General features: G+C 36.8%; 4 protein-coding genes across 13 annotated transcripts; 1 reads left to right on the top strand and 3 right to left on the bottom strand.

The window, feature by feature from the left end:
* Positions 1-16,751: 16,751 nt before the first annotated feature.
* Positions 16,752-63,275, bottom strand: SREBF2 (sterol regulatory element binding transcription factor 2). The gene is made up of 19 exons (XM_039335593.1): positions 62,926-63,275; positions 54,247-54,636; positions 53,293-53,474; positions 52,551-52,679; positions 32,149-32,373; positions 31,427-31,541; positions 31,035-31,216; positions 29,831-30,023; positions 28,947-29,128; positions 28,172-28,445; positions 27,669-27,838; positions 26,948-27,116; positions 26,532-26,652; positions 25,660-25,769; positions 22,864-22,996; positions 22,061-22,229; positions 19,979-20,164; positions 18,076-18,187; positions 16,752-17,247 (listed from the first exon to the last, which is right to left on the bottom strand). The coding sequence occupies exons 1-19, from the start codon at positions 63,008-63,010 to the stop codon at positions 17,027-17,029; spliced, it is 3,348 nt and encodes a 1,115-aa protein (XP_039191527.1). The 5' UTR covers positions 63,011-63,275; the 3' UTR covers positions 16,752-17,026.
* A 13,508-nt stretch (positions 63,276-76,783) lies between these two features.
* On the bottom strand, positions 76,784-87,742 carry CCDC134 (coiled-coil domain containing 134). Its single transcript, XM_039335591.1, has 7 exons — positions 87,593-87,742; positions 83,628-83,740; positions 82,486-82,607; positions 81,022-81,106; positions 80,142-80,323; positions 78,711-78,782; positions 76,784-77,965 (listed from the first exon to the last, which is right to left on the bottom strand). The coding sequence occupies exons 2-7, from the start codon at positions 83,728-83,730 to the stop codon at positions 77,840-77,842; spliced, it is 690 nt and encodes a 229-aa protein (XP_039191525.1). The 5' UTR covers positions 83,731-83,740; positions 87,593-87,742; the 3' UTR covers positions 76,784-77,839.
* On the bottom strand, positions 84,038-132,472 carry MEI1 (meiotic double-stranded break formation protein 1). Of its 10 annotated transcripts, XM_039335585.1 has the most exons (29): positions 131,775-132,472; positions 130,041-130,164; positions 128,151-128,201; positions 126,826-126,899; positions 124,442-125,579; positions 119,023-119,153; positions 117,142-117,256; positions 116,416-116,532; positions 116,210-116,309; positions 115,296-115,430; positions 114,836-114,950; positions 114,445-114,536; positions 112,622-112,763; positions 112,097-112,208; positions 111,238-111,298; positions 110,809-110,906; positions 110,209-110,383; positions 109,978-110,125; positions 108,471-108,755; positions 107,964-108,129; positions 106,583-106,687; positions 104,495-104,605; positions 102,618-102,799; positions 101,367-101,445; positions 100,280-100,470; positions 99,288-99,369; positions 97,988-98,094; positions 96,335-96,466; positions 91,424-91,785 (listed from the first exon to the last, which is right to left on the bottom strand). In XM_039335585.1, exons 5-29 carry the CDS (start codon positions 124,611-124,613, stop codon positions 91,612-91,614), a joined length of 3,327 nt encoding a protein of 1,108 aa, XP_039191519.1. In that variant the 5' UTR covers positions 124,614-125,579; positions 126,826-126,899; positions 128,151-128,201; positions 130,041-130,164; positions 131,775-132,472; the 3' UTR covers positions 91,424-91,611. The 10 variants fall into 10 exon arrangements, 9 of the variants coding, with proteins under 9 accessions (XP_039191522.1, XP_039191521.1, XP_039191519.1 ...); XM_039335588.1 differs by adding an exon at positions 84,038-85,382 and having other exon boundaries at positions 91,647-91,785; positions 124,442-128,201; XM_039335587.1 differs by adding an exon at positions 89,949-90,270 and having other exon boundaries at positions 91,676-91,785; positions 124,442-128,201.
* A 1,258-nt stretch (positions 132,473-133,730) lies between these two features.
* SNU13 (small nuclear ribonucleoprotein 13) lies at positions 133,731-137,034 on the top strand. Its single transcript, XM_039335592.1, has 3 exons — positions 133,731-133,889; positions 135,648-135,768; positions 136,634-137,034. The coding sequence occupies exons 1-3, from the start codon at positions 133,887-133,889 to the stop codon at positions 136,894-136,896; spliced, it is 387 nt and encodes a 128-aa protein (XP_039191526.1). The 5' UTR covers positions 133,731-133,886; the 3' UTR covers positions 136,897-137,034.
* Positions 137,035-143,526: the final 6,492 nt, after the last annotated feature.

Below are 143,526 nucleotides of genomic sequence, written 5' to 3'. Positions count from 1 at the left end.
TTTCTTTGTGATTTGAACTCGTTGTTTGAATTAATTGCAGTATACTATATATCTCCTCCTGAGAGGTATTTATGTTTTCTTGGTGTGTTCTATCTACATGTCTCTGATCCATGATGGCCAAAAGTTGAAGTTTTCCTTCTTTTCTGCAAATAGCTTTAGAATCCTGGTTAAATAGATATTTGCAATCCAAAGAGTTCAAAAAAGATTTTTTTTTCTAAAGTTTATAATTCTCTCTTTGTCTGCAGCCCAGATTGTTGTCTTTTTTTGTCACAGCTGTTCTTTGTTATTAAAGCTTTGAAGGTCACATACACAGATTAGCTTTTCCCAGGTTTTGGCAAGTTCTCTATGGAGATCATAACTGTCATAATCTTCATCCACCACAGGTGTCAGCATCTATTTAGTTTTCAATATGAATAGTGGTCTTTAAAATGAGAGTCTTAACTATTCAATAATTTTAAACTTTAATTTTAAAATTAAATTTTAGCTTTCAAGTTTATAAATTTATTTCACTACCATATATTTTGTTCCTCCATGGAAATTTTAATTTGCTGCTTCTGTTAGTATAAGGGTGGGATGGAAGTCCCCCTCCTTCACTTTTGCAGGTATTTTGCTTCTTGGGGATCTTTTCCAGGAAATTAAATGTAGAATAGAAAAGGGAAAATCAGATTCCTCACCCAGTTTCAAGCACACTGTTTACTGTTGTGCTGGTTAGTTCTTTTGGACTTCGGTTGCAAGTAGCTTGGGCTGATCGGTGAAATACAGCCTTTCTCCTGTTGGGTTAAAAGGCTTTCCCCAAGATGAACGGAACGACCGCCGTCATTCCAGAGTCGCTGGGGCACCCTTCTTTCTTCGCCGCTTTTCTGGAGTGGCTTGGACCCATTAGGGTCTCCAGGCAGGATGAAAATTAGCCATGGGGATAAGGCAGTCTGCAAGCCTGCAACCAGTCACTACCACGCAGGACCGGAAGTCCTCATATGTTAATAATTCTAAGGCATATGTACAGTTGTACCAAAATCTTGTTTAGCAATTGATATAAAGCCAGAATTGGCAACTCCTTCAAATAACTGTCTTTCAACAAGCTGAGATAAAAATTTCTAACAAATTAAACTTCCATGCAGACCAAGTGATATGGAGACTACATCATCACATCAGCTCTATCAGCAGTTGGAGGGAGGGGGGAAGCAAAGGTGGCTGTGTTAGTTGACCACAACCTCTAAGACACAGACACTCTTCTGCCATGTGGAATCTCGTCTGCTCTTCTTAAGAGCAGGGAAAGGCTCTGTTCTGTCATACCAGCACTGAAACACAATTCACCTACCACTCCAAACATGTTCCATTTATGAAAAATGAATTGGGCAGAGATAGCTTATTCCCTGCCCACTCTCCTACCCCATTTAATATGGTAGAAATAGCATGAAATGTAACATCCACAGGCAAAAATTCCAGAAAGAGGTAAATATATTTGGGGATGAATGACAAGGGCCTGCAGCTTACAACAGTAACAAAAGCTAACAAAAATAAACCACAGTAAATTCTACCACAATCCATGACAACATAATGAAATAGAAAGTAAATCTTAAATATCAATTAATGTAAATTATGGGGGAAAGCAATCAATTCCCAAGGATCCCTGCAGAAGAGTTCATTAACTGCCTTCCAGAAGGCCCCAGCCATGGATATCAATCTAAGTTTTAGGTGGAGACTATTCCATAGAATGGGTTCAATGGGAGAAAATCTTTATTTCCTGGCTTCAACTTTTTCTAGGAGGACCACTCATGGCTCATGGACTAGGTAGTCCTGTACAAAAATCATTACTTCAACTTTAATTATATGTACTACTGTGTCAGTCAACAAATTTGAGAAATCATCTGCTTAATTCTGGCTTTTGATGGATAGTTAAAAGATATTCTGATTTATAGGTTTTTGTGCAGAACCACTTAAAAGACAGAAAGGAGGAAGAATAAAACAGTCTTTGTAGGTTCAAAAAAATCTCCAACTTTGTGAAGTAATTATTTGCAGCCAGTTTAACAACCATTACAAGTTCTTCTTTCCTGGGCAAACATTATTGTTTATGATTGAACCAAGCATTAAAAGGTGGAGTTTTATATAAAATATGGGAAATAATTTATAATATATGTTATCTAATTTATAAGAAAGTCTAATTTTATGCTCATCAGAGAAAATAATTTCTATTAAATTGACTCCCCAAACTTTCTTCCTTTCTTGGCCTACAGTGTCCTCTCTGGATAGCCTAGCAATAAACTTAAAAACAAAGGAGATGAAGGGTTAACTTAAACACATTTGGATTTTTAAAAATAGATTTGAAAAACTTAGGAACATTTCATTGTGGTCTCAAACCAAAATAAAACACAATTGTAGAAAACACAGGTTAATAGAAATATAGTAATCAAAGTGAGTATTCTGGTGTTTTTTTAAACAGTAAAAACTACATGACTGATTCTGATCAATCAAATATTACAAGAATGCCACAATTTTGCAATTCAGTAAGTAGCTTTGAAATACAAAAGCCATCTGGTGGCTTGGAATTCCCCCCCCCCAAAAAAAAGTTCAGTTATCCCTTTCTTTTATTAATAAATATTTTATTAATTTTCTATTTTTACAAACAAGTGCTTAATAGACAACGTGTTGACTGTGTCCATTAGTAATTCCGTGGTATATATAAGCTTCTTCAAACTAAATCCAATATTACACCATCAATACATCCTCTCTTCTGGTAATAAACATTTTTCCACATTAAGCAAATATAATTCTTATTATTAATAAATATACAGTTGAATATCAGCATTTATTACAGTTTTCTAATAGTATCAATGATATCAATTTAAAATATATTTCTAACCAAAACATATCTTAATTGCATTTGCACTCAATATCCATTTATTCAGTCAATGTCCTATTTTCGTTTTTTTTCCAGTTTTAATTTCCCATCCATATTCAAAATATCTCAATCATTTATAATTTCAAAACAAGTTATATTTGGGTAACCAAAAGCTTCCCTTATTCAAACTTCTTAGCATTTTATTATTTCCCTTTTCATGCCAAAATATGATATTTTGATTACCAATCTTATCTATCTAGTTATAATAATATTTCTATTTCTAGCAATCTATTCTTAACCATGTCGAAACATCTAAATAATATAATATCTCCTCTAATAGGTCAAAGATTCAGTTTTTTTCTATCTTACTCTAGCTTTTTTCCTTTGCCAACTAACTTTCCAAGTCAATGCATTTGAATTATGCAACAATTCTTCCTCTATTTTTGTGTATATTATTTGGAGCAAAGGAAACAATTTAGTTAAAGTATTTTTGGAAGAGCTAGCCCATTGATATTCATTAAACAGCCTCCCTCCTTCTGCAATTCCCCACAGTTCTGGTAACAGCTCTATCTTCCATTCCATCGGTTTTCCTTCCTTATCCTCCAATATGCTCTGAAATTTTGATCGATAAAATGTCTTTTCATTTCCAATATTATTGTCATATCTTCTAATTCTTCATTTGTCTGAATCTGGCCGTTAGTTTTTTCCTTTAGGTCCTCCATATTTGGGTCAGCTTTCTCTAGTTTTCCTTCTATTTTCTGAGTTGCTAGTTCCTTCTCTGTGGTTATTTTCTGAGTTTGTAGGTTTAAATTAGAAAATTGTTCTTTTATCTCCTTTGTATTATTTTTGATCTCATCACAAGCTAAGGAAATTGTTTCTTATATTACTTTCAACATGAAGATAATTTCTTTCTATGATTCATCAGTATTTTCTTGGTGGTATGTCAAACTGAGGCTTCTGGAGACAGATGTTAAGGATGGATTTTTACCATTTAGAGCTAAATATGGAACATCCATTTTATTTTTTATAATGGCCTTTATAGAAATTGTTTGAGAATTTAGAAAGTTTCAGTTAATTGTCATTAGAGCTCCAGATTATCCAACCAATTTATCAGTCCTTTCTTAAACCTCCCCTAAACAAATATAAGTAAAATTCAATGTTTTCTGTCCAATGAGAAATATATCCTTTCTGTCCAGGGAGAAGAAAGAACCATTAAAAGTTGTTCATCAATCAAAATTTATAATCCAAAATGTTCCATCATATCAGGCAATAGTGTATATTTCTTCTACAGGAAAATAGTTCCACAATACATTTCTGAAAGTCAGTATGTGTATTCGTAGTTCAAACAGGCCAATTTTAGAATAGTTTATCATCTCTGCCACACAGATAATCAGCCCCCAAGCCTTTTCTCAGCTGTAATCTTCAAAAATAAAAGCTTCCAAGGCCAGCCAGAGTCTTATCTAAATCTGGGCTTCGAGGCAGGTTTCTTTTAGGCATAATAAGTTGTAGTGCCATAAATTCACCACCAAATGTCATTAAAGCCATTTTCTAGTTTTTAAAAAAAATCCAAAACTTATATTGCAAACTGTCCAAGTCTTTTTTAAAAAAAAAAATCTTAAAAGCACTTTTAGTCCCCAAATTTCCAAGCCATATATATAAATTTCAAATTAGTCTTGTAGTTTCTCTATTTTCCCCAAGTAATTAAATCACTGCTTTTCTTTTCCTGAGGGAATGGGGCAGAAATTCCCCTTCCCTCTCTCATCAGGGGAGTGCTTTGGGCAGTTTTTCAGGAAGAGGTCTTAAAATCATAAAGAGAGGATAATGTCTCACCCAGTTTCATCCATGTTGCTGTAATGTTGCTTGTTGGTGCTTATTGTCTTCTATTGTCAGCAGCTTTTGACTGGCTACACAAATGTAGCCAGTCTTTCTCCTGCCTGTTTGGAGGGCATCCTTGGATCCAACAGAAAGGCCACCACCCTCCCACTATCAAACGAGAATCCCCTCCTTGCTTGTTGCCTCTACGGAGCGACTTCGACCCTCTCCAGGGTCCCCAACAGGGCAAAATCAAATGCGAAAGATGGAGCCCTGTCTTCCTGCGTCCGTTTCACCATGACATCAAAATCAGAAACCAGCTCAGTTACCCTTTTCAGTTACCCTAGTCTGAATAAAATGTACTAGGCAAAGAACCTATATATATATATATTAATCATTCACCTGATTGCATTCAAGTTCTTTAAAAATCCATTAATACTTGTGGTGGGCGAGGATAATTGGATAAAGTTTTGAAATTTGGCTTAGGGTATTTTGTATCTCTATATGCTCTATCTTCTATACCAGACATGTCAAACTGCTGACCTGCGGGCAGGATGTGTCACACTGAAACTACGCCCATCCCATTGCCAGCAATGGGGGGAAAGTTGCAATACGTCATGCAACGTAACATGATGTCGCAAATTTGACATGCCTGTTCTACACCTACAAAGATCAGAATTGTGTAAATCATGGTATTCCCTGTGACATTCTATGGAAGTGAAAGTTCAACTTTAAGAAGCAGGCTAGGAAGAATATATTTATGCTTTTAAACTTTGGTGTTGGAGAAGACTTCTCTGTCAATGGTAACTGTCTGCCTAAAAAGTGAGGAATGTGATTAAAGGACCACAATATGAATGTTTCTTGACCTCTGAATGTAATGTTTAAGTCTCATGCCCCAGAGGTATGCAGCAAACCAGGTGAGACATACCAAAATTGGAAGAATTATAAATGTTTTATCAGTTACAATCAGCTGTTGCCAGAGCAGCTCTTTTCTTCTTTTTCCAAAGGGCTTTGTAATTCCTTTTTCCTTAATTATGACATAATTTTTGGTAATTATAGATTTTATTTTGTGGTAAATAAAAGTGTCATACACTGCTTTTTTAGCAACTGCATAGTCCTGGACAAACTATTTCTTAAATTTACACTAAAGCAGCTTGGTTTTCAAATGCCTGAAGTTTCAGAATAAACATTTTCATATAGATTAAATAACTTTCTAACTTGTAGTTATAGAGCAGTGAGTTATTATAACAGAATAATAGACTTGGGAGGGACTTTGGAGGTCTTCTAGCCCAAGGCTTTTCAACCTTTTCACCCATTGTACCACTTTTAGGATATGTCAATATCCGAGTACCACCAGTCACCTAGCAAGGTGTCAAAAACTTGATAACCAAAAAAAAGAGGAAAAGTGATAAAGTACAGGTAGTCCTCGACTTATAACAGTTTGCTTAGTGATTGTTCGAAGTTACAATGGCACTGAAAAAAGTGTCCCCCAAGCCACAGCCAAGCAAGACACCTGCCTGCCCACCTGGCGGTGCTCTTCCTCTTGTCCTAGGTTTTCATTATTGTGAGTATTTCTGTTGAGGATTGGCAGCGGGGATGGGGTGGGGATGTTTGGTTTTTATTCCCCCCATCTGCTGGGTGGTTGCAGCAGGTTTTGGTCACTTCACATGACCCTGGGACACTGTGACCATCATAAATATGAATCAGTTGCCAAGCATCTGAATGTAAATCACAAGACCTGGAGATGCTGCAACATTCTAGCTGATCGGTGCTTCTTCTGGGCTCAGCAGGAGCGCCAGGATCAGTGCTGCTTTCCAGCTGATTGGTGCTTCTTCAGGACTCAGCTGGAGCCTGGCGCTGATCCTGGCACTTCCACGGACCCCTGACAGCCCCAAAGAAGCGCCAATCAGCTGGAAAGCAGCACTGATCCTGGCGCTTCCGCTGAGCCCTGACAGCCCTGCTGCTCCAGCCATCTCTCACTCAGGCTTGTGCGGTGCTGCCACCGGTTCAGCTCATTCCCCTCCCCCGCTACCACTTTTCTAGAATGGTTGTGTACCACCTGCCAGGTGCCAATGTACCACAGGTGGTACCCGTACTACTGGTTGAAAAGCCCCGTTCTAGCCCAACTCCCTGCTCAGGCAGGAAACCCTATCCCATTTCAGACAAATGGCTGTCCAATCTCTTCTTTAAAATCTTTAGTGTTGGACCACAACTTCTAGAGGCAAGTCGTTCTAATTGTCATTTCTCCTTAGTTCTAGGTTGATTCTCTCCTTGATTAGTTTCCATCCATTATATTATGTTGAGTTGTTTTTTATACATAGAAGCCCCTCATAAACAGGTATAACTAATAAAGCAGCTGAAGTCCTTCCTGCTTAGATTCATTTTATTTTCATGTGATTGTTGCTAATCTTCATTATAGTTTTCTATGAAATCTCTTAATTACTCTAAAAGACTGCAATTGTTTTATATTCCATTTTTAAAACTTTAAGGCACATTTGAAATACAGTATATAGGGCATGTAATATATATAGCAATCCCCACTAATAGAAATATTCATTCTTTCAAAGGGGACTTTTAGTTTCTTTGTCAGCCTCTATCCTTTTCCCACTTCCCCATTTCTCCCAATCAAATCAACATATTCTGGGTATTATTTTTGTGTTTTATTTATCCTTGTAAAAGAACATAAGCCCAGCAACAAAGTGGAAATATATGATTAAATATGGAAGGCCACTATTAGGCTAAATGGGCAAGAATTATAGCAAGGAACATTCATACAGAGGAACTTTCTATATGCCATATGCCCATCATGTTAGCAAATGTTCTCAGAGTCAACATATGTTCTTAGCACTATGCTGAGAATGTCAAATGGTGGTTCTATTGAATATATTTTGCTGTGGCATTTCTGCCCTCTGCTGGTCCATAGAGAAATAAAATACATTAAAAAAATTGTCCCTTCTATGCATCATAGTCAGTTGTAAATACTGAGAACTAGGAAGTCAGTATTGCCTTTGAATTCCCAAATTCACTGAAGCTCATCTTTATAATTTCCTCTTGATCATGTTTCTGAATAGCACCAAGGGAAAACAAGTAATTTACTCCATTTCCAAACTATAACTAAAACACAGGGAAGGTCCTCAGTTCCCCTATTCTTGCCTAAATATGCTGAAAATTAGTCTTGACATAGAATTCCAATAACCAAGATGAAGCAGTAAAAATAAAATGGAAGTTTAATAAGCAAAAAAGTTGTCTTGCACATTTAAAATTATTTCTTTAAAAATTAACAGACTTTATAGTATGCTGTTTTATTTATAGGCAGCAAGCAGTGTGGGATGGGCAGATGTTGGGAGCTTTTCTAGCACAGAATCCTTAAGAATTGTCATATATAAAGTCAAGTCTTTCTTATTCCGGCAAGTTGGCTACAGTAAAGGACCATTTTATATAGTATCCTGACACATAAAGGAAATACAAATATATTAAACCTATGTTCCTCAACTTCAGCAAGTTTAGTATTTTGGACTTCAACTCCCAGAATTTTCCAGCCAGCACACTGAATTGAAGTCAACAAACCTTACAAGTTGCTGAGTTTGAGAAACATTGCATCAAACAGTATTTCTAAACAGTGATACACTAAAGGAGAGGAAGAGAGTAACACTTGCATTATATAAGTATTCTCAAACAAATCTCACATTTATCAAAAAGATGTTGAGACTCTAGAAAGAGTACAGAGAAGAGCAACAAAGATGAGTAGGGGACTGGAGGCTAAAGCATATAAGGAACGGCTGCTGGAATTGGGTTTGTCTAGTTTAATGAAGAGAAGGACAAGGGGGGACATGATAGCAGTGTTCCAATATCTCAGGGGCTGCCACAAAGAAGAGTGAGTCAAGCTATTTTCCAAGGCACCTGAAGGCAGGACAAGAAGCAATGGATGGAAACTAATCAAGGAGAGAAGCAACCTAGAACTAAGGAGAAACTTCCTGGCAGTTAGAAAAATTAAGCAGTGGAACGACCTGCCTCCAGAAGTGGTGAATGCTCCAACACTGGAAGTTTTTAAGAAGAGACTGGACGGCCATTTATCCGAAATGGTATAGGGTTTCCTGCCTGAGCAGGGGGTTGGGCTAGATGAGCTCCAAGGTCCCTTCCAACTTTATTATTATTATTATCATCATCATCATCATTATTATTATTACCCTGATTTTTAAGATAGACCCTCAATACAGACCAAAAAAGATGTAATGTAAGTGGCAGGAAAAAAAACTAGGCTAAAATCCTGCACAGTATACTTACCATACGTGTCATATTACCACTGCCAACACTAGCTGAAATTACTTCTAAAAATTCTCTCCCTGCCCAATAAATGCTTCCATGTGCCACACCTTTATAAGTGTGTACCTTTATGTGTATGTTGTTTGTGTATATATCTATTTCTCACTCTACTAAAACCATATCTCCAAAAACAGGGCAGGACCAGGAAAAGTATATATTAATGTGAGGTTTGTTTTCCAAGGACTGCACTAGAAGATAATTGGACACAATGCTTTATGGTAGCCAATACCTTCCATAATAGGCTAGTGCCCTAGGCTAATTCCATCTTCCTTCGCTCTGAAATGAGGTGGCAACAAATAAATTTAATTAACCAAATAAGTCGATGTAGCCATGTAATTAAGTCTTTGGTGCTCTATCCTCAACTGGTAAAAGTCTTAAGTGGCAAGTGACATACAATCTTTCCCTCCCTCCAAAGATTCTTGCATTTGTGCAACTAGGTCCTGCCTCATCCTTGTTGCTACTGAGCACTGCAGCCGAGCTCCCAAGCCAAGCTCCAGACAGAATCACCCTACAATGTGTTATTTACCATAGATGCTGATCCTGGAAGTTGACTGACATCACTTTTGCTTACCTGTAATAGTTATAAAAGTCTGGATCTGGCTTCCCTCTTCCTCATCTGCTTGCTGTCTTCGCCTTATCTCATTTTCTCCTACACACCCACATTTTGTAGGTTAAGAGCCTGGATTAAGTCAGGCTGCCCATGGATGTTAGCATGTTCCTAAAAATGCCAGGCTGGGGCTCAATTAGCCAGCCAGCTAGAACCCCAACATGGATGCTTGTGAGTGGATTGTTTTCCATAGCAAACTAAACATTTGTATGAGGGAGCAATGAGCCCAGCTGCTTTTCCCAAGTGTAGACTTCAGTTTTGCTCCTCTCTTTCTCACAATTAATTATAATTGAACTGAGTTGCCTGTTAATAAGGAACATTTAGAAAACTAATGATTCTTATATGTACGAGCCAGTCACTCTTTCATACACATATACAGAGAAACATATAAATATATACATATACAGCATGTATATTGTGGAAACCTTTTGGGAAAAGTGTACATTTGAGGTTTGATGGCTAATAACACCACTTTTTTGGAGTAGTACCATAAAATTATATATCAATGGAAAGATAATTTAATCAAGAATGTAATGCAATAACTTTTATGAAGGATTTGCTATTAGAATAGCAGTTATAAAGAAGAAAAGTGAAAGACGTAGAAAAAATGAGATATACAAAAATTACCATAGAAAAAATGAGATATACAAAAATTATCACCCTATCAGTTAATACTTAGTTGGGTAACCTTTAGCATGAATTACGGCCTTACAACATCTTCCCATGGAGTGAACCAAGTCCTTTAGTTCTGCAACTGTTATAATGTGAAACCAAGATTGATTGAATGATTGCTTCTATTAACTGGGTTTTATTGCTGGGTCGCTTCTGACTAACAAGTTTTTTTAGTTGGCACCATAGATTTTCAATTGGGTTAAGGTCTGGGCTATTCCCAGGCCATTCCAGCAGTGCAATGTTATCTTGAAACCACTTTTTGCACACAGCAGCAACATGACATAGAGCTGAATCCTGTTCAAATATAAATAAATGCTTCATTGTCTTGGAAAAGATCATGGGCTCAGGTATTTCATTAATGTATTTTTGGCCATTTATATTCCCATTAATCACACAAATTCTGCCCACATCTTTTGATGTCATACAATCCCAGATCATAACACTGACTGGATGTTTCGCAGTACACATAATGCAATCAGGATGGAAATCTTCTCTGATTCTTCTCCTTACGTATTTTATGCCATCACTACCAAACAGGGAGATCTTGGTCTCATCACTCCAAATAACACTGTCCCATTGCTCCTCTGTCCAGGTAACATGGGTTTTTGCCCAGTTTAGTCTTTTCAACCTTTGTTTGAGAGATAAAAGTGGCTTTTTTTTGTGGAATTCTAGATTTTAGGCCGAATTCCTGCAGTCTGCGCTGAACAGTCCTTGCACTCAACTTCACATCACATTGCACATACACATTTCATCTTGTATACACCCAGATGATTTTCTTCTGTCACATAGACACAGTCTCTTAATTCTTCTATCATCACTTGCTGTTGTGAACCTTTTTCTGCCTTTACCAGTGTGGTTTTGTAGTGACTGAGTCTCCTTATGCCTCTAAAAAACTTAGAAATGCCACTTTTGGTTAAGTTTCCACCAATTTTTCTTCTAATTTCTTTATAACTGTAGTCTTGTTCACTTAATAATACTATTTTACATTCTGGGCAACCAGTCAACTCTTTGCACCATTACTTTAATTTTATTATGTTTTAAAAGCTCACTAAATGAAAGAAAAAAAACCCCAACCAACTTGATAGCGATCACATAACACATTGACAAATGTCCTCCTCTCAGCTTCAATATATGACATCAATAACTGAATCCTACTGTGATCTGATTGGCTCATTTCCAAAACAAGATGACACCTGATTGGCTGTCTAAACACTCATGCTCATTGGCTACAATCAGATGAAGGAAAGCTACCTGATATCAACCTAAGCAAGTTGTGCTTCTTTTTTCTGGTTATTTGGCTATAACGTTTCATAGAATACAGATAATTGAACAAACTTTGTTGCATTACACTCTTGATTAAATTATCCTTCCATTGATATATAAATTTATGGTACTACTCCAAAACAAAATGGTGTTATAGACCATCAAACCTCAAATGTACACTTTTCCCAAAAGGTTTCCACAATTTTGGCCACTACTGTACATACCGTTTCCCCAAAAGTAAGGCCTACCCTGAAAATAAGCCCTAGCTAGATTTTTGGGGATGGGCCTAATATAAGCCCTACTTCAAAAATAAGCTCTAGTTTGCGGTGAGGCACAAACTTAAAAATCAAGCTAGGATGGGGCGGGGTGTGTAGATTTGCCCTATGCCAGGGGTAGGTAACCCAAAACACTCAAAGAGCCACTTGGACCTGTTTCCCACCGAAAATAAAACACTGGGAGCCGCATTTGATATCTAAAATGAAGATAACACTACATATATCCTTTTTTACATTTATTATATATATATATCTCTCTTTCTGCCCTTGATCTACCAGCCCTCACTCTGTCTGTGTGTGAGAGAGAGGTGGGGGGGCACTTGTGCTTCCATCCTCCCGCTCTCCGTCTCCCTCTTTTTCTTTCTCCTCCCTCTTTCTCTCTTTCCTCTCCCCCTCCCTCTCTCCTCTCCCTCTCTCTCTTTCCTCTCCCCCTTTCTCTCTTTTTCTTTTTCTCTCCCTCCCTTTCCTCTCCCCCCCTTTCTATCTTCCCCCCCTCTCTTTCTCTCTGCCCCCTTCTCTCTCCCTCTCTCCGATCTTCTGCTCACCTGGCAAGCTGGCTTCAAGCTGTTCTCCAACAGGCTGGCTCTCTCCTGCCCTTCCTGCTTCCTGCAGAGATGCAGACAAAGCAGGAGCCCCACCCAATAAGCTTGTCAGCCTGTCGGAGAATACAGTGAGGCCACTCTTTTTTATATACAAACACACATATACATACAGAAAGAGAGAGAGAGAGAGAGAGAGAGAGAGAGAGAGAGAAGGGAAGTGCAAGTGCCTCTCTGTGTGTCTGTCTCTCTCTCTGCAAATGGTAGAGGAGGCTGGGAGCCACAGGAGAAGGTTCAAAGAGCCACATGCAGCTCTGGAGCCGCAGGTTGCCGACCTGTGCCCTAGGCACCCCACATCCACTTACCTTGCAGCCAGGTCTCTCCTCACCGGCCCATTTCTTCTGAGGCATCTTCTGCAGCCAGGCCTGCATTTCTCAGCCACAGGCCTTTCCTGAAAGCCTGTGCAGCTGACAACTGAGCTATAGATTCAATCCATAGCTTGGTTCTGCAAGACATCTGCAGCCAAGGACCAAGCTATGGATTGAATCAGTACTCGGCTGCATAGACCTTCCAGAAAGTCCTGACTGCAAAATGCAGTCCAGAATGCAGCTGCATAATGAAGCTACTCCTTCGGCCCCAGAAGAAGTGGACTGGCTGGGTGGAGCTGTCAGTGCCGGAGGTAAGACATCCCCCAAAAGTAAGACCTGGTGCCTCTTTTGGAGGCAAAAAAAAAAAAGACCCAGTCTTATTTTCAGGAAAACACGGGCACATGCTGCTTTCTCCTCCTAGGAGAAACAACAAAGAATAGGAAAAAAATGGAGTAAAGGGAAAGGAAGGAAAAATAGGAACTGAGCTATCTGGAAATGAGGTGAAGATTAGAGCCAGAGACAACTGGACAGACAAGGAAATAAATTCACCAAGCTAACAGTCCTTTCACAATTAACAACTAATCTTCAAAGGTATCCATGTTTTGCAGCAGTAATGCCCACAACCATTTGCATCTCTGATGTCTATTCATCTTAGTTAATATAAAATTACCTTTCACCTCAAACCCACAATACTTTACAACTTATTTCTACTGGCAAACAGGTTTATGCATTTTTGTCATAGTTCCCTTAACTGTTTTTGGCTCCAAATCTTTCAGAATGGTTGAAAAAATAATAAAGTCCATCACTAGGCACCATAGCATTCTGATGTTGCCTAGGATCATAATTATTTATATATTGCAATCAATGGACAAATTACCTTTTGTGGGAGACAATTTTGGACATTTTTTCTATATAACTCATTTTAAAGAAAGTTTGTTAACAATAATTTCTGACCCTGAGTTAAATTTTGTCTTTATTAGATAAATTACATAATGATCCATACCAAAAGGTCACAACTGGGAATAACAGAAACTTGCATCTCTTTACATCAGCACCCACTACATCTTCATGTATCAAAGCATTTCTATTTCTAATTTTATTGGGATAAAAAAGACACTTTTCATATCATATAAAAACAGAAAAGTTACCATTATATACACAAAACATATATAGGGCTAGATTAGGAGGAACAATTCCATAAATACATGAAGTTTATAAAACTGCCAAAAATATGTGAGAAGGTAGATTTCTCTGTAGAGATTATATCTATGCCATTATAATTTAAACAAGATTGCAACCTTATTCTTATGGCTGTGCAATATTTATTTATTCAAATTTCATAGCCACCCATCTCCATCCAACTGACTGATTAATATGAATTTTTTCTATTGTAATGGCCATTTGGCTATAGCATTCACTGCTCTTTTAACAAAAATAAATTGCTTTCAATGCTTCAGATTCAAGAATGAAATGCTCAGAAAGAAATGGATATTTTTACAAGTTTTTTTTACAAATTAATTATATTGAATTATTTGCCCTGAGAGTGCCCAGATGGAAGCATTTGCAAGTTCAAGCCTACTTAATCAGTCTGTAACTCTTAAGAATTCACACTGTTTTTGTGTTAATCCTGGGCTGATTATTTTGTTTTGTAATAAAACAAAATTTGCATGGATGTAACAGCAGTTGGGGGCCTAAATTAGCAATGATCTTTTATCTCCTCAGTCCCAATAAGGTTATCTTTCCTACTTAGCTGCACTGGGAATGCCATCATTAAGAATCTGTCTTAGTGAATAGAATGGTACTCTAATCAATGTGCCAATTTAAATGTGTCTCTGAATCAGCAGCACACTGGGACACTTATTCTGGCTATCTAGCTTTACAAGAGAAGCAGACAGAATCACACTATCCATATCAGATATAAGAAATACAAATTTAAATACACTTCCACCAAGGAAACCAGTGATAACAAGCCGTTTTCAAATAGCATGGTCAAATATTAAATTTTACCATGTACCAGAATGGGGCAGGATACACAAACCAAACACATCCACTCACATATACTAGGGAGAAACAGGAAATCAATGATCAATGCAATGAAAGACTTAACAAAAAAAGAGAATAAGCAAAGAAAATAAGTAGGAGAAAAGCATGGTTTGTGGAATATATATCTATATATATATATATGGTAAAGAATAAAATGAACACCAGGGTAATAAAAAACTATAAAAGTTTAATTAAAAAGCGCCAAGCTTTCGCCGTCACCTGCCGGCATCCTCAGGGCTAGTGCGCCAGAGTAAGAAAGAACAAACTAGCCGCATGCAATTGAACCAATTAGGCCCGATGACGAGATCGAGGAGCCGGGCGCAGACTTTGACATGCCTATAAAAGACTCTCTCACTCTCTGGCGCACTAGCCCTGAGGATGCCGGTAGGTGACGGCGAAAGCTTGGCGCTTTTTAATTAAACTTTTATAGTTTTTTTATTACCCTGGTGTTCATTTTATTCTTTACCATGAATACCCCCAGGGTTCATATTTTTAACTATATATATATATATATATATATATATATATATATATATATATATATATATATATATATATATTACAATTTACAATTTTCCCAAAAATTGTGGGAAAGAACATAAGGATCACTTCAGTTGGTATATAGCTACTTTACTACCAATTGGTGAACATGGAACTAATTTTTACTACTAGGTGGTAAATCTTATATGGATGTAAGCTTTGAAAGAAAATTCTGTATTTTTTGAGGGTCAAGGTAAATGATTATCCACATGATTTAAAAGTGTGATTAGGCTAGCTACCCCTTTGTTTATCAGGCTTCCAAATCACGGTCTTGGGGAGGAACATTGTGTCCTTGTCCACATTTCATCTTGCTGAAAATCTCTTTCCAAAATGACTGAAGGTGGGATTTCCATCAACAAAACAATGTTGGAAAAGATGTTAATGCTCTATCCCTTACTTTCAGTCCTAATTGAGATCAGGAAGCTTGCATCTTTAAAAAAATGCAAAGAGATATCACCTAGCCATTTTTTAATTAATGCTTTTAGCTGTATTTATTCTTTCTTGTTTTCCCTATCAGGAAAAATATATAAAAGGAAGATTCAATTCCTAGCCTTACAATGATGTTATACATCAGTCTTCTACAAACTGCTGATTCAGATGATACACCTTCTCATATCTTCTCCAACCAGCGTTATACCTTGGTCACATAACAATTCCAAAACATAGAAGGACTTTATCTTTGGCCAGATTCAATGTCCTGCCAATAGTTGTTACTGAAGGGAGACATTAAAAAATCTCCTTCGAACATAGATTGTGTCCATGCTGTGAAGAAATAATTGAAATGATGGAACAAATTATTTTGTATTGTTTCCTCTACGAAATGCTCACTTGGAATTATGATGTCTATTCTTTATTAAACTTCTGGGTTGTTCTGATTTGTTTTAGCTTACATTTTTATTATCAGATCAATCTGATTTTATTTCTTTACAGCTAAGAACTGTTCTAAGTTTGTACAGTACTCCAGGTTTGTTTTCCTAATCCTCCTTAGATGTTTTAAAGCATTTTTTTTCTTGTTATCCTAATTAATTGCAATTTTATTTTATTTGCTGGTCTATGATTGAATAAAAATTTATTGATTGAAACTATAGTTTCTATCATTCTGATCATCATCAGTTTACGAAAGACTACAGGCTGAAAGAAGAAAGATACAGAATGAGATGAAGAGTATAAGACAAAAAGAAATTGGATTTTTTATAGTTTGCCAAGTTATAAGATATAAATAATTGTAACCCAAATAGCATAAAAGCCATAGTGCACTTCTCTAGAGAACTGGCCTTCTATTTTATAGGATGTAGGAGAAACCTATACTGAGGAGAAAAGAAGTTAAACACAATCCTATCTTCTTTGAATCTATCTATTACTGGACCAAGAACCATTGCAAATGCCTCAAATTAGACTTCACAACAATTTTTTTTCGCTTTTTACTAACTCCTTACCCCAAAGATGTTTTCAATAGAGATGGTTTTGTAAAAAGAATAAGAGAGAAAAGAAAATTCCTCTTTCAAAGATATACAAGTTAATCAGTCCAAGATATCAGTCTCTGTCAGGAGAAAAAATAACTTTCTAGCACCAGCATGAACATTCTTTTTACTTGGAAGCAAATAATTCACCACTTGCTATACACCAAGTCACTGTCTCCTATTAGTACAATGAAACTTCCACAGATCTGGAAGGGTTTTTAAGAAAAAAAAAAAGGGGGGGGGACAAGATATCATTCAATGTCTGATGAAACTATTCCTCTAAGGTTAGGAAGCAGCAATAGCTGTGCCACCACTTAGTTTCACAATCATCTGCTGACAGTCATTGCAGGAACGCATGTCGCCAACCTTCTCCAGTGTACGAGCTGCTTCTGCAAGTAGGACAGCACGCTGGCCCGGAGATGACAGAAAAGACAGGGGGAGGTAGCGGCAGGCTAACAGAATTGCTGTAGCTCGTTCTCTTTGTCCAGGAAGAACATCCAACTCACCTAAATATGAAAAGAAAAGACTAACAATAAACAACTCAGTAATGGATATGCAGTCAACATGTTGGGCAATAAATGTATTGTAGAAGTTACTGAAATAACTTCACCTCAAGTTTTCTGCTAGAACATTCCAATTTTGCTGGATTCTGACAATGACCAAATGTTTCATTTGTTGAGACAAAACTCAGTGTAGGCTTAGTATTGTAGTTACTAAAAAAATGGTACTTGGCATAAGCCTCTTGTTTTTAATGTCAAGATTGATTAAAAGGATAACATTTGAATAGTCAAATTACACCATCTCACCCAGCTAAAAATACTATTGCATGCAATTAATATAGGACCTCTTCTTTTGTGGTGTAATGAGTGCTTGAGAACAGAGTGATTTCTTTGGGCACAGAACAAAAAAAATCCTCCCAAAAAAGCTATCTATCTTTGGTTCTGAATGTAAAAAAAATACCAAAAATGGTTGTAATATATCCAAGAATAATTCAGGCTTGAAGCATTAGGTGCCTCTTATCTACATCTCTCTCAAAAAAAAAAAAAAAAACCAACATAGGTAAACCAGAAATTAGGACCAAACTTAAAGCAGCCAATTTTCCAAATGTAGCAACCTTGTCCTTTAGATAAGCACTTTTACAATTAAGCATAACCCACAGAAACATTAATATTTGTTGTTGTTGTTCTAATATGTTTAAATATGTGAAAATCTATGAAGGAAGGTATGTTTCCCATTATCAGTTCCCACTCCTCTAAATCTTATCAGTAGTTTGTCCCATTACATCCCTTCCTGTTTAGGAGATAAGAAAGAGAAGACCACAAGAACCGACTGACCTTGCTTGGTATTCTGTGGGGTCCGACGTCTGAGACTATGCTCCAACAGCTGATGAGTTCGTGTGGGGCTGGCTCCTGCCATCAAGCGCACAGTGGCCTCATGCAGGAAAACCTAGAAAAGTAGAAAAAAATGGGATGTCATGGATATATATCTTTAATAAGCAGACTTGAAACAATCATTTCTTACATGTTGGCCAGATGTCCAAAACTGTGATGGACATTTTATAGATTTTAAAGTTTGTCTTTTATCCACCTTCATTCTCTTGGCAGATTCACCTACTCTCTGTGTATTTTGTCTGTTCTGTTTCTGTATTCCCTCCCGCAGAATTACCATAGCTGAGCTGCAAAAATCTGGACAAAATGGTGGCAGAGTCTTAATGTTCTGTATATCTTTGCTGACATCTAGCGGTCATTAAAATTGCACAGCCAATATATTGTGGTAGCCCAACTCTCCCATAGCAGATGGCCTGGCGCAGGTGCAAGGCTGACTTAGCTGGCCTCTAAACAGTTCATGTTGAGAAGACTGAAGAATCTGGGTGGCAATTTATTCCCCTGGGGGATGAGAAAGAATAAATGGTGAGCCATACACCAACTTTTAAAACCACTATCCTCCTTTCTTAAGAGCATTTTAATGACCACCTTATCTGGCAACGCTGCTAACATTGGATCTTCCTGCTCCAACAACTGATGAACATGGAGCCATTTTCTCTTTTCATTTAACATGCTTTTTCTGGTATTTAGAAATTAGGTGCAGTAAGGGGGTTGGGATGAGAACTCAGCTCAGCTACCCATTATAATAACTCTACTTTGTGGGAACTCAAGGACAAGCTGATAAGGTTTTGGCTGGGCTGAGGAGCTGGGGAGAAAGCCTGTGTTTTAGGCTAATTGGAGAATGTTATTTATGACAGCTTATTAAGGGTGGGAATTGCACTTTGTTATTTTGTATCTGGGGGAAGGGAATTTAGTTTTTGGGTTCAGCTATGTAGTGCTGATACTTTGTTTCCCAAATAAAATGTTCTTTAAGGAAGAATTTTGCCTTGAAGTTCTTTTGATGAGTTTCATCTATCGGAACCATGACGTTATCCTTTTAACCGCTTTCTGCTTTAAACCAATGTAGAAAAAGTAAAAAGCTAGGAAATTCTCAGCTCATATCACAACTATATCACAAAAATAAGCCCAATGTTGTGGAACAAAACATGCGCGCGCACACACACACACACATAAACACAAATATAATTATAGAATTGTTTTAAGGATGTAAAATAATATGAAATATTTTAACTTTCAGAAAGTATCATCATAATTTCATGCACAAGGAAAAAAAACATCTAGGTATCATGAGCAAAGCTTATAATAATAGTATATCCAGAAGAAAATGTATGATAATAAACACTGCAAACAATATTAAAATATTTATGAAAAATAGATTCTGGCAGAGCAATTTGTTCTTCTGGCTTACAATACCATGCAAGCACTCAGGAGAAAACAAATATGCAAATATGAAGAAAGCCAACATTTTCTCCCTCTGAAATTCTCTGAATACCATCCATATATTTTTACACACACACACACACACACACACACACACACACACACACACCCCTACCTCTCTCTATCACATTTTTTACAAAGTTAAAAGACAAATGCAAAAAAAGGAAAAAAGGGGAAAAGGTGTTTAAAACAATAAAAAGACAAGGAAAAAAAATATTAAAAGCAGCTTCCAATCTTTACAGCAGTTATAGACCTACTTAATATCATTTCCCCCTTTCAGGATTACAAAACGTTAATTCCCTCCTCCCCATATACAGTCCTTTTTAATAAGTAAATCCAGAAATTACCACTTCATTAATAACCACTTTTAGCAAGAAGTCCACAGAGGGCTTCCAACATTACAAATTCTTACCTTTCGATAAGCAAGCCTGAAGCTATTTGCTAGTTTTCGCAGGCTGCCAAGATCACGCTGGAAGCCAGTCAGCTCAGAAGCAGAAGCATGGTGCGTGTCTCCCAAAGCTAGACTAGAGTTTGTCTGTTTCTGCCACAGAGTGGTACGGAGGGATAACAGTAGATCACAAGCCAGCAACTGGATCATCTAAAGAGACAGAATCTCGTTCAGCATCAAGAATACTAAAGTATTCAAAAAACAGTAATGGGGGGGGGGCATGTTGGCAGTAATTCTGCTTGAAAATTTCTGGTGGTCACAGTCAAAATTTCAGACAACCACATATGGCCCAGGAATCCCAAAAACTATGTCCAAGTTACCAAAATGCACAACAGTTTTTAATAATAGTCATTATCATTATTATATATTATTGCATTATTATAGTAAACATAGATTTATTATAAAACTAAACAATAAACAGGAATTTAAAAAGTATCAGTTAAATTAGAATATAGAAAAAAAATAAGCAGCCACATTAAAAACCTAGACAATTCTAAAGGAATTAAATAGGTAACCTCTTTACAAAAATGATAGATAAAACAGATCCTATGAAAATATTAACAGTATGTAACTACTTAAATCAAATAAAATTAAGCAATATGCAACATAAAAATCAAAGAGGACTTTCACCAGGGCCAGTCCTTAAGCTCCAAGTCCCCAATCAAAGGAGCACCCCTATTCCCCAGAGTCAAAAAAGATTTAAGCTCAGATTTAAAGTCAGAAAACCAGTATCTTCAATTGTGTTAAAAAAAAATCCAAGCCAGTGTACATCTAAGAAGATATCTCAAAGACATTGCTGCCAAATAATATTAAACTTCTTTATAATACATATAACATTGCTTAATTATTATTTGTTAACCAATTTTTGCTTCCTGTTTAATTAGTGCTTTGTGAAATTCTACTTTTAGAACAAATTAGAAATTTAGAATATAGTGAAAGCATTATATTCATCCTGAATTGCATTAAGAAGAGACAGTTGAAAAATTGATTTATCTGTGCATATATTGAAAACATATCCTAAAGAAATGTGCATTTGACTCAACAATTCCTCAGAAACAGAAAGCAATACAATGTTGGATCAAAATAAAAATGGCATAAAGCATCAGTGGTCACAGAATTAAAATGTTGCACAATCTCTGATGACAAAATAATGCTTTATAAGAAGCATACAACTTGATTAATTTATTTTTTCAAAATACAAGCCATAAGCAAAGTGTTAAATACAGTAGAGCAGCTATATGTTTGCCTTTTCTTTGCCTGGTATTCTTTGGATTGTTTTCCTGAGCCCTTTCAATCTACAATATTGATTCTGCATGTTATTCCTTGCACTTGTTCTCTTTTTGGGGGTAGAGTAATCCATATTTCACTGATTAATCATAAGAGGGTTGATGAATTAAATAGTCCTTCCTACCTTTGGATGATGGGCTAGATTAAATGGCCTCTTAATTCATATAAAGTTCCTAAGAATTCCGTCCGATACCAATGAAAACCAAGGATCAGGAGACTTGACTTGTAGTGCAGAGATCAGGTATGCCTCTGAACTGCACTGCAGAAACATTGCATGAGTATTTCCAGAACATGCAATGCAACTACAATGCACTACAGTTGCCACCCAATAGGTATAAAGAATCTGACTTTACGAAACCTTCATGCTTATGAAACTCAAAGTGCACTTAGTATTAAAAACAAAGATAGGAAGAAAGAGCCAATTTCATGATGCAAAAATTGAGAACTGTTCTTAACTATGGAAATCCATATCCTTGTTCTTCTACAGTATGAAAATAATTCATTTAGGATGCATAATTCAATAGAAAAAAGAATGGGTCAAGCAAGCACTTGTCCTGTGCACTGTGAAAGATGCTATCCCACCTGCCTTTCCTTTGGAAACAGGTACAGTGCACTGTATGTATTAGCTGCACTGGAGGAAGGCAAAAGAAGGAAGAAGTTCCTTCATTGATTCATGGGTGAATAAGAAGAAATTAAAGACATTTCACAAAAAAAATGGTTTAATAGTTATCTTAATTCAAGTAAATGTGTATGGCTTACATTGTTGAGACTTGTGCTTGAGATCCCACTTCTCATATTGAGACTGTTCCAGAGATGAGTGCTAGCTCTTTCACAATGATTAAATGAACTATGCTGCCCATCTGCCTTGCTAGACAACAGGACATTCATGGCTTTGCATACATGGAAGATAGCTCTTACAAGGGCATTCCTAGAGGCATGTAGAGAGAAGACACATAGCAAGGAAAATGATTAATGTATTTTAAGTTTTGTGAACAGTATATTTATTTGTATCCTGCCTTTATTATTTTTACAAGTAATACCAGGTGGAAAAAATATCCAACATACCTGCCTCCTCCTATTTTCTCTACAACAACAACCCTATGAGATGAGTTGGACTGAGAGAAGAAACTGGTCCAAAGTCACCAAGCTGACTTTCATAGCTAAGGTGGAACTAGAACACAAACCCCTTTTTTTAAAATGTATTTTCAGATACTTTGTTATGTATACTGCTTTGGTATATATAATCCCCAAAAAGTGCTAAGATAAGCCCTATAAATGAATTATCACTAGATAATGATGCAATAGTAGTATAGTAGATTTCTAAACTGATATTTTGCATTTACTACTTCTAGGCAAACTTGGGATATCCAATTCTGTAAAGGTTTGAGTTAATTTAGAAACTATTTGAAGAAACAAGTTATAATTTAGTTTCATGGTACCCAACAGAGAGTTGTGATATATTTATAGGAGATCAAATTAAAGATTAGGAAACTTGCTATTTTATTATGCCCCTTTTAGATTTCAGATATCCAGTTGTACAAATAATATAAAAGACCACATACTCCATCATTTCCAAGCATTTAGGAATTCGTTCTACGTTGATAAACTGAGATTTCACAGCTGTATCATCACCCTTGATCCAGCTGATTATCATTGTGATTGCTGATGACCACCATCTGCAGACTACATCAGGACCTACAAAAAATGAAAGATCCTTAAGGGCCTTATATCTCTCTCTCCAAAAAACAATCCCAGCCTTTTAAAATATGAATTCAGTCCAGGAAACAAAAAATAGAGCCAAGAGGTAACAATGGGAAAATGTATATTTAACTATTTCTTCATTCTGTTGTTCTATAATCCATTTTCAATCTTGTGGAATTATTCATAATCTTGAGGTCATATTGTGGATGTTGAAACAAAATAGCTACTAAAGGGTTTCTCCATTCATAGATCGCTGGCAAAGCAATCATCTGTCTGTCTCACAAAATGCTACCTATTACCCCTGCTAACTCTTATTTTCTGGGCAGGTGAATACATTTCCAAACAAAGCATAAGCAGTAACCAATCTTATTTTCTAAGAAAGCTTGTGGGGATTTATGAAGGATCAAAAAGTTATTTATTTATTTATAAAATTTATAGGCTGCCCATCATACTTCAAGGTAACTTTCAATGTTTCGAAGTTATCTTTGAAATAAAGATTATGTTAAAGACATTTTGCTGGCTTATACATCAATTTCCCATTTTACTGTATTTTTTTAATGTAAAGTATTTGCATTAAATGAGTGAAAGTATGATGCCTAGCAGACAGCCTATGTGTTTGAAGGCCCACTAGTACCCCAGAGGGCAATAATTTCAGTCCTTGCTGCACTTCAAAACTTGCCACATAAAGAACTACAGGAGGAAGACAAACTAAAATAAGAAAATTATAAACATGTGTACATCATTTCACCATTCTATCTGAAAGCAATATTTAGTCTCAATTAAATATCCTGAGCCATTTAATCAATCAGATGATACCAGGACCACAAAACAAAGGATGCATAAGCTTGGAAAGCAAAGCCTTTGAATTACCCCATTCAAGACTTGAACAGCATTCCAGGAATCTGAATAATATGACACCATTTGCTCATATGAGGAAACTGCTGTAAAAGATCATTTCCAGATACTGACTAGCACTATCCAGATCTTACTGGAAATGTAAAGCATCATTATCATCAAATGAAATCTTCTTTATAGTAGGCTTACTATCTAATCCAGGCATGTCAAACTGCTGGCCTGTGGGCTGGCTGCGTCATGCTGAAACTGTGCCCACCCCATTGCCGGAAATGGGGGAAAAGTCACAATATGTTGCGCGACGTCATGTGACATCGCGAGTTTGACATGCCTGATCTAATCACTGGAATAAATGGAAGGGTTGTGAGAAGTGGTCCAAGTAAATCTACTCTTGGACCAAGGTGTGTTATACCACAGATAAGGGTATTCCCTTTTTTGTTGTAGTCAAGACACAATCTTGAACCTTGGCCTGCAGAGCTAAGAGCCAAACACCTGCTGCTGTTTCTCACATATGGGCTGTTTGGCCCATTAATAAGAGTGAAAACAAACATCTGACCAAGTCAGAACAAACCTACAATAGTAATCAAGGCAAGTATACTAATCAGTACCTCCTCCTAGATTAAATACCTTCTTTATTTATCTTATATAGATACTTTGCTCTTAAAGTCACTAACTAGAATTTACATTAAGCTCCTGGTTGAATTACTAATTTTTACAGAACATTCCAAAAAAATTCAGAAAGCAGGTTGTCATAACATTCATCTTCAGATCACAGCAGGGAAGATATACTGATTATTATGCTTTCCTAGAGGAAAAGTATGTGATTTATTGAATCATTAAACATTTCCCTGTGTTAATGTGACTAGCATGAATAGTGATAATTGTAATAAACAGGGGTATGTCCATGACGCAAAACAAAAGCAAAAAAAAAAAAAAAAGGGGGGGGGGGGAATTGGCCAGATCTATTGTTTCTTTCATTTCTTCAATAAGACTGTAGTTGTTTCTTTTTAGCATTAGAAAGAGCTATTAGACTGAAAAAACATGCACTCTACCAATATTTTAGAAATATATATATTGGTCAGATATATAATTGATCAAATATATTTAATCAAATAAATTATATAATATAAATGTAAAATATATGGAAAGAGTCACTACGAGCCACCTTGAACTGTGAGATGGGCAAGAAATTTAATAACAATTCAAACATCCATATCTGCCTATCCCAGATCTATGGGAAGGACTCAATAAGTGGATAAAAATCCAGTCTAAACATCTGGCTGACTGTGCAATGAACTATAAATAGTAATAATAATAATAATAATAATAGTAATGTAAATGGAGATAAAAGCAGAGGCACCAATAGTTCTGCAGAAATATCATTTCCATCAAGCTATTCTATCAATTATCACCCAGCAGCATGGCTGAAATAATGATGTAAGTCAGCTGCGACTCAGGCTTTGTTGTTTTTTTAAATCCAATTAGTGTTATTAAATTATTGCCATAATGTTGTAAATTAGTGCTGAGTTTGCTTTCTTTCCTTCCTTCCACCTTTTTCTTCGATGTTGTGTTTAGTTGTTAACTACATTGCATGGAAGCAATGTATTATTAGTGATATGTGGGTCTCTCTGATAAACCTTGAAACTGAACAGTGGATAAAAAAGCAAAATTAAATATAAAAGATTTAACACAATACCAACTCAGCACTGAATAAGTGGAGATATATTCAGGATGAGAGAGAAAAGAAAGACAAAGAGAGATAAGTCAAGCATGAAAACCACTGAACTTGTATCTTTCACACATACCTAGGGCAGACTTCAGCACAGAATTTCCAGAAAAGGGTGGTATCCCACTTCCCAAAGAATCCACAAAAGAACTTAGTAATTTCAAGTAGTCCAAAGCATTAGCAAATTCACTGCAAGGAACAGTACAAAGTCAGACTCTTAGTAGTTAGGACAATGTATCATATTCTTACAATGACTCACAACAAACTAAAAGTTGTATTTTAAAAAACCTTTTAAGACTGACCCCCTGTACAAAGAAAAGGTATCACATTCACATCCACATTCTGATAGGCAACCAATGTTACCATGGTAATCTCATTCTTGTAGCACAGTGATAATTTTTTTGTGTGGCTTTCTCCAGAGATAACTTAATGATGAATCTTGCCATGAACATTTCAATAAGCATAGCCAAGATCAGGGGTAGGCAACCTTGGCTCTTTTATGACGCGTGGATTTCACATGTCATAAAAGAGTCAAGGTTGCCTACCCCTGGCCAAGATGGTAAAATTAAATAATGTTGGACTTCAATCCCAAATAATTTGATCAATGGATGGGTATGATAGCAAATGTCAATAAACTTCTTACTGTCCACCATGGTACAGGCTCTTATTTTTTATGTTAATCTGTTTTTTTTGTAATTTGGACAAACTAGAGAAATTGTACTTTGCCATATATCCAATTAGTACTATGGATGGGTACAATCTAAGTGATGTATTATGAGAGAAGCAGTACTCATATAGGCACGTCCTGTATTCTGTTACTTAAAATTAGGCAGCTGAAATGTATATTGCCATTCTTCCTCCAATGTTGAACTAATGGTTTTATTAGAACAGACAAGCTGAATCCTTCAATATTTCCAAGAAAACTGCCAACAACACTCAAATGTGGCTCACCAAGGTGTCTCATCATCATGGCTTGTAGCCCCTTTGGGAATCTGAGGATTCACAATGGATTCAACAGCTCTCTCCAATAGGTTCTCACAGAATGCCTGGTGTACCTGTGCAATGGGATCAGCTATATATGCGAAGGCAAAACAATCAGTTACTACTTTATTCACAAGTCCAACAATAAATACTTTGGGAATGTAAGCCTTTCTTTTGTTGTTTTTAGATAGAAAACTATATTGCAGGAAGAATGCTGGTTTATGGAAAACTGTCCTCTTTATTGCTTTCCCATGTTCTTTTAACATTAACAGTTTTTAAACCAAAGCATGTATAAAGCTAGCAGGAGAAAGAAAATGCATACACATAAGGACTGTCCACCATACTGAGGCTTAAAGGAAGTATCTTCTCTAGCTACTGATTTTCACCTGGGTTCCTCTGAGTGGAGTACAGACTATCCTTAGCAGCAGCTTTCACTGTCCAGCTCCGTTCCACAAAATATTTCTGCCCCAAAGGATGGCACAACCAGCGTAAGGAATCAGGGATGTCACTGTGCTCAGAAGTACACAAGCTCTGAGCTTGATTTAAGAAATAACTCTGAGAAGAAAACATGCAATATTTGATTGAAAGTTAGAAATCCATGGATGAAAATTTTAATATACCAACACAGAAGTCACTTTCATTTATTTTAGATGTAAATCCAGAAAGATAATTTAAATATGCCACAGTATTTAACTTAATACAGGTAGGCCTCGCTTAGGAATCCCTTGAATTTACACTCATACTCTGTAGTGCCTTTCCATGGCACACACCTTTCATAACATCCACACACAGCACAGGCCTGCCCCTATTCCATAGGGCCTACACATGGCATCCAACCACATGCATGTACTTCTTAATGCCCACCCATCCATTTGCCTGGGATGCAGTTTCAGTAGCATAAAACAGACCTTCTGGATTCCTGTCTCTTCCCATGTCAGTCATGTGAGGTCCTCACTTAACAAAAGGAATGGAGACTAATGAAATTGCCTTCACTAAATGATACATACTGTGACATCGGACTTTACAACTGCATTGTTTAGCAATGGAAATTCTGTTGTTAAGTGAAGACTGCCTGTCCTGCTAAGTGGTTCAAAATAATCCACGCACCGCCAGGAAGCCCAGCTTGCCACCACAGCGAGTTTTCAGGCCAACTGCAGCAGTTAGATGAATCTCTGCCAGTGTGCTTGGTGAAATCTTCTCCTCTGCACATTCTGCCAGGTTTACAGCACACAATGCCATGTGCAATCCTGAGTACGCTGAACTGGACGGAAGCTCACCTGCACCAGAAAATTTAAAAATATCATTTGTACCCTGTTGTGAATCACCTTGTACAAGTGATGCACTGCATGGTTTCATCTGGAAAAGCTCTTTTAGCTACTGAAATTTAGTACCATTCATATATTGTGGTATTGCACAATATCTTATTGTGCAAAATCTTGCATTATCAAAAACAAGGAGCACTCTGTAGACTTTAAGATATAAAATTATTAAAAAGCAAAGCTTTTCCTTATTTTGCAAAGAAAACTACATGAAGTAGGCAGGCATCAGGAATCAAACTTAATCTGAGGAATCTTTACCTTTTAAACCACTGTTAATTTTTTTTAATCTACCTGTAATATGGAGTTGATGAAGTTTATGATACACTAATGCTGCATCTCGCGCACTGGTTTTGGCTTCATCTTCAAAGCCAAGAGGAGTCTCAGTTGCTCGTCTCTGCTGTGATGTCCTCTTTAGCAGCCAACGTACTAACCCCAATTTTTGGAGACTGTAACGAATAATGTTCCAGGAAAGGCTACAGATCAAGTCAAAACGAGAAGTAGGCAATGCTCTGCCCAGGGTAGAAAGACAGATCTGCAAATTTGATGCAGCAGCAGCAAAGTCCCCCTGCAAACAAAAGTAGTAAAACACAGGCTAAAGTTGAAAAGTAGACCTTTGAGAGTCTCATCACTTCCTAATTTTCAGACTATTCTGAGTCATTTTTGAAGATATAAATTTTATTCTCCACCTTCACTCATTTTTAAGCTTTAATTTTTTTTGAAAACCTCATTTATCATTCAGATTTTGGAGAGTCTAGTTAACGACATTTGTCTCCTTAGCCATCGATAAACCAGCTAAATTGCCATCATGTTTCAATATACCATAGACTTTTTCTCGCTTCCTCATCCACATCAACTTACTTGAACCATGACATATCTGAAACACCAAAAATCTGGATCTGTATTACCTTGAAATCCTGCTGTTAATCCTTCAGTTAAACTTCAAGTCTCAGTCCACTTAAACAAATATTCAGCCAAAATAATTTACTCCTTCTAATTAAAACCAGCATTTAGACACAGAAAACAGTGTTCCACTCAAAAAGAATAAAAAAGTTTTCTCTTGCCTCACCTTAGCTAAATCCAGGTCTGCCTGTTTCCGATGCCGCCAAAACGTCACAGAAGAACGGGAATGCAGTCGTATCACTGGCTCTCCATGCACTAACAGTTTTATGAATACACTCAAGATAATAACACCGTTCACAAGCCACAAGATCAAAGTGGGCATCATCCAGCCAAACCAGCCACCTGATTCTAACAGAATTATTCAGGCCAAAAGACATAAATCAGACAAGAAATAACAGTTCACATCTTAAGATAAGCATTCTTGGGAGAACCTTGATTATATAAAGATCATGCTAAAAAAGAAGTCAACTTGCTTTCTGCTCATCCTATTTATTCTCCCCTGAAATAGTACTGTTCCCATGCAGAACTCCTCCCCCCCAAGTATATACATACAAGAAAATATCATTTTACATAAGATAGAGATGTTTACATAAGATAGAGACACAACATACATAAGTCACACCTTCTCCAAAATAAGAACCTAATATGATTCAATCCATCCCTCATAACAAATACACGTATGCTACAATTTAAAAAATCTGAATGATATACAGCACACAGAAACACTAACAAAATCCTCACAAATGCACAGTAAAATTTCAATTCATTAAAGAAACCTAGAAATGTACATCTCAAAAGCTCACAATCCTTTTGCGCATAAGTACCCATTAACTGGGTCAGAGAAATGAGAATGATATTGATAGTAATATCCAGCCAATTATTTATTATCACAATAAAATTGTAACCACCTTTTAAAACAGAATACTCCAGAATATATCATTACCCAACTGACCATCATCTATTGTTTTCTCTTCCTTTAGCCATTTAGTTACTGTACTTGTCTTTAAAAAGCTTGAAAGATATCAAATAAGCACTACTGGAGATATATACCTGGTTTTATTGCTTGTATATTCCTCTCAGAACCATGATGCACTGTGCTGTAAGTGTCCGGTGTTTCTTTGCTGTCCAAAAAAGATGTTAAAGGATTAAAGGAGAGACAGAGGAATGTGAGAGCACAAAGCAGCATCCGTGAGCGATCAACCATTCCAAGAGCAACAGGTGGGGAATCAGGTTCATCTTTAACCTGTGGAAGATTCAATATAGAAGAGTTAGTTCTGAAACACTTAAGACAAATAGTTGCTCTAACTTGCACAAGGCAGAATTTTCAATATCTTCTTTATAGCAGATTTATTCTTCTCTGATTATTTTCTTATAAAAATGTTCCACCATTACAAAATCCCCCCAAAGGCCACTGAATTGGAAATAAAAGAAAGCCTGTGGATCTATTCATACTTTTCTCCAAGAGGTGGATTTAAAAGACTTAAATAATTTAAACATTTACAATTTACTAAAATAACTTTTTATTTCAAATCTTATAATGAGATTTATCTTTGATATGTCTAATTATGCTTCTGAAGATCATGGAGCAATTTATGAACTAATCTGTGTACCAATTTTACTGTTGCAGGCTGATATAGTAAATCATACATGCAAGTATAAATAGTCCTCATTAGTGTTACCAGACACTCACAAAAAAATCTGAAAAATTTCATTTTTGTTGTAATCCAACCATCAATCCCAGTCCATTTCAATTTGAAGTTTCAGTCTGAAATTACCCATATACCATTTCTCTTGCAGATGCCTCTATTTATTTTTATCTCAAACTTGTCTCAAATATCCTGTTCAAATGCAGTGATAGTATATCTCCAACATTTTAGCAACTCGCATGATACACTGATATTGAGAAAGGCTTTATCCCTCTGAATGTTCTGCTTTATTCAACTTTATGATTTCTTTAATATAAAGTAAAATATTGCCCCAAACGTTGTAGGACTTTTTATGGACTTTGGTACAGGATTTCTCATAATGAGAAGAGCTGAATCTGATAAGTCTGGAGGATTCAGTTGGTGGAAAAAAATGCCATTGCTCATTATTGATCAGTGATCTAGAAAAGTCAATGTAAAATGTCATAAATTACTGAAGATACAACTTTATACTAATGGGAAGCAGATGATATATCTCTATCTGAATCAGTATCACACATGGGATCTTGTCTATGCTTCCCAGTGCAAATTATATTAGGAATATTAGCTACCTTTGCATCATCCAATAGTGGACTTCCTGGTTCTGAATCAATTGAATAAGGGGAAAAGCCTGCTGGTGATCCTGAGTCAGAAGCTGGAGGGGACATCAATAGAGCATTTTGATTGAATTCATCCATCTTCAGATCCACATCGTTGTCCACTAGACTGCTTAAGTCAAAACCCTTTAACAACTCTGTGAGAAAAGATCACACTGATTAATTATTCCATTTGCAGTACCTCATGTAATTAAATCCCCACTTATTAATTGCACATCTATCTGCTAAAGGCATAATCAATTAGAACATCAATCAATGCAAGGGGACATGAAATCATTTAATTAACTTTGATAATACCTCCTTTACTTAAATTTAAAAAATGAAATGTAATATTTAAAACACTTAACTGTTTTTCTGGCTAGACAGCTTAAGGATCATGTTCTCCTGTCGCAATTTATGGTTAACCTGCTGTAGGTATTTAATGTAGTCAATAGCTTTCCTCAATACACCAGACTTGTGCATCTGAAAAGAATGCATATGATTGTTTATTTAGCTACCTTGTCATCTCTTATCACATTTTTATTTAGCAGTAAACATTTTCTTAAATTTGTGTATGTGTATATAGAGAGAGTTATCTTGAGGTAAGATGGGCAGCCTATAAATTTTAAAAATAAATAGGGGATTTAGTGTTAGAGAACCTGTTAAGTATAGTGGTTAAGGTACTGACCCAGAAGCCAAAAGCCTGTAAGTTCTAGGCCTCCTTTAAACAAAGCTGCTTGGGTGACTTTGGACCAGTCATTCTGTCTCACACCAATCCACCTCAAAGGGGTTGTTGTTACAGGGAAAGTAGGAAGCAGAGGTATTAGATATGTTTATTGCTTTGAGCGATATGTAAAAAGGGCAGGATAAAATTATAGTTGGTCACACAATCAGCAAGATATTCAGATTGGATTTGGCATTTTTAGCCATCTATTGAGTTCTTCCCAAAAACTATTATTATTATTTAGAGATTTAATTCAATGGAAAGGGACATCAACAAGAATATTAAATAGCATGCCAACTGCAAACATGACAAATAGATTTGTAGCTATTGCAAATATTTTTGCTTTTTCAACTAAGCAATTCTTACTTTAGCATCTGTTCCCATGACTAGATCTTTCAGTTCTATGATCTTGTCGTTTATAGATGATCGATATCTCTTCTCAATAATATTATGAGTTGTTCGCCTTTCTCCTTCCTTTGGTGGTTCTGGCTGCTTGGTGTTATTAGGCACTTGTTTAATGGGCATCTTCTCCTGCCCTCCCATCATCATAGGCATAGTTGTCAAGATGGCCCCATTGCTACCAACCAAAGTCTAAAAAGTCAACAGCAGAAATTAATTTTTCATGTAAGATCTGTGACATGGTTTTCATATGTACAGTTAAAAAAAGATTTAAAATAAACAATGGCACATTTGGAACTGAACAATATAAGACAAAATTTGAAACTGAATTATGGGCAAATGATGAACATGTAATTGTTAAAATGTATACGCTTTTACCAAAATCTGAAATGAAAACAGGTTAAACAGCATATGATAAAATGAGCTAAGAATGTTGTTTATAACATACAGATGTAACCAAGGAAAAACATGTGGCTGAAAGGACTGAAATTCACATGTATGTTTATAAAAAAATTATAAAATGAAGTACCATTGGCATATGAAACCAGAAAAACTATCTAGAATGTATCAAGATATTTCAAATCTATGTTGGAAATGTGGAAAACATGAAAGGTTGTTTTATCATGCTTGGTGGACTTGAAAAAAGCTAATAAATTTTGGATTCAAATGCATATAGCAATATAAAAATTTTAAAGATTAACATACAACTGAAACCAGAACTTTCATTACTAGAGCTAACAGACAATTAGAAAAATATTATGGTGTTTGTACATGGTAACTGCAGTGAGATTATTATATATAGGAAAGATGGAAAAATTCTGTAATACCAACAGTGAAAGAGCAGTTGGTGAAAATGACAGAATTTGAAGAAATGACAAAACTGACTTGTTTGATTAGGGAAAAGACAACTACTTTTGTTAGTGAATAGAAACTCTTTATGGATATGAAAATGGAAAAAATAAATGTAGTATATGGGTTTGATGATTAGAAAGAACAGAATATGGAAAGAAGGGAGTCACAATGTAATCTTAATGAGGATAAAATAAAAATGTATTTATAACTGCTATAAAGGAGATTGGAAGCCATTGCTTTACCTGTTCTTTTCTCTCTCTCTCTCTCTCTCTCTTTCTTTCCTTATCACTTTTACTTTCCTTATCTTTTTAAAATTTGTATTGTTCAGTAAAATAATTCTTTAATAAAAATTAATAAAAATATGTAATCAAAATAAAATTCTACATTTTACAAAACAACTGGGAAACAAAAGAATGGCTCACAATTCAGCAGTAAGATTATGTTCTATATAAATAAGATTTCATATTCTCTATATCAAAAATCTGGATAAAGAGGCTGGGAAACACCCATCACTAAATACCAAGAACAGTTCTTATTTATTACAAAACCCTAAAAAAAAAACTAGATAAACCAGTGACAGCTATAAACAATGCACTCTCCTATGTTCTTAAGAATTCATAAATATTTCTGGATTCCAGTGGAATAACAATGCCACTATTTATTTTATTTTTTTTTATTGAAAATTTTTATTTTTTAAAACATACAATCATTTATAAAAATACAATAAAATTTTAAAATAGAGAACCCCCCCCCTTACGCTCCCTCCCACCCCCACCCCCCCTCCCTTCACTTCCCAGAGCAGAATACAGGGTTAAAAAAAAAAAAGAAAATTATAATTAAGAAAAAAGAAAAAAAAAGAGAGAAAGAAAAAAAAATATCATAATTAACCTTTAACTCCATAACTTATAAAACAATTCTCTATAATATTTGATATTCATTCATAAAATAAATAAAACTTTTTAATTCCATATTTTTTCTGAATATAATCTATCCACCTTCCCCATACAGTAATATATCTTTCTTGTGTATGATCCTTTAAATAAGCAGAAATTTTTGCCATTTCTGCAAAACTAGATACTTTAAATATCCATTCTTCTAAAGTAGGCAAAGAATCTTTCTTCCAATATAAACCTACTAGTAACCTTGCTGCAGTTAATAAATTCAACATCAAAGTAGTTTCTTTTTCATTTAAGTCAACAAAAATACCAAGTAAAAATAGTTGAGGAGTAAACTTTATCTTTTTTCTAAAAATCTTTTGAATGTTCCACCAAATCATAATCCAAAAAGCCTTTACTTTTTTACAATTCCACCAAATATGAAAGTATGTCGCATCATTATTGCCACATCTCCAACATTTGGGCTGTATGTTGGAATACACACAAGATAATTTTTTAGGATCTAAATGCCATCTATAAAACATTTTATAAAAATTTTCTTTCAAATTTTGAGCTTGTGTAAATTTAACATTTCTTGTCCAAATTATCTCCCATAAATCCAATGAGATCGGCTCCTGTATATTCTGAGCCCATTTAATCATACAATCTTTAACCAATTCTGTTTCCGAATCTAACTCTAATAAAACATTATATATTCTTTTTATATGAGCCGGACCTTGGTTTTTAATCTGAATAACCAATTGTCTATCTTCTAGTGTTATTCCCTCTTTCTTGTCTACAGTCCATCTATCCATTATTTGTAAATATTGAAACCATGACTGTAGAATATTTTGCTGCCTTAATACATCTAGGGATTTCAAATGCCAATTCGAACCAGAACAAATTAACAATTCTTTGTATGAAATTTTATCAAAATTTGTCCCCTTAGAGGTTCCCTCAATTGCATGTCTGGGAATCCCCCAGATAGGTATTTTATAATTTAATCTATAATAATACTTCTTCCAAACACGAAGTAAGGCATTCCTCAAAATATGTGATTTAAAAGTCCGATCAACTTTCTTATTAAAAATTAAATATGCATGCCAACCGTATATTAAATCCCAACCTTCCAAAAAAAGAATATCCATATTTGTTAAATTAAGCCAATCACTTAACCAAGTTAGGGCGGCTGCATCATAATATAATTTCAAATTAGGTGCCTTAAGTCCCCCTCTTTCTCGAGCATCCTGTAATATCTTAAATTTAACCCTTGGTTTCTTCCCGGCCCATATAAAATTATTGATACCCTTTTGCCATTCCTCCAAATTTGCCTCTTTTTTAAGAATAGGTATCATCTGAAACAAAAAAAGAAACTTTGGTAGAACATTCATTTTTACAGCTGAAATTCTCCCCAACAATGACAATTGCAATTTTTTCCAATCTCTTAAATCCTTTTGGACTTTTGCCCATAGTGGTTCGTAATTGTTCTTATACAATTTTCCATTTGAAGCAGTTAGATATACTCCCAAGTATTTAACCTTTTTTACCATCTGAAAACCTGTGGCTTTAATCAAACTTTCCCTTTCTTTAACTGACATATTCTTAGATAATATCTTAGTCTTATAATTATTAACTTTAAAACCAGAAACATTCCCATACTGTGTTATAAGTTCTAATAAACCATCAATCGCCTGATTCGGCTGTTCCAAAATTAAAACCAAATCATCCGCAAATGCCCGCAATTTATACTCATTCTTCCTTATCTTTACACCCTTAATTAACTTCGATTCCCGAATCTGAATCAATAAAATTTCCAATGTTAAAACAAATAACAATGGGGATAATGGACATCCTTGTCTTGTCCCTTTTTGAATATTAAAATTCTCAGTCAATCCCCCATTTACAACAATTTGTGCAGATTGCTGCTGATATATAGCTTTAAGTGCATGTAAAAAATTATCCCCAAAATTCATTTTCTCTACCAAAGAAAATAAAAATTGCCAGTCCAATTGATCAAAAGCTTTTTCAGCGTCCAAAAAGATAAAAGCCCACAGGAATCTGATTATTCTTATCCAAGTACTCAATTAAGTTAATAATTTGTCTAACATTATGTTTCATATATCTCCCTGTTATAAATCCTGCTTGATCACTATGAATCAAGTCTTTCATAACCTGCATTAATCTATTTGCCAAAATTTTTGTAAAGATCTTATAATCAACATTCAATAATGAAATTGGCCTATAATTCTTAGGCTCTGTAAGATCCTGATCTTCCTTCGGAATCAGTGATATAAAGGCTCTTTTCCAAGAAGGAGGAACTTGCATACCCAACAAAATACTATTAAAGAGTTCCTTTAATGGCTCTATCATTTCTTCAGATAAGATCTTATAATACCTAGAAGTCAGTCCATCTGTTCCAGGAGACTTTCCAACCTTTAACTGCTTAATAGCTAAACCAATTTCCTCCACAGTAATTAAACTATTCATCCCATTTTGTTGTTCCTCTGAAAGTCTAGGAAAATGTACTGATTGTAAATATTTATCTATATCCAAACCCCTTATATTATCACTTGAATATAATTTTGTGTAAAAGTCCAAAAAGCTTTTTCTAATCAAATCTTGCTGAAAAACCTCAGTACCTTTATATTTTACTTTCTCTATAATTCTAGCTTTCTGTTTCTTTCGTAACTGATAAGCCAACCACCTCCCAGGCTTATTCGCATTGCAAAAAGTATTATGTCTCATGTACGACAGATTGGTAGCCACCTGATCTGCCATCAACATGTTAAATTGTTCCTTAAGCATCTTTATAGATACCTTTAAATTATTATCAGTAGGGTTAAGAACCAACTCTTGTTCTTTTGATTTGATCTCTTCTTCTATTTCTCTACGTCTTTGTGACCCTTTTTCCCTAAAAACTTTATTCAATTGAATCAAAATTCCCCTCATATATGCTTTACTAGCGTCCCACACCATAGACATCGATGTTCCCTTATTCATATTTATAGTAAAAAAGTCCTTTAAATGTTCTTTACACTTTTGTACGAACTCCTCCCGATTAAATAAGTTCTCATTCAATCTCCAGGATCTTCTATTCCCGTCTTCCGAATGTAACTCCATCCACACAGGACTATGATCTGACAATGTTCTAGGAAAAATTTTCACCTTCCTCACTCTAGGGAGGAAGTCACTAGTAATCAAAAAAAAATCAATCCTTGAAAATGACTGGTGTCTATCAGAATAAAAGGTAAAGTCTCTATCACTTGTATTCCTTTCTCGCCAAATATCAATAAGCTCCAGTCTTCCTTCAAATCAAAGAAAGTCATAGGTAGTTTAGTTTGAATAAAAGTTTTAGAGGAACTTCTTTTGTCTATAGTTGGGTCTAAAACCCCATTCCAGTCACCCATCAAAATTACCGATTTATAATCCAACTGAGATATCTTGCCATGCAGCAACTTATAAAATTGTTTCTGTTGTTGATTGGGAGCATATAGTCCAACAATAAGAACCTTTCGGCCTTGTAATAATAATTCCACAAAAAGATATCTTCCTTCAGAATCAGCCTCAATTAGTTTAGCTGAAAAAGTTTTCTTCACATAAATTACCACTCCCCCTTTTTTCCCAGGGGCTGGAGCAGTAAAATGTGTGCCCAGACGGGAATTCATCAAGAATTTAGAATCCTTTAAAGTTATATGAGTCTCCTGCAAACATATCAAATCATTATTATGTTGTTTCAAATAATGGAAAATCTTTCTTCGTTTCTGGGGCACGTTTAAGCCATTAACATTCCAGGTCAGGAACCTGACCATCTCCACCGGCCTGGAGCCTCTGGAGCATGGCCTGCAGATCTGCTGTCGAAGATCTTTTTGGTCTTGCCCCTCCCACAGGCTCTGTAACAACCAAACTTTCACCACTCTTCTGCAACTGCTCTTTTTCTTTACGTTTATGGGCAGCTCGTGTCATCCTTTGCTCTTTTATGTCAGAATTCGGTGCAGCTTGTTCCATAACCATCATTGATGAGGCTCCTGCCATAAGAGACTCTTCCGTCATCCTTATTTGTGGAGGTGGTGACAATCTTGCTTTTAAGATAGACTGATAAAAATCTCTTGCTTTGGAAACAGTAGTTAATCTGTGACGTATCCCTTCATAATTTACTATTATTCCTCTTGGAATCTCCCATCTGAACTGAATTTGACGATGTTTCAGCTCATCAGACAAGAAAGTAAAATCTTTTCTGGCTCTTAAAATTTTTGGAGGTATCTCTTTTAAAATTATCACATCTTGATCAGCAATTTGAAACTTTTGTTTGTAAAAAGCCTGTATAATTTCATTACGGATAGATCTTCTAGAAAAATAAATAACCACATCTCTTGGTAGATTTCTCTGTCTAGCAACCCGTGAATTAACTCTAAAAAATTTTTCTATCTCATTCTCAATTATTTCAGGCCGCCAGCCAATATTAGGAGCAATATCTTTCACAATAAGCATCTTTAAGTCTTCCTGAGGGTTATCCCTCAGGCCTCTGATACGCAATGCGTGTTCCATCTCCCTATATTGTGAAATGATTTGTTCATCCTGTGTAATTTCTATCTTGTTCTCTACCTCCTGCATTCTAAATTCCATCCTTGATGCATTTTCAGTAATCTTTTCCATCTGGTCATCAATCCTTTCTATGTGCAGGGCTAAGCCCTGAAAGGCCAGAAGGATATGGTCTCTTACTTGTTTGTTCTTTTTCTCCAATAATTCTTCTGTATTAGCCCTCTCTGCAATTATAAGATCTTTTACCTCCTCCTTAATATCCAAGGCATGCTGTTTTAAAGCATCTTGTAAATCATTAAGAGAAATTGCAGGAGGAGGAGGAGAAGGTGGAGGTGATTTTGGTTTCTGAGATGCAGGCTGAGGCATTGGAGAAGAAATAGGAACCTTAGGGGCGGGAGGCAGACGTTTTGAAGCCATTTTCTTAAGTTCCAAGAAGAAAGATTCTTATTGAAAAAAAAAGGGCACAGTTCTTTTAAGTATTCTTAAAAAAAGAGAGAAAAAAAATAGAGAAAAAAAGAGGAAAGAATAAAAGCCAAATTCTTACTTCTGTATTTAAAGAGTTAATCTGTATCCAGGTTTTACTCTGTAATGCAAATCAGGCAAGAAAGACGATCGCCATTTTACTTTTCACTTTCCCTTTCTTCTAAAGGGAAAGTGAACAAAAGAAAAGGAAGAGGAAACTTGCTGAAGTTAAAGGCACCATCAAACTTAAGCACAGTCTCTCCTGGTCTGCTCCGTCTGCTTTCAAATACTCACAAGCAGCTGGAAAAAAAAGCAGATGTGGAAGCGGCAACTTGCTTCATCCCAAAAACTTCGGAATGAAGTCTCCCTGGAACGCGGAGTTGCTCAGGCTCCGAGGGAGCTCTACCCTCCGATCCCCAAAATAACAGGGATCCAGGGGAGCTCTTACCTCTACCTGAGAGCTCTCCTCCTCCCTTTTTCCCAGGGAGGAGATTCAAGCCGCGGGACAGCTGATTGTCAAAGTCCCGCGGCTTTTACACGCACCAGGAACGGGCGGCTTTGTAAAACGCCGCCATTCGTCGTCGCTGGAACCACCGGAAGTCAACAATGCCACTATTTAGACATAGTGACAATGGCATTGCTCTTTCTTATGACAGTCATGACCAGTGGCTTCCAACTGCAAAGACAGAACTATGAGCAAAAAAGACTGGTTTATGAGAAAGTCTCCTCATAATCTAAAAAACTATCCTTAGGTATATAAATTTTTTATAGCCTCTTGCATGCTAGGCAGATAAAATGCTTTCAGAATCTGAACAGGTTTGCACCTGTTTTGTAAATTAAATAGCTATTTGTCCAAATATGCATATTTTTCAAGCTGTGAAGAATATGTATTTTTTACAGACCATGCTATAACAAAACTATTATCAGAAAAATAAAAAAAGAAATTTAAACTATACAGCATAAAATGCTTAATGGATAAAAACCAGAACAAGAAAATAAAGTCAAGCACCTAATAATATCAAGTTAACCTATAATTTAATAGGCCTGCGGGGTGAGAGACATTGGCCTGGCAAAAAATAGAAATCAGAATAAGTGCCAGACTGATATCCTTAGGAAAACAGTCTTTCATCGGTGGAAAAAAGAGCTTTTTATTGGTCATCTCTCAGAGCATTTCACTTTCTAAAACTGGTCATTTTTTAAATTCTAACTCTTTGAAGTTATAACTGAAACCATGACTTTTTATTTATCTTTTATTTTATTTATTTATATCCCACCTTTAATATCTATATAAATAATCAAGGCAGAGAACATATCCAACGTATCTTCCTTCTCCTATTTTCCCCCACAACAACCCTATGAGGTAAGAGTTGGGCTGAGAGAGAGTGACTTGGCCAAGATCACCCAGCTGGCTTTCATGACCAAGGCAGAACCTGAACTCAGAGTCTCTTGCTTTCTAGTCCAGTGCCTTAACCATTAGACCAAACTGGTTAATGGGAAAATAGCAATCAAAGGATACAAAGGAATGGAAAAAATAGAAAAGAAAAAATTGTACCGAATATTACAAAGATCTTTTCCAGCTAAGAATAATAAGGGAAAATCATATGTATTAAGTCAAGATAGGAAACTTAAGCAATACTGATGTTAATGTCTATTATACCTGTTCAACCATAGATAAAGTGTTGCTCCAGGAGAAAGTTTTATATCTTTAAAAGGGACATTAGGACTTTAATTTCTCTGATGTCTAGTGGAAAGAGAAACTCTGCTATGCATGATTACATTTGCTGACTGTTTCTCCAATGACAATGGAAATGATGATTATCCTTGACTTTACATCACTGCACAAAACTTAATAAAATGAAAGTAGTTCTAAGATGAGTTCTGAGATGGCGGCGCCTGGATCGACTGCGGCTGCATTGGCTCTCAAAGGTGAAAAGTTTTTGGAAGAATATAAAGAATATAAGCCCCATGATCAGGAAGGTTTTAATGTGTCTGAGCAATGTGGTGGGACTAAGCTAAAATACGACCGACAATCTTTGCTGGTATGGCACATTTTTAGCTGTTTCAGAACTGTTGGTGAGACCGTTAAGTCATTTGCGCTGTTTGAAACTGTTCTGTCGGCAGCAAGATCTGATTGCTGGCACAGCGATGGATTCTCTTGCAAATCAGGGCTGTTTCCGAAGGAGGCAGAAGAGGAGAGGTCCCAGGGCTTATGGAGCGAAGGAATTGGATGTGGATGAGGCTGTCGGCAGGCCCAGAGAAAGAGAGAGAGGCTTTTGGAGGAGTTGGAGGTGGTGGCAGTGTGCTCCAGGGGCGAAAAGGAGTGAGGCCCCTTTAAGGAAAAGGTGGAAGAGTCAGGATCAGAAAAAGGAAAGGAGGCGAGGTTGTCGTTCAGGAATACAAGCTAATTTGAAGGCTAATCCACATGGAGCTCCGTTTCCATCTGTCCTGTTTGCCATCATTCGCTCCCTAAAATGGACATTCTGAAACTTGAAACAATAGAAGGGGCGTTGTCTTACCTGAACGCCTTTTCTCAGCAGGATGATGTAGAGTCCAATGGATGGGTTCTATGACGGCCTTCCTGCCTGGCAGACTGGGTAAAAACTTCGACCACACCCCTTCCTCTGGGTGTGACCCCAGTTTTGACTTAGGCGAGAAACTTTGTTGGAATTAACATTGCAGCTCTTTATTATATATTTATTATATCCCTGCCTAGACCTAACCCCTGGGTGGGCTTGGACTCTACATCATCCTGCTGAGAAAAGGCGTTCAGGTAAGACAACGCCCCTTCTCCAGCAGGATGGCTGTAGAGTCCAATGGATGGGACATACCAAAGCCCTCATGTCCCCCTGGGAGGGAATGTCTAGGCTACCGAACTCTGAGCAGATACGACTTGTTGAAGAACTCTTCTGCCAAAAGCCGTGTCTGCTGCTGCTAGGGAGTCTAAACGGTAATGCCGAATGAAAACCGAAGGTGAAGACCAGGTTGCGGCCTTGCAAATCTCTTCTACCGGTGCTTGCGTTAGCCACGCCGCAGATGTGGCTGCGCTCCGAGTTGAGTGGGCAGTCACATGAGTGGGTGCTGGCAAATCCTGCGATACGTAGGCTTGCGCTATGCAGGCTCTGATCCACCTGCCTATGGTGGAAGAAGACACCTTCTTTCCCATAGTTGATGGTTGAAAGGACACAAATAATGCTTCAGTCTTTCGGAAAGCCGAGGTGCGTTTCACGTAGAAACACAGCGCTCTCCGCACGTCCAGCTTGTGCCATCTGTGTTCTAGCCTATGTTTGGGTCTTGGACAGAAATCAGGAAGTGTCAGTTCCTGAGATCTGTGAAAGATGCTATTTACCTTCGGAATGAAGGCCGGGTCTGGTCTAAGAACGACCCTGTCTTTGAAGAAGGTACACAGATCCTTCCTTACTGACAGTGCTGCTAGTTCTGAGATTCTCCTTGCTGAAGTAATTGCCACAAGGAAAGCTACCTTCAGTGATAGGTGATGGAGGGAGCATGATTCAAGAGGTTCGAAGGGTGCTGATGTCAAGGCTAGAAGGACCTTAGGCAGGTTCCAAGACGGGTACCTGTGTATGACGGGGGGTTTTGTGTTAGTTGCCCCTTTTAAAAAGGCATTAACCGCTGGATGTTGCGCTAGGGAGGTTAAGTTGTCGCAGGAGAGTACAGTTGAGAGGGCCGATATCTGTCTGCGGATAGTGTTGACTGATAGGCCCTTATTAAGACCCTCCAATAGGTAATCTAGGATATTAGGGATAGATACTGCGGTCGGGTCTAGGCGAAGAGAAGCGCACCACCTACAAAACCCCTTCCATGTAGCGTCGTAAATCCTGTTAGTGGACGCTCTTCGTGATGCCTGTATGATCGATATCACCCCTGCCGAATAAGATTGTTTGGTTAAGCTTTGCCGCTCAAATGCCAAGCGGCTAGTTGTAGCCACTGGGGTTCTGGATGCACAAGCTTGCCCTGACTGAGTTTTACCCTGTCCGGGGGGATCCTCCACGGAGGTGATATCGAGAGGTCTACGAGGTCGGCAAACCACGGGCGCCGTGGCCAGTGAGGGGCAATGCAGACTATCTCTGCGCCTTCCAGAATCAGCTTGTGTATGGTCGCCGGTATTAAGGGCAGCGGTGGAAAGGCGTACAGGAGTTGCGCCGGCCACCGACACCTGAGAGCATCCGTTCCCTCCGATCCCGGGGACGGGAATCTGGAGAAGAACCTGGGGAGTTGTGTGTTCTTGTGATTGGCAAATAGATCTAGATGTGGTTGTCCGAATCTCCGGGAGATCTCCTCGAACAGAGCCGGATCCAGACGCCATTCCGACTGGTCCACCCTGGCTCTGCTCAGGGAGTCTGCCTGGGTATTTGTCTCCCCTGAGATGTGTTCCGCTCTGATGGAGCTCACATTGGTTTCTGCCCACCGAGCCAGAGCCAATGCCTCCTTCATTAGTTCCACTGATCGCGTTCCTCCCTCCTTGTTTACATGTGCCTTGGCTGCTACGTTGTCTGTTAGTACGAGGACGTGCCTCCTTGTTACTAGGTGTGAGAAATGACGAAGGGCCAGGTGGATGGCCCGGAGCTCTAGCCAGTTGATGCTGTGTGACAGGTCCTTCTGTCCCCACTGGCCCTGTGCTATCTGGATTCCCAGGTGCGCTCCCCATCCGAACAGGCTCGCGTCTGTCGTGAGTGTGACCCTGTTCGGTTCCCTGAATATGCTCCCCTTGAGTGTCGTGGGGGATAGCCACCATTCTAGTGATCTCATCACCTGTGCTGGTACCAGCACTCTCCTGTTGGAAGTGCTGAGATTCCTCCTCTGGTAGGGTAGGAGGAACCACTGCAACTCCCTCGAGTGGAGCCTTGCCCATGGGATGATGCCCATGCAAGATATCATCTTTCCCAGGAGTTTCGAGAGCTGTATCAAGGGCACTCTCCTGATCTTTTGAATTTGGTGAATTAGCTTGGATATGCTGATCAGTCGCTCCTGGGAAAGGTATACCCTGCACTGTGACGTGTCTATCACCGCGCCTAGGTGTTGCAGTCTCCTTGAGGGGATGAGGTGGCTCTTGTTTAAATTGACCGAGAATCCATGCCCCTGTAGGGTTCGGATTGTGGTCTGGAGATCTGCCCTTGCTTGTTCCTGAGATCTGGACTGAATCAAGATGTCGTCCAGATAAAACTGTACGCGAACCGGCATCAACCTGAGATGGGCCGCTATTACAGCTAGGATCTTGGTAAATACCCTTGGTGCTGAGGATAGTCCGAAGGGTAGGGCCCTGTATTGGTAATGCCGGCCCGCGTAGGTAAATCTGAGGAATTTCCGGTAGCTGGGATGGATGGGAATGTGTAGGTACGCCTCTGTGAGATCTATTGAGGATAATAGATCGTCTTCCCTGACGCTGGCTAGGATGGATTTCAAGGAGTGCATCTTGAACCTCCTGTACTTTATGAAATAATTCAGGCCCTTCAGGTCCAAAATTGCTCTCCACCCTCCTGATGTCTTTGGGATAACGAAGAGGATAGAATAAAATCCTCTTCCCTCCTCTTCCTTTGGTACCCTCTCTATGGCTTGAATTGACAGGAGGTGAGCTATGGCCGAAGTTATCAGCCTCGTCTTGTGTACCTTTCTGGAGATGGGGCATCTGATGAACCGGTTTGGTGGGGGAGAACAAAAGTCTAAGGTCAGGCCATGCCTGATCGTTTCCAGGACCCAGGCGTCGGTGGTGGTCTGCTCCCAGACCTCGATGAAATTTCCTAACCGACCCCCGATGGGAGTGTCCTGTTTGGCGTCACTTGGTACGCTTAAAGGATCTGCCTCCCGCTCCCCTATATGGGCGTCTGGACTGGAACTGGCCTCTGGCTCCCGGGCTTTGGCGATCCTGGGTTCGATCCTGTCTCGGGTAAAAGGATCGTGAGCCTCTGGGCCAGTCCCAGGATTGCCCTGATCGAAAGGGCTGTCTCCATTCCCAGGGGCTTCCTGGACGGAAGCCCTGTCTCCAGAAATCCTGACTGCCTCTCCTGTCTAACTTCTTTGATGGATGTACTAGGATTTTTTTCTTGTCTCTGCCTTCGCTGACATGTGGGTCCAGTATGGACCCAAATAGGGCTTCTCCATTGTATTTGGACATCGAGAGACGCCATTTGGACCTCAGGTCTGTCTTCCAATTTTTGAGCCACAGTAGCCTACGCGAGGCCACTGTGGCCGCAATGGATCTTGCCGCATACTTTGTTGCATACAGTGAAGCGTCAGACACGAATTGAGAGGCCGCGAGGAGCTTGGCCAATGTTTGATGTACTCTGACCTGGTCTGGAGGCACCGTGCCTTGCAGTTCCCTCAGCCACATGATACAGGCCCTCGCGAAGAATGATCATGAAGTGGCTGCTCTAGCCGCCCAGGCTGCAGCCATGTGGGAACGCCGGAGGGAGTGTTCAAATTTCTTCTCCTCAGGTTTCAAGACCTCCGCCATGTCTCCTGGAATCGCGGAGGTAGAAAATAATGAGATCAAGGGGTTATCTACAGTAGGAACCTCTAACATGTTCGAGAAGGAGGGAGATAGGTTGAAAAGCTTTCTTTCCGCGCTATTAGGTGCCGGTGGGCTTGCAAGTGAGGACCATTGTTCCTCCAGCGTGGTCATAAAGACCTCCGGACATGGAATGTACTTATCCTGTGGAACCTTTTTGGCAAATAGAGGATTGGCCTCCCTGCTTGTGGAGGGCTTCTCATCCTGTACTGATGTTAGACTGACCGTGGAAACTGCCTTTATCAGGAGTGATTTTAGGAGCGCTGGGTTAAAGAGGCCAGAGTTCGTCGCCTGCTCAGGTGCGGTCTCCTCATCCTCCGAGAGGGGCATGTCTGACATGTCAAGGTCTACTGAGTCACCCTCTCCAAGTTGAGAGGAAGTCTCAGAGATGTTGGTAGGGGGTGGCCTAGCTCGTCCCTTACGGGGTGTGTGAAAGGCCACTTGCCCCTTAGAAGCCATGAACTGGGAGAATGCATCCTGCATGAATGCATGAAATTGTGCCGACCATATGTTCTCCTGCGCTTTGTCGCTGGGGTGAGGCGCTGGAGTGTGGTCGGGTGAAGAATCTGGTGAGGAGGGATTGGAGGAATCTAACTGTTCAGTTTCCCCAGGAGGAGACCAAGTCTTGAGCACTTCCTCGGCAGTAGGTTCTGTGCTGGGTGCCACCACTGGGACAGGGGAAACCAAATTTGTCCCATTGGCATTGGTTCTCTGTGCCCTGCTAATTTGTCTTTCTAAAGCCAAATGTCTCCTCAAAGCCTCTCGCTCAGCCGTTTTAGACTGTCCCTTCTGAGTAAGGTGCTTTGTTTTAGCCTTCTTCTTCCCCCCCACCTCTGATTCAGAAGATCTGCGTTTTTGTTGCTGCTGTGGGGGGGACAATTGAGGGACCTGTGTGACTGAATACGAGACATTGTCTGCCATTGTGCCAGACACCCCGAGTAGGCAATGCCTGGAATGGGGGAATGAGGTACGCAGATCAGATGCAGATGCTTGGGGCTGTGCCCTCTTCTGCCTATACAAACAATGGCCGGACAGACAGGATTCTTTGGACAGAAGAACCTGCAAGGCAGTGACTAAAGGTCACTATAGGAACAGTCAGGGAAAAATATTCCTCCTCACCTCCTCACCTAATCCAGACAAAAGTGCAGTTTATATCTCTCTCTCCCCCAGTCTGTGGCAGCAGACCACGATCAGAACGGTTCTCTTTCTTTTCCCTCTTCCTTCCTCTTGCCTCAATTTCTTGAGGTAACCTCAGACCATTGCATAAAAGGATCCCCTCTTTGTCTGCAGGGGAATGGAGTCCGGGTGGTAGCCCCACCCCCAAGGTAAACGGCGGGTAGATCCGCTCGTTCAAAATGGCGAATGTGAGGAAGCCACGCCTCCCAAAGGTAGCCCGGGAAGCCACGAGATTCAAGCAATGGCGGGTCTTTGAATTCAGCAGTAAGGAAGACTCCTTTGGTCTTAAGGGGGCTGCGCCTCTCCTCTGAGGGGAAAGAAAAACAGCGCTAGGGCTTGCTCTTGTCAGGGCTGCTTTTCGCGCCGCTCAGCTGATCGATGCCGAGTGGCGCCGCGGATTTGCCGCTTCCCGCGACGAGCGATCCGGCCCCGTTCCAAGCCTCCCCAGCTAGCCGCCCTGACGCCCCACTCACAACTCCGCCGATCCTGGCTGCGCCTTTTAAGTCCTATCAGCTGCCAGAGAGCTTTTCTTTCAAATGGAAGGAAGAGAGGATTCCTTTCTCTCTCTTTGGGTTAAATTCCTTTTGTCATGAGAGCTGCTTCTCGCACTTCTACCAGGCTTCGAGACTGAGTCAAAACTGGGGTCACACCCAGAGGAAGGGGTGTGGCCGAAGTTTTTACCCAGTCTGCCAGGCAGGAAGGCCGTCATAGAACCCATCCATTGGACTCTACAGCCATCCTGCTGGAGAACAAGGAGTGTCTATTGGAGGTGGTGGCCCTTTGAGAGCTGTTTGCAACAAAAATTCATTTTGATGTATGCCGATTGGTGTACATTCAAAGTGACAATAAAATTATTTTTATTATTATGGATCATCGCACAGTCAGCCAGATGTTCAAACTGGATTTGACATTTTGTCTACCTATCAAGTCCTTACCAAAGACCTGGGATAGGTAGGTGTGGATGTTTGACGGTATTACAGATAATGTCGCAGGATGGAAGCAGTTCCTAGTAAGGCTGCCTTTTGCAATTGACTAATGGCGAATTTGTCAATGCCAATGGTGTTGAAATGGTGCTCCAGTTATTTTGGGATTGCACCCAAGGCACCTATTACTATTGGTACTACCCTTGCTTGCCTTTGCCATAGTCTTTCTATTTCTATTTGTAGGTTTTTGTATTTTGTTATCTTCTCCAGTTCTTTTTCATCTATTCTGCTGTCTCCAGGCACTGCCACGTCCACTATCCAGACTTTTTTGTCTTTCTGATCAACAATTGTTAAGTCTGGGGTGTTATGTTGCAGGTGCTTGTCTGTTTGAATTCTGAAGTCCCAAAGCAGTTTAATTTTTTCATTTTCTATGACTTTCTCCCCCTTTATGGATTACTGCCTTGTCGTGGCGAAGGGGCTTGCGTAACTCAATGAAGCTATAAGCTATGCCGTGCAGGGCCACCAAGACGGACAGGTTATAGCAGAGAGTTCTGACAAAATGTGATCCACTGGAGAAGGAAATGGCAAACCACTCCAGTATCTTTGCCATGAAAACCCCATGGACAGTACTAAAAGGCAAAAAGATATGACGCTGGAAGATGAGCCCCTCAGGTCGGAAGGTGTCCAATATGCTACTGGGGAAGAGCAGAGGGCTAGTACTAGTAGCGCCAGAAAGAATGAACTGGGCCAAAGCCGAAAGGACGCTCAGCTGTGGATATATCTGGTGGTGAAAGGAAAGTCCGATGCTGTAAAGATTTTTTTCTCCATAGGAACCTGGAATGTAAGATCCATGAATCAAGGCAAGCTAGACATAGTCAAAAAAGAGATGACAAGACTGAACATCGACATCTTAGGAATCAGCAAACTAAAATGGACAGGAATGGGTGAATTTAACTCAGATGACCATCAGGTATACTACTGTGGGCAAGAATCCCTCAGAAGAAATGGAGTAGCCTTCATAGTCAATAAAAGAATAGGAAAAGCAATACTGGGATACAATCCCCAAAATGACAGAATGATCTCAATTCGAATCCAAGGCAAACCATTCAATATCACAATAGTCCAAATCTATGCCCCAACCACTGGTGCTGAAGAGGATGAAATTGACCGGTTCTATGAAGCCCTACAGCACCTTATAGAATTAACACCAAAAAATTATGTCCTTATCATCATGGGGGATTGGAATGCTAAGGTAGGAAGCCAAAAGATAACTGGAATAACAGGCAAGTTTGGCCTTGGAGTACAAAATGAAGCAGGGCACAAGCTAATAGAATTTTGTCAAGAGAATACGATGGTCATAACAAACACTCTTTTCCAACAACCCAAGAGACGGCTCTACACATGGACATCACCAGACGGTCAACACAGAAATCAGATTGACTATGTGTTCTGCAGCCAAAGATGGAGAAGCTCTATACAGTCAGTAAAAACAAGACCAGGAGCTGACTGTGGCTCAGATCATGAGCTTCTCGTTGCAAAATTTAGGCTTAAATTGAAAAAAGTAGGGAAAAGCACTAGGCCACTCAGGTATGAACTAAATCATATTCCTGATGAATATACAGTAGAGGTGACAAATAGATTTAAGGAATTAGATCTGATAGACAGAGTGCCTGAAGAACTATGGATGGAAGTTCGCAATATTGTACAAGAGGTAGCAACTAAAACCATCCCAAAGAAAAAGAAATGTAAGAAAGCAAAATGGCTGTCTGAGGAAGCTTTGCAAATAGCTGAGGAAAGAAGGGAAGCAAAAGGCAAAGGAGAAAGAGAAAGATACACCCAATTGAATGCAGAATTCCAGAGAATAGCTAGAAGAGATAAGAATGCCTTCTTAAATGAACAGTGCAAAGAAATAGAAGAAAACAACAGAATAGGGAGGACCAGAGATCTCTTCAAGAAAATTGGAGATATGAAGGGAACGTTTCATGCAAAGATGGGCATGATAAAGGACCAAAATGGCAGAGACCTAACAGAGGCAGAAGAGATTAAGAAGAGATGGCAAAACTACACAGAAGAACTATACAAGAATGAGCTTAATATCCCAGATAACCACAATGAGATGGTCATTGACCTCAAACCAGACATCCTAGAAGGTGAAGTGAAATGGGCCTTAGAAAATCTGAGCAACAACAAAGCTAGTGGAGGTGACAGTATTCCAGCTGAGCTATTCAAAATCTTAAAAGACGATGCAGTAAAAGTGCTACACTCAATTTGCCAGCAAATTTGGAAAACTCAACAGTGGCCACAGGATTGGAAAAGGTCAGTTTACATTCCAATTCCAAAGAAAGGCAATGCCAAAGAATGTTCAAACTATCGCACCATTGCACTCATTTCACATGCTAGTAAAGTTATGCTTAAAATCCTACAAGCTAGACTCCAGCAGTATGTGGATCGAGAACTACCAGAAGTACAGGCAGGATTTCGAAGAGGCAGAGGAACTAGAGATCAAATTGCCAACATACGCTGGATCATGGAGAAAGCTAGGGAGTTCCAGAAAAACATCTACTTCTGCTTCATTGACTATGCAAAAGCCTTTGATTGTGTGGATCACAACAAATTGTGGCAAGTTCTTAAAGAGATGGGAGTACCAGACCATCTCATTTGTCTCTTGAGAAACCTATATGCGGGTCAAGAAGCAACAGTGAGAACTGGACACGGAACCACTGATTGGTTCAAAATTGGAAAAGGAGTCCGGCAAGGCTGTATACTGTCGCCCTGCCTATTTAACTTATATGCAGAGCACATCATGAGAAAGGCAGGGCTAGATGAATCAAAAGTTGGAATTAAGATTGCCGGGAGAAATATCAACAACCTAAGATATGCAGATGATACCACTCTAATGGCAGAAAGTGAAGAGGAACTAAAGAGCCTCTTGATGCGGGTGAAGAAGGAGAGTGCAAAAGTTGGCTTGAAACTCAACATTAAGAAAACTAAAATCATGGCATCCGGCCCTCTCAATTCCTGGCAAATAGATGGGGAAGAAATGGAGATAGTGACAGATTTTATTTTTCTGGGCTCAAAGATCACCTCAGATGGGGACTGCAGCCAAGAAATTAAAAGACGCTTGCTCCTGGGGAGGAAAGCTATGGCAAATCTAGACAGCATTCTAAAAAGCAGAGACATCACCCTGCCAACAAAAGTGCGTATAGTCCAGGCCATGGTTTTCCCAGTTGCAATGTATGGCTGTGAAAGTTGGACCATAAGAAAGGCTGAGCGCAAAAGAATTGAGGCCTTTGAACTATGGTGCTGGAGAAGACTCCTGCGAGTCCCTTGGACTGCAAGGCGTTCAAACCGGTCAGTCCTAGAAGAGATCAACCCCGACTGCTCTTTAGAAGGCCAGATCCTGAAGTTGAAACTCAAGTACTTTGGCCACCTAATGAGAAGGAAGGATTCACTGGAGAAGAGCCTAATGCTGGGAAAGATTGAGGGCAATAGAAGAAGGGGACGACAGAGAATGAGATGGCTGGATGGAGTCACTGAAGCAGTAGGTGTGAATTTAAATGGACTCCAGAAGATGGTAGAGGACAGGAAGACCTGGAGGAACGTTGTCCATGGGGTCGCGATGGGTCGGACACGACTTCGCAATTAACAACAACAAAATGACTTTCTCTATTTTATGATCCCACCAGTCTTGCTTACAGGCAAATGATATTTCTTGCAGATCTTCCAATGCACCATTGTTGCTACTTCATCATGCCACTGCTTGTAATCAGTCTTTGCGATCTTCTTGCAGCAGCTTACCAGGTGGTCCACTGTTTCTTCAGCTTCTTTGCATAGGCGGCACTTGCTGTCTCTTGCATTTTGACAATTTTGACTTTATATGCATTTGTCCTTAAGGCTTGGTCTTGTGCAGCCAGAATTAGTCCCTCGGTCTCTTTCTTCAATTTTCCTGCTCTTAGCCATTGCCAGGTCTTGTTATTATCTGCTTTCCCAGCTATTTTTTTAATGTACTGGCCGTGTAGTGCTTTGTCTTCCCGTGCCTCGATTCTGTTCTTCATTTGGTCTTTCTTGTAGGCCAGTTTGGTCTCTCCAGTAATCAGTAAGCCCTCCTGATATACTAATTTCAGGGCATCTTCATCACTGTCCTTCAGATATTCTTCCAAAGCCATTTTTAATTCTTCAACCATCTGACGTACTTGCAGCCTTCCACACCCACCTATTTGCCTTGGTAGATAAAGTCTGTCAATGTCACTGCGTGGATGAAGGGCATGATTCATTATCATTATTTTTCTGATCTTCCTATCCATTGCTTTTAGTTCTGCTTGAGTCCAGTCCACTATTCCAGCTGTGTATCTATTATTATTATTATTATTATCATCATCATCATCATCATCATCATCAGGACCACTGGAGTAAAACAAATGCGTAACAATAGATTTCTTTAAGAGTAATAAGCTACATATCGTGGACTCCACAAAAACATATTTTAATAAATTCAGAGTGACAATAAACAAGATTATATGGTAGGAGAATTTAATATTATTGGCAGAGAAAAAGAAATCTAAGATAGAGGGAAGGTCTTAAAAATATATTAAAAGCACTATTGCAAATAATTTCACTGTGGAAAAAACTGGAAGACCAAAAGACAATAGTACTGTGGCTACACAAAAAAACTTGAACACATAAAGAGGACACAAATAAGAGAAGTAAAAAAAAAAGTGGTTAGCAAGAAGAGACCTTTCAATAGTTTTAACTGTCAGCCCTTATAATTCCCTCCTCCCACTATTTAAATATATAGTCTGAGGAATTACATTGAAAAAAAGTTTATGCGCACAATGGATACACATATATAGATATCCTTTTTCATTCCAAGCTCAATATACCAATTTTCCCCCAGAAAATACTATACCATATGTACTATAATGCTCATATGCAGTTTTAAAAATCTTGATGGGAAAGAACCTTATAAATAAAAGGAAGAAAGCAACCATTCGAGAGATAACGTGTGGAGCCCTATGATACCTGCAGAGCTGTTGTCTGTATGGCTGTCAGGGCTGGATTCTGAACAGTAGCCATAACAGGACTGCCATCAGTTTTCAATGTAGTTAAGACAAGAGAATCTGTCTTGATTATCTGTGGCTGGACCAGGACCTGGAAGGAGGCAAGACAGTAAACATTTAATGAAAACAAACACAGAAATGGAAAGTTGTTATTACTAGTCCCTCTGTTACATTACAAAGTCCCACTATGCAAGAAACAGCCATAACTACTGTTTCAATATAACTTCTCTCCAAAGCTTCTTTCTACATATACCAGAGGCCCAGATTATACAGCTACTAACCTCATATAAGTTACAGCTAACTTTCACTGTGACATTCAATCAATCCAATCATTTCTCTTAATTAATAAAATTGGCTTTAAAGAGTTTAATCTCCACCTAATAAAAGCTTTTAGAAGTTAAGTAAGGAATATATTCTTTGTAATGCTCACCCTATCTGCTGCTGAAATACCAAATCCCCGGGTGCTGAAATTATTATAATAATAGCATTATCATTCTTTCCAAAATTTCTTTACTAATTTTTTTCCAATACTAGTACTGTAATTCCTTTCTATTTTCTTATGTTTAGCATCAATGACCTATGAACTTTAGGGATTTCATTACTTAAAAGCCAAATATTATGTCAGTGAAGTTATTTCTTGCCTTGGAACAGAATACCAATATATATTACTCCCTTCCCTCCCTCAAGACACTAAAAGAACTCACTGGAACCTGCTGAACCTGAGGGGCAGCTACTGCCTGGACAGTCGCTGGTGTTAGTGTCTGGATGGTGCCACTGGTACTCTGCGTCAGTACTCTCTGACCTTGCATGGTCTGGACCTGCTGTTGAATGGCAACTGGTTGAACCTGGGAAGAAGTCACCAAGCTTTGAACCTGAGGTTGCAGCACTAGAAAGAAGATAAGAAAAGTCTGAAAATGCTCAAGGGAAATTATGACTTCCACAATAAGAACTGTAGTCTCTGATCCTTGGTGATAGGCTGTGCTTCAACAAAAACATATAGGCAATTGCTGTAGTTATTATAATCTAACAACTAAAAATGAGCAAAATCCACGAAAAATATCTTATATTCAGTTTTAATATTTTAACATTACATTAGGACAGTACTGCCTTAACCAGTGATATAATTCTTGATTTTTAATTACATACTTGTCTACCAGCATGAGTTTTTATAACTGTACAAGTTTATATTTTAAACATTATATATTTTATTGATTGTGTTGTTTCATTGTATTTCCTGTAAACAACTCTGAAAATAGAATATATATTTCAACCAAATAGCAAACTCTTATTGCAAAAGTATTAAGATTACAGGCAGTCCTTGATCTAAGATCATCACTGAACCTGGAATTATGGTTGTCAATAAGTGGGTCATTATGTGACCATGCCTGAATTTATTATCTATTACCTTAACTAATTAAGTGAATCATTGCAATTGTTAAGCAAATCCATTGTTGGAATGGATAACCGATCATAAGTCAAGGACTACCTGTACACACTTTGCACTAATTTTCATATTCTTGTCTCTTATTGGCAACATGGATATGGTGCTAAATAGTGTTGTATTCCAGATATTCCTAACTCATCTGTAAAGATGAAGGTAAGGATTTAGTGCTCTATAAAACTGTGTTTTTTATTGTTTTGAAGACCATGGGAGTTACCTTGAAAACTTGTGGCTGCATTTTGGTATATTACAGGTTGCTGAATGAACCGGGTCTGGGGAGAGGAGCTGAAAGTTGGAGTAATCATCACTGTCTGTTGCTGAAGTGGGGGCTGAACTTGGGGGCGAGGTTGAAGAGGGGGTGCAGCCCGCTGTGGAGCAGGAATTGTGCCTGTTGACTGAGAGGTCTTCACTTGCACAGACTGAAGTTGTGGTGGAGAAGCTGTACTAGGAGAAGAGGACTGTAACTGTCCCTGGCTGTAGGCTTTCTGTGAAGTATCTGATATTCTGTCTCCATTACATGCATTGCTGCTTTGGAATGTGCCATATAACTGTTCAGAAAATAAATCTGGAAAATCTCCAACCTGATTGCTGACAAATTGTAGCATTTCTATAAAAAAAAACACAAAAATGGAAACCATGATTACTTTTCAAAATTTATCAATCTTGAAATGAAAAAATATATAGCAAAGGCATGCATTTTTTTAGATAATATTAAGTTTGAAAACAATTAATCAACAAAGATTATGAGTGCTGCGGTCCAAGCTCCTGAATGACCTTTGCTTATTGTTTCTGATTAAAAATGGTGAATCTTAGTTAATCTAAGAATCTAGGATAGAGATGCACTTTCCTCAAATGACTAGGTATAAAATTCTGTTTATGGCCTTATCATTGAATGCCTAAATGGTATATGTAGGTTCATATATCATTTTTTTTTAGATTAGGATATGAACTATTTGTAACCATACTTTAGAAAACCAACTTTTGTCACAATTATCTATAATTTTGTCTCATCCCAATTAAATTATCCCAGTTATTTGTGAACTGCATTTCTGGAAAATTCAAATTATTTAAAATATGATAGCTTATTATTAAACAGATGTAAAAAATGTTACCACTTTCAGTTTAGCAGTTAAACTTCTCCATGTAGATGCAGTTCCATTGAGGACCACACGCTGAGTACGGCCAGTCAGCTAGCTACGGATCCATCTGGTGGTGATGCTGTCTACCCCACATTATTCTATCTTGTCAAGTAGTAGGTTGTGATCTACTTTATCAAATGCCTTACTGAAGTCCAAGTAAATTATGTCCACAGCATTCCTCTGATCCACTAATTTTGTCACTTGGTCAAAGAATGCAATAAGATTTGTCTGGCATGATCTATTTTTGACAAACCCATGTTGGCTTTTAGTAATGACTTTGTTTGCCTCTAGGTGTTCGGTGATTCGTTGTTTGATTATCTTTTCCAGGATCTTCCCAGGTATTGAGGTCAGGCTGATAGGTCTGTAATTTCCTGGGTCCATTTTTTTTCCTTTTTTGTAGATGGGAACTACATCAGCTCTTTTCCAATCCTCTGGTAGTTCCCCTGTGCTCCAGGATCTTTGAAAAATATAGTTCAGTGGTTCTGAGATCACATCTGCCAGTTCCTTGAGAACCTTGGGGTGTAATCCATCTGGTCCTGAAGATTTGAACTCGTCTAGGCTGGACAGGTGCTCACTTACCATTTTCTTGCCTATCTTAACTTGTGTTTCTATTCTGTTTTTTATGGCACTATTTCTGATAGGTTGGTCTGTTTTTTCTCTTTGTGTAAAGACAGATGCAAAAAACGAGTTAAATAGTTCTGCTTTCTCCCTGTTGCTTGTCACCTTCTTGCCACTTTCACCCACTAATGGACCAATGATTTCCTTCACTTTTTTCTTGTTTTTTACATGTTGAAAGAAGCTTTTTTTGTTATCTTTAACTTTGGTCGCAAGCCTTAGTTCATTTTGAGCCTTGGCTTTCCTCACTTCATCTTTGGAGGCTCGGGCTATTTGCTGATATTCTACCTTAGTTATGTGCCCCTCTTTCCACTTTTTATACTTGTCCTTTTTATCTTTCAATTTGTCAGAGAGCTCTTTATGCAGCCATGCTGGTTTCTTTTGTGAGCTGTTATTTTTCCTCTTTGTTGCTATTGTGCTAGATTGAGCTTTTATTATCTCATTTTTAAAAATTTCCCAAGCTTCTTGAGTTATTTTCCCCTTGAGGATTCTCATCCATGGAATCCTTCCCAAGCCCTCTCTAAGTTTATTGAAATTAGTTCTCTTGAAGTCTAAGACTCTAGTTTCACTGTGTTCTATTGCTTGTGCTTCCATAATGTTCAATTCCAGTATTGCATGATCACTTCCTCCCAGGGTTCCTATGGCTTCAACACCTTTTATCATTTCATCTCTGTTAGTGAGAATTAGATCCAAAATGGCTAATCCCCTAGTTCCCTTCTCTACTTTTTGGGAGACAAAGTTGTCTGCTAGGTTTGCCAGGAACCTGTTTGATCTTCCACTTGGTGCAGAGTTTGTCTCCCAGTTGATGTCATGGTAGTTAAAGTCCCCCCGTTACTATTGTGATGTGCTTCCTACATACCTTAGTTAGCTGACTAGCAAAAAGTTCATCTATTTCCTCTGTTTGGTTGGGTGGCCTGTAGTATACACCTATTGCAATGTCACTTTTCCCCCTTTTATATTGACCCAAATGCATTCAAGACAGTTTTTATCATCGTTGTGCTCTATTTCTGTAGAGATGTAGTTATTTCTTATATAGAGAGCAACTCCACCTCCTCTTTTATTTGGTCTGTTTCTTTTAAATAATTTAAATCCCTCTAGCTGTGTGTTCCATGTGTGGGTTTCATCCTACCATGTTTCCATAATGGCAACAATATCATATCTGCCCTCATTAACCTGAATTTCTAGTTCATACTGCTGTTCATACTCTGTGCATTGGTGAGTCCTTTATGACTGGCCCTGTGTTTACTTTCTACATAACCTGAGTGGTGACTGAGTTCCCCTATTGTCTTACCACCCATTTGGTTAGCGCACTTTTTGTGGCACTCGCTATTAGAGGCTTGTTTTTGCTTGACAGCAAGGTTGGTATTCTTGTCCACACACACCTCTATGTTACATGCATTGATAGCCCTATAATTTTTAGATTGCCAGGGACAGGGTTGTTCTGTATCAATTAATTCACTGTCCCCGCTGTTTAGTTTAAATTTTCCTCCAGAAAAGCTTTGAAACCTCTTTCCCCTCAGCATGGATGACTCAGAAATTCTGGGAGTTGAAGTCCACAAGTCATAAAAGAGCCAAGGTTGCCTACCCCTGCCTTAGACATTTAAACCCGAATGTTTGGAATTCCCATCTAGAGGTATATAATAAATTTGAGTCCCTAATTATCAATTAATAGTTTTTGTTTTTAGTTGGTATAGTTTATTTTATTTTTATATTTTTTGTTTACTGTATGCTGCCAGAGTTGTATTGTTCAAGTTCAGCAGCCATATAATTGCTCTAAATAAATAAATAAGGGATCCCAAGTCGCTAATTCTACTAATCACAAGCACTAAAAACTTACCTACTAATTTTTTATGCAATAAGCTTAGAAAATAAATCATCTAACTAAAGAATCATTAAGTAACAAAGCTTAAAATTCTGTAATAGTATCTAGGAAATGTTTAGGGCACAAATACTCAACCATGTGCATTTTTTCTGCTCATTTGTTATTCTGCAGTCTTTGTCAATTTAAATCAATATGAATTATTTCCAGGAAAAAGGATTGAAGTGTATTAGATTCAATTAAATGATATATAATATTTAAAAGAAACTTACTAAGCAAAAAAAAAATGGACCAAATGAATACAAAATTTTTTCTCCCTTGACAAAGCTCAACTTAGAAGACATATCTAATTCCATAAAAGCATCATATCTCTCCGTTTTTAATCCCACATCTTTGAAAGCTAAAGAGGAAAATTCTGGATTCTGGACTATTCCAGCATGGCTGGCTAGAGAATTCTGGGTGTTGAGATCCATACATCTTAAAGTTGCTGAGGCTGAGAAACACTCATCTAATTCTTAGAATCCAAGGATTTTTTCCACATTTGACTGGGTTAAGAGAAGCCTTTAAAGACTTTTAACATTTCAAAAACAATAGTTTCCCATTAAAAGAGATTCCTTTATCTACCTAATGGAAATATAAGCTGCAGAGTTTGGAAACCTCTCAATTTACTTCAAAAACATCCAACAAGTTTACCATTACTGTTAAAATAAAAATCTTAAGTCCATTGCCAATTTACCCACCTGAAATTAACATGATTTGATTGATAAAAAGAAAGTTGTATTCATTTTAGGGCTACCAGATCTGAGCTGCAAGAAGCCTAAACAAATATTAGACAGTGGGAAAGAGTTGATTTTCTTGCTAATATCTAGCAGTCATCAGAATTTTTGCAGTCCAGGTTTGGCAACCTAATTAAATTGTTTTTAAATTTATGTAAGCATTCTAACTTGGCATGCAAAAACAGTTTCTCTTGCTTTTAAAAATGTAAACAAAATAATAATTACATGTTTAAATAAGTATGCTTCTTATTTAAACAAGCCCACCTCTGTTCTAGGAAAAAAAGGAGCCTATTCTGTATTTATGCTAAAAATTATTTGTTCTGGATGATTTTTCACCTCTGATAATGCTGCTTAATACAAAAAATAATAAATGAGAAAAGGTGTTCTTCAGAAAAACAACAAACAATGCAGTTCAAGACGAGGAGCACCTCCTAAATTAGAAGTCTAAAGACTCTTCCCCTCAATCTATTCTTTTTCATAGTGAAATTAATGACATATTTTGAAAAATTAGGCAGCCCTGGTCAGATTGTATTTTACAATAATTCCTAAGTGAATGGAAACTGACACGTCTATAGCAGGGCTTTTCAACCTTTTCACCGATTGTACCACTTTTAGAATATGGCAATATTCAAGTACCACCAGTCGCCTAGCAAGGTGTCAAAAACTTAATGACCAAAACAAAAACACGGAAAAAAGTGATAAAGTACAGGTAGTTTTCTCTCACCCCCTTTAATATCATCTCTTCTCTCATCCTCTTTAATATCATCTCTTCCCTCACACCCTTTAATATCATCTCTTCCCCTACCCCCTTTAATATCATCTCTTCTCTCCCCTTCAGCAGGACCCAGGCAATGCCTCTCGCAGCTCCAGCTGAATCTCTGCCAGAAGACTGCTCAAGGCTGCCTACCACTCCCAATCAGCTGGAGCTGCACACGCTGATCCTGGGCTCTCCGCAGGACTTAGGCAGGCAATGCCTCATGCAGCTCCAGCTGAATCTCTGCCTGAACACTGGGTGAGGCCACCTGCCACCTCCAATCAGCTGGAGCTGCGTGCGCTGATCCTGGGCTCTCAGCAGGACCCAAGCAACGTGTGGCACAGCTTCCAGCTGAATCTCCACCCGAAGAATGTGTGAGGCTGCCTGCTGCCCCCAAGGCCGCCCCGAATCAGCTGGAGCTGCGCGCTTTGATCCTGGGCTCTCAATAGGACCCAGGCAACGTGCAGTTCCAGCTGACTTTCCCACAAGCCTGTGCGGCACTGCTGCCGCTTCAACTCATCCACTTTTACACTTTTTTTTACATTTTTTTACAGTGCTGTTCAACCCGTCATATGCGTACCACCTGCCAGGTGCCAACGTACCCCTAGTGGTATGTGTACCACCAGTTGAAAAGCCCTGGTCTATATTGTACAAAGTGTATCAATTGTGACATTTTTCTAGTAATTTATCAGCTATTGTTTATAAATTCATTTTTTTAAAAAAATGAAAATATTTCAAGTGCAATAATTTGCACTCTTTCAGCCAATACTTTGTAACAATATTGTTACAAGTTCTGTGGATCTCCAAATGATAAGAGCCCACCACCAAAAAGCTTACAGAACCATTGAATTAATAAATAATGTTGAAACAGAATTACACAGGAAGCACTATATTTTAGAGCAGTGTTTTTTAAACTTGGCAACTTTAAGATGTATAGACTTCAACTCTGAGAATTCTCAAGTCATTCCAGAATTCCCTAGAATTCCCCAGTTAGTGTCTTGAGGAATTCTAGGAGCTGAAGTCCACACATCCTGAACTTGCCAAACTTGAAAAACACTGCTATAGACTATGCACACCAATCATATTGTCCATGTCAAGGACAGAACACTAATAGAAATCTGAGCAAGGAGAAAATACATTGCTAGAAAGTGCTAGCAAATTTTGTGAGTTGGTGCTAGAGTGCAGCCAATGGTGGGGTTCCATGGACAGGTGCTGCGGAGCATCCCCATGCTATCTCAGGGCTTCTGGAAGAAAAAGCAGTAGGAGCAGGAGTGACTTGTAACCTCCTTTTGGCTTCCCATTGACTTTGTTTGTGGGAACCAATCAAGGAAAGTCACAAATGACAATCACATGACCATGGAATGCTGCAACCATCGTAACTGTGAGCCAGTTGCCAAGACACTGAACCACAATCACATGACCTCTGGGCACTGTAATGGCCACAACTTCAAGTTTGTACTGCATCATTGTAACTCTGAACAGTCACTGAACAAGTGGATGTAACCCAAGGACCTCATATATAGACTTGCTGGCACTAAGTAAAATTTTTCAGTCTCAGCAATTTATAAAACAAACACATCTAACACAGAACTTGTTTTTTAAAAATATTTTTATTTTCTACTCCTTTTCAGTTATTTGATTAAGTGCTTTGAATCTGAAAGCTACATTTCAAATACAAACTTGTTTTTTGTTAGCAAACAGAATATATTCCCCATTCACATATAAAATACATGAAGATATATGAATAAAAAAAGGGGGAATCATAAATGTGTAAAGGCAAGTCAAGTCACTGCAAGCACAAATTTGGTTTTTTAGCAAAAGAAAATTCAAATGTTAACATTAAGAAATAATATTTTGATTCATGCTAAAACTGGGCAGAGAAAATAAACTGTACCACCTTTTTTAAAGGTTAGGCAAAAAAGACATGACATTAATTGCCCAAATTGTACCTTAGGATTTTAAATTTAGATTAATTCAAATGTCACTGAAAAAAATAAGCTATAAAAATTAGGAATACAGAAGCAACATATAAATGCAAGAGAGGATAACTATATTAATGTTAATATTAGTAATCTTAATCAGAGATTTCTTTGCCTGCCTGAAGTATTAGTTTTTATATGTTCCTTATATCCAAGCAATTTTGGTACATACTGTACTTTTTCCTATTTAAATCTGAGACTTCGTGATTATATGCAACCTCTGAAAATTTTGGCCTACCTTTCTGAGTGTGTCTAAAAGTTGCCATCAAATTATTATATTTAATATAACAGATAGCTAACCATTTTTAACAGACTAATTAGGAGAGAGGATGTCACTGTTCACCAATATCCATTAAACAGAAAGACCATCATGAGTAATTTGCATAATGCATCATTTATCTTATGGTATCATCATTCCAACAATACAAAATATGTCATTTGTTACCAACAGAAAAGAATATTTGTAGCTTAGTGTTGAACTGTGGAGTCCTTGGTGCTCTCTGAGCTTGGTTATTTTCTTGCAGACATTTCATTAACCACTCCTACAATACTGACCGGGCAAGACACTCAGTATAAACAGAGATCAAACCCCATTCCCTTCTTGCACTGAAAATGTTACCTAGTTGGGTAATGAAAACAACCAAGCTCATTTGTATGATGTCATAATGCAAATTGGCAGATTTGACTCATTGCATGTGGTCCAGGTCTTCTCTAAACTATGGTTTAGAGAACCACACTTATTATATTACATTTAAATATCAGATTAAAATAATTGTTCATTCAGGTCATGCCCAAAAATCTTGTACATTTCATAATTTTGACTGCCAAAATGACAAATTTCCCCCCAAATTATCTCTGTATCATTTTGATACAGATAGACCAAGTGGCTTATTTGATTGATTGATTGATTGATGGTTGTCACTAGGGGGGTGGGGGATTGTTGCTTTTATATATTGGGTTTTTAATCTTTGTAAGCTGCCAGGAGTCACTGAGAGTGTGTTGGACGGCCATATAGATGTTCTTAAATAAATTTTTATAAAATCTTCTAGTCCCAAGCACTCACAAATCATACAGGTTCACATATAAACCTTTTACTGTTCTTTGTCACTGGATGAATGCATTCCATATTTCATAACTGTCAATATCACATGCCAAGAAATATAACTGAAATAAACTACTCCACTAATATTTAAGGGAATGCACAAGGGCTTCTGATAAAACCTGCAATTCTAGATATTATTTCTGTCTTCTAAGCCCATTTTGAGATGCCTAAAACTGGAATAGGTCTAAGAAGGTCCTAGGCATGAATGTTAAACAATAAAGCCAACTAAATTTGAGGGAACTTACTTCCAAATAAAGATACACTGCGTTGCCCTGCAATCCTATATATACAAATACACACCCTTGCTCAAACAATATATTTATTCTGAAGCAAGGATGCATAGCGTTGTATCGCAAGCATACCTTAAATTTAATCTAAAAAATAACTCTCAAATTTCCTATCCTAAATGATAGGCATCTGAATTTGGATAAGTATTGGGGTAGACAGAAAACTTAACTACAGCGTTTCATGCTACACGCACTGGGAAACACCTGACAATTCATGTGTGAGGCTGCTCTGGGAATCCCCAGCCATTTAAATCGGGATAGTTGTGCATCGGTGGCCGATAGGCAAATACACTTAGCGGCACTTCGCCCCTCTGGGCCGGGTCCGCAGATCCGCACCGAGCAGCGCCTTCCCTTTCCTCCGCGGTTGCTATATCTGAGGGGGGCGATAGTGGGCACAGCCGAGCGCCCGCCTCGTGTGCACTCACCATCGATATCGCCCAGTGTGAGCTCGTCGCCGAGCTCCGTCAGGGTCTCCATAGTCTCCATGCTGCTCAGCTCGCCGTTTTCCATTGCTGGCGAGGCACACCCGACTCAACTACAGCGAGTCACCTCTTAAGAAGGCGAGTCACCTCGTCAGAGGGAGCGGCGATACCCCCACCCCCGCATTAACCCTTCCCCAGACGGGGATTGCTGCTTCAGCTCGGGTTCTCCGGGTTCAGTTCCTCAATCGACGCCATCTTGCTCTAACTTCTGTGAACTCCACCCATCCACCTGCGAGGAACCACCGCCGCGCGCGGCTGGTTGTCCATGAGACCAGGTCTCCACTGTCCAATCAGCGGACAGAGCGGCTCGTGGTGTGATGGCGCGTCAGCGATCAGCAGCTTTCATTCGGATGCGAGGCATCTTTCTCCTTGCTGGACCGCCCTCCCACTTTGAATATGTATGAGAAGGCGGGAAGTTTATGAAATATTATAGTTGAAATTGAAAACGGGAGGGCGTTATTGATTTCACTTCCACAGCCACGACTTGTTTTGGATACAGTAGAAACGGACGCAAGAAAAAGAGAACATTGTAGATTTTCTTAGAGAAAAAATGGCAAAACTGAAAAACTAGAAGTGCCTTTCTTTCTTAACTTTGTTAAGACTGCCATGAAGATGAAGTTTGATATTAAGAAAGATGGGAGCCCTTTATGGGAAAAGAGTTTTGTCTATTTAACAGTGAAATCTACGTATCTCTTTCAGAAAGGACAAAATCCTGTAGTACCTGAATTATCTTTAAAATCAAATTATTGGAACGCTTTGTTGGATTACAGTCCGCTTTAACCACCAAAGGTTATGCAATAGGAAGTGTGTTAATCTCTAGGTGATCCTAAGGCTCTGGTTTTGCAAAAGACAAACATAGTCACTTCCCTAGAAACTTTCAGATAGTGTCTGGGATCCTCTTATTTGTTTAGGAAATTGTTTTTTCAAAATTGTATGAACAATCTCTATTTGGCCTTAAAGTTTTGTTACACATTTTGTCTCAATATGCATATGTTAAATCTGATCAAATCTGTCTGGGCTTGGAAGCTAAGTAGAATGGGATTTAGCAATACTTGATAGGAGGCCACTGTGGAAAGAAAAGTCTCCATCCTGGTTCATCCAAGAAGGGGATAAATAAAGAACATGGCGACTGCTTTAGAAAGAAAGTTGCAGTTTATTGAAGAGCCAGACAGAAAGATGGATCTGGCAGGAAAGAGGAAAGAAAAAAGGACTGAGCACATGTGGGTAGTAGGTTTTTATACCCCTCTCGAGCCTTTTGTTTGAAGTAGTTTCCTGTTCCTGTTTCAGGCTTTGTATTTCCTGTGTCATGTATTCTGACCTGAGTCTGGGTGTGCCTTTCTGGTATTCCTGTTTGTGGTGCATTAATTTCTATTATATATTTTGCTTCCCTGGTGTCTTTGTCTTCTTTATCTCCTAGCTGGGGCCTTTCTAATGGTTTACATCTGCATTTGTACAGAGATGGCTTCTGCTTGGGACAGAGAGACTTGGGGGCAGGGTTAGTTTCTGCTTTTAAAATCCTTTTGAGGAAATATATTTTTCTGCCCTTTTAATATTTCCTTCTCTGGGGAGCTGACTTCCCTCAATATCCCCCTTTGTGCCTTAAGTGTTAGAATGACACACTTACTGGCACAAGATTAAAATTGATGTAGTCAGGCAGACTTGGTAAAGAAGCTTTAAAACTGTTAAGCCCAAAAAAAAAAGAAGAAGACACTAATGGAGGCAAGCAGAAAAAGATCCCAAAAGGGGACCTTCCAACCCATAAAATTCTAAAAGTCAGGGCAAAAAAATTGGTTAAGTGGAAAATAAATTTATAGTGTCCAATATTCTGTGCCAATAATTTTCAAATGTTGGATGTCACTTTTAGCTTCCAGTCAGGTTTGCACATTCCTCCCAAAATTCTTCACAGCCATGGTTTGCCTCAGTACATAACCACTGGCTTCCCATTTTCAATGGTTGTTTCCTGCCTTACCTCTTAGTTCAGTGCATCCAGGTTTGTAATGTCCAATTGAGGTTAGCCAGTATGCAAGCCAGGCTATTAAATTTTCTTAAATTGCACATAGCCCTAAGACTCCCAATCTGAGTCCACCAGTGCAACATATTCAGGGATTAGGTTTGGAGATCTCTTTTCTGCTACTTCCTCAGTCAGGGCATATGAATTGCAAATCACCTGAGGGAGCCTGGTCCCCTCCCCCTTGGAATTTTCAGGAAGTTGTGCATGCAAAGCTTTGGTGCAATATAACAAAAATCAGTCTGGGGAACTTTACTGAAGGTAGGTGGAAGAGACTCAGTGTGATTCTGAATGATGTGTGTGTCTGTATGTATGCAGCTACTAATACAAACAGGCAATACAAACATTCTGGATAAATTTTCCCTCCCACCAGACAGAAGTCCAAGGTGTTAAGTACTTGCTGGGCCAACTATTCCCAAATGCCATCACTCCATAAATACATTCAACTGACGTTACAATACAAATGGGGTAAGAAAGAAAAACTTTACAATGAGTTTCCACCCTCCCCCATAGTCTTCCTAATTTTCTTCTGAGGCTTCACATGGGGACCAATGGCTCCAGGACTCCTTCCTTCTGCTTTCACAGGCATCTGGGGGAATGGTAGGACTTGAGAAGATGTTCCACTCAGGTTGCATGGTGGCTTTTTAGTGGATGGCTGAACCCAATTCCAGAGTTCAAATGGATGGAGGCAGCATCTGGGTCAGTGTGCTCTGCTTCCAAAGATTGGGGGGGGGTCATCTGTCCAGGGCTGAAAGACATGAGAACAAGGTCCCCTACCCCCCCCCTTCTGGGTGGATTCTCCCAGGAGAGAAAGACAAAAGGTATGGAGAACAAAGGATAAGAAAAGGAGATGTACATTAGGGTGAGGGGGGTTAGCTTGCAGGCAGAGTTTGAAAAGGCATTAATACTGCAGTTGTTAAACAAACAGATAGGCAAACAAAATGAGGACATCCCAGATGAAGACAAAAGAAAGCTGGATTCTGGTAAGAGAACATACATAAAAAGTTTCACTTCTGAACTTGAATATTTGCAACATGTTAAAGACAAGGACTTGCAACTTAAAAATTCTGGTCATGTTTCAGGAAAAGGACAGACAGATAAAACCCATTTAGAACACAAGCCTATTTACAACACATTGTGGAATGATTTCCAGAGTTTGGGGCAGGAACCCAGCAGGCAGGACACCCCCTCCTCACTCCAAAGAGAAAATACCTTGGCAAATATAGGAAGAACCCAATATAGTCTGACTCAGTGGCAGCCTGAGGCTAAATAAACACTTAACACACACTGGCTATAAGGCTATAAGCAGAACTGGCTAACAGCAATTAGGATTGACAGAATTAGAATAGAAACACCAAAAGGTACACAGCAATAAAATAATTAACACTGGATCCCTCCTGGAACAAAAATTAACACCTTTTAGACAGAATTGAGAAGGAAATTAACCCAATAATAGACACTGACCAACAAATCAGAAAAGACAAATTTAAACTCACCAATCAGAAATTACAATTTTGGAAACCATGAAAGGGTATAAAAACTCATGTTTGAAGACCATTCTGTCTAGCTAGGCAGGGATTCATGCTGAATTGTCACAATGTCTGTAGCTGGTCCAATGAAACAATGTACAAAAAAGACAGTTTGCATCCATCAAAGAAAGGGACTGAGTTACTTGGCAATAAACTCATAGATTTTCTGGAGTGTGGGGAAAAATGCACACGCAGCAAACTGCCGTGCTTTCCCCCCCCCACAAACCTCATAACCTTTTGATACCCTTTGTCCTAATGAAGCAGCCAGAAGGTCATCCACTTTTGACTTAATGCCTCACTTACCTAAACAGACAATATGCTTAGTTCCTTCTCCTATCTCTTCCCGTCTTTGTTAGTTCCTTCTGCTTTCATCTCCCTGTATTTGTTCTTACCTGGTCTTTGACCAAGTAATGTGTTACTAGAAAATAGTTGCTTACATGAAGACATTTTCCAATGAAGAAACTAATAGTTAAGCTGGTGTATGTAACAAGTATATAAGAAGCAATAAACTCAGAGTTTGTCAAGCTGTGTCCTGCAGCTTCAAACCTCTGCTCAAGACATGCCTGCGTCTTTTTCTTAGCGTCTTACACTGGTGGACTATTTAAATTAAACAATGGGGACAGTGAGTTAATTGATACAGAACATCCCTATCCCCAGCAATCAAAAAATCACAGGGTTAGCAGTGCATATAACATAGATGTGTGTGTGGACAAGAATATCTTACATCTGGCACCTGAACAGGGACAGCCCCCCATGGAGCAACTGGGACAGCCCCCCTTCCGAGGGAGCAACAGCCAACATACTTACCAGTGTCTGGAATAGACCTCTAAGTGGACTTTCATCCTATGGGACCCCTCAGTGGTAAGTAATGGTTGCAATCTATCTCAGCACCAGCAGAAACATGTACAGGAACTCAGATTCCTGTTACACAAATCAGGCGTGAAAGCACCTGAAGCAGACATAAGGAAGCTGGTGGATGAGGTAGGGATACATTCCCCTTGATATCCTAAGCACTGGACGCTTAGGTTATGAGATTGGTAAAAGATAGGGCATACTTTACATCTTGAATCTCAGGCTCCAGTACAGGTATTACATCAATGGCATCAAGCAGTGGAAAAATTTGGCTCAGATGCTTCAGCAGGGCAGCAATTAACTACAAGCCCCACACCTGATTAGGATCAAGTAAAAACTGTGCCTCCGAAAGCATCTTTAATTGGATTTTCAGCTCCTTCTGAAGAGGCTAATTCTTTTGCCTCTTTACGGCCATCATACACCCCCCATAAGGAAAATATTAGAGGAACAATCTTGAAGTAGAAAAAATATATATGGGGAATCGTCAGAGGAATTTAAAGAAACAAATTAAATCAAAATGTACTCCTCTGCAATGTGTTTTCAACAATTGGGATGTTTTGAAACTTAAAGTAGCTGTTAAGTTTAGCCTGTCAGACAATGTCTGGTAGTGCTTTGTGTTGATGTGTAGAAGTATAAATAATCTTTAAAAAGACAACATTGAAAAACTTTGTAAACCTCGGGTTGGCTAGTTTATCTGATAACAACTAAAGCCACGGAAGAAAAAGAAAAGAAAATTCAAAGAACTGAAAGCAATTTTTTTCTTCCCTTTTTCCCCTTTTAATCTGGCTCTATTCAATTCCCCTTTGTCAGAGGTGAGGAGAGGAGGCTGCTACTTTTCCCTCACCCTTCACACCTTCAATATTCCTTTTAGTCTTTCCGCAATGTCTTTTGAAGTTGCTGGGATAAATTGGAAGTAACCATAAATGTTCCCCTCCTTTTTAATTAGGGGAGGCATGTTTTAGCCTCCCCTCCTAATTATTCCTACAAATCTTACTTGTGCCAAAATTGTCGACTGTACTACTTCGCCTAAAAAACTTTATTGTATACATGTCAGTCAAAGAATTTTAAATTGTACCTCCTTTCAAGAGGTATCCTTTAATTATGCACATATATGGTTATTCAATGTCTTTTTTTCTCTACTTTCAATTTTCTACACTAAACTACCATTAACTTACCTCAGAAACAAGTTATGTTTTGTATAAACAAATGCAAAGTTATATGTCCCCTGACTAAGACCCACTAACTACTCCAGATTAGAATATTGTCCTCACTAAAATAGAGAAGAGTGAGATGTGGGGGAAAATGCACACGCAGCAAACTGCCATGCTTTTCCCCCCCCAAACCTCATAACCTTTTGATACCCTTTGTCCTAATGAAGCAGCCAGAAGGTCATCCACTTTTGACTTAATGCCTCACCTACCTAAACAGATAATATGCTTAGTTCCTTCTCCTATCTCTTTCCGTCTTTGTTAGTTCCTTCTGCTTTCACCTCCCTGTATTTGTTCTTACCTGGTCTTTGACCAAGTAATGTGTTACTAGAAAATAGTTGCTTACATGAAGACATTTTCCAATGAAGAAACTAATAGTTAAGCTGGTGTATGTAACAAGTATATAAGAAGCAATAAACTCAGAGTTTGTCAAGCTGTGTCCTGCAGCTTCAAACCTCTGCTCAAGACATGCCTACGTCTTTTTCTTAGCGTCTTACACTGGTGGACTATTTAAATTAAACAATGGGGACAGTGAGTTAATTGATACAGAACATCCCTGTCCCCAGCAATCAAAAAAATCACAGGGTTAGCAGTGCATATAACATAGATGTTTGTGTGGACAAGAATATCAATCTTGCTATCAAGCAAAATCAAGCTTTTAATAGTGAGTGCCACACAAAGTGTACTAACCAAACAGGTGGTAAGAAAATAGGGAAACTCAGGCATCACACAGGTTATGTAGAAAGTAAAAACAGGGTCAGTCATAAAGGACTCAAATGTCTATACACCAATGCACAGAGTATGAACAATAAACAGGGTGAACTAGAAATTCAGGTAAATGTTATTGTTGCCATTATGGAGACACGGTCCCACAAATGGAACACTCAGCTAGACGGATTTAAATTATTTAAAAGAAGCAGACCAAATAAAAGAGGAGGTGGAGTTGCTCTCTATATAAGAAATAACTACATCTCTACAGAAAAAGAGCACAGCAATGATGAAAACTGTCTTGAATGCACTTGGGTCAATATAAAAAGAGGGAAAAAATGACATTGCTATAGGTGTATACTATAGGCCACCCAACCAAACAGGGGAAATAGATGAACTTTTTGCTAGTCAGCTAACTAAGGTATGTAGGAAGCACATGACAATAGTAATGGGGGGACTTTAATTATCCTGACATCAGCTGGGAGACAAACTCTGCACCAAGTGGAAGATCAAACAGGTTCCTGACAAACCTTGCAGATACTGTAACTTTGTTTCTCAAAAGTAGAGAAGGGAACTAGGGGATTAGCCATTTTGGATCTAATTCTCACTAACAAAGACAAAATGATAGAAGGTATTGAAGCCACGGGAACCTTGGGAGGGGGAGTGATCATGCAATATTGGAATTCAACATTATGGAAGCACAAGCAATAGAACACAATCAAACTAGAGTCTTGGACTTTAAGAGAGCTAATTTCAATAAACTTAGAGAGAGCTTGGGAAGGATTCCATGGATGAGAATCCTCAAGGGGAAAACAACTCAAGAAGCTTGGGAAATTTTGAAAAGTGAGATAATAAAAACCCAGTCTAGCACAATACCAACAAAGAAGAAAAATAACAGCTCTCAAAAGAAACAAACATGGCTGCATAAAGAACTCTCTGATAAATTGAAAGATAAAAAGGACAAGTATAAAAAGTGGAAAGAGGGGCACATAACTAAAGCAGAATATCAGCAACTAGTCCGAGCCTGCAAACATGAGGTGAGGAAAGCTAAGGCTCAAAATGAACTAAGGCTTGTGACCAAAGTCAAAAAAAACAAAAAAGCATCTTTCAACATGTAAAAAACAAGAAAAAAGTGAAGGAAATCATTGGTCCATTAGTGGGTGAAAGTGGCAAGAAGGTGACAAGCAACAGGGAGAAAGCAGAACTATTTAACTCGTTTTTTGCATCTGTCTTTACACAAAGAGAAAAAACAGACCAACCTATCAGAAATAGTGCCATAAAAAACAGAATAGAAACACAAGTTAAGATAGGCAAGAAAATGGTAAGTGAGCACCTGTCCAGCCTAGACGAGTTCAAATCTTCAGGACCAGATGGATTACACCCCAAGGTTCTCAAGGAACTGGCAGATGTGATCTCAGAACCACTGAACTATATTTTTCAAAGATCCTGGAACACAGGGGAACTACCAGAGGACTGGAAAAGAGCTGATGTAGTTCCCATCTACAAAAAAGGGGGGAAAAATGGACCCAGGAAATTGCAGACCTATCAGCCTGACCTCAATACCTGGGAAGATTCTGGAAAAGATAATCAAACAAGAATCAGCGAACACCTAGAGGCAAACAAAGTCATTATTAAAGGCCAACATGGGTTTCTCAAAAACAGAAACAGCTAGAGCTAGACAAATCTTATTGCATTCTTTGACCAAGTGACAAAATTAGTGGACCAGAGGAATGCTATGGATATAATTTACTTGGACTTCAGTAAGGTATTTGATAAAGTTGGTATAGGGTTTCCTGCCTGAGCAAGGGGTTGGACTAGATGACCTCCAAGCGCCCTTCCAACTTTATTATTACTATTATTATTATTATTATTATTATTATTATTATTATTATTATTATTATTATTATTATTATTATTATTATATGCAAGAGTAAAACCTTTCCAGCAGATGAACTTAAAATATTCCTCCTACTAACTTTGGACTTCTTAAGAGTACAGAGAGAGCAATACCAAGCAATACCAGGGTAGAAGGGAAAAGACTGGGAAGTGATTGTGGGTATGTATTCTTCAAAAAAAAAAAAAAGTGACATGGAATTGAACTCTGAAGATTTTACTTTTATCCAGGATAATGCACCTTCCATCTTAGAATACTGGATCATGGAACTAAAAGAACCTTTGCCATAATAAAATCTAGTCATTAAATACCACTTATGTGCCCTTAATATAAAAATAAAAATCATAGGACAAAAGTGAGTTAATGCTCCATCTTTTCCCATTAAAAATACCATTGGGCATTTCTGATGCGGACATAACATTTACTCCACTTGATTCCAGGACTTTATGCTATTGAACAGCAATGTGCATGAGTAACTAAAGCTATAGATTAAGGAAATAGATCTTCTCATTGACTGAAAATTTGTGAAAGCTCCACATATTGCTTTATGAGTTTTATTGCCTACAACTGTATCCTATCAGGATGGATTTAAATGGACAGCAGTGTGTTGGATATGTTTGCCACTGTTAAGTTGTTTATAAAAAAATAACAGATAATCATTCAATGTACTTTTTTTTGTTCAAATCCCATCTTTTGGTACCCCAGTGGAAGGATTTCAAGAAACTAAAACAAGTGTAGAAAAGATTGATGAAAATGACTAGGGGACTAAAAATTAAGTCCTATGAAGGGGAATTGAAGGAACTGGGCATATTTACAGTAGCTCTGAAAAAACAAAAAGATTAAAAAAGGATATTATAGCATTTGATGTATCCCATCAAAGGCTCATAGCATGAGTTAAGACAACCTGTATTTTTATGAATTGCTACAAAAAACAAATGCGAAAGAGAATACTAAGAGTAAATGAGCAGTTTTCTTAATGGAGAGAAACAAAAAATGGAATCTTTTTTTTAATGATAATTTCATAATTTTTTAAAACAAAGACAACAGGACCTCATAACTAGAAAACAAAAAACAAATAAAGTAAAGAAAGAGAAAATAAATCCCAAAATGCAGATATAAAACAAAGAGGGAAGAAATGACTTGATTTTATTTTACAATAATTATACGTATAAATTTAAATTGACCGCTTACTCTAAGATTGCAACATAACATTAATTTTTCTATCATCTATTTTTTTCTAATCATCAAATATTTATCATAATTGCATTTTTGTTTCACACAAAAAGCCCAAGGGGGGGTTTCTAATCAGCATTAAAATTAATCAGTATCTTTTCTCTAATTAAATCTGTCAGTTTTGACATTTCAGCAAGCTCCATCATCTTTACCATCCACTCTTCCATTGTGAGTAATATCAGATCTTTCTGCCATTAAACATATAAAAGTCTTGCTGGTGTTATTATATAAAAACAAAATTCCAAGGGATTTTTCTAACTTTTAGTCAATTAGTCAGCTTTATAAATCTGACTAATTTAAAATCTTTAAAATCTTCTGAATTAATTATGCATTTGAATCCAATTTTTCAGCTCTTTTACATGTCCACCAAGCATGATAAAAAAATCTCTTCTTATTGGTTATATTTCCAGTATAAATTTGAATATCTTTATACATTTGAGACAATTTTTCAAGAGACAAGTATCAACAATATTTCATTTTATAAAAATTATCTTAAGGTATCTTTAAGATTATAACAATGTGAATTTCAATTCTTTCACACATATATCCTCCCACTGTTATAGCCAAAGTTTTTACGCCATTTTATTGCACATTCTTTTTTCCTGTTTCACATTTTAATAAGTTTATATGCATTAGCAAAAATGTCAGTTCTTTGTACATAATTATGTTTCCAATTCAGTCTTGCAATGTTCAAAACCCAATAGTCCTTTTATCTACTTTAAATCTAATAATTGTAGATAACAAAGCCATCCCATGTATATCCTTCTTATGTGAAATCTGGTATTGATACTATTTTTAAATCTCCCTGAGAAAATTTTAATATGTCACTATAAGTTAACCATTTATATTTAGTTTTCATTTCTCTTATATAATATGCTTCTTATGGTGAGAGCCACCGAGGTATTTTCAGAGGCAACCTGGATTTATAGCTATTCCATATTATCAGTGAGGATGAGGATGAGGATGCAATTCTTAATATGGCAAAATGACTTTTAAAATTGACATTAACTTTATCAAACCATAAATCATCATGCCACCCAAGCCTCAAATCATGTGTTTCTAACTTCAATAGTCTTCTATTTCTCAGCATCACCCAATCTTCCATCTACACTATAAACAAGCTGCAAAATATAATTTCAAATCTCCTCTTTCTTTAGCAACTTGTAATACCTTGTACTTAACTCATGTTTTTTTTACCCTCCCACATAAACATAGATATATCTTTCTGCTATTTTTAACAGTGCCTTAATTGTCAAAACAGGCAATGTTTGAGACAAAAATAACATTCTAGGTAATCAGATTCTCCCCAACTATCAAAACTGTAATTTTTTCCCATCTTAGCATATCTTTTTTAACTTTATTTCATGTCTTAATATAATTATTTTGAAATACCATACAGTTCATATTTCTCAAATTACCACCAAAATATATTACTTTTTTCTCATTTTATTCATCAGTTATGTTTGAGCTTGTATCTTGTATATAATTCAAGGCCTTAAACAAGTTCCTGTGAGAAAATTGTATAATGTTTGGGATACTCTGTGATTAATGGTGTAGTTTAATAATGTGCTATATCTAGATTTCCCAATCTGTACAATTCATTTCCACAGAATGTAGTGATGGCCATTAACCTGAATGACTTTAAAAAGGGGTTGGATAAATCCACGGAAGAAAAATGTATCATGAATTAAGATGAACTTTAACCTGGATATCCCTGGTCCTGGTCCGATATTAACCATCCATTGACCATTGGCTCTTCACTGGATGTATTTAATCACAGCCATTTGTTGAAGGTGCTTTAATTTGGATCTTTGCACTGAATATGGGGTTAGATTACATGGCCTAAATAATTGGATCCAATTTTATATTTTTGTGAAATACCAAAAAACAACACAAAAATTAAATAAAAGAAATATGATTTTGTCCTTCCAGAAATTGGGCAGAAAATTCTCATAATTCTATTATTTAGGGGATGGGAAAAACTGAAAAATCATACTTTCAGTTGTTGTATACTGAAATTTTAGCAACAAAGAACAGCTCTCAAGATAATCAGGTAATTTATATTGTTGAAGCAACATGTCCAAGTGTCGTTGAAGATAAACAGTAAAGAAAAACTATCAAAACTAATTATTTTAATTCAATCCTCAATTTGAGGTCATTTTTAAAAAATAAACACATAATTCATAGCTGTAACCATTGAGATTGTAAAGGATGCCTATATCCCCTAATAATAAAATTTCAAAATCTTGGTTCATGCAGCACAAGTGCCTCTTATATTATAGAACAATAGTGAGCAACCTGGGCATCAGCTTCTGGTATTAGATTTATTATTCCTTGGCAAGAAATTGTCTGATTACATTTGGACTACTATGATGTGATATATGTTGAGCTACTGTTGAAGTAGGTCCACAAGCTCCATCTAGCGTTTTGTATATCTACATGGACTTTAACTGATATAGCCATGTGAAATCACATTATGCTCATTCTGAAAGAGCTGCACTTGCTATTCTAAGTTTGATTTAAGAAACATACTCATACTTTTAAAGTTCTACATGACTTAGTACCTAACTATCTGAAGAACGGCCCCCTCGATATTAGTTTGCCAATGCCTTAGATTCAACCACAATTTGCAAACGTGGATGAAAGTATACTCTTAGGCTTCTAAATTAAAAATGATTAGCACAGCTACTGACTGTAACAGTTTTCAACTGCAAAGACAATTAGAAAAAACTTTTATAAACTTAGATGTAATTGATTAAAAAATGTTACCTCATCAGCTAAGATAATATTAAAACAGCCTTTTAATAAAACTATCCACCCTAAAAATGATAAATCCCTCTCCTCTTCCTGTGACATACTGAAATAGCTCACAAGAACAACATGTTGAAGTGTTTTTTTAAAACTTCAGTTTTATTCAAGAACAGCAAAGTTAATTTCCAATTTAAATACATATCCTTCCCCAAACCAAGCATAGCTGGTTTTCTGTTTAAAAATAAATTTACAGCCTTCTCAAAATGCAGTATCCCCTGAAACTCTCCTTCTGCACAAAATACTCCCCTGCCAAGAGCAAACCACCTTTTAGGCAATGCCAACAGAAGTGTGGGGTTTACAATATTCCAGTTCTCTTAATCTATAGAGAGATCTCCTAGTTTCACTCAACCTCAAACCTTAGCAAAAACTACCCATTCTGCAAAATGCTGTAAATGTTCCATGCCAAATGCACACAGCTTGATTGTGTGTGGCTATGTGCAAATCCATAGTTTAACTCAGGGCTTTTCAACCAGTGGTACGGGCACCACCTGTGGTACATTGGCACCTGGCATGTGGTATGCGACCATCCTAGAAAAGTGATAGCGGAGGAGGGAAATGAGCTGAACTGGTGGCAGCATTGCACAAGCCTGAGCAAGAGATGGCTGGAGCTGCAGAGCTGTCAGGGCTCAGTGGAAGCGCCTGGATCAGCACCGAGCTCCAGCTGGAGCTCGGTGCTGATCCTGGAGCTTCTGCTGAGCCCAGAAGAAGTGCCGATCAGCTGGAATGTTGCAGCATCTCCAGGGTCTTGTGATTTACATTCTGATTCTTGGCAACTGATTCATATTTATGACGGTCACAGTGTCCCAGGGTCATGTGAAGTGACCAAAACCTGCTGCAACCACCCAGCAGACGGGGAGAATAAAAACTAAACACCCCCCACCCCACCCCCACTGCCAATCCTCAACAGAAATGCTCACAACAACCTCGGACAGGAGGAAGAGTGCCGCCGGGCAGGCAGGCAGGTGTCTTGCTCGGTTGTGGTTTGGGGGGCACTTTTTTCAGTGCCATTGTAACTTCGAACAGTCACTAAGCAAACTGTTGTAAGTCGAGGACTACCTGTACTTTATCAATTTTTTCCTTTTTTTTGGGTCATCAAGTTTTTGACACCTTGCTAGGCGACTGGTGGCATTCGGATATTGCCATATCCTAAAAGTGGTACAATGGGTGAAAAGGATGAAAAGCCCTGGTTTAACTCACCAATGAAGAACTGAAGATTGGGGAAAAATGCTAATCATATTTTGACCCAAAACCAGCTGATTTCTAGTGTAAAATTAATTGTTAAGGTGAAATCTGAACTCTGCTTCAAATGAAAGCCTTCATAGAATAACAATAGCAATAGCACTTAGACTTATATACAAACCCATAGTGTTTTATAGCACTCTCTGGATGGTTTACAATAGAACACTTGAAAACGTTGAGAAAAAAGGCGACTTCTTCCTGTGAAACAATCAGGCAGTAGGGGTAGCAAAAATATGCTTCCAGAATTTCACTGCCCATATGTTAAACTTACTGCTAGTCATTTTTTGTGGCATAAACAAACAAAAAAGAACAAAATCCATACGGTTAGCCTTTGCTTTTTTATACCTAAGGCCAAATAGGTATCTTATAATAATCAAGATCAAGTTGATTATCAAACAATAAAGGTAAATGTACATGGTTTACAACTAGATCTACACCTACAGTACTACAAATGAAATTCAAAAGTAGTGTTGGCAAACCACAAGGTAGTAACTAAAACTGACACTGGAACTCTGTAAGCTTTTCAATAATTTTCATTCAAGTAGTGGTAGTAATACTGCATTATGAAATTATCACACAAATTCACTTTACCTTGGTACTTTATTCTCTTGTTTGAGTAAAGGTATTATTTTGTGGAGCACACCCTTATTGACTGTCTTCTCAACCAAAAGCTTTTCTTCCCTTTTAGGAGAAAATACTTTAACAGCCTTAAGAAATGAAAAAAGCCTGACAACCAGATAAAACTTGATATTACTACAGGGGCTCTGAATTATTATTATGACATTTTAAGGAACCATATATTTTGATGTATCCCAGCTCCCAGTCACATTTCATACAATTTAAAGAATAAGTGTTCAAAGAGTACTTTATCTCTAATATTTCCAAGTTTGTGCATCTCTAACAGAATTTAAAACTTTCTCGAAGAAATTGTTTGCTGCCCAGGAACAAAATCAGCAGCAGTTTGCAGCAATAATATATTACTTTTCTGATTGCATAATGATACATAGTATTACATGTCATAAATGGCAGACATGGCATATACCACAGAATTCCCTCTCTTCTTGCCCCATTTTCCTAAAAGCATTACAAACTGGCAAAGCCACGAGAGATAAAAAATACACATGAAGAACAGTCCCTGACATATTCTATACCTTCCAGATATTTGGAAAAGTCTTTCTTCCCATAAGGAAATATGCACTGAAACCTCGTGGTCTCTATCTAGATATTTAATAGATGCCAATGTCCTGTTGAAAGAACATCACTTCTAAGCCCTGCCCTTTCAACAGCTTGTCATTTTCCTGAGGTCACAAAGGGGCATTCCTCTTCAGTTGCTTTAACTCCCAAAGTTTCAGTGATAGGGCAAATGACATTAGAATTACAACTCAGATTGTGAGCGTGAGATGCGAGGCCCCTTGCGAATTTCCTTTCGTTTCTCCTCTTTCTTTCTTCGCTTCTCTTCCTCTCGAAGAGCCTTCTGGAATGTGTTAGCACCAGGGAAAAACTAAAAAGTAAACACAATGAGTTTAGGGATTCTGGCATCAAAAATATGGATAACACTTTTGGTTGCTAACTCTCTTCCTTTTAGGGGCACCAGCTTTTTCTCTTTGACTTTTCAGTGATCTTCAGGAGATAATAGCTAGTTACTAATCAGAAGACCAGGCTCCCTGTACTTTTGCCCCAAACATTTGGAACCCTATATAAGAAAGGAAAAGCAAATCCACAAGATTAATTAGAATTCCCAGTTCCAAGGTCATAGTATCCCCTTCCACATAATGGATGCCGAAAGGGACAGCATGAGAAAGCCATCCTGCATATCTCTGCAGTAAATGAGTAAGTGGCTTAAAACAATATTGAAGGGAAATCCATATATTCCCATGTGCTAAACTGACCAGCTCTAGATGTGTTTCCAAGGTGACCATACCATTATTGCCAACTTTTGTGACAAACTAATATCTGAAGCAGAACCTGTATGGGGTCAATCATCTATGCTACTTAATATATTACCTATAGATAATATAAGCAAACATGCATTTGATTGGCCTTTTTATAGGATCACTACAGAGAAAGTTTCTGATTTAAAGCGATCAAGAAAAAAGTCATTATGACATTTAATGATTAGGAATTATCACCTAATCATTGGGTACTACTGCCATCAAGCAAGTGGTGCTCCATTCTTTCCTTCATAAGAAAATTGTGAATAATCAGAGAGAAAAGAGAGAGGAATAATAGATAAGGTGGACTCTTACTTCAGAATTGTCTGCTTTAAAGGGATTCTGGTAATCTGGAGATCTCTCACTAATTCCTAGCTCTTGAGCCATCTGTGGAAGAAAATATATTAAAATAATTCTAATCTATTGTATATTATTATCCCTCCTTCTTGTCAACCTCTTAGTCCTGGCTCCTATGTGCCCTTGAAGAAATCATCTGCTTCAGAATCCAGCAATGTTTTTGCACTTGTTTTTATGTGATTTTAATCCCCCCAGGGTCACCATAGGCAAATCCATAAAAGTCATTTGACTTCATAAAAGTTAAATTAATTATTAAATAAAAATACATCTCCTACTTTTCTCATTTGGTATTTTAAAGGCAAATTCTCTCAAAGCAGTAAAATAAAGCATCCTGCATGATACCAACTTTTGAATGGAATGTCTGAGCTGACCTATTAATTCTATAACCACCATAACTCAGCTATGCAAATTATAAAGATTTTAAATAGACATTGTGTATTACAATGTGAAGAGGAAAAAACAGTCTCCTTCTAATTAAGCTTAATTCCTGGTGATTTTTATACACATATCCAAGAAATTTTTTTGCATAACAATACCAAAGTTGTTGGTTGTAGTCTTTGTCGTGACCGCTTTTTCCACTTCCCAACTTAGAAAGTACACATGTGCTAAATTCAAAGACCAAAATAACGGCTATAAGAGCATGCAGATATGCTATTAAGATGGCATCAGTACATTTCTATATGTCTATGTATATACTACAAAATGCAAATTATCTGTGGTAATAAGTATGCAACTTTTGAGTAAAGCAGTCATCTAAGTCAGGGGTCCCCAACCTGTGGGCCACAGCTCACTAGTGTGCTGTGAGGGGATTGCAACCAGGCCACAGAAATGGCTGGCGAGCATCCTCACTTGTGCAAGCAGCAGGTGAGTATATGCTTGTGTGCTCCATCTGTGTGAGCCAGAGGCATGCATGCACGCCGCTCATACAAATGGAGCTGCATGTGCACACATGCACTTGCAAGCTGCTCACGTGGAACCATCTCCTCTCCCTCACCTGTCTGCAAAGCTGGAAACGTTGGGGAAGTTTGATCTAAGTAAAATATGTAAAATGCCTATACATTCACTTATTTATTATTAAACAAACTTACATAGCTGCCCATCTATCAGAAGAAACTCTGAGCAGTGAACAGACGAACACAGCATATAAAAGACTATTTAAAATATTTGTTAAGAACTTACAATCATTCATATTAGAATATATCTAACATTAACACTTAACTATGTGCAGATTCATGAGGTTCCTCCACATTTTTTTCTATTTGTACATTCTTAAACATTTCAAGCAAATATATTTTTCCTCAAACTTTAACCCAATTTGTATGAATTACTACCCAATTCTAAATGTTTAAACAAACTGAGAGGAAGTGCCAAGCAGGCATACTATCTTACCAATCCTAATACTTGTGAGTGGGGACCTTGATCAAATACGCCTGTCTGGTTGCAGAAGCTGATCCCCCAGCGAATAAGGTTGTTCCAATTGGAATTGCGATCAAAGTAGTGATGCACTATTTTGGGAAAACGTAGGACTACATCCCCAAAAAAAGCAGTATTCTCCACCACATGAGAATAGGCTAAGAAAAAAGAGTTACAAGGAAAAACTCAGACCAATTCCAGGTTTTTGGGAACAATCTAATTATTCAACACACTTGAACCATTGCTTTGCATTAAGTATTAATTAAAATAAAACATTTTTCCTAATCTATGTTTATCAAGGGAAAGAAAGGGAAGACAGAAGAGTAAAAATTCTCATCTATATTAGTGATTAAGCATAAAAATAAGGCATATCATTAATCCAGACTAATGAAGTGCAGCATTTGGAAATTTAAATGTTACCTAAGTGCTTAAAAAAGAGCACTGATCTCTACCTTAGAACATAAGTTAACTTCTTTAATGTAGACATTTCTATATGAATACCTAGATACCTATTTATTGATATCTACACCTGGAATTAAATGGATATTTAATTGAGGAAATCCATAATCAAAGTATCAATCATGTCATCCCTCAAAATATTATTTTCCCTTCAAATACTAAAATAAAATAGCAAGATTCTGATCTGTTTCAAGTTTCATACATAATGCATGTGGCTCTATTCACAACTTATGATGATCTTATGATGATTATAAATAACAATGCACAAAAACAGAAGTGACTAAGAAAGAGTAGCCAGTATGTCAGAACTGTATTGCTTAACAACTCAAAGCTGTACATTTAATGGATAAAAGATAATGGACAAAGAAACTGTGATTAGAAAGCAAAATGTTTGTACCATCCTTGATCTTCTCATCATGAGAAAATGGCCCATCTGGTGAAACATCTGCTGCTATGAGTACTGCTCGTGAATCTTCAAGAACCTGCACATTGTAACAGAAATTCATGTCAATTTATGCCAATTCTGCCCCAACAAGGACATGTGTGCCAACAAATCCCTCCTAAAATCCTCCTTGCCCAATCTTTTCTTCTAATCTATTGGATGAAGATACCTAGCTGGTGTAAATTTAACAGGCTAGAGCAGACATGTCAAACTCGTGACGTCACGTGACATCGCGCAACGTATTAGAGCTTTTTTGCCATTGCCAGCAATGGGGTGGGCATGGTTTCCCGATGATGTGTCCAACCAACGGGCCATCAGTTTGATACCCCTGGGCTAGAGAATTTAGAAAAGGTGCCATGGCAGAATAATATTACAATTTGCAGAATAATAAAATACCCAGCTAACCCAAATTCAATATACTCTGGGAAGGAAATATGGAATCTGTATTATAAGATATCTGAAGGGCATCAGGTTAGAGGCTGCCCTAGTATCTGAAGTACAGGTACCACATACATTTTGTCAGATTAAGACTAAAGTTCTTCAACCACGACCAAAAAAATCATTATCCAAAACATATCAAGATGCTATATTTTTATACTAAGAAATAGGTCTTGATGCTCCATATTAGGGCATAGGAAAGAATTAAGTGAATGTAGTCAAGATATATTGTTGAAATAGCTGTTGAAAATGTCCTCCTGTATTAACCTTTGCCATGAAGATAAAACCCATGAAAAAGTAGCTGATAAAAACATTTACAGGTAACTACTGTAAACTCCAACCTATGCCTAAGAAATTACAACCATCATTTGGTGAACATCTGAAGTTACAACGGCATTGAAAGAAGTGACTTATGACCCTTTTTTACATTTACAACCGTTGCAGCATCTCCATGGTCATGTGATCAAAATTTGGCTGCTTGGCAACTTGTATATATTTATGACTGTTGCAATGTCTTGAGGTCATATGATCACCTTTTTTGACCTTCTGAAAGGCAAAGTCAACGGGAAAGCCAGATTCTCTTAACAACCATGTTACTAATTTAACAAATGCAGTGATTCACTTAACATCTATGGCAAGAAAAGTCATAAACTGGGGCAAAAGTCATTTAACTGTCCTGCTTAGCAACAGAAATGTTGGGCTAAATTGTGGTCATAGGTCGAGGATACCATCTTCTCTTCCCAAACACTTGGCTGCCAGATCATAAACGAGAACTGCTGAGAATGGCCGCTGCTAATTTTTTCAACAATTTACTTTGTGGGATGGTGAATGTGCTTCCTCCCTCTGTTGAATTAGCTCACAGTCCAATTAGCTAATGACATGGGGACTATACTTTCCATTATTTTCCTAATCCTGCTTTAGGAGTATTCAAGAAATATGCTATAATAAAAAAAAATTAAGGCTCAGTTAAGCAAGGCTTACTTTGAAAAGACCCTTGAGCATGATGTCTATAATCTTGTACTGCTGGTTGACATCATTGAGTTCAATCAGGTTCTTCAGTGCATTCATTTGGTCTTTGCGCTTTACTTCAAACAATTTCTTATCTGTGACTTGGTCAAGCATACCATACAGAAGTCCCATATTTTGTTCTATGATCTCATCAACATAACAATACATAGCATAATCCCCCAATCTATTTTTTTGCCTTTAATTATATTTCTTCAAAGATAAACATTTCCCCAAGTAGCTGTTTATTTTAACTACAGTATCTAAGTACCTATCCTAACAGAAATCTACAAATCCAACTTGAAATATACTAGTCACCCAAATTCAGGTGATTGAATTTTCAGGTGCCTCTGTCTTTAGGTCTTATTGGTAAATACCAGACTATGCAGAATAAGACTGCACTCATCTATGATAAGATAGGAGACAAACACATGAACCCGATATATATTATTGAGACCGGACTGTACAAAAATGGGTACGTTGGAAATTTTCCAGATGATTTCCAATCCTACTACAGTCACAACATCAAAACCAAAGTTGGTTTTGAAGTGACAAGTAGCATTGCTCTAGAAATGATTGGTTGTGAATGCTTGCATGTTGAAATGGGCTAAAGTGCTGATTACCTAGCTGCTCAGAAGGGGCCTGCATGAGCACCCGAAACTCATCTCAGGTTGGTATTGGAGTTCCCGAGACTTTCAATTTGGCATGACTTCAACCTCCATGACTGGGGGATGGGACAGGTTTTTCAGTGTTGATGGATTCTATGGCAACCATGGGATTGTCAGAAATAATTGTGGCTCCAAAATACATGGATGAGCACATACTTGATTTGGTCTTCATTTTGGAACACATTGGGTAGGATATGAGTATGGAAGACATTAATGTTTTCTTTTGTTACAGCCAGATCATTCTTTGTCAAACTGCACATTATAGCAACCCTGGAATTCTGCAACACTGCGGGCCCTTTAAAAGAGTCTCTAATGAATCCAGAGGGATTCCAACATGATGCCTCAAGATTGTCCCAATTTAGTAGGAAGTTCCATCTTGCTCCTAGTCAATCTATAAAATACAGGGGTGGCCAATTTCAAATCCAAGACCCAAAACTGAAAGAAGGATACAGATTTCCAATCCTGAATCTGAGGTTTTCTTCTCTGTGTCAGTAGTCATACCTCTTGGTAATACGAGTGTAAAGAGAAATGTGCAAGCCACAAAATAATCCATTCTTAAAAACCTATATTGGAGGAAAAAAGATAGTGACAGAGAAATAACAATGTTACATAATTCAAATTAAAAACATATAAAAGCATACACCATAACAGACAATGGTTACATAGTGTCAATCCAGTTAGGTCTCATTATAATTATATCTGTGAATAGTAGTACATCAGGAACAAGAGACAGTTTGGTCTAGCATTAAGGCACCAGGCTAGAAATCAGGAGACTGTGAATTCTAGTTCTGCTTTAGACATAAAACCCAGCTGGGTGACTTTGGACCAGTCACTTTCTCTCAGTCCAACTCACCTCACAGGTTTGTTGTCGTAGTGGGAAAAGTAGGAGGAGAAAGGAGCATTAGATATATTTACCATATTGAGTTATTTATAAGGACAATAAAGCTGGGATCAAAATAAATAAATAAATATGTTCCAAATTTTAGCCATAAACTCCTCTCCAATCATTTCTTTACCTGCCTCAGAGACAATCTGAATGTCACTCATGTTTAATTTGGCAATATATATCCAAAATCAATTCAAGTTACTAAAATGGATTCAGGATATTCAGTCTATGAGTTCACTACAGTAAAGCAGGAACTGTGTTTGTTTATTCCTGCTGTGATTTTAGTATCTACAGTGCTATATACATATCTCTGGTAAAGGGCATTAGTCAATACATACTTAAGGCATTCAGTATCTCTTCAATAGATAGCACATGTGATGGTTATATTTAAAAAACCTCAGAAGAGTACTGGAAAGTAATAAATCAATCTGTTTAGAAAATCCTTAAAATAAAATATGAACTGAAACCAATTAAGTATAATTCCAGAAAACATAAATAAGAAAAATCACAATGTGCTAAGATATATCTTACTTTCCAAGGCACTGAAAAAGAGAAAGCTTGCTAAGGATACTAGATTGAGAGTAAAAAACAATAAAAATATTTTGGGCAACTCATAAATGAGAAACCAGAATTTATTAGTAAATTCTGGAATAGAAATCCTGATACTTCACAATACCATTCTTCCCACATTATTATTGTCCATGGCATCTATTTCTAGAGAAAACATTAACCAATCTGCTATCTTGGAAACAGCTGCTGGATGCAGGATGCTCTGCTTGCATTCACAAAACTGGAAAAAAGCAAAATGCCAAAAATCCTTAAAAAGAACATTATCATATGGTGGACATGATCTATCCAAAGAAATTGCAAAGAAACAGAAAGGTCTTCAATCATTCCTGAATAAGGAGTCAATGTTCTCTGAGCTTTGTTGTCTTCTTACAGACATTTCATTACCCAAACTAGGTGCTAGTACTGATGATGTTACCTAGTTTGGGGTGATGAAACATCTGCAAGAAAACAACCAAGCTCAGAGAGCATCAAGGATTCCTCATTTTAACTCTGAGCTATAAATATTCTCCTGAATACCCAATGGTCAGAGAACACAATAATCATATTAGCAAAACTGTATTTTTCATTTTACTGAAAAGTGAAACAGCAACCTGGATAGTTTTAAACTAAACCTTAACACAACTTTAACTTTGTGCATCTTTAAACATTGAATCATTATATAGTATTGTACTATAATTTCAAATATACCGTCAAATAGCTTTAAAGGATAATCCTTAAACATGCTGTAACTGACTCAATTTAGTCATAAACTGTGGAAAAACAAGGAGAGACTATATAAGCAAAGAAATCTGTTGAGAAGGAAATGTGCATTCAATAAATTTCTGAATGAAAATGAAAAAAGCACAAGTAAATATCATCTAGATCTAGAATATAACTAATAGAAATTACTTACACTGCAAATGCTGTGCTTCTTAACACAATAAAGGATACAAGTTACAGAGATATACTATATAGTATCTCATGTTTGTTGTTTCATATGCTGAACATTCTGATGAATCAAAGTGATGCAAAATGAAATCTTGCCAGAAACACACCAACAAATGATAATCAGGTCTTGATTTATTTTTTTAACCAGAAGCCCCACTACTATATAATAGTCATACTTTTACCTAGGTCCTCAAACCTGAACACCCATACTAGAATTGCTTTTCCATGGGATCAACCTTGTAAAACAGGCTCATGGTATCAGATCTTTTTCTTGCTATATATGAAACCATTCTGACTGCCCTTCTGAAAAAAGATATAATCAAACTTGAAAAGCTGCAGAAATGGACACACACAAAATGATCATAGGATCAGAACACATGGACAACTGATACAGGCAGTCCTTGAGTTATGACAAGTGAGCCCAAAATTTCTATTTCTAAGGAAGATAATTACATGAATTTTGCATGTACAATCTTTCTTGCCACAGTTGTTAAGTAAATCATTGCAGTAATATGTTAGTAATACAGTTGTTAAGTGAATCTGGCTTCCCCATTGACTCTGTCAGAAGGTCCCAAAAGATGATCACATAACCCCAGGACACAGCAACCATCATAAATATGAGCCAGCTGCCAAGAGTCTGAATTTCAATCAGGTGACCATGGGGATGCTGCAACAGTGGTAAGTGTGAAAAATGGTCATAAGTCACTTTTATGAATCATTTTTTATATTTATATAGATAAAAGCTTCCTTTCAAAAGCTGTGCAGATTTGAGTTTCAGTAAATTATCCAAGACAAAAGAATTTACAGTAATAGCATGAATGACTGATAACCCAACATTTTTAATCTGTGGTGGATATAAGACATTTCAGATATACAATATCAACACAATCTATCTTTTCTGAATCTGCTTCTCCAATACACCTGATCTTTAATTTAGTCTTGGATAAAGGAATAAGAATCAGTCACTGCACAAAACTCAATGTAGTTTCTCATGAGGTAGAAAAGTTAAATTTTTTCAATGATAGGGCTATAGCTTCAGAAAGAGGGGAAAGCTATGGATTCAATAGTGCACTTACAGGTCCTCGTGACGGAAGTTAATATAATAGCCACTCTATTACTTCTAAAGATTGTTATTTCAGTGTGGAGGTAAAAAGCCCATGCTGAAGCTAAACTCTAAGTGATAAAACAAATTAACCTGAATGCCAGTAGTTGCCTGAGAATTATTTTAGAGATTTAAGAGGAGGCTACCCAACTGAATATAAAAAGTGTACTTGGAAGTAATTACTTAAAGTTTTTTCTACCAGGCAATCAAGCATTTTAGATGAACAGAGTTAAATATGTAGATAGCTTATTTATTTATAATATTGCTTTACAAAATATATTCATATAACAAAAAATAAACTTTTATCGAGCTTGTTGCCAAAATCGCTACACTGACTTGTCTGCGAAGCCATCAGTAGTCAAGCTGGGCTCGAAAGTAGTTTTATTAACGCGGCGGAATCTTCGCTTTTCAAAGTCCCACTTCAGGCAATTTAATTGGCTTGCTCTTTTCCCGCGAGTGGTGTGGCGAGTCTAAAACATGCCGATTGAATTACGGGAGTCGAGGTCCTCGATTAAAAACGGAAAGGAATATAAAAGAATCGGGATTTTGGCACATGTGCTTCGAAACTGCTTAACCATCTACTAAAATGAGAGAAGAGAGACCTATCACCACAGAGAAGAGAGGGGGACCTTCTGTCTTCTACTTGCCGCTCCTAAGAGATTCATTAGGCTTCACAATATTAATACCTCATTTGGGCCTCTCTTCCCTAGCAGTATCCTTTCCTGCATGCAACCTTCTCTATAGCATTTGAGTAGCGGAGAATCGGCACTGGGTAAACTATGTATTTTCCCGCTTGCCCTGCAGTTCAAGATCATCTCTCAAAATCTGCAGTTCAACAGCAATATACCCTGAATATTTTTCCCACGTCAGACCGGGATAAATGCTTGTTATCCAACCAATCACTACTAGACGCCTAACAAAAATGCTTACCAGCTGCCTCAATCAACCATTCGCCACAGCAGGATTTTACTCCAACGAGACTGTCACGCTGCAACATCGCTTCCTTTTCCCAGTACCTTTTTTCGGCTGACTGGTCCTACTGTTAGCAAACCACATACCCTACACTAATACGTCACTTCCTCGACCGGCTTCCCAAAGTCCCCTGCATTGTAGTTCCGACTGTAATTTTGTCGGTTCCTTTCTTTTTTGTTTATTATATAGTCATTGGTTCGTTGAAATTGCAGATTTTTGACTTACAGTTGTAAAGCCCTTTTCTGAATTACGGAAGTGAATCAGGAACGTGTGAAGAGTTGATAATTGAGGAAGGAGGAATAGAAATATTAATGAAAACATGTTTGGTGTCTAATATTGTTTCAGTAAAAATTAATATTCTTGGTAACGATGCTCTCTGTTACTTCTAATGATTTGAATTCCACAGCTCTATTGCAGGAAGAGCAAATCTTTAGGACCCTCATGATCAAATATTTAGGTTTGGCATTTGTATGCAGAAAAATATTATGAGATTGCACCTTATTTATAGAGATGTTATAAAGTGCAGTTATTCTCTGTACCTAAATGGCAGCTATTATGCCAGCCTAATCATATTTTCTCAGTAATAAAATGGTAATTATTTACCATTTCACAAACGCATCCATTGAATCTTGGATTGTGAAGATTGGCTGAGCAACTTTCAAAACTAGCAGACTAGACATCATACAGATGACTCAGCCCATTATATCCATATTTTTTTTTCAGTCTTAGAGATTGAGCATTTGATCTGCAGAAATGGCAAATAGTAATCAGCATTTATCTTGTATGAAAAAATTATAATTGTTAAAAAAGGAGAACTAAAGATTTAATTACAATCAGTTTAAATACTAATCATTGAGCTAGAGTTAAGGATAAAATTATTCGTTGGTTCAGGTTATTTTTTTCATGTTACTGCAGCCAGGAAGTTGAGAATTAGGGGACAAGTGCCAAAAAATGCATCAAGATGCAAACTGCAGCTTATATACTTGCATTAGCCTATAAGACAAAAGTATATAAAGACAGTTTCTATCCTAACACTATCATTTGTGCATCATCATTTAGACAATCATAGTTTGTTGCAGATTCTGATGAGAATGAAAGTGATTAAAGGCAAATAAGCATCTTAGACAACTTGGACTTAATTCAAAAACTATTAAGCAGGAACAGATCAGGTCAATAATTTAGAGATCCTGTGAAATCCCTGCATTATAGGTTAGGCTGGGATTTTTAAAAAAAAGCTGGAAGGCAATTAAAAAACATGTCTGTATTGCCAAGAAAACTGCCATGACCATGTAGTACCAGAAACTCTGTAAATGTTCTGAAAATTATTTGGCAATTTTTGACATGCAAGCAGAGTACCACACTGCTGCTCATTAAGAAACCTGTTTTTTCAAGTTTCCATCACATCTTGAAAATGTGCTAATACTTTAATAGACACACAAACTTTAGGAGCAGACTTCCTGAAGTAGTGGTACGCTAGATAGGCTAGACCTAGTATTGATCTTTTTTCCCCTCACAGACTTTAGTTGCCCTTCCAGCTAATAACTTTACCCTCTTTCTCTCTTAAAATGTTAATACCGTATATCACGGGTGTCAAATTTGCCGTGTCACATGATCTGTTGCAACACATCGTGACTTTTTTTTCGCATTGCCAGTGCTGGGGTGGGTGCAGCCTCCGCATGATGCAAACAGCCCACGGGCCAGCAATTTGACACCTCTGCCTTATATGGATAAGATATTACTCTTACTCCTTGTTTTCAGTTTATTACTTTTATAAACTCCTTTTCTTGTTAAAGTCTTTGAACTACAAGTGATTGCTTAGCTATAAAAAACACAGTACTTCTATATTAATAAAAAAAAATCACTTATGAAATCTATAAAACACTTTGTTTACAGAGATCAAGCACTTAAGACAGATATGTCAAACACAAGGCCCGGGGGCCGGATGCGGCCCACGAAGTGGTTTCATGTAGTCCGCGAAGCCATCCTGGAAACAGTGAGGGAATGGCCCCCGCTGCCTTGGCCCTGTCCCAGGCCGGCCGAGAGCCAATGTACAATTTTGTGGTGGCCATCTTGGCACTTGTCCCGGTCCCACCCCCTTCTGCCAAAGACCCTCAGATCTGTCCCACTCCTGCCCAGGCCCCCACAGGCACCCTTGATGCCAATGATGTAGAACTGGCCACACCCACTCCATCCACGTCCACCCAATAGGCCACACTCACCCTGGCCACACCCACCCAGCCCCCCAAGGGCAACCGCAATGCTGATGCGGCCCTCAGTGAAATTGAGTTTGACACCCCTGACTTAAGAGAATAATCAAGAATGTACTACTTCCAAATTCTTCACAGCATAGAAAATACCCTTGAAGTGCATAATTTTACTTACGCCATTTCCAGAACAACGGTAAACAGATTTTAAAGTTTTTTATTTATGAATTTATATTTCAACATCTAGGAAATTTCTAAATCTTTCTGCAGGAAAAAGAAATAACTTGCATTATTTTTTCTGTATGTCTATAACTGCTAAGAAAATTTAAATGCAAGCTGATTTCTCAGTTTATAATACTATGTTCATTAATTTTTCTTTTCTCATTTCAGTCTATAATATGTGAGGTAGATATTGCCACGTTCCCAAGATATCTGAAGTCAAAATTGAATTAAGAACAACAAAGTTGGAAGAATTCTATATCACTGACAAAATATATGCATTTTTTTATCAAGTAGTCTAGAACCCTTGTCAATTTCTAAATCTACTTTGGTGCCTAAGTTCTGTCCTTTTAAACTACAAGTTTACTCAGAATTACTTGAGTAAATGTTAAAAGTTTAAATAAGGAGTCTCAGACTGCATCTCCCCCGCAGGCACCTGCAGCATGGAGAAGTGAGGGAAAATGACAAAATAAATTCTATGACACACGTTTTGTCATTTTAACATCATCATTGTTAAGAATTAATATCTATTATCTGATCAGAAACCCCCTATTTCTTCTTTCAAGCAAGTTTTCCCTTTTGGCCCCCAAAAGGGAATTCTTATACAAATGCTTAAAAGCACTGTTAAAAGAATTATTATTAACTATTAAAGTGATCCCTGGTTTGATTATAATCTATCTTCAATGAATGTTAATGGTATATTGAAGTATCACAGACTATCACTTTTATTTTTTTTAAATAATATTTTCCCAAATTAATAGTATGAATTTAGGACATAAGTATTATTATAAACTTTAGAATTTACAGCTTTCCTTGTTCTTCATAAAATGTACATAGTTACAATGGAAATAGTAAAGGACAGGCATGACAAATCGAAAACTGATTTTCATTTTTCTTATTTTCTAATTTTTCTGTCAACTTAGCACTAAAAGCAAAGGCAGTTTTCAACGGAGAAAATTAAAATTGGATTTACTACTCTGTGCATATAGATAACCAAAATACTATCTTGCATCCAACATCGTGCATTAAGTACAGGTAATCCTCAACTTACAATAGTTCATTTAGTGATTGTTCAAAGTTACAATGGTACTGAAAAAGTGACCTATGATCATTTTTCATACTTATAACTGTTGCAGCATCCTCACAGTCACTTAATAAAAATTCAGCCATTTGGCAACTGGCTCATATTTATGACAACTGCAGTGTCCCAGGTCATGTGATCACCTTCTGTGACCTTGACAAGCAAAATCAATGGGGAAGCCAGATTCACTTAACAACGGGGTTACTAACTTCAGTGATTCACAGTGATTCAATTGTGGCAAGAAAAGTTATAAAACGGAGCAAAATTCACTTAACTGTCTTGCTTAACAACAAAAATTTTGGGCTCAATTCTGTTCGTAAGTTGAGGACTACCCATATATTCATTTATATCTAATGCTGACATTTTACATCACATCTTCAAATGATAAAGAGGTCAAAATCACAATTTTTTTCAAGATAATAAAACTGTTTCTCTTCTTGATAGATTAGTCACAAAACTGCAAGGCTTCACATTCAAGTACAAAACAGACTGTACTTCACACTAATACCTCTATACATATCCTCCAAAAAAAGATACACTATGCCTTGATGGGACCATTGATGCCTGTTTATGGGTGGGAGGTTCTCCAACAATGTTTGGATCACAGCTTTTTTACTTGAATCCACTTGATACTTTATTTTTTGAAGCTAACATAAAAAAGAAGAGAAATTACAGAATTTCAGTGTTTAATTTCCTCCAATTACTACAATTACAATAAATCAGGAAGTCTTGAAGGGCTTTTTCCAACTAGCAAATGTTACTGAAAGGCATAATAAGCTTTTGTGGACTGCACCTGATGCACCTAATGAAGTGAGTTTCAATTCACAAAGTGAATAATAATAATAATAATAATAATAATAATAATAATAATAATAATAATAATAGTCAATTGCAAAAGGTGTCCTTACTAGGAACTGCTTCCATCCTGCGACAATACCTGTAATACCATCAAACATCTACACCTGCCTATCCCAGGTCCTGGGTAAGGACTCGATAGGTAGACAAAATGCCAAATCCAGTCTGAACATCTGGCTGACTGTGCGATGATCCATCTTCATCATCATCATCATTATCATCATCATCATAATAATAATAATAATAATAATAATAATAATAATGAAGTTGGAAGAGACCTTGGAGGTCATCTAGTCCAACCCCCTGTATCTTTTAACAAAATTTGTGTCAGAAAAGTTGCTACCCAATTCCTGATTTTTTTGCAACTATAGACTAACGTGGCTTTCCTTCTACAATGCCTATAATTGCAAAAACAGTCCAAGGTCTGGCCATATAGTGAGCGTCCATGTAACTTGCCTATGCATAAAAAGACTCAATGTGTTTTCCTTCTTTTGAAATCAGAAATTTCTCTTCTTTGTAGATTAGGCATAAAACTGCAAGGCTTCATACTCAACTACAAAACAGACTGTATTCACTCTAATACCTGTATGCATAATCTCCAAAATAAGATATACTATGCCTTGATGGATCTATTGATGCTTGTTTATGGGTGGGAGGTTCTCCAACTATGTTTGCATCAGAATCAGAAATGTAGCAAATTTTGATGATGATATCAGAAGTATATAAAACTAAGATTAAAGGGAGCATGCAATAGTGTCCATGTTTATTGTATTACTAGATCTAGAATAGCACATGTATTTAAATGAACTCAATGTCTATTCTACATATTTTTGTTCCTGAAATAATCTTAAAACAATTCTACTTTTTTCATTTTCTGTACTGATATTGGAAGCAAGAAAACATAACTTCATGGAACGTGCACTCAGAACTAAGTGGTTCAGGACTTCCGGTTTACCATTGGCACCTGTGGACGTTGTCATGCCTCCGTCTGACCCTGAATCTGAGGAGGAAATGGAGCTGGAACAGGACCCTATGGAGGCTGAGGGAGAGGTGTCTGTGGCTTCAGAGGACTGGGGAAGAGCAGGCTGAGGCAGGCCAGGGCCCTTCAGGATTGGAACAGGGGAAACAGAGTTCAGGGGATGAGCAATGCCCAACCCCACCTGATCCTAGAGCACAGAGAGTGGAGAGAAGGAGGGAATAACGCAGGCAGGCTCAATTACTTGGGAGGAGAGCATCCCGCCCCACTCCACAAGGCACACCTGGGGATTGAGATTTAAGGAGCTGCTGTGGGGTGGGTCATTTGTCAGGAACAAATGCTGATTCATTGGAATGTTGTGTATTGTTGCTCTTATTCTATGCCTTCTGTTTGGAAACCTGGAAACTTTGACTATCAGACTGTATTTTGGATTCTCTTTTTTGGAAACTGCTCAGGCAAGCTTGGATTTAAACGGACTCGTGAAATTTATGTTTTCTTCCTTGTTATCTCTATGGCCTTGAGTACTTTCTTATGCTAATCAGCCTGTATTTGAACCTACTTTCAACCAGAGTCAGCTGAAAGGATGTGTGTGTGTGTGATCTTTTGTTGGAGGCTTGCCAGCAAATGTGGGAGCATTTGGGGAAAATTGGGAGCAATAAAAAAACTGTTTGAATTGCCAGTTGACAGCATTGCCTCTGTGCTGTGCCCTGGGTCATCACAGACGTATGTAGATGAACTCTGTCTTCAGCATTCGATTTCATCCCACTGGAGGACCCTGGAAAGGGTCGAAAGTCGCCTTGTAGGGGCAATGACCAAGGAGAGGATCCCTGCTTGATCGCGGGAGGGCGGCAGCCTTTCCGCTTGATCCGGGGCAGCTCTCCAAACCGGTGGGGGAAAGACTGGCCATAGCAATATGGCTCATCACTAAGCTGCTAACAGCTGAACTCAAAATTACTATCAAGCACGTTTAAAGCAACATGGATGAAACTGAGTGAGATCTGATCTTCTCTTTAAGACTCTAAATATCTTTCTGCAAAAGCTGTCCTAAGTATTTTTCCCCCTGTGAGGAGAGAAGGAAGGAAATCCCTGCCCCTTCCTCTAAGAAGAGCGGTGACTGACTACCCAGGCAATTATAAAAACAACTTTAATCTAATTGGCTGTATATACTTTTGAAATTTAGGGACTAAAAAGTTTTCTTAAAAGTTTTCTTATTCCTATTTCTACCGGATATGCTGATTTTTATCTAAAAAGAAAAAAAATAAATTTTGAAAAACTATTATAAAAATGGGGGACTTAAAAGGTTTTAAATGGCATTGGTGACATCTTATGGCGAAGTTTGGTATTACGACTTGTTGTTGCCTAAAAGAGACTTGGCTTGAAACCCAGACTTCAGAGAAATCTCTTTCGACCTTGAATACCACCTATGAGAAACTCAGCTGTAAAGAGAACTTTTGAGCGGCATAACTGGCCTGCTTGAACTATGAATTTAAACCTTTACTGACTTTCAGAGTTATATGTGGGGAATTGCCTTCCTATCTCTTTATTTGAGGAACATTGGTTATTATATGAGATGATGAAGTACCTTGGACTATAAAATCTTACTTGACAAACAACTTCTACTATAAAGACTACCTATAAACAAATGAAATAGAGGTCCCATACCTAGTTATAAAATTATTTTTAACATCTGATTTTAAAGTCCTCAACTTAACACATTATTAAGAGAATACGGATGAAGACCAGGAAAAGATCCTTTCCATGTTGAAAGTAATACATGAAACCATTTTTTCAGTTTGTGACAAAATAAGACCCAATATAAAAGAAGAAGCTTAGATACACAAACCCAAATTTTGACTACAACCAAAGAACTAATAATGCAGAAGATAACAGAAGAAATGGAACAATCAAATACTAAGACAGAGGACTCAATTGACCAACAAATACAGTTAATGGAAAATCCAGAAAAGGGAGTGACAACACTGAAAATGGAAAAGATTTTCTATATAAATCAGAAGAAATTTGAGGAAGAAGAATAGATTGAATGAAAGATAAACGTATCAGGACAATCATGGGGAACTGGAATACTAGGGAGATGATTTAATGAATACAAATGGGCTAGCCCTTCCAAAAAAAATGGTAACTAAATGGTCTCTCTTATTTCAAATATATAATAATAGAGGGAGATCTATTTGTTGATATAAAAGCATTGATATGGAAGGCTAGTTGGCAAAGGAAGAAAGCCAGAATAAGGCTGAAGAAAATTGGGGTTTTCATTTATTAGAGAAATTTCATATTACCAATTAAAGGGTTAAAGGGAGAAGTTGAGATAAGGGGAATTTTGGTCATTAAATTTAAAATATTTGGAAACTAGTTGAAAATAAGGATTTTATTTGTTTAATATTTAAAAATTAGACTGAAAACAAAAAAATATTATGAATATGTTTGATTGATTAACCCAGACAATATATATAGTGGTTTTGATTTATTATTAATTAGATGATTTAATATGGTGGGAAACAGATAACTTTTAGGAAATAGAACAAGACTATATTTAAATGGATAAGATGTGTATTTTGAATATTAGATTCTGTTATGAATTGAGATAAGGGAAACTTTGGTTACCTAAAGCCTGGAAATTATAAATATCAAATGCTAAATTTGAATATTGATGGAAAACTAAAAATTGGGAAAAAATCAATAACAGGACATTGATTGTCTATAAAGATTGAATGTAAAAGTAATGAAGATATGTATAAGCTAAACATTTATTGATAAATGTAATAATGATGTTTTTACTTAGTTGATATAATAAGAACAGTATTAGCTTAAATATGAGATAGTAGATATTACGAGGAAAAGAAAGGAAATATTTGATGTTGTAACTTGAGATTTGTACTAAAGATTTTTGTATGTTATTGAACTATTGATTAACCCAGCCATCACACTGCTTTTTAAATCTAAAATTAATAAAATATTATTTAAAAAAAGAATTAAGTGGTTCATTTCAAAATTCCCATGCAAGTATGTTTTTAAGATAACTTATGAGGATTGATAAATAACTATTAATTCTTCCCTCAACAGCCTAGAATACAAATTAGATATTAAATATATAAAATAAATGCAAAAACATATTTACAGCAATATTACTATGAAAAACATAAACAGTAATTCTTTTATTGAAAGTAAAAGACAAAAGAAATAGGTTCAGATAAGCAGACCAGACTACTGTATATTTAAAGTGAAGTAAGTCCTTTAACAGTTAGCCCTTACAGAAACCAATCTGACAACAAGAAAATGCAGAAGCAGAAAGCACAGCCAGTTGTTTAACTTCACTTTAAGTTACATTCCATCTCTAGAATTCTTACCTGAAGAAGAAACAAGCGAAGAGCACTGACTGTGTCATTAGAAAGTTCTAGCAAGTTGGTATGGGCTGCTTCTTCAAGAATATGGCTAATTTCAATTTCGGAAATAGTCCTGATGTCCTGATATTTCATAAACTTGGAAAAGTTGTATTTTAGTTTTAGTGGATCTAAATTATTATTATCCAGCAAAAATACAACCATTAACTGCCGCAAGCTTTATTGAAACCAATTTTTAAACAATACTTAAAAATGGATGTTAGTAATAATCAAATTTTAAAAGTTTGGATAAATCTTCCCTCAGAAGTAGCAAATTGCTAGATTAATGAGCCAAATATTTTTCCATTTAATGATAAGTTTGCAATATTTCAGAATTTCTAAACTTTATGATTGTACAATTATCAAACACAGAAGTGTTTACATCTGAAGTTTTGGAATATATGGTATTCTAAGTAGATGTATATAGAATTATGCAGTAAGACTAACAAACAGATAGAGGAAGATTTATCAGTCAAAGGACACAAGGCAGCTTTACACTGTTTGTCTCCCCCAATAAATGAAGCTGGTTTAAGAAGTTGCTTTCTAGATTTCAGTCTGTACTTCAGTTTTGGTATTCATGAGTGTTAATAATTATAGCCATTGATTGCTGGTTTCCTTCCTTCTTTATCCCTCCCACTCATGTCTTTTTGATGACATATTTTTATTGAAAGTTCTTTTATACAAGTTCTCATATGCTGTTTTCTCTGATATTTGACACCTTCCATCCATTGCATCCACCATTGGATTGCTCGAGGAAAAACAATTGAATCTTCCTTACTGTCACTTCAGCTACTAGGAGAAATTAGCAGAACTCTTTTTAAAAAAATCTTGCTTTTTTAAAAATACGCCTTTCACTAGTTTACCATAAGCCTATTAAAAAAGAAAAAGTCCAGCCTTTCACCTTAACCTTTTCACTAATTCACTTTGGGAAGGCCTCTTCAAAAGACAGCAGGCATTCCCGTAAATCAGACAAAATGGTAATGTACAGCAGCAACCAGTGGCAGAAGCAGAGGGGCCATTCCTGCTACTGTACAAAGTAGCCAATTGTAGTGGAGTCATTTACCTACAAAAAATGAAGTGCAGCAGACAGACTATATAGCACTGCTTGTGTCTGTGGAAGTCAGGAAACATAACTTTTCACACACAACAAGAAAAGACAAATGTAGATTGCCTACATGAAGGCTCATGGCGAGATGAGATAATGTATATTCCTATGCTAAATAAATGGTTACTGTAATGGTTATCCTCATGCCAGGGAAATTAGGATGTTCCTGAACCCTAAGAATGTTTTTTTTTTAACTATCAAACAACTAAACAGCTGAAACGGATGAATATGAATGAACAGATTTCCCAAATAGTTTTAATCTTTGGGGTTTTTTTAACTGAAAATCATCCATGGCTGTCAGATTTTGACTGAAGCTTATCTTAACAAAAATGATATAAACATCTACATATTTAAGGCTTTCCCAAGTTTACAGCATAATCCAGTCATCACTGTTATAAATGGTGTCTTCACTCATATTTTGCCAGTGATAACTGAATGAAACAATTCAGTTAAAATAGTCATAATGCAATGTAATAACACAATAGAAATTAACAGTTAACAGCCATTATACTCACCAAACTAACGAGTCTAAGAATTTCTGAGTTAAGAAAGGAATTCTCATTACCACCTAAAAGTGTGATCAGCAGAAATTTATTCCATGGGTGTGAGGCAATATGACATGCTAGAAGTGGAAAAAATTACCACAATTAGGTTAGAAAGAAATCTAAGAAAATAATCTCAAAATAAATATATTATTCATTCTTTCCTTTTTTTATCCCATCAAACAAGATTTTTAAAATAATAATAGAGGAAAAACAACAGAAGTCAAAATTAGTTTCTCTCAAAAAGTACTCTATATGCTGCCCACATTATAAACAGTCTACAGGTAGTCCTTGACTTAAAATCAATCATTTAGTTACCATCAAAGTTACAACAGCACTGAAAAAAATGATTTATGATTGGTCCTTCCACTTACATCTTCATGGTCACATATTCAAAATTTGGGTGCTTGACAATTGGTATCTATTTATGAAGGGTGCAGTGACCCAGGGTCAGCTGACCTCTATTTGTGACCTTCCTGTCTTCTTACAAGCTCTGTTGATGGGGGAAGCCAGATTCACTTAATGACTGCACGATTCATTTAACAATTGTGATTTACTTAACAACCATGGTAAAAAAAGGTGTAAAATTCAACATGACTCACTTAACAACTGCCTTGCTTAGCAATGGAAATTCTGGTCCCAATTGTGGTCATAAGTCAAGGACTACCTGTAATTCATTCAAAACAAAAATATAATAGTAGAAGAAATGATCCATTCAGATAATATAAAATCTAGGAGAGTTGCTATATTATTCAGTAATGAAAATAGATTATTAATATATCATTTTCTGCCATGTATAAAATATAAAACATGGTTCAGTTGAGCTAATTCTGCTTTTATCTCACCGGAAATTAAAGACTTCAGTAAGCTGTCCTTATCTATGATTTTATATTTTCCATGAAAACCTTCTGTAACCAGTCCGTTTCCCAAAAGACTAACAGCCCAGTAAACTTGAGATACCATGAACAGTATGGGAATTAGGATAGTATGCATTCATTTCTGCATTAGAGACTTATATCATCTTCATAGCATCACCCATCCATAACTGAATTGATATAAAGCTTTTTCATATTATTTTCTTGGCAACTATTAAATATCTAAAGTACTGTAAATCTCTATTTTAGTAACAAAATATTTGATACCATTAGGTTTATATCTGCTTTAGTGATGAGGTGCCAATGATTGCAAGTCATCTAGGCAAAGCAAAATAATTTCAATTGAAAGCATTTTTTACTAATAAAGAATACACAGAGAAAGATATTGAAAGCTGTACCGGTGCTCTGATTTTTCAGATGCAGATATTCCAACAAAATCTCAAGACACCCAATAACAGCTTGTGATAGCAAAAAGTCCTTCTGTAAACATAAAAAAAACAAATACTGTTTATTATCAAATTCATCTAAAAGAAATACGTACCTGAAATTATAACAAGTGAATAAAAAGATAATTCATGATCTTAAGGTGTCTTGAGACTCATAGGATATAAAATATTTGAAAATGCTCTAGCATTTAGGAAGTCTTTTACAAGCAAAAGAATTTGCCTCATCTCCCCAGTACCATGAATTGTCTAATATGGAGAGACAATTTTAGACATATATTAAGTCTGCTCCTACTCCAAAGGAAATACAGCAAAAACAGTTTTGCTGTGCTTCTTTTGTAGCACCATGCCAATCAATTTTCTATTTAACAGAAGAGGGGAATTTACTTCTCATCCCAGCTCCTGGTATTCCTCGTCCTTCATGAACATAAAGCAATAGCATGTGACAATCTGTTGCTTTTTGGCTGTTATCAGGGATGACGTTACCATATCATTGCACAGTAATCTTTTAAAAACTGTTTTCCCTTGCCGCAGAAAAGAAAACATAGCAAAGGAATACCAAGGAAGTGGAGAAGTGATGCTTTTAGTGTTTTCCCATTGGCAGCTAGAATTAATGTTGGCTTAGTCAAGGGACTGGAGGAAATTCATGTACCTACGGATCCTGCAGAATGTTCCAAATTTCTACTCACAGATAGGGGGTAGATGCAATAGACAGTGGCTTTACAACATTGAGAATAAATCTATACCTTTATGAATAACTGTCTTTGGTACTGCTACTAGTACTAGTATTACTACTAGTAGTAGTTTTCACATCATTAGATAGTTCAAAAGTGAGAAAAAGTGTACTTGACTGTATTCTCTTTATACTTTTCCATTCATTTGAAATAAATCAGCTTTGCTGAGTCCTACAATTAATATTGCAATTCCATATTGACAGTAAAATTTACCTGGACAAGTAGGTTTTGTAATCGAGCAACCAAGGACAGTACATGCCACATAGCCAGTGGAAACAAGGAAATATTCTCTTTTGACTGTGGCAGTTCCTTTTCCTGTTCATCTGTGGACTGGACAGTAAACTTCACAAAGGATGAACAGAGGTTCTGCTTAAAGAAGGCTCTCAAAAACTGAAGGATGCTAACTGGATATAAAACCATCTATTAGTATAAAATATGTCTCTCCCTCATACACTTCAGAGATCCTAGACTATACATAAGCATCTGTGTACTTGGACAGTGCAGTATGTAGTCTCCTTATTGGAAAGCCACCAACTAGCCCAAATTCCTAGTTTTCAGTTTTAAAAGGTAGTAACTTATTTTATTGTGGTCATCAACCAGCATAATTAAAATCTCTAGCTCTTGAACAACTATATGTATCTTTATGTGTGTTTGTTGTAATCTGTTATGTGTGTGCATATGGCTAAATATGAAAAAATGATTTGCTATTAGGTTTCAAAGTGATCAGTAAATAAGGAAAATTCAACTAAAACATTGCAGAAATTCTAGTCATGGTGATAAGAACAGTATGGACAATTTGTCTAAAGAAGAGATTTCTTGCTTAATTTTTATCTGTTTACCTGCCACAAAAATTGAGAAAACCAGAATTTTAGTATAGTATATTTTTGATTAGACATAAGGATTTTCAGTTCAAAACAATAGCTAGCAGCAGGGAGTTGAATTTATGTTCTCTCTTGTTCAAGTTTTAATTCTTCCTGTTGGATTTTTAGGTATTGAATATATGCACATTAGAAAATTCATCCTACCAATGAAAATAAAGTATAATAAATTCATGTGATAAGTGGAACATAATGAGGAAATTGCATTAAATCCATATGAGGTATGAAAGAGGATGGGAAACTATGATATTGATAAATATTGGGCATTATTAATTATTAAATTATTATTAGTAGTATTAATAATATTATACGTGTAATATTATTGGAGAACTCCCAAGTTCTTCTATTTTTTATTGTTAAGAAAATCCTTAGGAGCTACACTACTTTGTATTCACATATTTATTTTTTGTGATGTTACCTACCAAAGAATAATATACTCTTCTTTCTGTATGCAACTGCATTGAAGACCTTGTCCACATCTAAGGAGATCATGTGATGAACCTTTCAGAAAAGAATCAAATTAATTGGCTGAGAAGAACAGATGCACAAAAGGAGATACGTTTTCTCTGTTCAGTATCTTCCTACTCAAAAAAGAACTTCTCTATATGACCAAATCATCTCAGCTTATATTGTTTATGGTTATCACTACAGTCAATGCACATTATTCATCCATTCTTCTTTTTTTAACAATATTTTTTAAATAACTCATTCTTACAGCATTTAATTTTTATGCTTTTCCTGATATATCAAATTCTCATTTCCATATTAACAAAACAGGCAGCACTGTATAGTATACAATACAATATATTTATATATATATCATATATATTAAAATATATAATTATATTTTTATATATAACAATTTTCACTTCTATCGGCATTCATTCTGCACAAAAAACACATTTGAACATTTAACAGTGTTGTCATCCATTTTCCCATCTAGTTACTAAACATTCTGCTAAGATACACACATTCATTTACTTGCTCTGTGTTTTCTGATTCTATAATTTGCAACCTTACATTTATCCCACAATACACTATACAACAACCAAAAGAGCTTCACATTTCTGTCTTACTAAAGTCTTACTTCTGTTGAACTAAAGACTAAATATTACATTTATTCTTAAGCTTTATATACTTCTATTATATAATGATCTTACTGTATTCAGTATTTCTGAATCCTGAAAAATATTTTACAGCTGAAGCTTATTCACCTTATTACATTCATTAAACTTTTCATATATTTCTCAATTATCTGCTGAAGGGCTAAGTTAAGTGTGCATACATCCTACCAGGCATAAAGCCACACTGCATTTCTCTGGTTTCATTTATTGTTATATCTTGTACATTTTCAATCAGAATGCTGTCAACTTCCCAGGAACATTAAACAAATGAATTCACATATACTCTTGCAATCTTTTTCTCTTTATAAGGATACAGTAATGGCATTCTTCCAATTGTCAGGTACAGATACAGTCTTCACACATACAGTACATTAATAAGCTGCACAGCCGGTCCATAAAATATTACACCCAATGTTACGTATTTTTTCCACATATTATCTACATCAAGTTAATAATGCTTAATTTAGTTAATTAATGCCCTTATTAGTGAATTGAGTGTTTATAAAGAAAAATTAACTGGCTTTACACAGATTTATCAGTGTTTCTAACCTCTGTATTGTAAATATTTTGTTGAATCAAGAGTGAAGCAATCAAAAGCCATGAAGAACAAATAAGTGATTCAATGGATGAGGAGAAGACAGGTTCAGAGAAAGATGTTGCCATCCAGGTACAGTGGAGAACTTTCTCAAGGAGCTCTATCAAAGATTTATTGGAAAGTAACAATACTACCACTGTAAAAGAAGAAAAGATTCAACAAGCTATACATGTAACAATTATAACTTAAGTCAGTAGCAACCAGATACAATTACAAATTAGTACTGAAATCAAAAGGAACAAAATACCACGGGTTTAAGGCTCTTGATCTATTTCAAAAATCCTAACAAATCTCAGTAAATTGTATATTTTTGTCTCTGGATATTATGCACAAAAAGAGAACACTAGTTTTTAAAATACTTTTGGGTGGTATGGAAAGAGTTTCCACAGATGATTATAAAACAAGTAATAATGCATACTTTTAAAAACACATATATTATTTCCAGTAAGACAGCTGTCACTACCAATAGATATTTGCATAGAAATAATAAATAGCAATCCAATTTTCAAACAGTTCTATAATTGATACATATCTTTAACAGCAAGAAAAAAGTCTCTGAATGTATTTTATTTTATCCATTCCATAACAGATTTTTAAAAAAAGATTTAACTATGTCCTTGTTCTAGTACACAATAGAGTCAAATACCTCTGGCTCAATAATTGGCTCAAGTGCACAGGTTACTAGTTTCTACTATAAGAGTTGCTATGGATGAGGAAACTTTGCATACTGTTTTAATATCAAAGCTAGACTTCTACTCCAACTCACTGAACTGAAAACATACAATGGTTGGTAATCTGAATCTCATCAACAATATACAAATATATACATTTTTTTTGTTGTTGTTAATTGCGAAGTCGTGTCCGATCCATCGTGACCCCATAGACAATGTTCATATACAATTTTATGGAAGCATTATTTATAAAGAAGAAAACTACAACTAGACAGGGTCTTTGCTGTATACAACACATCTGTCTGTCTATCTGCTATCTAGCTGCCCATCTCAAGAAAGCAACTCTATGCAGCATACAACAATCCAGTAAAAATATAGAAGTCATTATATAAAACTATTATATAATAATTTTTTAAAAGTGTTTAGAACTATAAAAGCAAAACTAAAAAAAAGAGAAAATAATAGGCAGAGGAACATTAATAGTAAGACATCCACCTCACTACTTTTCTTATGTACAGAGACAGATCTTTGTTGTTTAAATCCTGAAATAATGCCTGATTCTGTTGGGATATAATGCTAAACTATCATTCAAAGTTTCATGAAAGACATTTAGACTCATAGATTCATCCTTACCAGCCTATCTTTAGAAAATTAAATGATAGCTGTTACATAATGGCATTTGGATAATCATGCATTAAAGAAATCATGATAAAATCAGGAAGTCTAATCACATATTCCATATCTTCAAACAAATATTTTCAGTGAAACTCAAGAATTCATTGCATCCAAATGGTGAAATTACATCATTTCTACAATTGAATGTTTGCCCATACTTGAGTTTGAGGATTTTTTCCTAACATCCATCCTGAAAGTCTATGGAGATTCTCAGTCATGCAGGTCATGGTTGTCTCAAAGGTGCTTTTTTCAAAAGGGAGCTGGGTTGTTTTTTATTTGAGGAAGAAGATGTTTCACTTTTCATCCATGAAGATTCACTGGATAAGAAGCGAAACATCTTCTTTTTCCTCAAATAAAAAACAGTCTAGCTGCCTTTTGAAGAAAAGCACCTTTGAAATATCCATCCTGAAAATAACTTGTGACCCTAAGTCCTTATTGGGGAAAAGTTTTCATTCTATCAACAAAGCAATTGTTTTACTTTTTACCTATTTGTTGGCTGGAAGGAATTGTCTGCTGAAGGCTCCAATAAAGAAAGTTCAGGGATGGCTGAAGAATTTCAGAGTCTGTTGGTCTACATTTCCCACACAAATTGATAACTGCATAACAGAAATACTGTGCTCAGTATAACAATAATCTTTTACAGATTTTAGTATGTGAAATCTTTGGGGATAGCTACACCAACTCAGACTACCAATCAGATAAGTTTAAGTGTCGTCATAGTCACAAACAAGACCATTTGCTTCAAAAAACACAGAAGAAAAATCCCATAGTGAATATAGTCACAGCTGTACTTACTAATTAGCATCTTTGTGGCCATTTTTCACTATCATTCAGTTTAGACTGCTGTAGTTACCTCAGAAAAACATTACAGAGGAATATTGACAATCTGGTCCAAGGAGCTCTGCTTTGAAGCTAAACAAACAGAAGCCTGACACAAGCTAAAGCAAAAAGTTGTCACTTGTTCTTGTTGACTAAACACTTATTTCAGAAAGCACAATTTTCATCATTTCTATTTTAGAGTATGCAGGTGCATCTCTCTTGCCCAGAATATAAGCTAAACTAGCCAATCAGATCTCAAAGGGAAAATGCATTCCAGAAACACTGCCACTATTGGAAAATAAATTTGAATCACTATAAAAGAAAAAAAGATCCTCATTTTCCTCTTTGATCTGAGGAATTTCCCTTATTATATAACTGCATTTATAAATTATATAAAGTTGGGGATTCAAGAAGTGTGAACACTCTATTTACAATCAGTAAATGTCACCCAGAATAGGTTAGACCCTTAGAAAAAGTTTTAAGTGATACAATAAAAAAATTCCACTCTCTCCCAAAATTGGCACAACGGAAGTTGTGGCTTTGGGGTATGGTTGTCAACATGACATACAAAGCCTAGTATATCACTCAAAATGACAGAAATTTCACAACCCCTTTCAACTTTCCAATAAAAAGTCAGATTTTTTATCTGTATCTGCAGTTACAGATAATCGACATGCAATCACAAATGAGGCCAGTATTTCTATTACTAAATATGGCAATTGTTAAGTAAGTAATGGCTGATTTTATGATCTTTTTTTTCCATGGATGTAAAGCAAATCCCTGCAGTTGTTAAGTGAATCATGTGGTTGTTAAGCGAATCCAACCTCCTCCATTGACTTGGCTTGTTGGAAACTGGTTGGGAAGGCTGCAAATGGCGACCATTGGATACTGCAACTGTTGCAAATACATGCCAGTTGCCAAGCATCACAATTTCGGCAAGGATAGGCTGTGAATCAGTTTTTCAGTGCCACTGAAAGATTGTTGAATGAGTGTTTGTAAGTGAAGGACTACCTATAGTTAGTTATCTGTGCAAATGTGTTAGCATGAATAGTCAAGAAAAGAAGGGGAAGAGCAAAGGAATAGCAGCCAGATGGACTAAATCAGATCCTGAAAAAAGATAGACGAAGAATTTAAAGGGAAAAAAGGCAAAGATGCTGTGCAAGAATAGAAAACTGTAATGAGATATGGTAAATGTTGATGTAAATAGATTTAATTATATATTATTATTATAAATTATACATTTTTTCTTATTCCATGACTTAATTTCTTTATTGTTTCTTATTCTTTTTCTATGCTTTGTATAAGGTAGTTTACTCTGAAATAATGATGTGACGGTTATTTATTCATAAAACATCATTTCTCTTAATTGATGCAAAGAAAAAAAAGAAAACCAATCATTCTCAAGCTGCAATCGTGATGAAACTCTGATAATATGATTACAAAATTTAGAAAAAAGAGGAATAGAGTTGGTAACACTGTTACAGAAGAAATATAATTTCTATATGCTTTCTGCACCTGAAGATGCCCAATGTAATATGTATTTAATTTCTTAAAAGGTGTAATTGCAAATGTCATTAAATCTATTGGAGAGGGAGGGAGGAAGGAAGGAAGGAAGGAAGGAAGGAAGGAAGGAAGGAAGGAAGGAAGGAAGGAAGGAAGGAAGGAAGGAAGGAAGGAAGGATTTACTTTGGCTTCCAAATCCTACATTCTTGTTATCCCTAATCCAAACATCCAAAACAAATTTAGACACTCACCTAAGCGAAGCAGTCTGAAATCTGTATTATCCAACTCTCGTTCTGTTGCATATCTCAGCTGAACCAGAAAAAGGAGATTTAACAAAAGTGGCACATTCTGGCTTACTAAAACAAAAGACCATGAAGCAATAGTTGGAAAATGCAGGAAAGCATGCAGGTAGTTCTTGACTTACAACTACAATTGAGCCCAAAATTTCTGTTGCTAAACAAGACATTTTTAAGTGAGATTTTACAATCTTTCTTGCTACAGTTAAGTGAATCACTGCAGTTGTTCAGTTAGCAACATGACTGTTAAGTGAATCTGGCTTCCCCATTGACTTTGCTTGTCAAAAGGTTGCAAAAAGTAATCACATGACTCCGGGACACTGCAACCATCATAAATATGAGTTAGTTGTCTGAATTTTGATAATGTGACCATGGAGATGCTGCAACAGTCATCAGTGTGAAAAATGGTCATGTCACTTTTTTTAGTGCCATTGTAACTTCTAACGATCACTAAAGAAACTGTTGAAAGTTGAGGACTACCTGTATTTTAATGGCATTTTTGAAAGAAACTCCAAGTTGTACAAGATATTCATAGTGAACCAAACTTTCACATGGTGGTGAGCTTTTTTTCACTCAAATTAATTTAGTATAAGTGTATAGCCATTTGAGGACAGAATTCAACTAGATTATGATCTCCATTAAGCCCGTTTGTTACAAGGTATTGACCCAGAAAGCTAAATAAAAGCTACAAAGTAGATTTAGCTGAATTAAGCATTATTTTTATAAATGGGCATACATCTATCTTCTCATTTCTATTTAGATTTGATATCATTCGACGCAAAAAACAGCAATTTTGTAGGTTTCCTTAAATTTTACATATTTCAGTTTTCTATTCAAAAGCAATCAAATCTGTATTGCATTAATGCAAAGTATTGCCTCATTTTATATCTGAAATGGCAGCCTATGCAGTATATTATATAGCTGTACTATTTATTATAGGATCCCAGATTTATTGATTTATGTCCCAGCTTTTTATTCAGAAGCTCAAAGCAGTATATATAACATTTTGCCCTCTTATTTTCCTCCACAACAACCCAATGAGGTAGGTTATATCAGTGTAATGACAGCTGTCTCAGTGATAATCAAGCTGTGCTAGACCATTCCTCTCCTAAGCAGAAGGGAAGAATCACTAGCCTGTTTCTTCTATGTGTGCTGAAAACGAAATTCATGAATGTAGAAATGCATTGCTAACTACAAAAGTCAGCTGCACACTAAAAACATCATCTTGCTCAAGTACATATCTATACATAATTCCATAAATCAATACATCCAATAGCATTTTACTAACAAATTTCCCTAGAGTAGTTGCTAATTAATTACTTATCTGTTTATTCACCTTGTGAAATACTAGAATTATTTTCTACTAAAAGTTGTTGCAAAATCTGTAGAAACTGGCTTCGAAGAAGGTCACAGACACGGATATCCTCAGCTATTCTTAAGAAAATTTTCAGTGAAATTAAGACTTTTTGAGCCACTTCATTGGTTCCAAAGCAGACTAGATCCTGAGTGGGAAAACAACTCAGACTTCATTTATGTGGATAACATTATTTACATTTGCGCTACAGATATTAATATGAACATTTAATAAGAAACCAAAACCAAAATGCTGGGAAAAATAGAAAATACTATTGTTAAATGTAACAAAATAAGAAACATTGAAAATATTTCCCTCATTTTAAGTCTTTCTTATTCTGTTTTTCAATTTTTACAAAAAATAGTTAACAGAGAATAGTGGCTTTATGCATAATATAAATTATACTTTTTTTATATCCTGGAAACATATCTATAATGTACTTTAAATATTTTCAGATTATGATTTGGTTCATTTTGTAAAATCACTTACCAGTAATACAAGTATAGCACTGGGATTGGCTTTTAGCATGCAAATCAAACTATTAAAGTTGTTCGAAGAGTCAGAAAAGCCACCAGACCCTCTTGTGGCAACATCTTCATATTCAGTTTGGGAGAAATCTTCACAGGAAAACCAGAGTTGAAGGATGCTGTAACCAAATCTTCCCATAAGATCAGGATATTGTAAAAAGAACTTAAGCAGCAGAGGATGATGAACATACACTAGACTGAAATCAGATATAACATCCAGGATTTTCCTTATAGCAGAAAGGCATGCCTGGATATGGAAAATGGAGGGAGAGGGGAATTAAAAAAAAGTCAATATAAAAGTTTGGGGCAATCATATTTGAAATTCCTTGTTGAATTAAAAAATAGTAACATAATAGATTCAAATCATTCTCATTATAGTACTTAGCTTCTAAAGGCTTCTTTTAGATATCAAAACTAAATAATATGAAACCATCTTTAGTAGCTTCAATAACATGAAACAACATACTACCGTATTTGCTGCTGAAAGTGGTTTGATATTGTACACATATATATCTACACTTGAGTATTTTCAGATGGTGTATGCAAGATTATCAGAAGTGATAATAAATTCTAGATTTTTCCAACAAGTATTTTATTGTGGAACTATTCTGCCTCATTCAAGAAACTCTTCATGAAAGAAAGGTTCAGGTAATACCAACTTCCATATTCCCATCGTGTCTTTCTATCACTTCTATATTTTTTTCTTACAATGAGAAAAAAACTAGAAGGGAAGATAGAAGGGCAATTATTTTTGAATAATTTAAAAGTAGTCAGTGTGGAAATAATTATTTCTCTCTTTTTCATGTCAGTATTCTTTTGCAAAGGGTTACTGTCATTCTTTGGGGGGGGGGTTAAGATATTTGAGTATTTTTTTAGCATGCCTAGCCATTCCCAATACATGCTATTTGAACACAACATCTAATTATGTTGTCCTGCACTATCTCACTATTCAAATTCTTTTTGGGGGAGTTTGATCTTTATTGTATGATCACTGAATTACTGTGCAAAATATAAAACATTTATTCATTAAACCTTAGTTAAATAAATCTAAATATAATGATTGCAAGATTAACTAGATGACCGTGGTTGATCTCGAAAAGCTAAGTATGATAAGTACTTTGACGGAAGGCCACCAGGAAATGCCATTGCTATAGACTAGACTGGAAGGTTGGAAAAACATCACAGAAGACAATAACATCTGTTTCATACAATTTCCATAAAAACATCATGGATATTTCCATTAAGATCCCAGATATTAAGCCAGTTCAAAGGAGAATACCCTTATACTCCCAAAACCTTTTTCAGAGAAGGATAGATTACTAAGTTGCTGCTTGCAACAACAAAATACTGTTTCTTAATTGCTGGACAATTCCTTTAATAAAAAAAGACCTTCAATGTGATATGTTAAATTTTAAAAACTGCTCCTGTATATCATTAAGCCAGTATATAATGATTAAGCGGGTATTTACCAAGTCCAAAGCTTTACTTTTGTCCTGACAAATTGCCAGAAGATACAAAATAGCTTTAACAATATATGCAGGTGGACAATCTCTCTGGTCCTCAACTGATAGAAGAAAACTTGATATAGCTGAGAATAGTTCTGCTTCTGGAACAATTCTGGAAAAAAAAAGATTTAAAAATGCTTAAGCTGATTCATCTTGCTTATTGACTGCTTTTCCTATTCATGCCATATCACCTACCTGTCTTCATGACTAAAAGCAAGGTAGAAAAGAAACAGAAGGCTATATTGCTGATTACGAAGTGTTTCATTTAAACATAAGGGATCTGAGGTTTCAGATAAGAGTCTGAGACTTTCCACTGGACTGAAGTTTAACTGGGGAAGAGTCTTCCACAGGAGTTCAGATATTTCTTGCTCTATGAGGAAAAAACATTAACAACCAAAAATGTCAGAAAAGCCTGGACAGAAAATAAACATAATTTCTGGCTTAGAATACTGATCCAAATATAATTTTGGTAAAAATGGTCATATTATTGTTTTACCCTGCAAAAGAGAACAGTTTTCTCTTTTTCTTCTTAGTTAATGTTGCTAGATAATCATATGATGCCACAAGCCCTTATAATGAGCATGGCAAATTCATATAATTTAGACATTGAAGGGCCTAGTTCATAAACAGAAAACTCTATATTTTAAATTTATTACTTACAGAACCCATAAGTTCATATCAATCTCTACAGATTGGGCATATTTTTCCAATTTCTGCCACAATCTTTATTTTCAGACTTTAATTGTGTGCTGCAGTTCAAAGAAACTTCACAAGCAGTTCTTTTATCAAACTTACTTTGTTTTGGGAAATCCACCATTTTCTCACAGGACAAATAAAGACTGAGGCACATGCTATGAAGAAAACTAGAACAAGCTTGATTCAATGCAGCATTACTTTAAAGAAAAAGAAATCATGCAAAATGAAAATTTGTCAGAACACCCATGATCAAAGCATCCGTCTAAGTTTAGTCATATGGTTTTCTATAAAGGTAGGAAGAATTACATTTTGAAATACATAATTGTATTAACTTATAAAGTTTTGGCATCTTTAAAACATTCAAAATTAACCAGCTGCTTTAAAAAATTATAAACATTTCTTTAAGTTATTTAAATGTGGATGCAAAATAACAAAATCCCTAGGAATTTATGGAGATAGATCTATCTAAGTAAAAATAATGTTTGAATAAAACAAAGCATGACATAATTTTAATGTCAATTGTAATACCTTTGTCCAGTGCAGAATTTGGCTTTCAATTCCAGGTTTAGTTGGATGAAAGAAGAAGATGCTAAAGAGAAAGATAATTCTACTCATGTAAAATGTTTGAATTAAAGTAAATGTATTGTGGTTATTATTGTCTTACTTCTTGGCACATCTTTTCATGATCAATAAAGTATTGCTCTTGTCATCATTTCAAAACCATTTTCCTAATATTTTGGTAAGCAAAGTTTTATTTTTTCTAAAAATGTACATGTAAAAAGTGTCTTAGAACAAATGCAATAATTTATGTAATAAATGATAGGAAAATATTTACTAAATAATAAAAAATAAATGGTGTGCCCAAGTAAATTACCATGACTTGTCTATGAACCTCTGCAACACATTTGAAAATGGATAGCTGGTAAGCAAAACATGTGCTCACTCTTAAGTGTTGTAAAATAATGTATTACTTGTGGGAGAATATAAGGAGTGGTAAAATGAGGAGGCTATGCATGTGTTGGAAACTATTTACTCCTAATGTAACTTGCAAGCTATCAATAAAGCCTACCTATATATTGGTGTTGTCTTCCTTAATATTTTCTAAGTTCATTGTGGTAACAAACATAACACTCAGGAACAAGAAATGCTATATTCTCCAAACTAAGTAAAAAGTCACTTGAGGTTCTGCTAGTAGTTACAGCAGAAAAACAAAGCTTGGCAGCCATAGGTGCCACCAATTTTTTTAAAGCAGTTTACCTACTAAATCATATTATTAGAACATATTTATTTAGGATTTTGATTGCATTTCTGGCATCATTAAAGTTCAGCAATAAAAATACATATTTTAATCATACGTCCAAAAGTAGTTTCCTCTAGCTGTCCTTACCCATCTTAATGGATAATCTCTTATGCATATCTGGCATAACATTGAACAGAATGCTAAGTGTTGAGATGAAGACTTCCATGATACCTGGGCGGACAGCCCTTTCAGAATATTTCTGCAAGAAAATATATACAGTACATATTCTCCCTATTATAAAAAGTAAATGAAATGCAATTCAGAAATGCAAATCAGTATGGACCTAGCAGACCTGTAACTCTATGCTGCATAATATAATATATTGTAGTTAAAAACTCTTTTCCTAAAATAACTTATTTTGTTAATAACACTTGAGATGTCAAATATTGTATAATAAAGTTAACTTGTAAAGGCGCCTCATTGTTATTAATTTAATAAAAATCAGAAGCAGAGGACATTGCAACTTTGCCTCTGTTGACTAAACTTTGCTACAATTTCTTGTCTATGATCTATAGATACAACTATTTTCTTTTTCTTTCTTTCTTTTGCTTTCCTGTACATTTATATGACTTATTTGATGTTTGATGCTAAGGACATAGCGAAAATAATTACCATGACCATGGGAATGCAAAGAGAATCAGATATCCTTAGAAGAAATTCCGAAAATCTTTTCAATATATCAATATTGTCTGAATTTGGAGCTGTAAAAGTGTTCTTCTGAGCCAGAGGATCCTTTTGGTATTGCACAGCTAAACTAAAAAGTTATAAAACCTATTAGATACAACCTATACTACATAATGTTTCTATATTTTCTCTTAACCCAGTATCATATTTAGACATGGTGAGATCCTAAGTTACGGAAAACCATAAAGGCTTTATTGGGCAGGGGTAATAGAGAAAGATGAATAAGAACACAAGATAGGGTGAGGAAAGATCTTCTATGAACAGGTGTGAATGCATGCAGCAACAAATAACTTAAATATTAATCAATTAATGAGATTCATAAGAGCAATATAGGAGACTTAATTCATTAACACTTTCATGTATAAAATTATAATGAAACTGTAACACATTCTAAAAATTCTGAAATTTTGAGGGGCCCCTTCAGACTATGAAGAAATTATGATGTAGCTTTCTAATCTTCAGTATGCTGAAATCTAGCTCTGCTTAATCCTAAAGAACCTGATTCTAATGTAACTGGAACACAGGATTTGGTTTTTGTGTATGTGTGTGCCTGTTTCATTTTTGGGAATGAAAAAGTTAACTGCATTGTCATATATTAATCAACTTACCACTTTAAAATATTTAATTATATAGTATGAGACAAGGTCAGATCCAATTAGATATATTCCGCTGAAATGTCAATAGAATTTTACTCATAAAATTACTTTTTCATGCAAACACTAACTTTGCTAAGACTTAGAACTATACATAGACATAGCTCTATTCACTTTCTCTGCAACAGAAATCAGGAGGTATGACCCTTTTTCTATTTTGAAGATGTGGACAGAATTTAAACTGTTAATCCAGAATATTGGTATATGTCAGTATATGTCAGCATAATATGAACTAAGCTGGACTTCCAGGAAGAAAGGCAGGGTACAAACATAGCAGGACAAATAAATGAATAAGACTTCATTCATACCTGGCAAGATTAAGGATAGCTAAATAAAATAAGCTTCATTTCTTGGTATTACTTAACAACACAAATAAATCCAATCATATTATCAGGTTGTTCATTTTTTTTAAACAACTTCTTGATATATCAACTAAATCAGAGGTCCCCAACCTTTTGAGTACCAGGGACCAGTTCCGTGGAGAAAAGTTTTTTTGCGGACCGGAGGGTGCATCGTTTTGTGTGCTACCGGTATCCCACAGATGGGGCTTTCTTTGTTTGTGTGGACCGGTTGCTGGCATGCCACGGACCGGTACCGGTCCACGGACCGGGGGTTGGGAACCCCTGAACTAAATATACTGTATGTGCATAAAATAGGAATTCTAACTGAAACCCCTTAAATCATTTTATTAATTGATTGATTTTATTAAATTTATTGACCTCTCATCTTGCCACAAAGTAACTCTTGTGGTAATTCTCTTACCCATCTCAATCAAAGCAGTACCTAGCCAATTTTCAGAAGTTAGTACTTGGATGATAGACTCCAGGGAGTACCACAGCTATAAAGAGGATTGGGAAGATCTAAACAAAAATCCCAGAAGTCACTGTTGCTAACAAAACCACATGCATATATCAAAGAACAAATTTGACTGAGGGTCATGTTCAGATATAAACTTGAGCTCAGTATTTTTCTGCTATAAATTCATATAAATATGAATTGTATATTAAATGTTATATTTGTATATTTAGTATATCTGTTTCCAATGGATTTTTCTAAACACTTCTAGCATCAATAAAGTTAAGCAACATCCTTTCTTACCTACAAGCATTTCTGAAACTTTCTAAGGCACTCTGCAAGAATTGTGCCTGTTGTGAAATTGCTCTGTTCTTACATCTCCCCCCTTGATGATCCTGTGATATTGAAAGAGGAAAAATCAGTAAGAATATTTTATGCTGCCAGAGCCCAATATTTAGATTAATAATTACTTTAATTAAAATAATAGTGTGCAAATATGGTCCAAAGTACATTTAACAGAGGCAAATAATTGTCTTTAAAAGAAAGGAGGACTCAATCTTCAATATAGGGGGATAGGAGCACTTTCAGCAAATGTTCTGTTAGATTAAAAGAAAAATAACAGTTTGTATTTATCATATATATTACACATTACTGATCTTAAATCAGAACAAAAAAAGAGCTGTGAGGGACTAACCATTAGCCTCTTATTAAAAGGTGCCAGTGGGAGATCATTACATCGCATTAATATAGTTTCAATCAATTTCTGTAGTTGCCCATATTGTATAGGTGGAAAGCTCACGTGATCCTTTCTGTGCTGAGAAAAACAGGAAAATGTTAAGGAAAGATAATAGTATAAATGAGAGTCAATGTGACTATCGTGATAAAAGAACAAGTCAATTATGAATAGAGAGAGGATATTTACTTACCTGTTTTCTACTAAAATCACACCAATCATTTCTCTTATCCAAATGAACATTTTGGCATGCATGTTATAGAATATCCAGATACTAATAAACTAATGCTTAAAGAATTTTACCAGTAAGGGACAAATTGGCAGAAAGTTATAAAAGATGCAGTGGTAAGGGAACTATTTATATGTTCCAGGTAATAAATTAAATTAAATTAAATAATTAAATTAAATACTTTTCATTTACCTCAAAATTGCAGTCACAGCTTTCACCGCTTCAGATGCTACTTCAATAACAGGGCATTTCACAGCTTCCATTAGAACACTAACAGCATCTTTAAATGTAGCAATATTTGTAAATAATTTAATTTCTTCTGGTTGCCTGAAATTAAATAAAATATTCAAAATTTTTACCCAACAGAAAAATTTATATAACAGTATATATCACTTTGAACTTCAGCAGAACAGAAATTAAAAGCTAACACCCTAACATTTTCATAAAGTACAATATGGTATTTTCAAATTCAAGTTCAACGCAGGCTATTTCAACAGAACCAGAAATTCTCCAAACTCAAAACACTTTCAATATGGATTGTAACTCTTTTTTAAGAACTGCCCATTTGGACTCAAGCTATTTCAAACTGAAATATACAAATGCCCAATCTAAAATTATTATACACAATTACTTAGATTTTATGGTTTATTTATGAAATGTATAAACCACTTCAGTCTTGAAGGACTCTAAACAGTGATTATATTAAATTAAAAATTAGTAATCTACCCATAAAACCTATGTATATATACTAAATATACCAATATTAAGGTTCTTCACGGAAACCCATTGAAAAAATAAATTTGTAACTACAAAATATAAACATTCTATATATTGACAAATAAAAAGCTAGAAGAATTTCATACAATATGCAAGATTCCCCATCATCCCCCCTAAAATATTATATAAATTATTTAAAAAATAAGGGAAAACAGTTTTTTAGATTTCAGATTCATAGAAAACTGGCAGAAACACTATAATATTAAATCATGATTATATATACATATTTTCCCCTGAAATATTTATCCTTCAGATATAACTTTGATGAACGCTGCTTCCTCTGCTCTAATTTTCCAAACTAAAACCAGATGGAAATTGATATCTCTTACTTTTTCAAAATTTCAGTAAAAAGTAGAAGTCCTTGTTTTTGCAATTCTATATTATTAAGATGCAAAGTTTCTTTCAAGCTCTTTACAAGAGGTTCTATGCCTAGGATAAAGAAGATATTAAAAGATTGGTGAAGATAGTTTATATGCATAGAAAATACTGCCTAACATAACAGCAGTTTTATCCTATATGAAGAGTGATTATTTACCATAAACAGTGTGGCATTTGGAAAAGAAAAGCTGTTCCTCAGTAAGGAGCAATAGGCAGCAATAAACTGACCAGATGAGACTTTCACTCATGCAGAAGAGACACTCAAATAGAAATTCTGCAAGCAAAAAAAAAATATTATCAAATGAACCAATAAAACTAAGAGATTGGATTGGCCAACAAGGCAGAGTACATCATACCATTTGCGCCCTTCTGACAAGCAAAGTCAACAAGGAAGCCAAATTTATTTAACAACCATATTACTAATTTAACAACTCCAATAATTCACTTGACAACTGTGGCAAGAAAGATCATAAATGGGGAAAAACTCACTTAACAAATATCTCACTTAGCAACAGAAACTTTAGGCTCAATTAAGGTCATAAGTCAAGGACTACCTGTGTATATTTCAAATGTTGACACACCATATATTTTTCTAATAGCATTACAGTGTTGTCAGATTTATATTTCATCTCTTTTTAAATGATCCCTTGCATGGAATTTGTTTTTTCACAACTGCCATAACCTTAAACATTTTTATTGTACAGTCCACTATGAGCTCAACATTATAGCCAATCTGCAGGTATCTGAAATTAGATATTAACCTTTATACTATCCTTAAGATTTCATTCATTAATAGTGATGCAGCAAACGTTCTTTGAAATATAGCTTTGAAATCAAATACCATGGCATTCCAGAACATCAGTCAAATAGAATGTCTTGTTACCTGGAATATCTGCATAGATAAAAGCAGGAGCATATTTAGTTGGGGAATGCACCAATACAGCAGCCAAACACTGTGTACTTGCTATCTGTAATATCTCATCTCTTGACAATAGCAACTGCAGAAAACATCAGAATTTGTATTAGAGGATCATTTTTATACTAATTACCATGAGTTCATTAGGAAATACATTTATTGCATAGGAACAATATTTAACTATTTAAAAAAAATGTTTGGAGTTTATGGTAATTTTATTTCAAGGCTGAACAATGCAATATTATTAAAAGTTCACTAAACTTATAAACAAGCTAATTACAGGAAGTGCATTGACATAATTCCCTGCGTTAAAAAATACTACATACAATATGAAAACAAAATTTCTATCACTCTTCTCATTATATTTAAAGTTAATAGACACACTACAGGTAAACATAATACAGAAGCTATTAATTTCTTTTCCAGCACAAAATATTAATTTAATTATTCCTATATAAAGTATAGAAACCTAAATAAAAGCAGACCGAAGTAGAACACTGGGTGGATTATTTCAGAAAGTGGGCTGCCTTTTATTGTATTAGATCTCATCTGAGATAGTCATGTCCTAGTTTCCGGTGTTTAAATTATTGGGTGTCTTGGCATCGAGTTGCTGTTAGAAAATGCTAAATCAAATGTATGAATAAAGTGGCCAACTGTGTATTATTAAAACTTGGCTGGATAAAATGTGGATGTAGCCCCACCTGAAGTTGATTTAGTTGGATATCTGGTCTTGCATCAGCTGCTACATCAATATTAGGGAAGAGGAGTTGCTGTGATTGTGCTTAAGACTCTCATGGTGATGCAGAGCATTGTTTTGGAAATGAAGTATTGCAAATATTCTTATGTAACACTGAGATACTTTATCAAGCTTAGGCTGCTGCTAGTGTACTGATCACCCAGTTGCCCAGTAGTGACCCTCCAGAAGTTCCTTAATCTCATCTGGGGCTGGTGTTTAGATTCCAGAAGTTGTAAGTCTTCAGAAATTAATCTTAATGCCTTGGAAAGGGGAATGTATGACTTCGTGACCTTTATTATGACTGCAACCTCAATTCACATGGTAGGACACCCATTTGATTTGATCTTTATTTTTGAAAAAATGAGATGTGTTGTGAAGATGGAGGATTTGTCAATTTGTTCTGGTCAGATCACTTCCTCGTTAAACTGAGGACATGCAGCACTGGATGAATTAGAACCACCAATCCCTAATACCAATGGACCCAAGTTTCCAGAAGGTTTGGCAGGCAATTATATCTCTTCTCTCATTGGTCTGGTATACAGGGATGGCCAAGGAGTCAGATGAGGTTGTTCCAGCAAGATCTCTGTACAATTGCCAGTCATAAGCAGTTCCTTGATTTCCTTTAAAAAAAGTCCAGCTTAAGATGCTGTTATCACCTTTAAAGTTGTATACATTAGGTAGTACCCTATCATAAAATAATCTGCCCATCCAACTGATACTCCCTCCTCATTTTGAGATATATGGAATGTGGACAAGGCATTAGGCCTTCTCAGTAATACTTCCCACTTTATGAAACTCTTTCCCCTCCACTGGAAAGGCATTTTAGTGCTCCTAGCTTTTGATAAACATTATTCCATTGTGTTTTTGGCACAAGATGAACAAAGGTGCAATGATACAAACTTTTCTTCAGTTGGAATTTTATTGTATTAGTTATTTGTTTTAACTGTGATTTTAATTGTTTCTAACAGGAATGAAGTAGCCTAAAAGTGATATAAAATCAATGAACAAAAATAGATTTGTTATTAATCTTGACAATTACATTTATAATATTGACAAATTTATGTTGCTTTCATCAACTTATATTAGTGTTAAGTACATTTTTATAAAGTTACCTTCTTGAGAATTAAAGGTAATAGACTGTCTCCTTCAAATAACTCAGGACTTGCAGAATTTGCTCCTTTTCCTGTAAAACTCATAATAACCAAAACAAAATTATCATATTTCAGCAGTTGCTTTAATAAACCTGCGGAAGAGAAGAAAGAAAATGGACAATAGGAAAGTGTACAATATTGAACTATGTCAACATTAGATTCCATAATATATTTGTACATTCATATAATTATCATTATATGATAAGAACTATTATTATTCACTCGGGTTCATGACGGAAACATCTAAATTACTTCTGGGTTGAAAGGATTAGCTAGTGACATGACTGTTGCCCAAGGAAAGCCCAGTTGGGGGTTCCTTTTATGTCCCCATTAATGTGCCAACCCAAGTGGTACACATCCGTCTACTTGCTATTACACACTTTCAAATCGCTTGGGTCTCAAATACAGGATTGCTAATTGTGCCCCTGGCTATTACTATTTCCTTTGAAATAATATGCTTGAGATACCCCAGCAAATTCATAGCTGAATTGAGATTTAAAAAACTATTTCTCTTTCACAATTCACATTTTTAACCATTATGCTACTTTACTTATGCCATTGATTCTTAACCTATAGGTTTTAACCAAAAATGGATCACCGTGTGTTTTAGTATGAATTATCATGGCCCTGTTGATAAGCATGGAGGTACACAGTATGATGAATCAAAATGAACTGTTTTGACTATACTAAATAGTTTCAATGAAAAGTAAGGATTGAGTTTGATCTTAAATGAATAGGCAAGCTGTCCTGTTCCAGGTTATTGCTATGAGCAGCAGTGAACGATGCATCAGTTTTTAGATTTTATTAACTTAGATGTAAATCATTTAGCATACAGATATAAGACAAAGGGTAAAAGTGTAGGAATATGTTTGCAGCAGAACAGCTAGAGAGCCTCTATGCTGTAAAAAACTCTATGTTGCAAAACTTAATCTGTTGTGCTGGCCAAGGAGAAAATGCAAGGCCTGTCAGCTATTATATCTGAATGCCGTGGGCCACTGGAATTCTCAGGAATCTGTCAAAAGCCAGTAACCAATCCACAAGACAGAAGACATAAAGAGCTACAAACTCAAGTCAGAAAGTAGGATAGTGTTTTCAAGAAAGAGGCAGGTCAACAGGATGGTCCTACATATAAGTACCTCTGACCTTGATTGATTTGCAGATTTTACATTCTTTCCTCCAAGCAATTGCATCAATTGCTGCTGATATAAAACTAACACTAATTAATATGGAAGCATTCATATTTTTCCAGGAATGTTTTTCCACAAAGAAAGCAAAATATATTTTAATAAAACAGATTTGCTTTTCAATGAAACAAATTTAACTTGGAATCAATATTTTTTTTAATGTGCACTGCTGGTGTACTAGCAATATTAGGTGTATGTATTTGTGATAAGAGTAAAAGAATTTAATCTATTAATAAAAGTTTTTTAGTGCCTTCTTGCATTGTTTCTAAGAAGGCATCAGATGAGTTGGTTATTGCGATGAAAAAGATAATTCAGGATGTGATTTGAAAAAACTGAGGTCTCTTAATAACAGCATTTTAGTCAGATGTGTCCAGATATTGACTTCAAATAAACACATTTGTTTTTAAAGACATGTAATTGCCTTCAGAAAAAAACAGCAATGTATGGTACAGCATTACACAATGATATCAAAACATCTTTGTATGAAAATCATCTCTTGGATTCACCATTGTTAAGTTTTTCATGGATATTGAAACTAGACTATACTTCTGATACATTTGCAGAACTTATTAAGTTGAATACTTCAATGCCAGGTCATGACTAGGCAGTGGTTAAGCTAACACAGAAGTTGATACTTTTCAAAGAAAACCTAAAATTGTGGAAGAGGAAAATAGAAGAAAACTAGATTTCTACTTTGACCTTAAACATGCTTCTGGAGATAAAAATGTATATTAATGTTAAAAATTTGTCACTGAACTATATCTTCACTATATCTTATCTTGTGACAAAATACAACTGGGTGTGCAATCTATTTGACATTAATATTAAAGATCTGGCTGATGATATTTCAAGCATATCTGGCCTGTAGGTTTAGCAAATCCAAACTGAGACACTGTGTTTTAGAAAGCAAACAAAATAATTCAGTGCATTTTAGAACAAAATAAAAAACATTTTAAAAACATACCTGGGTAATAAAGTTCTACCAAAATAAGACAATATTTATAGCTCAAAGTTGAACTGTTGGGTCTTTGGTTGTTTCTGAGATTGGTTGTTTTTTTGCAGATGTTTCATTACAAACTAGGTAACAACAATGCTAGTAGGGAGTGGGATTTTATATACTCATTTTATATACTAGTAGCTTCGCCTGTCAGTGTTGGTGGGAGTGATCTTGGTGATTCCTTTATTGAGCTATTATTAACTGTTTGTTTGTCTGAATTGATAGATGGGAGTTTTGTTTGCTTGATTGATCTAATGTTAACTGTGATGTTAATCTTTGCTCATCTTGATGTTGATTCTTCGTGAGGAGGTGCTTTGTTCTTTTTGTTTCCTTTTTGACTTTTTGGTCTCTTTTGAATGGTATGCAGATGTTATTTATCTTTATGCAGGGCTTTTTTTCTCATAGAACGCCCAGAATGGAGTTCCGGCACCTTTTTTGGATGGAACCTTGTAGGGTAGGCAAGGCAGATTGTATGACATGTGTGACTTCCGGTACCTTTTTTTTTTAAAGAAAAAAAGCACTGTCTTTATGTGCCTATTGATGACTGATTTTTCTTAAGATTTAGCCATAGTTTCAACTGGCAAACTGAGTATTCTACCAAGTCAAGTACAAACATATTAGAGAATTCTTGGAAGCCTGGCACTCAGATTGGCCATCAACAGACATCTAGACAGCAGCGGTTCTCAACCTATGGGTTGCTACCCCATTTGGGGTCGATCGACCATTTCACAGGGGTCGCCAAGCAAGGCTGTCCGCCATTTTTTCCCCTTTTCTGGCGGGTGCCTTACCTCCCTTGGGCTAGGCCAGCTGGTGGTCGGCCTGCTCCATCTCTGCTGCTTGCCAGCTACGCCTCGGCCGGCGCAGGGGGCGGCACCACACATGCGCTGCGCTCCCGGGCAGGGAAAGTCCTCGACTTACGACCGGTTTAGTCCTCGACCTATGACCGGTTTAGTCCTTGACTTACGACCGGTTGGGGGTCGCGGCATTAAAAAGGTTGAGAACCATTTACAAGAAGCTCATTTTCCTAAGCTTACAAATGCTCAACGAGATGAGATTAATGGCTTAATTACTTCTGAGGAAATTATTATGGCAATTAAACAATTAAAGGTTGGTAAAGCACCTGGTGCAGATGGATTGGCAGCAATTTATTACAAAACATTATCTGAAGAGATGATAGAACCATTAAAGGAACTTTTTAATAGTATATTATTGGGTGCAGAGGTACCTCCATCTTGGAAAAGGGCTTTTATATCGTTGATTCCAAAAGAAGATCAAGATCTTACTCAACCTAAAAATTATAGATCTATATCTCTTTTGAATATAGATTATAATTTTTTTTCTAAAATATTGGCAAATAGATTAATGTTTGTATTGAAGCAAGTGATTCATACTAATCAATCTGGTTTTATAACTGGAAGATATATGAAAAATAATGTTAGACAAATTGTTAACTTAACTGAATATTTGGATAAAAATAACCAGATTCCTGCAGCTTTAATTTTTTTAGATGCTGAAAAAGCTTTTGATCAGTTAAATCGGCAATTTTTGTTAAGAGTGATAGAGGAAATGAATTTTGGGGATAAATTTCTGCAAGCCCATTTATCAACAACAATCGGCTCAGATTATAATTAATGGAGGACTAACAGAGGCCTTTCAAATTGGAAAAGGTACAAGACAGGGATGTCCGTTATCTCGTTTGTTGTGTTAATAAAAATTCGTGAGTCAACTACAATAAAGGGAATAATGATAAATAAGAAGGATTATAAGTTGAGAGCTTTTGCTGATGACTTGGTTGTTACTTCATCACAACCGATTCATTCGGTTTTAGACTTGCTTACCATAGAAGAATGGTCGTTTAAAGTTGCTAATTTAGCAGAAATGGCCAAAATTTCTGCCTATTTGAAGGATCATTCACGAGAAAAATACATCTCGGTGTGGAGAAGATGGATAAATTTTGTACAGAATAAATATGGGATTAGAAAGTATCATTTAGTTTTTGAGTAATTTATAGTTTAAATTGGGAGTTGTTTGTATCTGAGTTAAAGTATTTTAGGGATTTGGTTATTGGTATAGTTGGATAAGCTTAGTTAGAATTTGTTTGCTTATTTTTAACCCTGTAATCAGCTCTGGGAAGTGAGGGGGGGAGAGTTGGGATGGGGGGGAGGGAGGGTTATTGTATTGTAATAATTTGTATAAAACTTTTCAATAAAAAATAAAGGTTGAGAACCACTGATCTAGAGTCTCTTGTCTTAGCTAGTCAATTTAATATTTATTCTCTGCAGCTAACAATACAATGCTTCATAATAGTGTTATTTAAAAATATATTTTCATCTGGGAAATTAAAATCAAGCTGCTTTCTGTGAAAGTTATTGTAGCTTTTTGTCATATGCCTGAACTTAATCTGGATGCGCGTAACACTAGCCCAGTTTTTTCAAGGAAAATTCCTTATCTCCAGTTCAGATGATACTTGATATGTGCTCAATATTCAAAAAAACAAAATCCTTATGAAGGAATTTTATTATGCTTAAGTTTGATATTAGTAATATTGATATTAGTAGTGATATTTTGTAACCATTATACACACACTCACACACACACACACACCTATATATCTTTTTTTATATGCAAGCAGTTTTGTAAGTACTTTATATTGGGAAATTAGTTATATAAAAGCAAATGTTTCATGCTATAGGTACAGGTGATTGCTTACATGAAAAGAGCACGATAAGGGGAGGGGGGAAAAGAAGTTACGGATGGAGCCTGGGTTGCTGTGTATGAGTCATCATCTAGGAATTATATTTTTGTGCTATCTTATGCCTGGTACCAAGACCTGATCTCTTTATTCTGAAACGGTATAAAAGGTGGAAGACATCTTTCCTGGTAGTTGCCTTCATCTCTCTACCAGCCATGAAGAGAGATGGGGTCACCCAACTCTATTTTGATCAAAATAAAAGTTGTTTGCTTGCTGAAACCTCGGCTCAGGAGTTTCTTTGGCTCTTTTAAATTCCTGAGTAATGCTGGAACAATTGTAAGGCTAAGTGGAAAACCTTACACTTACATTGACAATTTATGCTGTATTTTAAAAACATTTTCCATTTTTTCCAAACATTCAGCATTCTCCAAAATAGGATTGTTGTTGTACATAAAAATTATCCTTAACAATTATGAAAAATCCTTCTTGTAACCTTCTAACTCTTACCCACAGAGTTAAGTTGCAGTTCCATGGTCTGAGCATTCTTCAAAGTGGTCAGAACAAGGCTATTAAGTTTATCTGTGAAATGAACAGACAACTGCTCTGCAGCACTGGGGACAGTATACAGTTTGCCATAAAGATAACACACAGCAGCTTTTATCCTCTCGCTGGGGTACATCAAGCCTGCAGCTAGATGCTCAATCAGGTTACATGTTAAAGAAAGTAGAAAAGCAGGTGTAATGAGAAAACAGAAGTATTGTTAGAAAAGTTCAGAAAAAAAATAATCATTGAAACCAAGTTCTGAAAAGTCACATGATTTCACACATTGTGCAAATCTTTAATCTCAAGAAAGAACCCTGGTTCTCTTTCAACAATTATTTGGCAAAGGATAGGAGATCTTCAAGATGAGAATCTAAAACTTTTGCTTTCAACAAAGTAACTTAGAAAATATTATACTAATAATACAGACAGTGTGAAATACAGCTGAATCTACAGGCAGACAATGAATCTTCTTGGGAAATATTGATCCAAAAGAAACTGAGCCTCTATGGTTTCTCCAGTGATTCAGTCTTAACTTTAGAATCAGATCAAGCTAGAGTAATACTAAGGCAAAGTTCTTATTGCAACAGCAAATAACCAAATGTTAGTATTTAAACCAGCCTATTTATATCATATCACAGTTCCTCAATTTAGGACAGCCTTATCTTTAGCTCAGTTTAATATGCTTCCCACAGCTGGAAGGGAAATATAGGAAAATCCGATATGAAACCCAATTCTGCCCTTTCATATGGATATGAGAAAAACCACAGCCAATGTTTTAATTTATCCCACTTCTACAGGGACATTCACCACCAGTTGATTACCAAGTTATCAAGAGCAAATTATCTTGCTAATAGTTTTTCAGAGGTTGAAATTTGTTTTAATTCTCTTTTTTGCTGCTAAAATTATTCTGTGGGATATCAAGAAAAAAATATTTTTATTATTCATTGAGTTCATAATATAATCACTGTATAGTTGAAATTCACCTGTAATACTTACTATGTTCCATCACTAAAGTATCAGCAAACAATGGAATAACATCTGCCAACTTTCCAAGAAGAATAAATACAGGCAAACTATTTCTTGTTGTTGCTATCTTGCATAACTATTGGAGTTGGGGGAAGCAAATCAAACAATTTAGAAGACTAGCTACAGTATGGAAATCATTGCAATTTGCTTCTTTCTCTTTAATCAACTATTTTCCTTTGCTGCCATTCTTCTAAAGGGCTACTTGATACACACAAAATCATTCTCCATGCAATTCTTTTGATCAGAATACAAAGACATATTGAGTCAACAAGCATTTCACAGATACATTCCCACAATCCTAAGTAAGCTTTTAAACTCATTTAACCCTAAACCAGGGGTCTCCAAATTTGGCAACTTTAAGATTTGTGCAAGCTAGCTGGACAATTCTGGGAGTTGAAGTCCCAAGTTGCCAAGTTTGGAGACCCCTGCCCTAGATCATCCCTCTTAAGACAAATTGAGGAAAGTTCTGCTTGCAAATGACAAAAAAAGTTACAAATTTGTGGTCACGTGATCCTGGGATGCAGCAGGTTCCAGAAGACACAAACTCCTAAGTGGTGTCAGCTACAAGCTACATAAATGACATTTATATATATTTCCATCCATAAATAAATGCAGCAATAGGGATAGTTCTGGAGGCCCCTAGGGTGACAAATTTTATGTGAACTGCAAATCTGCTTCCCAATCCAATTCAAGGTGTTGGTCATTACCTTTAAAACCCTGTATGGCATGGGTCCAGAATATCTGAGGAACTGTTCTGCCCCAATGAAATTGGCCTACCCCATTTATTCTGGCAAAAGGGGCCTACTGTGGACCCCATTAGCCAAGGAATTTTGTGCCACGACCCCCACGCATTGGAACATCTTGCTGCGAGAGGAGAGATCCAGCCCCACTCTTCTGGTCTTCAGGAAGAGCTTCAAAACCTGGCTATGTTGGTTGGTGTGGGGATCTGAAGGAGAAACTGTAGGTGGAGATGGCTGGTGCAGTGCAGTGACAGAGAAGACATCACCAATTCCCTGCTCCAAATCTATGGTCTTTTAATCCTTAATCTTTTTTAATTTTAATCTGTTTTTGTATTTATAATTATTTTTAATATCTGTATGTTTTATTACATTGTAAGCGCCCAGATTTGCTCAAACCATGAGATGGATGCATATAAATTCAATACATAAATAAACAGGTTACTATCACAATGCCATTGGTGTCATTGATCTTCCATTCATCCTTCATAAAAATCAATATTTTTATAAACTAGAAAAATCACTTATTTTTCAACTTACTTCAGTTACTGAAAATCACATTACTCCAAAATGGAAGATACAAACCTCTTTCTGACATTCATCCAATAGATAATGTAGATACCTCTCCAATTTCAGCTCTACTACCAACTGTACTAATACTGTTCACAGCAAGAAAAAAAATACTCAGTTTATTCACTATATTTGACACATATACCACAATCAGTTTTGATCAATTTTACACTGAACAATTTTTATTGTAGTTTTTCCAGAAAATAATTATATATATATTAAAGTAAATGTGAATAATAATATCTCATATACATAATGATAGGGATTGTATATAGAGCATGACTTTCAGAATTCTTAACCACTTTACCAGCAATGGCTGAGAGGGACAATTTTGGGGGGATGTAATGCATCTCTGTAATCTGTTTTTGTTTCTATTCTTCCCTCACATCTGTGTGCATCAGTGCCCTAGGAAGAACAGAGCATCTGCATACATTCCAATCTCTGTTACATGACCAGAAATAAGAATAGGGGCTTATATACAAATTTATTAGCCACTGCCCAATTGCGTCTCCCACAGGGATGCAGTGTAGGATTTTTTTTAGCAAGTTTTTCTCCATAGCCCACAACATTATGTTGCTCATTTTTAACTCAATTTTTTGTTTTGCTGGTTTCTCCTTGTATATTAGATTTGGTCCAGTTCTATTCAATTTTCTACAGACCTCAAAAGAAATATGGCAAGCTCACAACTGACCTCCTTGATGTATAAATGTAACAATCACATTTCAGTAGATAAAGATTTTGTATGTATCCTTTTACATATCATTCAGGAAAAGCTAGCAGTGTTTTAGGCTATGTATGTTATAGAAAACAAGACTGGGCTATTTTCAGACATCCAAGTATACCTACCCATAAAAGCATTAGACAGGGTTGTATTCTAGCCCCAATGCTTTTTAAACTCTATATTAACAATATTCCAGGATTCTTGTATGCTCCAGATACTCACATGCCAACGATCCTTGATAAATATATTAATATTCTTTTATAAACTGACAATATGATTCCAATAGTGCATTCTCAAATAGGCCTGAGAAGATTTTTGGAAAGCTAAATACCTATAGTACTAGGTATTATAAATTATAAATTATTCTACAAATGAGGAATTTCAAAATAAGATACTTTCATAAAACATGATTTATTGAGAATACTCCTTAGAAATGTCTTTATATAATTTAAGCTGAATGTTGTGTTGAAAAACAAAATATAATCCAAATCTAAACCTCAAAAGAAATTTACTGGCATTTGCATAGCATCTCCTCATACAACACTAAACATTAATTGCTCTTCCTACCATCACACAGACAATAAAGTAATTCAAGCTCCCCATTTTATATATACCGTACCTTCAATAAGTAAATCCAGGATACTGCTGTCTTCTACAATTTGTAAGATCCCTATAGAAGTATATAGAGTGAGAATCATCTTTTGGAAAAATAATGATCTGCAATCTTCACTGCACTTACTAATGAGGAAACATACATATATAATCGTGATGCTATTGTTTTCAGGTAAGCAGCTTTATGCAGAATATAGAAAAGGAGCAAGAAATAGTAAATCAATATATATACTACACACACACACACACACACACAAAGGGAAAGGTAGCTAAATTTAATTTGCATCGTATCAATCTAATTTACTATCTCTCTCCGTATCTTTTAATCCATGAAAACCACTTCAGCTTCTGTCATAGCCATACACTAATAAACATAGCCTTTTTTTAAAAAAAAACAACTTGTCAACATCTCACTTTTTAGGAACTTATAAATTGTAAATTGTCATTTACAATCATTTATTACTTTCTTTCTGTTCTTTGGTACTTTAATTTTCAGATCCATTCTCGTCATTGCATCATGTAATTTATCTAATCTTTGCTGTAAGTAATTCACATTCTCAACTATCATGTTATCTTCATGTTGCTATATATTCTGTCTCCATAAACACATTGAAGAACCACAGCCATTTGTCCAAAATGGTACAGGGTTTCCTGCCTGAGCAGGGGGTTGGACTTGATGACCTCCAAGGTCCCTTCCAACTTTATTACTACTATTACTACTACTACTACTACCACTACTACTACTATTATTATTTTTATTATTATTATTATATTGTTATTATTATTACTCATTGCTCAGTGTTAAACAACCATTCATCAGGAATTCCATGTATTTTCATGCATGATTACTTCCATCTTATATCACTTTTATCTCATTCAACAAGCAGGCTTCACATTCCATAAATCAAGACTATTCACTTTATGTTACACTTTCTCTGAATCAGCACATTTACAATTAGCTTTCTTTCCTACATTTATATATTTTTCAGTAACCTGCTAAAGAACAAAGTCTTGCTGAATACCCTAATATAATGTTTAGAAAGGGATGAATGAAGAATAAAGGAAATTAGAGGCCTGTTAGCTTGGATGTTCTTGAACAGAAGATATGAGAATCCTTAGATCCAATTCACCATTTTTCAACATTCTAAAGATTATCACATATGATTTAACACTAGATTCAGGAAACATCTTGCATTGTTTTTTATAGAACTGTAACCTACTAATTATAATATGTGGGAGAGGTATCCTTTTTTAAGTCAAATGTTAACACACTTCGTATGTTCAAAATATTGAATAATACCACAACAGAAGTAAATATATTGATTGTGGATTACTAAAAGTAAATACATATAAATGTAGGATATATTTAGTTCATTCTAAGGATTCAAATGATTTAACATAAATTTAAAATATTTATAATGTTCCTAAAAATTAAGCCTGCATTATTAATAGCACTTAATTTTATATACTGCTTCACAATGTTTTATAGCCCTCTCTAAGCAGTTTACAGAGTCAGCATATTGCTCCCAACAATGAGTCCTCATTTTACCAACCTGGGAAGGGCACATGGCTGAGTCAACCTTGAGCCGGTGGAAATCGAACTCTGGCAGTTGTAGAATTAGCTTACAATACTACATTTTAACCACTGTGCCACCACAGCTCTTAATTAATACAATCTCCTCAAAGGCCACATCCTTTATTCTTATTCTTTTCGTTGTGGTATTTTTCATTGAAGAAGAAAAAAAACTAATTATCAAATATCAAATCAACTATTTAATATGTCTATTTTGGCCAAAAAACCCATCTTAGTCATTCTGATTCACAAAATAAATTGTGCTGAAAAAAATTAAAATATTCTTGCAGAAGAACATGTTGAATGTGTTTGATGTTCTCTTACCAAACAAAGTTGCTATAAAATAAGCACATATTCTTTCATTCTGAACGAACAAGGGGATAACTTTTGTTGCATGCTGAGTCAGAACATCTCGGAGACAAGATACCACATGCTTCTTGCGTATTAGCTAAATGTTAGCAAGGGAAAATTACAAAAATTGTTAAGAGGAAACATAAGAACACCTTAATTCTCCTGTAAGCCTGTATTCATACTTTTTCAGCCCAAAACTGTTAATTTCCTTTGAAAGGATCAAAGAAGTGAAAACTTCAGAATTTCCCCCCTATCTTCTGCCTTACTTATCCATTTTGTATGGAACACATCATATCATAACAATCAATCGTATAATCTAGTAATTTCAATTGAAAAGATTTTATATACTTTAGATGGCCATTTGATAAAGGATGTCCTAAACTTCTCTCACAAGGCCTAAGGCTAAAATGAAGGCAAAGTCATGGGGACATGGCAGAAAAAAAATATTGTCAAGTCAAATTTGTGCCATGATAGTTTTAACTGGGGAAAGTCTCAATGAATGTCATAAAAAGCAAAAATAAAGTTACATTTGAAAACGAGTAGTCTTAACCTAAGAGTGTATAAGGAACCCATTTCCTTGAATACTAAATTTACATTAAACTCAAAAAAAATAAAGACTAAATCAAGAATTACAGTAGTACAGTTTGATAAACCAGTATATAAAAGAACATACAGTAAAACAATTCCCTTCCTCATGTCATGAATGTGTGTGTGTGTGTGTGTGTGTATTTCTGTCACTGAAAATAGTGACTTTTGACCATTTTCATTTTTATGACTATAGCAGCATCCCCATGATCACATGATCAAAACTCAGACACTTGGCATCTGGTTTATATTTATGACAATTGCAGTCTCCTGAGGTCATATGATCATCTTTTGCAACCTTCTATAATATATTAATTGCTCTAATAACATTATTTATAAACAATTTATTTATTAACTGTTTATTATTTATTAAATTTTGTTTACTATTTGTATTAAACACAGTAGCAGATTCAGGCAAGTTTATTAAGGAACAGAGAGCATACAAACCTAAAGCTGGATCACATATAATGCAAAATATAACACATTTTCACATTTAATGCAAGAAATAAATCCCAAGGAAAATAGCAGTACTTAAGTAAACATGATTAGGACTGTGCTGTAAAATATATCTGGGTATATTTGAGAATAATTTGGCCTTTTTTATTTCTCATACAGAAAACTATATTATCATTACCTGCTATTTCTCCCTGAGCTAGAACTCAGAAATCAACAACCCATGGAGGCAGAATAATTTCCATATGCCAGGACCTGTCAGGGTTATGTTAATATTACAATGTTCTCTCTCTCATCCCATTTAAAAAGAAACATTTTATAGCCAAGAGTTAGTAGAGCGAGCAAGTAAACAGTTACAAATGCTGATTTTATGTAAGCATTTTCTTTTTAGTTTATAATGTTGCTATTCCAAAGACAATGTATTTGTTCTCTAACGGACTTCATAACTAAAAAAACACGTCCGACTAAAAAAAAATGACCATTCAAACACACACACACACACACACACACACACACACACACACGTCCCATTGCTTCTTTATGAAGCTGATTCTTTGAACTTAGAACAGGAAGAATTGTGAACTGACGCGGAACAATGAAGAGCGAGAACACGAAGAGGAAAATGGGGAATGTGATTCAGTCTCAAAGCCAGTACGCTGGCGCACATACCGAGACCCGGTCCTCCTTCAGCGTCTCAATGGCGCAGGCCAAGCACAGCGGCGAAGGCAAAAACTCCAGCAGCCAGTGAAGGTCGTGCCGCGAGTGGAACCGCTCGCAGACTAAAGGCTCTGAGGCGAAGCCTGCCATCTCGCCGCCTCACATGCTCTTCCATACACAGTGGCAACTGAAGACAAGAGGGTACAAATTTGGCGGGATAGTTTAACGCAAGCGCGTTGCAAAATCACCATCAGTTGCTATGGTGATCCCGATGACAGTGCCCGAAGGGCAAGCGGACGGGGGGAATCGTGCTTTCAGCACTAGCTCTTTATTAAGGTGGCTGTTTCTCCATTAGTAGGTTAGCCTGGTGTTTGATTTGGTTTGTGGTGATTTCTTAGATGTTAAGGGTCTTCTCCCTGTACAAAATGATACTATTATCCATCAATCCTTGAATCTGTAAAAAAAATGCAGCATGCGTTATGAAATTTGCTGTCATATTGTGAATCCTTCTAGTGCTTCTGTTTCAAGTCACAACAGTCATACCTGATTTCAAGATGAGAGATAATAAAACCTAAATACACATTGAGGATGCTTTTGACCTGGGTTAGACTAGGCAGGACAAGATGAAGGTAACATCATGGGGACCATAGCAGAAAAAATGGTAACAGAGCATATTTGTATTTATGGTACAAAGACACAACAGGACTATAATTAAAAGATAGGATTTAATTTAAGAAATATATGTTGATGTTTTTATTGTTCAATATATGCATTAAATAAATACTAAATGATTACCTAATATAGCATACTCTAAAGCATATTTACTCAGAAATGCATTGTGTGTCACTTGTTCAACAAGCATCTCTAAATGCCTTGTGCTGCTTTCTAATGACAAGTTATATACAGTTGTATAACTTGACTATTATTTTTATCAAATATTCCTGTTTGTTTCAGACAATGAGCACTGTTTGTAGAGGGAAGAAAAATGTGCTATAAATTAAAATCTCATGCCAGGTTTCATTGCTTTGATAATTTCCAAGTATGTGGCACTTCAATTTCCAGGTGGTCCAATACATCCTTAGGCAACAATACCACATTTTCCAGGACTCATGTACTGTATAAACCACGCACAAAACTATGTTGTCAAAAGAACTAAAGATTATGCTACTTGTATAATCAGATGGTAGAGACATATGCTTTTTCATTGTTTCAAGTATTTAATGAGTTACCCTCAGTACATTGTACCTGCTTAATTTCTGCCAGTTGCTTAAAAACAGAGAGATTAAAAAAACAATATAATTGCTATCACACTATGTTATGGATAATTTCTCAGTTTGTCACATACAGAAAATTTTGATGAATGAATTTAGATCTAGCATTCAGCACTAGACAGTTGTTCTAATATCTATACAAGATAACATTTGGACACGGATTGGACAATTATTTGTTAGCAGTGTTTTAATTCATTTGATACAGCGAATAATCTCTCAGTTCAAGCTACAGAAATGCCGTTCAAGCCCCCATTCACCCAGTTTAAGTCCAGCCTCAAAGGTGGTTTTTCAAGAGACACTGGACTTTGTTTTTTTTTAAGACGTTTCAATTCTCTAATGGAGACTGAGAATCTCCATAGACTTTTTAAGTCCAGCCTTCCCCAGCAGGGAAGAACTGCTAAGCGGGTCATCTTTAACCTATTAAAAAAACAATACATAATATTTTTATTGTTGCTGAAACTAGATGCTATATCAATCAAATCATGTACTTGTAAATGTAATTAACAGTTGTGTATAAATGACAATTGCTAATGAGTGAACGTGGAAACGGTCCATTAGGTTCAGTAAACGTCACCGTTAAGGAATCTGAACACGATCAATATTTTAGGTCGAAGCCACTTCTCTACGCGAGTTTTCTGTAACAATCAGTCAAAGGTAGAGGTCGCACTTGCGGGAGCTGAGAAATCTTTGAGATCAGCATCCTATTTCCTGCAGACGGCCGCTCTTTCCCAACGTCACTTCCAGGAGCGCGTGTATCTTATGTATCGGCGTATTTCACATTTTTCCTCCGTGAAGCTTTCGGGCCGAGGGGATCCAGAACAGAATCTCCGGGTGAAACGTCTACTTAGCAGAAATGGTGAGTGGGCCAAATCCAGACGTTGCGGAAAGCAAAGGCGCTAGTTGGGGGTGAAAATGCCGAAACTGATAGCACTTGGGCAGCGTGGAGAGCCCGAGCCCAGGAGACCACGCGGAGGACGCTTAGCCCGGCACGCTTAGCCTCCGTTTCCATACAAGCACCAATGAAATCACATGCTAAGCAAGACTCCTTACATGCAGCACCCGGCACCTTCCTCTGTTACTTTTTAATTACCCTGCTCATTGGAATAATCCCAGTGTGTTTACTATTATGCTGAGGTTGGAATATTAATTCTCATGCCACAAGTATCGGTGCTTTTGCGATGGATTTTTTATTTTTATCATTGTGCTATTGAATATGAAATGCATAATAGGATAACCTACTTTGTTCTCCTAACAGCTTTCTCTGAAAATACTCAAGTATTTATAGCAGGATTCAGATAAATCCGTTTCCTTCATGGCTGTGTGTGTGTGTGTGTGTGTGTGTGTGTGTGTTTGTCTGTAGATGCTAGATCAAACTCTGTACTCAAGAATGGGAGCTAGTACATTTTGGTAGTATTTATTCATATTTATCAGGTTTGTCTACTGCTTGAAATAAACTCTAGGGAGCTTGCAGAACTTAAATATAAATGCAAGTCAATATATTAAAATGGCAATCCAATTAAGGCTTGATTTAATTTTTTTGTTAAAGGTAGTATATTAAACATTAAATAAAGTGCCTCTGGTACAATTAATCCTTAAAGATCTGAAACAGCTGTGTTTTCACTTGCTTTCAGAAAGTGAAGATGGGGGGGGGAAGGTGTCTTCCCTTTCTCAAGATGAGGTGTGATGGAAAATGCTGCTGGGCCCTCTCCTAAGGGGGGCAAGGACTTTTACTAGGTCCTCCCTAGTGATTCTGATAGAATCAGAAGAATTTGTGGGAAAAGGTGATCCCTAAAGCCCAAAGCTGTAGGACTTCGTGGATCATAACTGCTACCTTGTATTGCATTTGGAAACATTTAGTAATAAGTGCAGTTTCTGTACTAAGGTGTAACATGACACTCTTGACTGACCATTGATCAATATCATTCTGACAAGCTGAAGTTTGGGGAGATCTTCAAGAGCAGCGGTTCTCAACCTGTGGGTCGCGACCCCATTTGGGGTTGAACGACCATTTCACGGGGGTCGCCAAACAACGCGATCCGCCTTTTTTTGGTCAGCTGGTGGCCCCGTGCATGTGCGCCATGCGCGCATGCGCACTGCGCATGCGGACGCCGCACATGTGTGCGCCGCGCATGGGGGCGCCGCCGCGCATGGGGGCGCCGCCGCGCATGGGGGCGTCGGCACGCGTGCGCGCTGCGCATTCGCGCTGCGCCCTTATGAACGGAGTCACCACAAAAAAAGGTTGAGAACCACTGTTCAAGAGCATCCCGTATTCAGTGAGTGATACCAGTAGTCTAAAATAAATCTAGCGATGACCTGCATGAGTGACTATTTTCAGGATATCCTATTTCAGATAAGGCTGCAATTTCAACAGAAAGTCTAGGGAAAAATCCTTGCCATTGTCTACCTGCTCTTGAATATGTTATAGTGAAAAAATGGAAAGTTTTTCAAAATGACTTTTGGAGATTGCTAATGAAAGGGAATTAGAAAATACAACAGTTCGGATAATGGAAGATTCACCTGGCACAAATACAGTTATATTCCTTAAAATAGTTAGATAGCCAGTTGAGGAAGAAATGCTGTTTTCTGTAGCTCAAATTCTGATATTTTTCTACAGACGGAGGCAGAAGTAAATCCAAAAGCTTATCCTCTTGCTGATGCTCAACTCACCAAGACACTACTGGATCTTGTACAGCAGTCTTGTAACTACAAACAATTACGCAAAGGAGCCAACGAAGGTGAAATCTGCCTTTAAAAATGTGCCTTTAACATTTTTATCAAAATGTTATTATATGGATATTTGGGGGGGGTGTATCCTTTTAAATACTTTGCCCAAAGTAATCAAAAACATTTAAAATACATTACTTAATTCAGAATTCAGTATGTTTGAAGATAGTCATAAGAACTCAGCAAACTACAAGAATTTAACAGCTAAACCAAATAAAAGTTGACAAATGATGGATTAGATAATGTATTGCGCTTAGTAAGTGGAAAGGAAATAAAGAGGAACAGCTCTACCAGTTATTACCAGATGGTCGAGATGATGGTTACAGGAAGTCAGTTCTGACCCTTAATTAAATATATCCTTAAACATATTGGTACTGCTCCTTAGTGGTAGCCTATTACTGGTATTTCCTGAACACAAATAATTGGCATCAGACAGAAGCACTGAAAATAAAAATAAAATGAATAAAAATAAAATAAAACTTGAAAGAGCATTCACAATATCGGTGTTTGCTTTCGTTGTTAAAGTCTCCACATGGGAAATATTTGAAATGCTGCATAATATACTGGTTTGTATTATGCCCTTTCTAAGGTAGGTCAGTTCCCCAAAAGTATTTAACTTGCCATATGTTTAGGTGAGAACTTGTACTCATACATTGAAGCCCTCAGACAGATGCAGACAGATATTCAATTCTTTGATTTGCAAGCATTAAGCTATTTCTTCAGTAATATAACCACTAGACAAATCCCACGTGAAAGATAGTTGAAAGTATATTTGATTAAGATGAACGCAAATCTTGAAGCAAAAGAGCACAATGAACTATAGAATACTATTGCATGAGTGCCTGATAGTAATTATATTGATTTCCCTTTCCACAGCCACTAAAACTTTGAATAGAGGAATTGCAGAATTCATTGTGATGGCTGCAGATGCTGAACCTCTTGAAATTATCCTTCATCTCCCACTACTTTGTGAAGACAAGAATGTGCCCTATGTGTTTGTGCGTTCCAAGCAAGCCTTAGGACGGGCATGTGGTGTTTCTCGGCCTGTTATTGCCTGTTCCATTACTATCAAAGAAGGCTCACAACTCAAGCCTCAAATTAATTCTGTCCAACAATCTATTGAAAGACTATTGGTCTAAATCTGTCAGAAGTAACTCAAAAAATCAAGACTGTATATGCATATTTTGTTTAATAGCTATTGCTTTACAATGTAAGTCATGTTCTTATAAGATGGATGGCCATATAAATGATTAATAAATGTTTATTAGGTTTCTAAATCTAGTGGATTACTTTCTTCAGTCATAGGTTGCTGCTTAGGACCATAATTAGAGATTGCGTTCTTTTAAGTCAAGAGACAAATACATGCTCATAATATTTAGGACAATAATTTGCAGTTACTAGGCTGTAATGACAAGAGGTAAAGATTTGTGAAAGTTTGAGTTAAAAAAAAAGTTCTAATCCCAAGTTGCTGAAGTTGGTGAGCAGCTTGCTGACTTTAAGGATAGGGACTATCTGGAATCCCTGAAGCATGGTCAAATATTTTCAACTTCCCTTTTTATGGATTTTGAGGGTGGGAATTGGAGGCTTCCCAGAGAACTTGCCTGAATTTCTATCCTAAAACCACCGAATGTTCAGGAAATGGGCTGAACTTCCTCTATCAGAATTCAGCAAGTTTACCAGTGAATTTCAGTGACATGACCTCAGGATGCTTGGGACCCAAATAGTACTGCATATTGTTTGCCTCTACTTAAGTATTGCGTATCCTTGCTTTAAATCTGTCTGATGCAAAACAAATCTTCAGTGGGATTTAAACTAATTATTTGATAATAACTAGCTTCATTTGAAGATGAGTTTGTGTATATGTTAGGGTTTAAATAAAACAAAGTATATACTATTCTATTCAATAACAAATGTCCTGTTGAAGGTTATTTGGCTTATGGAGCTACCCTAGAAAGAAATCTCCCTAATCTGATATAGTTTGATAGAACAGCAATATATGAAATACCGTATTTTCCTGTGTATAAGACGACTTTCTAAACCCTGAAAATCTTCTCAAAAGTCGGGGGTCGTCTTATATGCCCAGTCATCTTATAAGCCGGAAAATATGGGTATTCTATTTTTTTCCTTTACACATGTGGTTTGGCATATTACTCATCAAGTTTTCTCTTCCCCCCTCTCTCTCGCTCAAAAAGAGTCCTAGATTATTATTATTATTAAAACCAGCCAATCAACTAAAGATATCTTTTTCCAGCCTCTATACTGGGAGTACGATAGGCATTATCTGGCTGTCGTGACAGTAAGATTTCCTGGAGGTTTATTCCCCATTCTGTAATGCTACATTGCATACCGCCTCCTCCTTCCCTCTCCTTCGCCATCCCAATCCCTTGCCCACCCCTCCAGAACTGCGGATTGGTAGTGGCCGTCCTGTAATTAATTCATTCGAAGGAATAGAAAGGGATGGCCCATGTAATGGGGAAGGGGGGAAAAGAGTTGTAGGGTGGTTTTTTTTTATATAATGAAAACAAACCTAAGCATCTGTGTCCATTCAAGGCACTTCTCAGTGCTTCTTTCTCCGGGGCCTTTTCAGTGTTTACCATTCACCCCCGGTGGGAGTAGCTTGGAGGAGGCGGAGCTTGAAAGGAGGCGGGGCAGTAGGAGATGATCATGGGGAATGCAGTGCCGGCTCATACTGAGCGTGCGACTGGCGGCGGAGGTAGGCGGCGCAAGGCATTCCCTCTTTCCTCGCGCCCCACACGGTAGGGAGGAAGGAGGATGAGGCTATGGGTCTGGAAGGGGAGGGGTGTCCGCTAAATTCCTCTCGGATTTACAAAGCAGGAATGGAGGGGGGACAGAAAACAGCTACACGGTCCTTTTGCCCGTCGACTTCCACCAAGCTTATGCCAGCGGTTTCCCCCTGCCTAAATAAACTTGCATGGTGCATTTGTGGTGTTATTTATGACAGATCCTGGCTGGTCAATCTGACTCCTGTCAATAAGTACTGTAGTGCACTGAGTTTTAATAAATTAAAAGGAAAGCCAAAATTGAAAGCATTTACTTCCCCCCCCCCATTACCTGAAAAGGGGGCAACTTATCACATTTGTGGAAATGCAAGTTTTCGAAGGGCGAATGCCTTTCTTACTCGGTTTATTAACTGCTTCCTTTCCTTCTTCCCTAAACATTCTGGCTGTTGCCAATTTCATTCTTGGTAGTGTTGCTTTAAAAAACTGCCGAGAAGTCCTTTTGCAGGTAGGGCAATTTTCATCAAAGTGTGTGTGCGATTGACAAGGCAGAGCCCCGAAGTTTCCTGGCTCACAAACAGGCAGGCTTTCCGCTCGCTCCCAGCTCCATATCCTAATCCGTCATCTCAATGGGGGGGGGAGCTTTGCGAGTATATCCCACCAAACTCGGGGAGGGGGGAGCTCGGCTCGGGGAGGCTGTGGAGGATTTGCGGGGTGGAAGACCAAGAGGAGGAGATCCCGGTGCTCAGCCCGCTTGCTCCAAGCCAGAGCTCGCTACTGGGGGGGGGCAACAGAAGGGACCCGGGGAGTCACACACATGCATACACGCCCACGCACACACCCTGAGCTACTCATTTGGGCTTACAGGTGACCAATGAGAACTCAGAAAACTTTGCTCCCTTTCCCCCCTCCCTCTCCCCTTCTTCAGCGAAAGGGTGTATTAGCTTGTCCATTTTTTCCCTACGGCCTATACGATGACAGGGAGGGCTGGGCAGGCAGGGAGAGCTGACCTACCCAATCCAAGCAGGCTTTGTACACAACAACCAGCCAATCACCAGTAAGGTACATTGCTTGCCATGATTGGCTGGTTGTTGTATACTGGGTACATACAGTACAGCACCAGTATCTGTACCAGTTCATACAGTACAGCACCAATACATACAGTACAGTATACAAATGTCCAATAGTCAAGACCCCATCATGGCTCCACCAGCAAGAAGAAAGAAATATGAAGCCAGTTTCAAACTTAAAGTTGTAAACTTTGCCATGGAACATAATAACTGCGCTGCTGCAAGACAATATGGAATAACAGAAAAGATGGTTCGGGACTGGAAAACAAATGAAAAAGCATTAAAGAGTATGCCAAGGGGTAAGTGTGCACTAAGAAGAGGCACCCCACATTGGCCAGAACTCGAAAAACATGTAGCAGACATGGTGAATGAGCATCGCCAAAACAGTTATGTAGTGACACGAAATAAAATACGTTTGTTTGCACTTCAGTGGGCCAAATCTAACCCAGATCACAGCAACAGATTTAAGGCCACTGTATCCTGGTGTACTAGATTCTTGGAAAGGCATAATATGGTACTGAGGCAAAAGACGGAAATTGCACAAAAATTACCTGCAGATCTTGATAGCAAAGTAATTAGTTTCCATCGATACGTAATACAACAGTGCATTAAACATGGCTATCCGTTAAGTAGTATTGGAAATATGGATGAAACTCCAATGAATTTTGATATGGTTGGAAATAAAACTGTCCATCAAAAAGGTGAAAAAACAATTTTAATTAAAACAGCAGGACATGAGAAGTCCAGTTTTACAGTGGTACTAGTATGCACAGCTGATGGTGCCAAACTGAGACCAATGATTATTTTTAAAAGAAAAACAATGCCGAAACTCAAGTTCCCTGTTGGCTGTTTTGTACACGTGAATGAAAAAGGCTGGCTTGATGAAGAAGGGGTAAAGCTATGGCTTAATCATGTATGGAGAGATGACCAGGAAGACTTATTCAAAAATGTAGTCTACTGGTGTGGGATATGTTCAGGGCTCATTTAACTCCCAGCACCAGGCAAAGGCTTGCAAGTATAAACACAGATGCGGCAGTTATTCCTGCAGGATTGACATCTTTGGTACAGCCACTGGATGTGTGCCTAAACAAGCCATTTAAACATCGCATTCGAGAACAGTGGAATGAATGGATAGTTAGCGGCGAAAAGTCATTCACAAAAGGAGGAAACATGCGTGCTCCAGTTGGATGTTTTGTGCAAGTTTGTGATAAAAGCCTGGAATTATATTGATGCAGAAACAGTAATCAAGTCTTTCAAGAAGCGTGGCATATCAAATTCATTAGATGGTATGGAGGATGACTACTTGTGGCAAGATGAAGAGGAAGCCGAAGCTGAGACCACACCATCTGATACGGAATTCGATCCATACGATGACTGCCTTACAAATGTATCACAAGATGTCATTGATATTTTTATGATATCAGATGACGAACAGGATGATTTTGAAGGCTTTTAAAGGCAAAGTGTCACGCCAGCAAAACCTGTAAAAATAGCTTGCAGTTATGATAGGCATTGCTGACTCGCCAGGGACTTGCCCGGCACTTGCTCTCTCTATTGTTTGTTATCTTCCTCCTATCATCATCAGTTCCAGTTTGGTTGACAGCTTAGAAAACAAACAGCATGGCAGCTCCCATGGGTTTATTGTCTTATCCCTCCTTTCAGCTTTAGAGTGAATTAGGAAAAGTTTAATCCACTTGTACTGTTTTATGTTTACATGTTTGATGACAAACAGCCTTATGTTTATAAGTGACAGTTTTCCTGCTAAATACCTGCATGTCATAAGCATTTGAATTAAAATTACCATATTGAAATCAAATCTGATGTTTTTTAATTTTTATTTGGTGTGCGTTGGAAGAGGGGTAGTCTTATACGGCGAGTATAGCCCAAACTCTATATTTTAACTGGAAAAGTTGGGGGTCGTCTTATACACCCAGTCGTCTTATACACCGGAATATACGGTATTTTTTTCATTTGCTTTTTGTTGCTATAGCCACAGGCTTTTTTTTCCAGAAACAAATTACAATAAATAAGTAATATGCCCAGTGTCTTCTCTGAAACTGAGATAAAGCACTGATTCTGATAGGCATACTCTTCCAAATTTTACCTAATCAATGCTGCTTTCTAGAAAGTTAAATGTGTTGGGATGCTGGCCTCTAACCTACCACTGCAGCTGCACAAGGATGAGATAACAGCAAGCTGTTGGCACTATTTTATTAGCAAAACTTTAAAACATTGTCTTTTTCCAGATAGAAAAGAATACAACAAAGACATTTAGTATGATATAAAGTTTTCAGATGCATAATTGGGATTATACAAAGGAACAAGACAATCATTAATCAGTTTTGGGTCATCATTTCACAGGTATTTTCTTACCTAAATGAAGAAACAGAGTAACCATGGACAGCAAAAAAATTGGTGGGACCCAGAGTGACTTATTTTCTGTCAGCTTCACTAATAAGTTTCCTTGTGGGAAGCTGACAAGGGGGGGGAAACCCTCCCTTCCCAATAAGCTTGTAAGCTTGAGTGCCAGCTTACTGCCTTTTGAAAACTACGATTTGTCTGCAGCAGTGCAGCAGTATTGAAGCACCTATAGCAGTGATGGCGAACCTTTTAGAGACCGAGTGCCCAAACTGCAACCCAAAACCCACTTATGTTTCATCGGGTGCTAGGTGGGTGTGGCCCATTGGGTGGGCATAGTCCATTGGGTGGGTGTGGCCAATTGGCTGGGCATGGCCCATTGGATGAGGGTGGCTGCGATGGTAACAGCACACTGGGTGGAACTAAAAAGCTCAATCAGTTCCAACTTTGCAAGATCTTTTGATTGATTGGATTTTTTTTTATTGCACACGGCGGCAGAGGCCTAAAGCGAAAAGGTTTTATAAAACCCAGCTGAAGGCCTAGGACTGGGGTGACGGTGCACGTGCTCACAGAGAGGGCTCTGCATGCCACCTGTGGCAAGCGTGCCATAGGTTCACAACCACGGACCTATAGCTTTACCAAATTTCATTCCTACAGGAATCATAGATACCAGATTTGGGTGTATTCTATAAGTTAACCCTTTTGAAGTATGTTGATTCCAAAGTTGCTGCTTTCTGAAGTACCGTTTTGCCCAAATGAAGATTACAAACGTACATAGAAGTTTTAGTAATAGGTAGATTGCATGTGTTAAATGTGCTCAACTATGCAAGAATGTCTGTCACACTCAATAGGTTGACTGGGCGCTGTTAATAGTTTTTTCTGTATTTTATTTTTATAACTAATTTGTAAGATGTGTCTTGCAAATTTATTCCAGAAGCTAAAGATGACATGTATAGGAATCCCTTTTCCTTTAATAATTTACCCCACAGTAATAATTGAGGTAATGGACTGAAAAAGTATGAATGATCCAAAGTCAAAAGTTAGCTAGTGAGTTTTCATTACTGAAGATAGATATGAGTCAGAGCTTTCCAATATTTTAATCTTTAGCTAAGTTCAGCCATATGTCAGCATTGCTGCAAAGCCACAGTAAAGCAAACTCAGCTGACTACCACAGATTATCTAATCCCTGCTTGTGCACTATACTTAAATTACCAGGCTTGGGCTGCAAAAATCCTAGTGACGCTAAATGATAACAAAGATGCAGAAAACTTTTTTCTTCACAATTTAGATCAGATTACCCCAGCTACATTAGAAGTAAATTTAGTAAACTTCAGTCACTCAGTTGAAATAGGCTAGCCATAAAAGAACATGGTTTGGTAAAAAAAAAAAAAAAATCCTTTAAAACCATGCTTTTCTTAAGATTCCAACTTTTCTTCATATGGATAGCACTTTTTCAATCAGTTTAATGAACAACTTAACTGGCAACTGAATGAGCTGTGTCCTAAAGTATATGGTAGCAAGGTTTCTCTCTTCCCCCCAAAAAACCAACTTTCCCACATTATGCTGCAATTCATCCAACTGCCAATTAGCTGTTCCATCAAAT

Source organism: Crotalus tigris, unplaced genomic scaffold (assembly GCF_016545835.1).
Source record: "Crotalus tigris isolate CLP2741 ecotype Arizona unplaced genomic scaffold, ASM1654583v1 scf7180000017644.4837335, whole genome shotgun sequence".
Classification (NCBI taxonomy): Eukaryota; Metazoa; Chordata; class Lepidosauria; order Squamata; family Viperidae; genus Crotalus; species Crotalus tigris.
This window is presented reverse-complemented; position numbering and strand designations above follow the sequence as displayed.

What these genes read in the sequence shown, in the direction of transcription:
- SREBF2 (XM_039335593.1), bottom strand. Translation starts at nt 63,010, where the DNA reads ATGGAAAACGGCGAGCTGAGCAGCATGGAGACTATGGAGACCCTGACG. An exon ending in GCTGTCTAGCCAGAAAAACA is followed by an intron (nt 31,217 to 31,426) that starts GTTAAGTGTTTT and finishes CTTTTCTCACAG; the next exon opens with AGTTGTTAAAGGGTTTTGAC. An exon ending in CCCACAGAATACCAAGCAAG is followed by an intron (nt 17,248 to 18,075) that starts GTCAGTCGGTTC and finishes TTTCATATTTAG; the next exon opens with GTGAGTTGGATGTTCTTCCT.
- CCDC134 (XM_039335591.1), bottom strand. Translation starts at nt 83,730, where the DNA reads ATGGATTATTTTGTGGCTTGCACATTTCTCTTTACACTCGTATTACCA. An exon ending in TGCTCAAGGGTCTTTTCAAA is followed by an intron (nt 81,107 to 82,485) that starts GTAAGCCTTGCT and finishes TACAATGTGCAG; the next exon opens with GTTCTTGAAGATTCACGAGC. An exon ending in TTAAAGCAGACAATTCTGAA is followed by an intron (nt 77,966 to 78,710) that starts GTAAGAGTCCAC and finishes TTTACTTTTTAG; the next exon opens with TTTTTCCCTGGTGCTAACAC.
- MEI1 (XM_039335581.1), bottom strand. Translation starts at nt 124,613, where the DNA reads ATGTACCCCAGCGAGAGGATAAAAGCTGCTGTGTGTTATCTTTATGGC. An exon ending in GCTGTGACTGCAATTTTGAG is followed by an intron (nt 114,951 to 115,295) that starts GTAAATGAAAAG and finishes TTCTCAGCACAG; the next exon opens with AAAGGATCACGTGAGCTTTC. An exon ending in AAAGTAAAGCTTTGGACTTG is followed by an intron (nt 108,756 to 109,977) that starts GTAAATACCCGC and finishes TTCCATATCCAG; the next exon opens with GCATGCCTTTCTGCTATAAG.
- SNU13 (XM_039335592.1), top strand. An exon ending in ACGCAAAGGAGCCAACGAAG is followed by an intron (nt 135,769 to 136,633) that starts GTGAAATCTGCC and finishes CCCTTTCCACAG; the next exon opens with CCACTAAAACTTTGAATAGA.